Raw genomic sequence first — 144,179 nt, forward strand, 5'->3', positions numbered from 1 at the left:
ATCATATCATTCTCTATAGGGGATATTATTTTAGCTGGTGATTTTAATTGTATACTACATGAAAGTGATACTACCACTATAAGGAAAAGAAGAATTACATCTAATGCAAAACATTTAAATGATTTTGCTAATTCTTATCATTTGAATGATATTAATAATCAGATAGATTCAAAATCATTACCATACACCTTTTTTCTAACAGATACAAAACTTATTCAAAAATAGATAGGGTCTTTATTTCTAACCAGATGGTAACAGATTTAATTAATTCCAAAATCATTTCATGTCCTATATCTGATCATAACTCAATTGTTTTTGAATTCATGATAAAAAATACTCATAATGTTCAGATCAAAAGGATACCAGCATACTTAACTCAGCTAAAAGACTATAAAGAATATATACTTTCAGACGTACAACATTTTCTAGACATAAATAATACTCCTGAAGTCTCCATTGTCTATGTTTGGGATGCCTTAAAATCATATCTATGTGGACAAAGTATCAGATGGTATAATAATAAAAGGAAATCTTGGGATAAGGAATTGTTAGATATTCAAAGTAAATTAGACTCTTATAAACATAATAATAAAGAAAATATTATGGACAAGAAAGTTATTGAAGAAATAAACAAACTAAATGAGAAATACAAAGAAATTTTAACTCATAAAGTTAAAATAACTTTAGAGAAATACAAGTTTTTGTCTTATTCAATAAGCCCCAAATACTTACATAGACTTAAAAATAAAACAAAAAGATTGAATAAACAAAACCATATCAAATAAATCTTTTCTCTAAGGAAAAAGAAGAATGTTTCTAGTATACCAGAAATACTGGATGAATTTAGAAATCACTTTCACAAGATTAACCATAACAACATTAACATGGAACCTAAAGATAAAATAAAGGAGTTTATAACCACAAACATGAATAAAAAGCTTAATAAACAACAGATTAAACTATTGGACAAGAGTATTTCATATACAGAAGTTATTACACAAATAAATAAAGGATATCAGCATGCAGGTAAAAGAAAAAAGCTGTTTAACTCTGGGCTCCAATTTTCTCCACAACAAAATTCTTCCACAGTTAGTCACAAACTGTACTGCTCCAAACACCAAACACAAGGATTTCTTCTCCACGAAAAAATTGCTCCAGCAACCAATAATTCAGTAAAAATCAGGTTCTTTTATTTGCTAGCACAGTAAGCGCTTTCACCTTGTCGGCTTTATCAAACTACAATGTGCCATTAAAAAAGGAGGTGTTTAAATACACTTCATACACATTTCATTGGTCTGTATCACTGCCTTGTCATACAGCATCACAGCTATTTCAAATGCTTACTTAATACATCTAATAATCTTAAAACTTTAGTTATTAAAATAACAATTTATTTAAAATACATAAAAACATAATTCTTAGGGCCTATAAATTCTTTTGTTCTTAAGTATAGGCTTCATTTGAACCCTATCATTTATACCAGGGGATTTATCAGCTCTTAGTCTGATAATCCATTTGAGTTCACACTCTAACAAATATGTATCCATGTCCCCTCCTCTCATGTTAGGTTTTATTTCTTGTATCACATTAAAACTAAAATCATGTTCCTTTCCCATTTGTCTAATGTGCTTTGCTAGTGCATTATTCTCAGCACCTGTCCTTATTGCATAAATATGCTCACGCACCCGCTCCCTGAGCTGTCTACGCATTTTACCCACGTAGAAAGCAGCACAGGAAGCACATCAGGCAAGATATATAATATTGGTGCTTGTACAGGTAGTATCAGTCCTAAAGATGTATTCAGCCTGCGTAGTTGGATGTTGGAAACTTATTCTATTGTCTATGTATATACATTGATTACATTTGCCACAGGCAACCGTATTTCTCCCATCCTTATTGGTTAATGATCTTTGAACTAATGCCTTATTACATAGTTTCCTTTTCAAGTTCTGTTTATTCTTAAAGGTAAACTTAGGGACCTCTCCTGTTACTTCATATAAGTTATCATCTAAACTCATAACTTTCCAATGCTGTCTTATGATGTCAGTTATCTTACCGACATCCCTTGTAAAATATAGTGGCATTCTAAGCTCTCCTTGTGTAGTTTTCTGATTCAACCTGATGTGACTATCCCATTCAGAAAAATAGGGTTTTCCTACCCCGTCTCTATATACCTCCATTTCTTCCATACGCTTTTTTATATCAGTATACTTATACCCTCTCTCCAGTAACCTATCCCTTAAATCAGATAGCTCTAAAGAGTACTTCTCTGTACATGGATTCAGCCTAGAAGCTCTCAATGTCTGCCCTTTCACAATATTGTCAAAGACATATCGTGGATGCATGGAGCGTCTATGCAATAAGTTGTTCCTAAAACAAGGTTTCCTGTATACGGAAGTATTCAGAAGTCCATTCGTCATTCTAGTAATCCTCACATCTAAGAAAGGGAGTTCTATTCTAGATAAATTCATAGTAAATCTAAGATAACTAGTAACCCTATTGATTTCTTCTCCAAACTGTAATAGAGAGGATTCATCTCCCTTCCAAATAAGGAAGAGATCATCCACAAAACGCCTATAGTACTCAACATTATTCTTAAATATATCCATCTGGAACAGAACTTCTTGTTCCCAATCTGCCATCACTAAGTTGGCGTAGCTATTGGCACAAGAAGTGCCCATAGCTACGCCATCTTTTTGTATATATAATTCTTCTCCAAAAAGAAAAATGTTATTTTCGAGCACTATTTCTATAGATACGGTCAATACATCTATAAAATTTTCATCAAAAACACTATTCTTCTTTAGATAGTTCTGGCACCTCACTATACCTTCCACATTAGGGATAACAGTAAATAAGCTTACCACATCAAGTGTTACTAAAATATATTCTTCAAAATCACCTATGCTTTTCATATAGTCATATAACTCAATCAAAAATTGTTTACTATCTCTTAAAGCATATTTATTTTCATCAACCAATGGTCTCAGATAGAATTCAACTAATATGGAACATGGTTTTGTTAACCAACCCTGCCCTGCTACAATAGGGCGCATTGGTGGATCAACTAGTGACTTGTGTACCTTCGGGAGACCTTTAATTTCAGGTAACCTAGGATTACCTACTTTCAAATACTTATACAAGGACTGTGGAATTACTTTACTTAGATATAAGTCATCTATAACATCATAGACTTGAAAAATCTTAGAGCACACTTCAGTAGAGCTTATTATGGCATAGAACCCTTCATCACTTAACATACTATTCATTTTAGCAACATACTTCCATTTGTCTAGGATCACTACAGGTCCTCCTTTATCTGAAGGTCTTACTACTATATTATCATCTCCTATCAATTCATTCAACGCTTTTCTTTGTAGGTACGTCAAATTACATTTGGCTTTCTTCTTACCCTGTTTATTCCCATTATAATATGTGTAAAAATCATTCTCTACTAACTTAAAGAATGTCTCCACCAATGGATGAAATATAGGTGTGTATAAGCTGTTAGGACGAAACCTTTCTATTCCTTTCTCAACATTACTAGTCCCTCCATATTCTACTCTCAGCTGTAATTACGTAGAAACATTCTCAAGTCTATGATTGTATCTGTAATGTTACTATCACATGTAGGGATAAAACTTAAACCCTTCTCCAAGACTTCCTCTTCATATATTGTTAATTCTCATTCTGATAAATTAACCACTAGGGATCTCCTACCCTTTCCCACATTTTCTTGAGGGTCGGTCCCGTGTGCTCTCCCCCTGACCCTTTCCGTTTGTTCCTGCCTCTGCTCTGGGATCTCTGCCTCCCAAACTGAGTTTTGCTGGCTATAGGGAAAGGGGCCGGCACCACGGGCCTACTTCCACCTGAAAGGGGGGATGTACTATCAGTGTTAGTGGAATATGCAATACTGCTAGGTAAAACTTTCCTTCTAACTACTTGTTCTTCATTCCTTTTTTCTCCTATCAAGGAGTTCACTCCAGTGACATCAGTTGTAGTAACATTATCATCTCTTACATCAACATTCCTAGTTCCAGGACATACATTTTTAGCTTCCATTCTATTAACATTATTCACAACATTTACGTCCACCAAATTATCAGGCACATCGATATTATTTTCTGTTGCCCTCATATTAGGACTTCTATTAACAATAACATTTTCCACATTAGTTTCTGTACTCATTAGTGGACTATTCCTATCATTTCTCACATTTCTATTATTAGTTACTGTCACATTGTCCCGCGGCCAAGTGAACACTTGACCGTTTCTAAAATCGTTGATGTCTCTATGCAATTTAATACGCTTTTGTTCTAATAAGCGTTTTTCATATAATTTAACATTGTCCAGCATTTTTTCTAGCCCCATTGAGACTTTTGGGCCTCTATACTTAGACAAAATACGTTCATATTGTTAGTTTACTTTATTACGTAACTCTACTTCTTCAGTAGAATGAAAATCGTTCAAAAGTTGCATATAACTGAAGCTAAGATTTAAATTTAGTTGTTGCCACTTTTGCAGCAACTCAGGCAAACTGTTACCTGATGTTGGCATCTTAAAAACGCAAAGTCCTCTAGGCACTACGCGTTTTAAGATGCAAGCCTCAAAATGCTGTCGCTGCAACTGCAGCTTCTTTAACTTCATAAAGTCCAATTCCACTCTCTGCAAGTCCATTCCCAAGTCTGCATTACATTCCTCTTCATCGATCAACGGATCCGGCTCAAACGCCAGTAACAGGTTCTCGTTACAGTCCAGGCAATCTTGGAAGCGTTTAGACTTCCGTCCCATCACTTCCGGTTCTTCGGGTCTATAAGGTAACTCTAGGTTAATGCTTGTCTCCATCACAGCGATCTCCCTCTGGTGGTAGAAGAATATAATAAAGATAAACCAGCTCAAAGACACCACCAAAGCGATTAACTTTCCTGCAACTCCAGCCACAAATAACAGTACAAAGGATATCAGCATGCAGGTAAAAGAAAAAAGCTGTTTAACTCTGGGCTCCAATTTTCTCCACAACAAAATTCTTCCACAGTTAGTCACAAACTGTACTGCTCCAAACACCAAACACAAGGATTTCTTCTCCACGAAAAAATTGCTCCAGCAACCAATAATTCAGTAAAAATCAGGTTCTTTTATTTGCTAGCACAGTAAGCGCTTTCACCTTGTCGGCTTTATCAAACTACAATGTGCCATTATAAAAGGAGGTGTTTAAATACACTTCATACACATTTCATTGGTCTGTATCACTGCCTTGTCATACAGCATCACAGCTATTTCAAATGCTTACTTAATACATCTAATAATCTTAAAACTTTAGTTATTAAAATAACAATTTATTTAAAATACATAAAAACATAATTCTTAGGGCCTATAAATTCTTTTGTTCTTAAGTATAGGCTTCATTTGAACCCTATCATTTATACCAGGGGATTTATCAGCTCTTAGTCTGATAATCCATTTGAGTTCACACTCTAACAAATATGTATCCATGTCCCCTCCTCTCATGTTAGGTTTTATTTCTTGTATCACATTAAAACTAAAATCATGTTCCTTTCCCATTTGTCTAATGTGCTTTGCTAGTGCATTATTCTCAGCGCCTGTCCTTATTGCATAAATATGCTCACGCACCCGCTCCCTGAGCTGTCTACACGTTTTACCCACGTAGGAAGCAGCACAGGAAGCACATCGGGCAAGATATATAATATTGGTGCTTGTACAGGTAGTATCAGTCCTAAAGATGTATTCAGCCTGCGTAGTTGGATGTTGGAAACTTATTCTATTGTCTATGTATATACATTGATTACATTTGCCACAGGCAACCGTATTTCTCCCATCCTTATTGGTTAATGATCTTTGAACTAATGCCTTATTACATAGTTTCCTTTTCAAGTTCTGTTTATTCTTAAAGGTAAACTTAGGGACCTCTCCTGTTACTTCATATAAGTTATCATCTAAACTCATAACTTTCCAATGCTGTCTTATGATGTCAGTTATCTTACCGACATCCCTTGTAAAATATAGTGGCATTCTAAGCTCTCCTTGTGTAGTTTTCTGATTCAACCTGATGTGACTATCCCATTCAGAAAAATAGGGTTTTCCTACCCCGTCTCTATATACCTCCATTTCTTCCATACGCTTTTTTATATCAGTATACTTATACCCTCTCTCCAGTAACCTATCCCTTAAATCAGATAGCTCTAAAGAGTACTTCTCTGTACATGGATTCAGCCTAGAAGCTCTCAATGTCTGCCCTTTCACAATATTGTCGAAGACATATCGTGGGTGCATGGAGCGTCTATGTAATAAGTTGTTCCTAAAACAAGGTTTCCTGTATACAGAAGTATTCAGAAGTCCATTCGTCATTCTAGTAATCCTCACATCTAAGAAAGGGAGTTCTATTCTAGAAAAATTCATAGTAAATCTAAGATAACTAGTAACCCTATTGATTTCTTCTCCAAACTGTAATAGAGAGGATTCATCTCCCTTCCAAATAAGGAAGAGATCATCCACAAAACGCCTATAGTACTCAACATTATTCTTAAATATATCCATCTGGAACAGAACTTCTTGTTCCCAATCTGCCATCACAGATTAAACTATTGGACAAGAGTATTTCATATACAGAAGTTATTACACAAATAAATAAGCTTAAATCAAACAAAGCACCGGGTAATGATGGTATTATACCAGAGATATATAAAATCCTTTCTAAAACTACATATTCATTAATACATAAGGTTTTTATTTTGGCCCAAACTGAGTTAATAACCCCCCCATCTTGGCAATATACATTTATTTCACCAATTTTAAAACCTAATAAAGATCCAACTAGATGTTCTTCATATCGACCCATCTCATTACTTAATGTTGATTATAAAATGTTTATGAGTATTTTTGCTGATAGATTGAAGACAATCATCCCCGGCATTATAGATATAGATCAGACGGGCTTCATTGTAAATAGAAATACTTTTGATAATATAAGAAGAACTTTAACATTAATTGATTTTGCAAATAGGAAAAAGAAAGATTTAACACTTATTAGTCTTGATATAGGTTCAGCATTTGATTCAGTAAGTTGGGACTATCTGTTTACCTTACTGAAATGCACAAACTTCTCTGATGCATTTGTAAATTTAATTGAGCATTTATACAAAGGAACGCTGGCTTATATTAAGGTAGGAACATATGTTTCACAAAAATACCCATTCTTAAAGGTACAAAGCAAGGATGTCCACTTTCTACACTATTATTCACTTTAGTAATGGAGCCTTGGGCTAATTTGATTAGAAACAGTACTGACATAGAGGGTTTTGAAATAGACGAAAATACAACATCAAAAATTCAACTTTTGCAGATGATGTTCTAATTACATCAGCAGGATCTAATTCTTCTATGCAGTCTTTATTTGATAAAATGATGAATTTTAAAAGTATTTCTGGTTTAATATTCAATGAAGAAAAAACTAAAATACTACCTATATATACACGAAAAAATATTCTCATTAGTGATTTTACTAAATATGTACCCAATTCAGGTCAGATAACTTATTTAGGTATAATACTATCTAAAGATATTAAATCTATAATATATAATAACTATAATACCTGTTTTCTTAATATACAAAATCTTTTTAATACCTGGAATAATATGTTTTTTACTATGGAGGAGAGACTTACAATTATTAAAATGATAATATTCCAGAAGATTTTATACTTAATACAATCAATAATACTTTCACCTACAAAAATAATTATCAAGAAACTGAATACACTAATGTTAAATTTCTTATGGGCACCTAATAGACCTAGGATTGCATTAAAGAAACATACTAATAGCTGATCTCAAGGGGGTATTTCTTTTCCAGACTTTAATTTATGTATTATCTCTTCTATTATAAAAGTTATTACTTTATTAATAGATCAGTCATATATCGCAAAATGGAAAGATTATTGGGAGCTAATTAGTATGCACTTCATGAAAATCTCCTTAACACATAAAAATATGATTGTAAATAACTCCATGTTGTGGTTGCTAAAGGAATTTTGTACTTCACCTATTACACCTAAACATATGGTTTGTTACCCATTAAATATTATTATTAGTTATCGTAACTTTATATTCATGCACCCTAAGTATAGGGAATGGAATTTTATTGTATTCCCTATAATGTATACTCAGGGTATGCTTATGTCATCTACTTCTGAAGGAGCTCATTTAGCTATAGATAATGATCTAAAGTACTGGTATCAGCTGATATCTGATAATAAAGTTAAAATCTAGATTTCTTAAAACAAGAATTTGATCTAAGAGAAACTTGCTGGTTAGAGGTTCAGATCTTTAGACAACATCTCATTGATAGAATAGATCTAATGTATATAACAGTTAAAGAATCTATTCCAAAACTGATTGATTACTTGATATTAAATTTACAGCATAAAGTTTCTGATAAAGGTAAACTTTCATATATACATAAAATTATCAGACAAGAAACTTTTTACAGTGTAGATTCATACTGGAATTATTTCACCTCTATTAATGGGGACCCACCAACTCAACAAGATAAACAATATATATTGGAATCTGCTTATAGAACTACATCTTCCATTGTCTGGAGACTTTATACATGGAAATTTTTACATAGATCTTTTATACACCTTTGATGATGAATAAAATAAATAATAAAGATAATCTATGTAAGAGATGTAATGTAGAAATTAATGCTGACTGGGCTCATATGTTTTATGACTGTATGAAGTTGAAAGAATACTGGAAGTCAATTAATGAATTTTTGCAGGCTCTTTTACAGATAATTTCATTATTTCTAAGTCTCTTATATTATTCAACACACCTGTACCTCAATGTGTTAAAAGATTAAGCTTCCCTTGTTATGGTCTATCCTAGCAGTGGCCAGGAAAATAATAACTAGAAATTGGATTTCAGATACACCTCCTTCGTTCAATGAATTTAAAAATGTTATGAATATAATGTGCCATATGGAAATAAGCACAATTAGAATGAGAACAACTAGAAAAACATCATATTATATTGTATGGGATAATTTACAAAATTTGTTAAAAAAATTCTAATTTCAATAGCATGGTATTTTAGTTTAATTAATTGATCTGATTGTAGTGGATGTCTTTGTAAATACTTTAGTTGTTTTGTTGAATATTATAATAATACCTATTTTTAATTACTTGTATAAAATTGTTATGATATTTCTCTTATATGTTAAAACAATAAACCTGTTTTGAAAAAAAAAAAGAAGCATAAACAGTACCTCCTATGCTGATGGGAGGCTGAATTTAGGGCTGTGAACATTCTGACCAATAACCTGTCTATGATGTGGCATTAATGATCTAGTCAGCCACTGCAGGTACTCATTATGCTTTCATATATATTTATTTTCTTTTTATACAGTACAGCTGCAGGGGAGATAGCTGCAAACCATGAGGCACACTAGAAGAGAGTAACTGACCTCAGAGAAGCACAAGGTAAGTATACCTCAGGTACAAATTGAAACTAAAACTTTATTTTCATTCCCACAGGCACTAACATCTTGAGAAGGCATACCTCAGTCTTCATCTTAAGCATGCATTCCTTCCCCAATAACTTTTGCTGCTTGCATTAGTCAATGAGAACAACAGCTTAACTGTGTGTATGGTTCAGTACCCAGAAGCAGCAATTACTTATTACTGGATAAGTATTTCTGAAATATTAACAGCAATAATATGTCAGGAATAATTACATTATGGTAATTGCAATTATTAAGTTAGAATGCATATTTCCTATCCATCATGGGGAAATAAAGGCTGCTGTTTCCTATATTATAGCAGTGAAATTTATTCATTTTATGACACATAAATACCTTTCCATCATATATGGATGTGGCAAAGGTGTAAGATAGCAAATTATAATTATTTATGTATTGCCAAACCAAGTCTATTGAAAAAATACAGTTCTGTGACATGCCATGCATCAAATTATCTTTTTAGTTTGTCTCCCCCAACCCTTTCTCGCTCTTTTTTGGGTGGGGGTTATAATTTACTAACAATCTCTGTTTACCAGTCCCATTTTTACCACTGTCCTATGATCAATAACACAGAGAAGTGCACCCACCACTTTAGCTTGGCCCACCATACCTCCACTGATGGCAAAACAGACACCCAGCACTTCAGGCTTTTAGCTTGTCCGTGTTGCCACCACAACCCCAGCCCTACCTGCTTCAACTGTGTTAGATAGCTCTTCCCCAGCTGTGGTGCAGTGGTATGCCCTTGGAGCAGTAGTAGTGGAGGTGGAAATTTTGTCTATCTGCAAGAGCTGACAGGGCTGGTGGAGAGAGGCCTTGGTGAATGTATTGGCAGGGTTGAAAAGGTACTGTGTCACATTGTCAAGACAATGCTGCATCTAGCACTGACCCAGGAAGCTGCTGCAGGAGACACTGATGGCAGTTCTGAGGGTCTGAACTAGATTGTCATTGTTCTCAAGTTGGACATGGATATACCTCCTGTGTCCTCTACCCATCCAAAATCATGGTGTCACCTAACTTTTTGTCTCCATCACCATCCCTGAATGTCTTGTATGTCCTGTATGTCTGCAGATGCTTCCTAACCTATCCTACCTACTTGACCCTCTCATTCCTTTGTACCTTTCCCAACAGTCCTCACTCTCCCAAAAAGTAAAAAAAAAAAACATGAAACCCTGTCCCACCAAAAAAAAAAAAAAAAAACATATATATATATATATATATATATATATATATATATATATATATATATATATATATAGGTCTACTTTACATGATTGACTTTTGAAAAGCTGACCATGGGGAACCGCTATCTCCATACAGTGCGGAATGGAAATATTTCCCTCTTCCGCAATGTAGTGTGATCTCGGAGTTGGCATATTTAAGTTACAGGGGTGCTGGGGGGCTAACAGTTTTAAGGTAAGTGTTCATTGTGTTTTTTGTGTTTATTTTACATGGTCGGCTTTCTGAAACTCGATCATGTGGTCTCAGCCATATGAAAGTCGACTTTGTGAAAAGTCGACCATGTAAAGTAGACCCATATATATATATATATATATATATATATATATATATATATATATATATATTTATATATATATATATATATATATATATATATATATATATATAAATACACCCCATAAATAGCTCTCCACTTTGCCTGTGTATCATCTTGACACAATTGATTACAGCCAATTGGCTATGCAACATCATTCTGTTGTCACCCTTCACTGGTGTGGTAACTCTGTAAAGTCATGACATTGTGTGTACAAATGTAGATTTACATTGTGAAGAAGTGGTTATCTATGGTGCTTTCCTAACTCCCTCCTGCAAATTCCTGTATTCTTTCCACTGTGTCCAACCCATTGCTTACCAATCCCATTTTCACCACTGTCCTTTCCACCTCCTTTTCACACTTTTAATCTGATGAAAAAATCGATTCATACACAGTACATACGGCCATACATTGGCATTTGCGCAAAGTTTGGCATAGCACAGCAATGCTGTGTGATAGTGAATGCTGTTTAACTTTTTATTGCTAAAGATGAAAATTTCCATTTAATCTGCAGTAGTCCAGTTGTGTTTGCACAAATGTGCTTAAATCTGCTGTTCTATGGGACTACAGAATAAAGGCAGACTACAGTTACAGTTAATGTAAAAGTTCTTAGGCTGCTAGATGCATTAAAGTAGGAGTTTGTATGTGGAATGTTGAGATAATTACCCAGTTTGTAGCATGACGTTTTTGCATTGTCATATGTTCAAATACATCTACAGATCAATTTAATAATTTGAGACATTACATATTCCTATCATATGTTTAACTGCAACCATCTGTATTTCTCTCCATATAAAACATTTCCTTAACATACCATTGGAATAGTGCAGCAAGACATCATTTTCAAAAACACTGCAGCTCCAACAGGGAGACTTATTAAGCCAACCGTATCCTGGTTAGGTATACATATTTATTGCACTCTCTTACCCCTTATCTGTACATATAGCAAGTACTTTATTGTACAGAGCATGACAGATTACTGATGATTTAATGAGTAAGACTAACACACCATATAGATGTTACAAGTCCCACAAAATGTATTGCTACTATTCCTCTCTGCATCTGTCTCTGTCTGTTCACCCCTTCCATTTCAATAAGTTGTCTCTGTGATTAAACTGTGTTATTTTAATTTTATTTAGTAATGATTCCTTTGTGGTATGATAAGCTTATGCTCACATGTGTAGAAAGATTTTTCACTCATTTCAAGGGTTTTAATCCAGCCATTAGCTAAGTGTTACTAACTGTTTTTGGTAATCTATTTTATGTGTACCCGTTGGCTACATATTATGAACCACCACTATCCTTCTTCTGCTATAATCTACTTTGTCTCTTCCTCCATCTCACCCTGATGATGTATCTTCTCCCTTCTGTACCATTAATCATCTACCTCTGCATTTATGCAATGTCTGGCATCAGGCAACAACTGCAACTAAGGCTAAATGAAAGTACATGGCTTATGGCAATATCTTGTGATTTTATTGCCTTCATCTACATTACACTGTTGCACTTTGTGCCACTGTGCCAAGCTATGTTAATTCAGTTTAATGTACTTTTCAACAAGCTAAAGAGTTGGATGTACAGATTATAGTAGCCAATATGGTAATGAAGATGAATACATGCATTCATGTTTGCTGAAATGTGATGTCAACTGTTAGCTGTCAGAAGTATGACTTCTTACGTGATGTACATAGATAATACTCAGGTATAAATGTTTTTCTATGAATGCTGTGAAGGAAGGTTTGATTGCATGTGGATGAAAAAATGTTCCAGGATGTGCTGTCTGGCTCCTGTGAATGCAAATGTTGACTACACCTGTCCTTAACTCATCATTATCCTGCTGTTATATTTATCTGTCTTCTACCTAATGTGAAGCCTGTCTTGTACAAATATTTGCATGAAAATCTGCACAGAGGAACATGAACTACTGCTAATTCCCATTCTGTGTTAACAACTTCAAGATATTATTATATATGTGCTTACACTTTGCCATCAGCGGTGCAATTCAACTTGGCAGATCTGTGCTCAAATAGTAAAAATAAAATAAGAAAGAAAATCAATTGATTCTTGTTTTAGACTGCAAAACATTTGTATGTCTATTACTTTTGTCAACAGGTGATCTTAATTTAAGAATGATGTTAATTCAATTATTTCAGTGGTTTACTGTATGTCTGCTACAGTGTTTACAATTGCAACTGTTCTACATGTTGCATTAACTTATTCTCAAATAATACATCACTGTTATTCTGCAGTGCACTGTCCTATGTCTGACTTGCATGTTTGTCTTGTCAATACAGATAGTCCAAGTATGAAATAATACAAGGGTGCTATCATTCCAGCATGAAGTTGCAGGAACTTTTGATTGATAATCCGGGGGTGTACAACAGTGACTGTCTATGTCATCCCATAACATTATACATGTCAATGTCCCTCACAACAATAAAATGTATATGAAGGACAGTATCTAAATTTTAGTAGAGAAGTATGTCATTACATGTGACAATCACAGTGATGTTACGTTGTTCTGTGCATACCTATGCATTTGTTGCACAACCTGTGATGCACAGTACCATCTGTTCCAAATACTGTTTTTTAAAAAAGTGCAAATGTCCTATTTTACATTATTAATGTCAGACTTCCTACTTGTACTAGTGACTAATACAGTGTTCTCTAGAGTGTGTAACTAGACAGTTAGAAGGTTCAGTGGCCAACATGGAAGACTTGTGTGTGGCACTATGTGTAACACTTGGCACTGTATTCACTTCTCCTGAAAAGAATATGTTTAGCTGTTCACACAGCTCCCTTATCTCATGTTTGAAAAAACACACTACTGAGGTAATGCTGACAAAAGAGCACTCTCTACTGTTAAGCGTCAAACTTTTCCATTGGCATTGATGACTAATACAGTGTTCTCTAGGTTGTGTAAATAGAGAAGTAGGAGGTTTAATGCTCAACATGGAAGGTGTGTGTGTGTGTGTGTGTGTGTGTGTGTGTGTGTGTGTGTGTGTGTGTGTGTGTGTGTGTGTGTGCTATATCTACTTACACCGAGAGAATGCACTTAAATGTGCACACACCTCCCTTATCCCACTGTTTAATGAAGCATCCTGTGTGAAACACTCTGATGAGGTCATTCTGACAAAAGTGCACTCTCTACCCTTAAGACTCAGACTTCTGCTGTGGCACTTGCAACTAATACCATGCTCTATAGATTGTATAACTTTATAGGTAGGCAGTGTGATGCTTAACATGGAAGACTTGTGTGTGTGGATGGACTGTGTGTAACATTTGGTGTTGTATCCACTTCCCCTGAGAAAAAAATGCATTTAAATGTTTGCACAGCTCCCTTCTCCCACTTTTTGATGAAACATCCTCTATGAGCCACACTGATGAGGTCATCCTGAAAAAAAGTGTACCCTCTACTCTTAAGAATCAAACTTCTCCTGTGGCACTTGCAGCTAATATGTTGCTCTCCCGATTGTTTAACTAGATAAGTAAGAGGTTCAGTGCTCAACATGGAAGATGTGCATGTGCTTACAGTTGCTGGTATATCCCCTTCCACTGAGAAAAATAAATTTAAATGTTCACACAACCCTCTTATCTACTTTTTGATGAAACATCTTCTATGAACACACTGATAAGGTCATCCTGGCAAAAGTGCACTCTCTACCCTTAAGAGTCAGATCAGACTTTTGTGGTGCTTGCAACTAAAATAATGTTTTCCACATTATCTAAATAGATAGGTAGGAGGGTCAATAGGCAACATGGGAAATTTGTGTGTGTGTGTGTGTGTGTGTGTGTGTGTGTGTGTGTGTGTGTGTGTGTGTGTGTGTGTGTGTGTGTGTATGTGTGAGATGCTTGGTACTGTATCCACTTCCCCTGAAGAGAATGCATTTACATCTGCACACAGCTCCCTTATCACAATTTTTACTGAAACATCCTGTAGGAAAAACACTGATGAGTTCATCCTGATAAAATGCATTCTCTACCCTTAAAAGGCAGACTTTTCCTGTGGCACTTACAACTAATACAGTGCTCTCTGGATTGTATAACTAGTTAGGTAAGAGGTGTGATGCCCAACTTGGAAGAGTTGTATGTGTGTATGTGTGTGGCTCTGTGTGCAACACTTGGTGCTGTACTCACTTTCCCTGAGAAGAATACATTTAAATGTTCACACAGACTTTTCATGCGGTGCTTGCAATAAATACAGTGGTTTCTACTTTGTGTAGATAGGTATGAGATTTGTTGATCAATATGGGGAAGTTGTGTGTCTGACTGGGGGTGTTTACTATTAGGTGAGCATGTGCTCAATCAACTTTACTCTGAAAAATGTTTTAAACTGCTACATGTCTCCACCATCTCCTAATCCTCCTATCACATCCACAACTTCTTTGTAACACAAGAGTGTAGATAGGTATACCATTTGTACTCTACTGTACAATTTTTTATACATTACTTAAATAAATCATGGCTTTTTAAGGCCATACTCTGAACATAATTGTTTAAAATAATGCTTCCAATAAGAGTCTCATAGATTGAAAAAAATGATGTTTAATGTTTTAGAAACTGTTGTCATTTTCATTTTTCAAATGGCAGGTGTTTTGTGGGGCATTAATAACAGCACACAATTACTAATTTATTTTCTGCTTATCCCCCTGGTGCAACACACTGATGAGGTCATTCTTTCACAAATAAACTGTTGCAATTCAAATGTCAGACTTCTCCTGTAGTGCTTATATTTCTTACACTATTCTCTATAATGTTTAAATAGATATGAGGTTTAAATAAAATAGTGCTTGACTTATACAAGTGTGACTGCAAATGAATTCAGGATTATTTTACCCACATTTGCAGTGGCAACGTTTAAAACCTCAGATGGCTGTAAAAGTCATTTTATCATTCACATCTCCTTGGCAATACATTGCTGATGTCGTCCCTTCATAGATTCTGTATGTCTCACTTGTATTCAGTTTTCTCTCGTGAAGCTGGCTGCTGATAATGTGCTGTATAGATGGTGTAAGTGGGTAGGTAGGTGGTTTGAGTTCATCACTGATTAATTAGTGTTGTGTGATTACTGTCATATACTGTTGATCACCTCACAACCACCTTTATTTATAATTCTACTTACAAGATGGATTTACAGTGGCACACTGTTATACTTGCAACTCCTAGCATCCACAGGGAAAATAACTTTTTGCCCACACAGTGATTACATAATGCTATCATAACTGCAGTATCTCACATTTGGAGTTTGAATTTTCCTGTGTTGCTTGACTTTGATTCTGTGCTTTGTACATTGTGTAACTACATACGCAGGATGTTTGAGTCCAGCTGTGAGTGTGTCTTTCACCATCAAACTGTGTATATTGTTCTTCAAATACATATATGATGTGTAGCTGTACAGTGTTATTGTGCACTTTGACCACTTCTTAGCATAAACATCCAGCTAAAAACAGTGATGATGTCATCCATTTAACTGTGCACTGTCCCATTTGTACCTCAATTTGTCATGTGGTGGTTGCTATTCAGGCACTAATTACTAGCTTATGATCTTTGGTAATTAGTTCAGATCCAGCAATTACTACTCAGACTATGTTGTGCCAGGCTTATTGTGACTGTCCATGTTGTCAAGCACATTTGATGTGTAGATGTTGATCCCTCTTACAAAAAGCTATGATAATTTGTCACATAGCAATACTTTTATTCAGAATAATGAGGGAATGAGGACATGTGATTACATTTTCCTTACATAACATATGTAGGAAGCATGTAGGAAGCATTTTCCTCTGGCATGAGGGAATGTGATGACATGCAATTACAGGCAGCTATATCCCTTGCAGCAATAAAATGATGCCATGCCTTCACATAATGAGATATCTCACAATTGTAGCAACACCTCTATCATGGAATCATCCATCCTGTACAATATCACATATTTTCTGTTGCCAAATGCTCATGTGTTCAACATCCACAGTCAGTGCTTGTTATCATTGTTTGGCCTTATATTGTAATGCATGAATGGCATCCACCATTGTTACAATGTGTCCATTTACATTAGAAGAGGCCTCCAGCATAACTTTTATCTCAGACATTGTTTAGCACACATAAATCTGATGTAATAAGTTAGTATAGGTGAGGTGTCATGATAGTGCTAAGGCTTCCACTGTGGTGCTTGTGGTTGATCTGAATATCATTAGTCAGTAAGGTCACATAGCTTGCTGTTCAGTTCCTAAAAGTGGCAACATTATATTTAATATACTGATGTTACATAAACACCATTGTATCTAGTTATTGTTAACCATTTTTATGTTGGACAATGATACATCATTATAGGCTGTGACTGCATGGCAGTGAAATGGTTATTTGGGGCATGTCATGTTGTGAGAGTTCCTGTGACATGTGCATTGCATAGTGGCTTACACAGCATACCTACACAGATAGACTGTGGTTCAGTTCTGGGACAGTGTGTGTACTACACAATGGAAACAGCTTCCTTGTCAAAGAAGCATTGAGATTGTACTGCTCACTGATGTGTGGACAGTAATATGTGTACCTTCTTCCAGCATTCTGACTAAATGTGATTATTCATATTATAGTCAATACAGAAGTCTGGACAGAGCCTAGTATAATCAATAGGGATTTGAAACTGGTAGCATCTGTTTGTTAGACAACAGTGGCTTACACATAGACAATAGTTGTGGTATACTCAGAGAACCACCTTTTTCAGGCCTTATTCTACAAGGTAGGTCATCCATATATCTTATGATAGGAAGGTGCTGTAAGCCTTTCAAGGGTGTTCTTCATGATAGGAAAGTGATATAAGTCCTTCAAGGTGTTCTTCATGGCATGACCAATATGCGGATTTGTGTGGTTCCCATAATTGTTATTCATTTCTCTGATATCTATCCTGGCATGTGTTCAAAAATGACATGAAGTGAATGTTTATTATGTCATTCATTGCTCACATGTATTACCTATTCACAGAATAATTAAGCTCTGCATTGCACATCTTTATCCAGATATGTCTTTATTACTGCATTTGTTTCCATCACACTGTACAGCTTAATGGCAGATAAGGGATTCCATAAATGTTTCTTACTGTATGGAATACTGCCAGAATATCAGAAGCTGTGATTGGTTCTCTGTTACAACACTTTCTAATGTGTTGCTGCTGTTGAATTGCTATTATCTTACTGTTCCCTGTAATTCCATGTGAGCATATCCAATATAATGATGTTGTAGATGTTTGTAAATCATTAGATGAAAACCTGAAGTCATGACATATCATCTGATCTGTGTTGTCATTTGTCACTTATGTATGTTGTACGTTATTAGATTGCCATTTAATATTTACATACAACACTTGCTTGTCTATTATATGTTCACAGGTGAACCCCTTTCCTATGGGTGCCATTGACATTTTTTTTTGCAAAACTATGTACATTTCTGGTGTGTCTGACATTACAGCTGTAAGGTACATTTATTGTTGTGCATACATGCTGAGATGGAGACTACAGCAGTAGTGTCAGCTTATATACACAAATTCCCCGTATCTACATCTCATATGCAATAACTGTAGTCAATGTATTCATCCCATAATGTATCTTCTGTCCTTGCTGTTTCTCACGTCAGCATTTGACCAACACGTATGCCACATTTCTACTCCTTTTTATTACACTGCAGCTTTATATCCCCATCACATCCTTTAACAGCATGTCCATTTTTATTTATGTGCATAACTGTGGGATTGTCATTGATATTAATTATCATTACATCAATAGTGCAGGATTTATGTCAGAAATGCATCTTATACAACTTCATCACATTTGCCCGTGGTATGTGAGTATACTTTACACATTTCTCCGTGTACATTAATTAATTAAGCAGTGTAACACAATTGTTATATAATTTCCCCATTTCACTTTCCCTCATTATGTGTTCTTTCTCTGTGCTTGCCTTTAATATGTCTAGGTTACAACACATGCTCATATGTGAGCCTTAGCTATATGTAAGCCATTTGTTTACATTCTGTGCTTATGCTTGCAAGCACATTTCTGAGGCTATGAGCATTATTGCTCGCCACAAATATGTGCTTGCATGATGAGCAGCATACATATTAGATTAGCACTGCTGCACATCCTGCTAACACACTTAGATCATGTAGGCTTAGCGAGGTGTTACACAATTGTTAATGAATCCTAGGGTATTTATTTCAAAACATGGGACTACGACAAAAAATGAAAGAAAATAAATGTGTAATTTAGGACTTCCTGAGTTAACACTATTTTTTATTTCATATAAAATTTAAAAAAAAATGTGATGAAAGAAATGCATGGGTTGAAGGTTGTGATGTGTGGGCAGCAATGGATGTTAAGGATGGGAAAATTCAACATATTTCAAATGCAATAATTGTGAATGGTAGGAGAGGATACTAGGATCAACCCAAAGTGTGTTATTTCTGTGGGGATGAAAATCATTTAGTACAAGACAGTAACAAACAAAGGTGAGGTCAATGCAGGGAGAGGGGACATACAGCAAAACACTGTAAGCCTTTCTGGAGAAAATGTAAAGAATTTGGACACTTCTGGTTTGACTGTCCCATATTAGAAAAGGTTAAAAGTAGATGAAGAGGAAAGCTCTGAAGAAAGACAAACTGAGATAAGGCAATCAAGCCGGTTGACAAGGTACAAAGAAAGGCCACACAGCTAACTCAGGAAGTGGAAAGAAAAAGATACAAATAGAGATTATGGAAACTAAATCTATTCTAACTTGAGGATCTGTGAGAAAGCAGTCACATGATATGAATGCACAAGAAATTTAGGGGACAGCGAAATGACATATAGCTCAAGACGAAAGGGTACACCTGCCAGATTAAGGTTGCAAAGTTCAATCAAGACAAAATGCTTCTTCTATGGAAAGAGTAATGGGTAAATGCAGCAAGCTGAATGAGTGGTAGTGGACCTTTAAGACCACAGACTCCTTTGAAAAGGCCTGGGAAGAATGATGAGCTAAGTAAAGAAGCAAAGAAAGAACATCTGAAAGATGCTAGTAAGTTAAGACTGAGAGTGAACAATGTTACTTTTAGTTGGATTAGTACCTACCCCAGCAAAGTATCACGCAGATTGTAACCAACTCCAAAGAAAGTAATGTAATAGTTGTTCAAAGGGCCTGATTAAGGTAGAAACTGTTATATGTTGTGCTCTTTGGACTCTCTTCGAAGCCTTCCTGAAATGTGATCACACCGCTGAAACTATGCAGCAGTTGCACGTTTTTAAGGAAAGGCAGTTACTGAAGTATCACGGACTGCTGCAAGTTAAGCCTTGCATTTTAGCACCACTATAGTACAAGGATCAGCAGAATAAAAGGTCAAAAATGGCCACCAGGCTGGTTCTAGGGAATGTGGATATTCTGAAATGTTATATCCAATTCAAGTATGTGTTCCTCCATATTGGTCGTTCATAAGTGCCTTTCATGGATGCACATACATGTGTTGCTATAAGGCCGAGACTCCATACTATGCACAATCATATGCATAATATTGTATCTAGGCATTTACATTTCATCATGAATCTATTCCTCAGGAGTCCTTTGTGGAGAATTCAATGACCTTGCTCAGTGGGTTTCACTTCTTATCTCAGTTTCTTGTAGAAGTGAGACATCTGAACACCAGGTCATCAAAGTACCCTAGAATATGAATATTATTGCTACAGCTGCTTTATTTAATGAAGATGCTAATTAATTGCTTCAAAAACTGAATCGGGCTCAGTACACCTTTTGTTGGGAATTATTTAAAACTGAAAAAAAAATTGTAGTAATTTTTAGCTTTTCAATACAACATGTATTTCTACTGAACCAAAAAGCAAAATACCATAAGAAGATATACTGACTCCTTTTTATTTGTTTTACAATAGTTGGTCTATTACGTAGTTTAGATAAGACGGTTTAATTACTTACAAAAATATTTGTAAAGTGCTTAACTATTTCCTGTAGGAAAATGAAAACATTTTACATTAGTCTGGTATCAGTTTTTCTGTTTTGTCTTAACTGCAGTAATATTGTATTAAGTTCTAAGCTGTTTTAACTCTGAACTTTTCTATCAGATAAATGTGAAAGGATTTTTATAGATTCCACAGAATTTCTTGCTAGAGGCTTTACACTAAAATGCTACAGTGAGATGGATGTCAGCCTCATACTTCGTTTTACAGAATTACAAATGTAAAATGTACCATCACCACTATTCTAAGAAATCTGTCAGGTGTCAAAATATTTCCAGCAACATCATTCCTGATTGCACATATTTATTTTGAGACATAGCGAAGATTAAATGTACTGCAGCAGAGCATTTTTGGTGTGTTTCTAATGTAACTGCCAAGATCATTATTCCATGAATGCCTGGTGACTCTGACTGTGTGGCTGAGAAAAAGAGTGACTCTCACATGTTCAAACCTAACTTTTGATTTCAGACAGAACCCTCCTAAGTGCTTTATTTCTATTCAGAATGACACTAAAAGATGAAATAAATTGATAGAAGTGATTAATGTAGGTGTTAGTAACAAACCACACACAATCGAGAAAGGCAACGGGGAAGTGCTAATAAAAGAAAACATAAAGGATTGTGATGGCAGTGTGAGGTGAGAAGAACAAAAGAAGAACTCCATTAATTTTAATGGCCCAAATCTACAGTATGTGACATGTGCCAATGGACACAGTTTTATAAAACTCTTCATTTTTCTTCTTTTGAATTAGTAATCAAATATCTTAATAAACCAGCTTCATACTGTTGACCTGCAACTGTTTATAATAATGCTTATTCCATACCTTGCACAATATAGCTTGCCACCTCTGTCTGTCTGACTTTGCTATCCACTGCCTACTCTTCCTTCACTTTGCCAGCATTCTGTCATTACCTGCTTAATTCTTCTCCCTTCCTCTTTCCCTTTGATGCAGTCAGTAGGTGCCATTATATCAGATGAATATCCTATAATAGTTCCCTAAAGTACTATGTAACCTATAGGTAAACTACACATTAAAAAAAATTGGGTCTTACTTTTGACCCATACTAAATCTTCGATTTTAAGGATGTTAATATTTATTTCAACTCTTTATGAATCACATATTCAAATTGTCTCAGTTGGCATGACCATCTCTCTCCCATTTTCATATGATGCTTGAGCTATTCGCCTAATTGACTTCACTACTTCTTTGATGAGTTTGGTAAGGATGCCAGAATTGTTTGATAATATTGGTAATAATATTAGCAATGTTCAAGCTCACACACACACACACACACACACACACACACACACACACACACACACACACACACATAGATATATAGATATATATATATATATATAGCTATTTATAGCTTTCTCTCTCTTTATATATATATATATATATATATATATATATATATATATATATATGTGGGACCACTTTGTAATTTTGAAATACTGAAATCCCAAAATTCAGTATTTCGAAATCACAAAGCCAAAAACCCAAGCACAACTCACAAATGCGAAAATACACAACCGCAAAATTCAAAATCCCGATACTACGTCACTCATAAAGTGCACACATAAACAAACACAAAACTCCCCCCATAATCAAACAAATGTATCTAAACTACATATAAGCAGGGGGGCTGCCCCCCCCACTTATATATTCTAACTCCGAGACCGCACAAACAGAAACACAAACGAAACTCACACACACACACACACACACACACACACACACACACACACACACACACACACACACACACACACACACACATCTTACAGTCCCTCACACACACACGCATCACAGTCACAACACACACTCACACACACTAAAGCCCCTAACCAACATACTTGCACACACAAACTTACCTAAATTAAACCCAAACATCCACACACCACACCAGCGGAAATGGAAATTCAAAATCTCTGTGCTTTGGGATTTTGAATTTTGCACTTCTGCTGGTTTCGGAACTTTGAGTATTCGGCTTTGTGATTTCGAAATACTGACTTTTGGGATTTCAGTATTTCGAAATTACAAAGTGGACCCATATATATATATATATATATATATATATATATATATATATATATATATATATATACACACATATATATTTATATGGGTGTCATTCATTTGACGGAAAAATGAAAATATCAAAAAGAGGAATTTGTCTTTTCGCAACTTTTGTGCTAACCCGGAGATTGTGTAATTGTGTGTGTGTGTATGTATATATATATATATATATATATATATATATATATATATATATATATATATATATATATACACACACACACACACACACACACACACACACACACCTATATATCTATATATATATATATATATATATATATAAAACAATACACCTATCACAGTTGTATCACACACCAAACTGCTGGGAGCCATCACTGATGACCAACTTAAATTTGACCTGCATGTGATCAATAGCATTAAGAAAACCTACCAAAAACTTGGACTACTACATAGAAACAAATAATTCCTAACAAATAAGGCCAGATTCTTTCTTTCTCATGCCTATCTTCTCCCTAGCCTCTCCTACAGCTTACAAATCCTCACCAACCTACAAACCTCTTTCACAAGAAAAACTAGAAGCTACCTATAACAAAGCTGCCAGATTTGTAGCTAACCTAACCTTTAAATCTCACTGCTGTCTTGCCCTTGACACCTTAAACTGGTTAGAATTTCCTCACCAACTACTATTCTCTCCTTTTGCCTTGATGTCTCTTCAATTGTCTCCTTCTATACCTCTCTCAGGACCCTCAGAAGCACTGACCAAAGCCTATTACAAATATATAAGCCAAAAACAACAATGGGACAAAAATTGTATAGTTACTCCCCCTCCCTCTTTTGGAATAAACCTCCCCTGGATATTAGAAGTATAAAGCAACCACAACAATTCAAATGTGCTCTTAAAAGTTTTCCAACCTTGGACTTATCTCTGCAACCCCTCCCCAAACTTCTTAGCCTCACCTCTCGCTGTCCACAATATCTGAACAACCTCTCTGCTAATCATCAACCTTTCAAAGTTAGCTCTCCTCCCTCTCTTCTCTCATCCTTAGTTTCTAACTACTTCCTCTCTGGTAAATATGCTTTTTTCCTTCTCTGACACTTCCATATACCAAATCTTAATCCTCAGAAACTCTACTAACCGCATTAAAAAGGCTTACTTAGCCCCTTTTTACACAATGCAGTCACCTTACTTTATACTCTACCTTATTTAATAAATTTCCTCTAACAACTCTTCTTCTGCCATATACAATAGAAACTATCTTGTAAATATCTTGAGAGTTCACATTACTATCAGTTAAGACTAATGTACTACTCTAGTTATTGTATCATTTTCATTTCTTATTGTTTGTAGTATGATTATGTACTATACTAGTGATTGTAGCATTTTCAGTTTTTATTCATAATTTGAGTGCTTTTTAAATTTTTGTAGCATTTTCAATTTTTATGTATAATTCTGGAGTTTTTCTCCTTGGGCCTCCACTGAAATAGGGCAATAGCACAGTCGGACTATCCCTATCAACAAATGTCAAATAAATAAATATATATGTGTTCAGAAGGGCTTGATCCCTATGCTCCTATGCTAAAAAGATTTCAGTATTTTGAGTTTTCAATAGTATGAGCTACATCCATTGATAGATAGATAAATAGCTATAGATGTAGATATAGATATAGATAGATGAATAAATACTGTATCTTGCCTTCTCAACCTGGTAGTGATAGCTATAGATATAGATATAGATAGATAAATGCATATCTTGCCTACTCAGCCTGGTAGATTTCTTTGAGAGGGACACCAAGGCTATGGATGTGGGGTAAACAGTGTATACTGCCTACCCTGAACTAGCTAAGACTTTGGATACAATACTCGACTCGGGTATTATTGACAAACTCTCAGAACTAGGCATAAATCCCTACATAACTTGCTGTATCATTGGATGACTGACAGATAGGACCCAAGAAGTTGAGATCACCTCTGCCAGGAGACTGGTCATCAGCAGAGTACCCCATGGCTCCATGTTGGGCCCGCTCCTGTTTGCCATCTACTTCTTGGATGTCAAGGCTAGAGTCAAAGGTCTCTGGCTCACCAAATTCACAGATGACTGTGAATTGGGAACTAGCATAGTTTCCCTCTGTGACACAGGAATCCTACACGAGAGTCTAGCACAAACATATGACTGGTACTAAAGCAAGGTTTAAAATGCAATGCAAAGAAATGCATTATAGTGCTCTTTGGGAAATTGTCCACCAAAGTTAATTACTCCATTGATAAAACACCCTTAAGAGTTGACTCAGTAGTTGGGGATCTGGGAGGATATGTAAAACGTAATCTGGCCTTTGAACAACATGTAGCCAAGATAGTAAGAAAATCATTCTGTGTTGCCCAACTCATAAACAAGAGTATGGCATCCAGGTCCAGGAAATTATAGTACCACTCTACTCAGCCCCTATCAAACCCATCACTGAGTACAAGGCTCCCTTTGGCATGTACCTAACCAGGCACTTGCAAAAGTTAGAATGCCCTCAAAGTTTACTCACCAGGAAAATCCAGGGTATGAATACTCTCACAGATCACCTATATCTGTACTCTGTCTCCTACAGATTACTGAGAGGTGATCTATGCCTAGCATATAAGACATCCTCAGATCTACTGTATCTCCGCAAAACAAACAGGACCAGAAACACTAGATCCAAGGACCTGAATTTTGCCTGTGACATAAATATAATGTGCTGGAGTGACTGATATGTGTCTCAAAACATCCCTCCACAATGGAATAAACTCCATTCATCCCTGACCCTATTCAAACAAAACCTTGATGATTGGATGGGAAATAGATTCATAGAGTCACTGTTACTAGGCTAATGACCTGGGGAGGGGGACTTCCTAATCCTAGCCAAATTTTTCTGAAATAATAATGATGTTCTGTATCTAAATAGGACATTGAGGGGCAGGCATTTATATGCTACCTCTGTCCATAAGGGACATGGGTGTCAGGCCCAGTGTAAATTTCGGGTCTATATTAGATCAGCGAACGCTTAAACAAGCAAACGCTGATTGATCGACCTTATTTTAGCAAAAGTTAAAAATATTGAAGCAACAGAAACTCAAATTTTTTCCTAGGAAAAGAATTTGGTTGTCCGTTTCTGTTGCTTCGGTATTTTCAGTGCTGTGGTGGAAAGTTACGGGTCAGATTCAGGTAAGTGTGTGATTGTGTGGATGTGAGTGTTAGGGTGGGTTAGGTGAGTTAGGGTTAGAGCTTGGGTTAGGTATATGTGTGATTGTGTGGACATGAGGGTTATGGCAGATTTAGGTGAGTTAGGGTTAGGGAGCAGGTGAGGTGAGTGTGCGATAGTGATGAACCTTAGGGTTAGGGTTTTGGTTAAGGTAAGTGGATAGTTAGTGGTGTGTGCATAATTTAGTGTAAGGTTAGGTGTAAGATTTTAGGTGTATGTGTGTGGACTTCTGTTTGTTTGGTGTGCTTGTGTTGTGTGTATGTGTTTTGGATCAGCGATTTTTTTTCCCTAGGAAAAAAATCGCTGATTTGACAGTTTGAGATTATAAGCTTTCGCTTACATAAGGTCGATCAATCAGCGCTCGCTTTTTTAAGCATTCGCTGATCTAATATAGACCTTAAATTTCATATTTCCCATCCACTGGTCTAAGTTGCCCTTAAACTGGGTAACAGATGAACTCAGCTTCACATCAATGGGAAGCCTATTCAATAGGAAGGACAGTCTCTGAGACAAACATTTGTATCCCTTGCATGTTCTGTATAAGTCTAAGACAAAATTCAGGTCCCTAAGCCTTGTATTTCTGGTACTCTTTGACTTATGAATATGTAGGAGGTTCATAAGTGTGGGGTTTGTGGATGCCTTGTAAGCCAGGCATAGATCACCCCTCAGCAATTTATAGGAGACTGAGTTGAGGGAAAGGGCTTTAAGGTGCTCTGTATAAGGCAGGTTTGTTAAGCCTTTTATTCTTTTTGTAAGTTTCCTTTACTGGATAGGCTCACCCAGACTCTGCTACAGTTTGCTGTGAGGGAAAGGTTAATCTGCTTTTTATTTGTTGGATTTTGTATTACTTTATTGCCTTTTTCTGTTTTGTATACTGTGATTTTTTTTCTTTACACTGTGTTTTACTTGTATTCTGCTTTTAACTACATATTAAAACTTGAAAAGAGACCACAACTCTGTCTCTTGTGAGTCAGACAGAAATTAGAACAGGTCAATTAAGGAGTCACACATAAGTTAGAAGAGGTCAGTTAAGGTTAATCATTTGTGAACTGAGGGGTGGAGCTAGGAACTAAACCTTCTATTTAAGGGGTAAAATTAAACATTTCAGAGCATTAATGGAAAGGCTCACCCAGATTCTGCTACAGTTTGCTGTGAGGGAAAGGTTAGTTTGCTTTTTATTTGTTGTATTTTGTATAACTTTATTGCTTTTTTCTATTTTGTATACTGTGATTTGTTTTCATTACACTGTGTTTTACTTGATTTCTGCTTTTAATGGCATATTAAAACTTGAAAAGAGACCACAACTTCATCTCTTGGGAGTCAGACAGAATTTTTTCCCACCCAGTTACTGTTGTGTTCTTAAACACCACTGTCTTTATAGTTGCCTGCCCCTTATGTTAATTTGACCATGTATCTCAGTTCCTCTCTGCTTTTACTGGCTGGTGTGAGTAAGCACAAAATTATCATTTTGTGAAATCACTCCCCTTTAACTAGTTAAATTTATTGGCCATCCTACTGTATTCCATAGTACCAGAATACAAAAGTGACCACCCCTTTCAATCTAACTTGCTGTTTTAAAAATAGTAACTCTCCACTAAAACAACTTTTTAGACTGGTAAAACTTAAGTTACCTACTTTCACATCTAACTCCTCTATTGCACACTGCAGTGTTTAGGATAAACCATTTTTCATCTTATCTTTAAGCATCTATTACAAGACCACCAGTTATTGGAGAGCCCACATTCTGCATCTCAGTAGTCATCTTAAGATTAGTGCTTCTGTTTTCTCCTGGTGAGAGAAGGAGTGCAGTTACATTATTTCCTTGAGACTACTAATCACCAGAAAGCTTAATAACTGCTTTATAGGTGATAGATTGAAATCTGTGCTTATATTCTGATCTTGGTGAGAGTAGGAGCAGAGTGCATTGATTCCTGACTCTTTTGGTTTGGACAGTGAGTGTCTGTGCTTAACATACTTGATTGGACTGGTTGCTATTCAAGGCATCTACCAGAAAAAGGCTACAAGCCTGCAGACTCTTGCAACATCTGGGACAAGAGTGTGGATCACCAAACAGGCCGTGGCCTGCTTCTCGTCTTGGGATTGGTGCTAACATTTTGCTTCTGGTGAGAGAAGAAGCAAAGGAGTATTGTATCCCAACAGAGTGAAGCTGTGCTGAGACCAGCATTAGTAGTAGCCAGGCAGTAGCCATTCATGCAACTCCCCTTTTTTCATCATTCCTGACAAGCTAATTCTTTATTTTTCAGTGAGTACTGTTTGATTTCTTTCTAACTTCAGAATATCTGCCTAAATACTTCATCCTTAAATTTTCAGGGTCTATGTATTAGTTTCCCCACAAGTGTTTGGCAGTGCTCTGTACAGACTCAGACACCTTGAGTGACATTTCTCCTGTAAAAGGAATATATAGGAAACAGCTGCAGTTCTTAGTAATTATGACCATCCCTCCTGGTATGTCTAAAGGTCAGTTCCCTGTGTTTTCTCCTATTAACCTGGTGAACTTGGGCATTCTGAGGTAGTGTAGCAACTGCCTCATGTACACAGACAACCATTTCCTCTTACCTCCAACACTCAGACTTGTGACAGATGCACTTATATATCCAAACTGGAAGCCATGCACTCTCAAGCCAAGACCGGAATAGCTGGTCAAGAGGAGACGGTCAACACCTGCACCACACCACATGCAACACATAGCCCTCCAGAACCCCCACCATCACAGCTCTCACATAAAAACACAAACCACACACCCACCTTCATGGAGGCTTTCAATAGAAAGCTAGCCTAATAGCAGAGACCTCCAAGGCTGAAATGCACTCAACCACCACAACACAGCACAGACCACAAGACGCATAGCTCACCTACAAAGTGTGCCCCTCAACTTAAGCCCTTAATGCAAAACAGCTTGCCCAATACATTAATCATAGGTGACTCAATAGTGAGGCACACTGATGTTCCACTCACTAGGTTGAATAAGGAGAAGGTAACAGTCAGCTGTCTGTCAAGTGTCAGAATCCGACACATAACACATACACTCAGGTCACTCCACAACAAGTACAAGTATGATTCTGTCACTGTCCATGTGGGTGTGAATGGCCGGAGACACACCTCCCTGGACTACATGAAAAGAGACATGGAGGAGCTCTTGAATTATGTGGCCCAGGCAGGTATGACCCTAACCCTGAGCAGCATTCTACTGTTGCCCAGAATGATACTGCAGTACAAGCAGAAAATAATTAACTTCAACAATTGGCTAGGTTTCTGGTGTCATTCTAAGGGGATCCAGTATCTGTCTGCTTGGGATGACATGATCGACAGACCTCGATGCTTTTCCAGAGATGGCCTGCATCTGTCACCCTTGGGTACCAGGATACTGGCTATGGATCTTGCCACCCCTATAGTGCCTTTTTTAGGTGATGTTCCAAAGACCAAATTACCACCATACCATTTATAAATAAATGCAATCTGAGGGTCATGCTGCTCAACACTAGAAGTCTAAATCTCAAGATGCACTTACTTGAAGCACTCCTCAAACTGGAGAACATCGACATTTGTGCTGTAACAGAGACCTGACTTAAAGCAGCAGAAAGCACCCCTGCACTAACAGGCTATAACTCATTCCACACCTTTCGGCCCCTGAACGTGGACTGAAGTTCCAAAGGCAGTGGTGTCTCCATATTCATAAAGGATATGCACAGCTCCAGACTAGTACCCAGCATAACACATCTGAGATACTTCAGGTACAACTAACATTGGGTAAGACAGTGATTCAGGTCATAACCTGCTATAGGTCTCCAACCATGTCCCAAGACTCTCACTCCACATTCCTAAGCACCCTGAAAACTATTAGGCTCCAACCAAACACTCTCATACTAGGTGACATCAACTACCCCTCCATCAACTGGGAAAACTACTCATGCACCAATACACTGACCCAATGCTTCCTGGAATGCATAATTTCCAATGCCCTGGTCTAGCTCATTCTTACCTCCATTAGAGGAAGCAACATCCTTGACCTTGTTATTAATAACATGGGCAACTATTACTCTACACCAGTAGTCAATTCCTCCCTGGTTAGATCCGAGCACAAACTAATCACCATGGAAATCCACATCTCACCCACACCCCCCCTGCAAAGGTAACCACCATGAAAAACTTCTCCAAAGCTGACTTTGGGCTCCTAAAAACAGAGATGGCTAACTTCACAGCACCAATGTCAATGGAAAATAGATGTATGACTGATGAATCATACACCAATGCACTGTATGAACACATACATAAATGCATGGAACTAGCCATACCCAACAGAACCAAGACACTCTCCTCCACAAAAAGGAAGCCAATCTTGTGGTCCTCTGCCATTAATAAACTCTACAACAGAAGAAAGAAACTGTTGCAGAAAAAGGTGAAGTCTCAAGACTGGAAATATTCCCTTATTAGCCTCAAAAAAAAGTTGAGATCCCTCATCAAAACCTCTAAAGCCCGCTATGATGGCAGAATTGTGGCAGACACTAAAAACAACCACAAAGCCTTCTATAGTTATATCAAAAATCATGGCAATACCCAAGTTTGTTCTGAGTTATTGCACAATGGTACCTCCTATACTGAGCCAACAGATATTGCCAACATACTGGCTGACAGATTCAGTGCCAACTTTACCCCTCTCTCCCCCCTAAAGGACCAATTACAGTACCTGAGGAATACCAGGCACCCAGAATTACTGCAGCACAACTTAAAACTGCATTGTCCAAGGCCAAGAATACAGCTTTCATGGGACCCAACAATATCCTTGGCTGTGTTCTACATGAACTACAAAGTGAACTGGCACCACATCTGTGTGCCCTGTTCAATCACAGCCTCACCTCAGGCTTTGTCCCTACTGAATGGTGAACTGCTACAGTCATCCCTCTTCATAAAGGGGGAGCGACTACAGACCCTGGGAATTATTGCCTCATTAACCTGACGCGTCTGATATATAAGGCTATGGAGCACATCATCATGTACCTAATTAACAAGGATATAGGGAATCTCCAAACTCTAGATCCCATGCAATTTGGTTTTGTGAAGGGTAGATCATGCCTGCTCACCCTGGTTGACTTCTTTGAGTCAGTAACCAGAGCTGTGGATGAGGGCAAGTCAGTTCATACAGCCTACCTCGATCTGGCCAAGGCCTTTGATACCATTCCCCACTCAAGAATTATTGATAAACTCACCAAACTAGGTATCAACCCCTATATCATTAGGTGGGTTGAAAATCGGCTCACAGATAGAACCCACAGTGTAAAAGTAGCGGACTCCAAGTCAGACTGCCAATCACGAGTGGAGTCCCACAAGGATCAGTCCTGGGTCCTCTCCTGTTTGGCGTCTACTTTTCAGAAGTCCAGGCCAACAGGGAGGGACTCTGGATGACCAAGTTCAAACATGACTGGAAGCTGGGAGCCATTATTAACTTCCCAAGTGATGTAGACATCCTACAGAAAGGCCTCATTGAGACCAATGACTGATGTCGAAACCATGCCTTTAAGCTTAATGCCAAAAAAAATGCATCATCATCCCCTTTGGGAAAAACTAATTTCCCACTAATTACCACATTGATGGGAGCTCACTGTACACTGAAGGCATTATAAGAGATCTGGGGACACAGGTTGACAGCAACCTCTCCTTCGACCACCACATTGCCACTGTGGTCAGAAAGTCCTTCTATGTGGCACATCTCATTACCAAGGGTTTTGCATCCAGGAAGAAAGAGGTCATCATCTCTCTCTACTCTTCCCTCGTTAGGCCAATCATTGAGTATAATGCCTCATTTGGCATGTACCTCACTAGACACATGCAACAGCTGGAAAGGCCACAAAAGTACCTCATGAATAGGATCCTAGGCCTTAAACACATGTCATACATGGACAGACTCAAAAAACTCCAGCTATTCTTTGTCTCATCTACTAAGAGGCAATCTCTGCTTGACTTACAAAGCCATGTCTGACCCAGCTCTGTTAGAAATGCTACATCTAAAGAAATCCCAATCCCTCTTCACCACACACTCCAGAGACCTCAACCTCATTACCACAATCAACAAAACAGGCTGGAGGGACAGGCTCATAACCCAGAGACTGCCCATGCTGTGGAACAGACTTCCCGTACATGTCCAGCAGAGCACCTCACTGGCCCTCTTCAAGATAAATCTTGATGAGTGGATGGGAAATAGAAAGTTCACCCTGGGGATCACTCCAGTGTCTCTACTTGATAGAGGCACTGGGAACTAACGTTGGATGGCATGATGCCAGGGCACTTCTGTGGGCTAGGCTTGTAAAGGTTCCAGGGCCATTAGCCTAGTACACACCTCTGAGCCTATGTACCTATGAACCTCCCAGGTTGTTCTAATCATAAATTCACCCCTAGTCTAGTCATTATGTCTCTGATGGATAGAGGTTGACTGTAAGTAAATTAATCCCCAACTAACACACCACCCCCACATAATGCTTAGCTACCTCCTTACTAACGTACTCTCATGGGTGCTGGAACCATAGAGCCAGGGGGAAGTGGAGCCCCCCCCCCCCACTTTTACAGCTGCAATACCTGTCGGAAAAAAATAATGAAGTGGAGTTTTCACTCTAACATGGATTTGTGCAGGGAAGTTAAACTAACTAAACTAGCTGTTCTTGTTCTCTTATTGCTCTGTGTTACAGGAGTTCTGCTGCTGCTCTTCCACTGGTGCTGCCAGAGTCATGCCTGTAAGGAGAGTTTTGTTCTTTTATTTGCAGGAGTTATGCTGCTCGTGTGTGTTTGTGTGTGTGTGTGTGTGTGTGTGTGTGTGTGTGTGTGTGTGTGTGTGTCTGTGTGTGTGTGTGTGTGTGTGTGTGTGTGTGTGTGTGTGTGTGTGTGTGTGTGTGTGTAAAATGCCCCCAGTTAGGTATACCTCATGGTTAGTGCTACTCAGGCTCAAACAAGAGCCTGAATTCTCTACCCATTCCACCACTTGTGATTCAGGGAGTTGAGTCGATAGCTCTCAACTGTCCAGATTTTCACAGAATATTTGACTCATACTTTTGTTCTGTTCCTCTTAAAATTTGTGGTTTTCTGGTAAATTAGTGAGAACTGAATTCACTAAATAATGATAGCCCTTTAAGTTTCAGTCTTCTTATCTTTCAGGAAACACATGGTAACACAAAACACTTTATTTTAGCAACTTTCTAAGATTATACAAGCAATATTTAAAATGTGTCCCTGGTTTTGGGCCTTTGCCCCCTCCAAATAAATTTGGGCTTTTTCCAGATTTCTTGTGCTGCAAAGTTGAGAGATTTAGTTGTGTCAAGTGGATTTTACAAGGAGCTGAGAGCTTCAGGGAAAGAGAAGTTTAATGCTACTTATGCTGTCATTTGCATTGCTAGTAGCACAACTGGTAGTATACTTGCTTTTGATGCAGAAGGCTGTGGCTTCTACTCTCACAGTAGACAGATGGATCACTAATATTGTACTGTGTTGTACTTTAAAGACAGTGGATGCTGCAGTCCTATGAATGTCCTCCTTTGGAGGAGTTACCTAGTAACTATGCTTCTGTTATCAGTTTCCCATCCATTCCCCATTGCAAAATGACTAACTTATCATTTTTTTAATGTAGCATAGGCAATTTATTCTTCAAGGGCAACAGGGACTTTATTTGTATATGAAACAATGAAATATAAGCAGCAACCTCTTCATTAGTTACAGATCCCTTTAATGTGGAATTATTTAGATGACTTACTTCTCCAGAGATTTTGCATATTTACTGATATTGGTGGATTGTAATGACAGAAGTTTGAGTGGCCTTTTATGGTTGAAATTTTCTGAAATGGGTAGAGTTGTCATTACTGGTTCACACATTTTCTTTCATTGCTTACTAGACTGTTCCAAACTACAAATTTAAAACACATTCTAACAAGTGGTGCTGTATTATACAAGGAATACAATTTAATACAATCAGGTTAATACAATCAGGAAGGAAGGTGAATCAAAGAACGCAAACATGCATGTATGCTCACAGGATGTAGGAAATCAAAGTAGGGGAAGAGACCAGTCACCAATGGAGTCCCCCACTGTTTGATGCTGAGACTTTTTCTGTTTGGCATATAGGTTCATAGGTAAGTGCTAGGCTATCTGCCCAAGGGCATTTATAAGCCTAGCCAGAGTGTATTGGCTTTCGCCACCCCCTTAGATTAGTTCCCTGTGCTTCTGACCAGCAGACCCATTAGTTCCCTCCGCCTCTGTCCAGCAGAGCCACTGCAGTGATCCCCGGGGTAAATTTCCTGTTTCCCATCCACCCATCAAGGTTTCTCTTGAAGAGTGCTAGTGAGGGGCTCTGCCTGATGTATATTGGAATCTTGTTCCAAAGCATGAGGAGTCTATGGGTCAGGAATCTATCCTTCCAGCATGTCCTATTTATCACTGTGATAAGGTTTATATCCCTAGAGTGTGTGGCACTCAGGGATTTGTTTTTTTTTAGGTGGAGCATATCCATCAATTCTGGGTTGGCCATGGCCTTGTATGTCAAACAGAGATCACCTCTGAGTAAGTAGTATGCAACCGAGAACATCTGGAGTTTCTTTAGTAGGGCTGCATAGGTCATCTGTTTGAGGCCAGTAATCCTCTTGGTGAGGTACTTTTGTGGTTTTTCCAGCTGTTGCAGGTGTCTTGTAAGGTACATCCCAAATGGGGCATTGTATTCTATAATGGGTCTAATAAGTGATGAGTAGAGAGGCACAATAACCCCCTTTGTTCTAGATGTGAACCCTTTTGAGATTAGGTGGGCCACGTAGAAGGATTTTCTAACCACCTTGGCAATATGATTATCAAAGGAGAGATTGCTATCTACTTGGATCCCCAGATCCCTTATTACTTTCTCTGTATTTAGGGGACTAGTTCGCGGGCACTTTGTTTTTTCCAAAGGGGATGACTATGCACTTTTTGGCATTCAGCTTGAGGCCATGATTTTGACACTAGGTATCCGTCTCAGTGAGACCCTTCTGGAGGGTGTCTGTATCAGTCGGAGAATCAATGATGGCCCCTAGTTTGCAGTCGTCTGTGAACTTGGTCAGCCAAAGTCCTCCTGTGCTTGCCTGCACCTCTGAGAAGTATATACCAAACAGGAGGGGTCCTAGGACTGAGCCCTGGGGGACACCACTTGTAACTGGTTTAGAGTCGGACCTAGGATCTGCAACTCTCACCGTGTGCATTCTGTCCATGAGCCAATTTGCAACTCATCTTGTGATGTAGGGGTTATGTTCAGGTTGGTGAGTTTGTCTATAATACCAGAATGGGGAATGGTGTCGAAAGCCTTTGTGAGGTCTAGGTAGGCTGCGTGGACCTCCTTACCCTCATCTAATGCCTTGGTAACTGTCTCAAAGAAGTCCATCAGGTTCAGAAGGCATGATCTGCCCTTAACAAAGCCAAACTGGGTGGGGTCCAAAGTTTGGAGCTTCCCAATGTCTCTGTTAATGAGTTCCATGATGATGCGCTCCATAGCCTTGCAGACCAGGCTAGGCAGGCTTATAGGGCGATAGTTCTCGGGGTCTATTGTGGCACCACCTTTGTGGAGTGGGGTACGTATCCTGTAGAGAGGCTGAGTTTGAGCAGTGTGTTTAGGTGAGGGGTTAGTTCATTTTGGAGCTCTTGTAAGACACAGCCTAGGACACTGTCCGGTCCCATTCAGGCTGTGTTTTTGGCTTTGGATAGCGCTGTTTTAACCTGTGTGTCAGTGATTGCCGAGGCCTTACTTTCTTCTGGTATGGTTATGGGCCCTTTAGGGGGTGAGAGGGGTGTGAAGTTTGCACTGAACCTGTCTGCCTCATTAGACCCATTATAGAATACAACACTCCATTTGGTATGTACCTCTCAAGACATCTGCAACAACTGGAAAGGCTGCAGAAATACCTCATTAAAAGAATCACAGGCCTAAAGCAGATGTCCTATGCTGACTGACTTAAAAAACTCCAGCAATACTCTGTCGCATATCGTCTACTCAGAGTTGATCTCTGCTTAACATACAAGGCCATGTCAAACCCAGAGCTGTTGGACATGCTACACTTAAAGAAATCCCAATCCCTCAGAGCCACATGCTCCAGGGATCTAAACCTTGTCATCACAATAAACAAAACATGCTGGAAGGATAGGTTCCTGACCCAGAGACTCCCCAGACTCTGGAATAGATTGCCCATACATGTCAAGCAGAGTGCCATTTTGGCCGTCTTCAAAAGAAACCTTGACGATTGGATGGAAGAAAGGAAATTCACCCTGGGGATCACGTCAGTCATCCTGCCTAGTCAGGGGTCCAAGGAAGTAAATAGTGTGGGAAGAAATAGCCAGGGAATTGTTATGGCTAGGCTTGTAAAGGCCCTAGGGCTGATAGCCTAGTACCAACTTATGAACCTATATCAGTCAGTTCAGTGTATTTTGTGCCATTCTGCACCAACTCAGTTTCCACTTAGGTTCTTGACATAGCTAAAGAGTGCTTTGTGGTTATCTTTGGAGTCCTTGGCAATTTTTCTTTTGAAGCTAGCCTTGGATGATTTAATGAGGGATCACACTTTCTTGCTGATACTGATCGGGGATGTCTTTTTTTCTAGGGATTTTGCTCTTATCTGTACTAGTTTCCTCCTTCTATTGTAGAGCCTATTTATGGCAGGGGTCCACCAGACTGGTTTCCTTTTCTTGGAGGAGTGAGTCTTGGTTTTACTTGGGATAGCACGATCCATGCATTCCTGCAGATGATCATAGAGTGCCTTTGTATAGGTTTCAGCAGCTTGGACAGCATTGTCCATTGGCATGGGGGCTGTGAACCTCCCCACCTTGGTCTTAAGCAATGTGAAGTTTGCTTTTGAAAAGTTTTTCATGGTGGTTTCCTTGATTGGGGTTGGGGGTGGAATGTGAATATCCACAGTGATTAGTCTATGGTCTGATCTAACCAGTGAGGGGTTGACATCAGGTGTGGAACACCATTTGCCCATGTTGGTGATGACCAGGTCCAATAAGTTGTTCCCTCTGGTGGGGGTGTTGACCAGTTGATCTAGGGAATTCGAGTTTATAAATTCTAGAAAGCAATGGGCAAGGGAGTTAGTACTTGAGCAGTTCTCCCAGTTAATGTTTGGGTATTTGAAATCACTCAGTATTAAGGTGTTTGGTAGGACCTTCATATTTCCCAGTGTCTCCAGAAATGCGGAATGGGGGTCTTGGGTCATGGTGGGTGATCTGTAGCAAGCTACAATTTAATTGCAGTTTTGCCCATTGTTAGTTGCACTTGGATGATCTCTGATGCATTGTGCTGTGCCACTAACCTGGAGGTGTGAGTATCCTTGATGAATATGGATACACCCCTGCCTATTGTGCTTCTTTCCGGGTTCTGTGGCTAGAAGGTACAGTATGAGTTATAGCCTGGTAGTGCTGGGGTGCTCTCTGGAGCCTTAAACCAGGTTTCTGGTACTGCACAGATATCGATGTTCTCCATACTGAGGAGTGCCTTGAGTGTGTGCATTTTGAGGTTCAGACTTCTGGCATTGAGTAGCATTACCCTCAGTTTTTGGCTACTTGTGCTATTTACAGTGGTGGGTTTGTCTTTTGAGCCTTGCCTAAAAAAGGCACTATGGGGGTGGCAAGAGCCTTTGCCAGTATTCAAAAGCCTAAGGGTGACAGGTGCAAGCCATCTCTTGTGAAGCAATGTGGCTTGTCGAGCATGTCATTCCAGGCATACAGATATTGGATCCCCTTCGAATGACACCAGAAACTTAGCCAATTGTTGAAGGTGATCATTTTTTCTTTATACTGTGGCACCATTCTTGGTGAGGGCAGGATGCTACTTGATCACAGAACTCTTCCATGTCTCTTTTCATGTAGTCCAGGGAGGTACATCTCAGGTCATTCGCACCAACATGTACAATGACAGAGTCGTATTTGTACTTGTTCTGGAGTGACCTGAGTGCTTGTGTTATGTAGCGGATCCTGGCGTCTGACAGGCAGCTAACTGTAACCTTCTCCTTGTCCAGCCTAGTTAGTGGGACATCAGTGTGCCTGACTATAGAGTCGCCTATCAGTAGTGTGTTGGGTATGTTATTTTGCCTTAAGGGCTGTGATTGTGTGGCACACTGATTTTGTGAAGTATGTGTTTCATGATTGGTGATGGGTTGTGGAGGTTGCTTGGATGTCTGCTTTGGAGGTCTCTGTTGCTTTTGCAGATTTGTATTTAGAGCCTCCGAGTATGTTTTCATGTATTTATATGTGTTATTTGCCTGTGTTGGTTTGTTAGGTCTATGTGAGACTGGTGGTGTGTTGCAAGTATTACCCTTCTCCTCTTGACAGTCTGTTACAGTCTGGGGTTGAGAGAGCTTTGCCTCCAGTCTGGCTATATAATTGCATCTCTCGCATATATTAGTGTTTGGTGGTTTGAGGAGAGGGTTGTCTGTGTACATGAGGCAGTTGTAACATTGCCTCAAAATGCCCAGATTCACCAGTTAGACTGGAGAGTACACCAGAAACTGCCCTTTGGACATGCCTGAATAGGTAGAGTGAGCTGTTTTTCTGACTGACTGATGGGGACGAATAGAGAGCCTTGTCCTTCTGGACAGTAGAAGGGGGGCTAGTGCTAGAGGTATTTAGTGCTTGTTATGAGTTTTAAGCAAGGGCTGGGCTGTAAAATGAATGGTTTGAGTGCTAAAGTTGAAGGTTTGTCTAGTTCCAAGGGAAAAACTGAAGAGTGGACTTAGTGGAGTCGGGAATAGTTTTGCCCTAGCTAACCGGCGCTGCCCGGCATGCAAAACGACGCAAATGCGGTTTTTATATCAGAAAGATTAAAGAGATGGAAATTACCCCAAAATGGCCAATAAAATTACAGTTTCTGGGCAGAAACCACTCCTCCAAGGACAGGTAGGCTGTTCAGAGCTCCCCACTCTCACTGGTGAACAAAGAAACTTCCTTTTTGCCCAAGTAAGGTATGGCCAAACCCAGAAGCTTAAACACAGTCCAGGTATCAGCAGGTATCTGAAACTGGACTTTTCTAGCTTAATAAGGTGGGAAAATAGAAAGATTTTTTTTTTGTTTTTTTTTCAAGAAAACAGTAGAAACAAATGCAAAAACACTTTTATAGTGCAGTAATGGCTGTCGCACTTGAGTGGGAAGCCCGTAACAATTAAAAGATACAATTTACAACAAAAACAATTTTTAAAGTGCAGGCACAAGTAAATGCAGTTTCAGAGTAAAATGAGCATTCTGAGAAGCAATAAATGCCAGAAAATGAGCGTTTAGGCAGAAATAGCAACAAGCAACAAGAAAAAACAAAAACATGATACTTAAACACTCCAAAGTCTCTCCTTTTGTCTCTCTGGCATTGTAGGTCTCTGCAGGACACCTGTGCAGGATCTGCTGAGCTTATACAAACACAAAAAGCGCGCAAATGCAGTTTTTATATCAGAAAGATTAAAGAGATAGAAATTAGACCAAAAAGGCCAATAAAACTACAGTTTCTGGGCAGAAACCACTCCTCCAAGGGCAGGTAGGCTGTTCAGAGCTCCCCACTCTCACTGGTGAACAAAGAAACTTCCTTTTTGCCCAAGTAAGGTATGGCCAAACATAGAAGCTTAAACAAAGTCCAGGTATCAGCAGGTATCTGAAACTGAACTTTTCTAGCTTAGTTAGGTGGGAAAATAGCAATATTTCTGTTTTTTTTTTGGGGTTATTTATTTATTTATTTTTTTCAAAAAAACAGTAGAAACAAATGCAAAAACACTTTTATAGTGCAGTAATGGCTGTCACACTTGAGTGAGAAGCCAGTAACAGTTAAAAAATACAATTTACAACAAAAAAGATTTTTTTTAAGTGCAGGCTCAATTAAATGCAATTTCAGTGTAAAATGAGCATTCTGAGAAGCAATAAATGCCAGAAAACGAGTGTTTAGGCGGAAATAGCAATAAGCAACAAGAAAAACAAAAAAAAGTGGTACTTAACAGTTCCAAAATTCAATTTACAACAAAAAATATTTTTAAAGTGCAGGCACAAGTAAGGAGATACCAAAGGGCTTTGGCCGGCTGAGTTTGAGATGATTGCAAGCTAGGAGCAGTTACTGAATCCCCAAATGACTTAGCCATCATGCAGGAAGGTTTGTCCCAAACAATAACTGGTGCCAGAATCAGGAATTGAAACTAAACTCCAAGAAATACATTATCATATCCTTTGGGAAGTCATCTACTCCAAGGAACTGCCAAATTGACAATGCCCCCTGAGAAGTGACCCGGTTATTTGGCATTTGGGAACTTGTGTGTACTTTTGACCAACATGTGCCCAGAGTCATAAGAAAGTCTTTCTATATTGCACAGCTTATAAACAAATTGATTTTGACTAGATATAGAGATGTTATTGTCCCCCTTTACAAAGCCCTCATTAGGTCAATCATTTTGTATAATGCACACGTTGGCATTTATCTGTCCAGACCCATGCAACAATTGGAATACCCACAGAGATACCTTACTAAAAGGATACCAGTCCTAAACAATAGGGCTTGCATGGACCACCTCAAAGATTTATCAGTATACTCAGTATCCCACAAAGTGCTTGGAGGTGACATGTCTGGCATACAAGGCATCCTCCGACCTAATAAAGATGGACCTACTGAACATCAGCAAGTCAAATGACATCAGAAATATTCAGTCCAGGTTTCAAAACCGAATGTTGTGGAGAGATGGATATAGATCACAGAGGCTACCACTGTTCCAGAACAGACTATCTATTCAAGTAAAACAAAGCTCATCCCTGTCCATATTCAAATGCAACTTGGGTCTAAGGATCGGTAATAGAAAATGTACTCCAGGATTGCCCCTCATGCCACTAATGGATAGAGGCAGTTCCTAAATGCTGCGTCCCTTATATGGGTTCCCAAAAATTATCTATAGTATGATCACATTTATTCTCACTAGGGCTAATACACAGTTATCAGCCATGGGATAAGTAAGACCAATCAGGAAATGTTAATTCAACACCAAAAGGGAAACTGGCTAAGCTTAAAATGTCCTTCAAGTGAACCTATGTTGTGGAAGTAAATAGTTTTAAAACATTGCCCTTTTTAGATCACTAAGTGCCCCTCTCACCCTTCGCTCCCCCCAGTCTTCAATAGCTTCTGGCACCTCTGCGTACCCCAGCATACTGGCATCTGAGGTACTCAGGGACAAAACTGGGTGGGTTGCATGGCTATATTTATAAAGACCCTAGTGGCCATTAGCCTAGTATAAACCTATGAACCTGGATATAGATATAGCTATAGATATAGATAAATATAAAGATATAGACTAGATATAGATATAGGTATATTTGTGTGTGTGTGTGTGTGTGTGTGTGTGTGTGTGTGTGTGTGTGTGTGTGTGTGTGTGTGTGTGTGTGTGTATGTGTGTCTGTGTATATCTGTATATGTGTATACATAGATATATGGAATGGAATGGAACAATCTTCTCTTAACCACTCGGCCATCATAGGATGAATATTATAAATAAAGTAGTTTAACTAATGTCAGTATTTACAAAATATTTACATTTCCAGTTTAACTAAGCTACATATATATGATGTTGCTAGAATACATTTTATATGGCCTCTTGTGTGCTACATCCTGATTTTGCATTTTTGTTTTGTTATACATCATTAAATGACTTATTCAGAGACTGAGTGAATGAAACTCAAAACTACAGGTGGACAGTCATCAGCAGCTCACAGCCTTAACTCTATGTTCTAATTTGCCATTCTTGGTACTCAGGAAATAAGGCTTTTTCTTATTCCCACAGTAAAGTTCAAAACCAAAGCAATAAGAGATACCATTCCTAAATACTAAAGGTTATTGTGATGTTGCAGACTACTTCTGTGCTGCCACTTATGCAGAGAAGGTCGACATTTCTAAAATAATTAATGTTCAAGGTGAATTATAGCAAGTGGTGCATGACCTATTAAACTACCATACAGTGAATAAATTATAACTTGCTGGCGTAGCAGAGACTGGTAGTCAAAAATCTATTCACATTTTTCCTAACAGTCTGTTCTTCAAGGCTGAATAAAATGGTTATAAGACTATTTGAGAAAATTCATAAAATGATTAATAAGCACACATTATGGGCAGGAGTACCTAGCATGAATTTAAATGTTGCACATAGTGGGTTAATAACACAAGTTTTGGAGTATTATATGCCCCTTTTAAGGTAATTGGAGGTATTGCTAGGCTTGAATTAGATAATTTGGCTGGGTCCCTAAATGACTGCATAACAGTTACTTATGTTAATGCTGTTTTTAACTGTGATATTACAAAATGAATTACGAGTGATCACGATCCAGTAATTTGTTCTCTTAAAATGATTAGAGGTGAGATCAAAAAGGATCAACATATGCTTACTTAATTCGATCCATGTTATTTTATACATGATAACAAACAGTTTTACCAACAGAATTTTGAAATTAGTTATTAATTCCTTAGTGCTGATTTTTAATGACTAGCTTTTTTGCTTTTCTTTCTTTTTTTAGCTCAATAGATTCACTTTCCAATTGCAGGTGAGGCATATGACTCAGTTAGGATAAGAGCTTGAAAGCTCATAGGTCCATATTTCCCATTCTGAGACAAGAGATGGCACTGTGAGTGAGCCTTCATCCTTGTGCGGCATCCGACACTCCTGGCATAACTCCCTCCCATGGCAGCTTGTGACTTTGACAGTCATTGTTTTACATGTCCATTCCTGACTTTCTACAGTTGTCACACCAGATTATTATGGTGCGTGCTAAACTTCCACATTTCTGTTGGGGTTAGCTCTCGATTGAGCCAGATCACCTTTCTTCCCACCCAGGATGGTTGCATTTGTCAATCTTTTCAGCTTATTGTGTCATTAAATGAGAAATGGAAATTTTGGGCCTAATCAGGGCTTTAGCCCTCTACAATACAAACCTTTGTAGTTGCTGTATAATTTGTATCATTATATGTTATGGTTTTATATCCAGAGAAAAATTTTACTTCACTGTTATTAAATTTCACTTTTCAGGCTTTTTGTTCCTGAATGTGATTTGCTGTCTGTAAATTAACATACAAATACAACCATTTGGAGATTTGGCCCATTAGACAGTGCTTCCATGTAAGGCACAATTAAATATACAACATGAAGGCATGTGGTATGAAGTGCATATGCAAAAAAATCATTGTAGCTTGGATACTTCTTTGTGCTCAGTACATAAAGCTGGACATTACCCACTCCAAGCACTTTAGCACCTGCACTCATTTTGTTAGCATGACTGTATGAGTAAGTAAGAGTATTTTTTAGTTAAATATAAAGAAAATGACAGAGAAAAGACTATATAAAATAAATAAATTTAACACAACAAAGACGTAATGCTACTTTCAATATTTCAGAACAATATGGTAATGTAGTATGTCAACATTTATTAACGAATTATTAACTGTGCTATTTTCAAAAATTCTGATAAAATTCCCAGTTTAGACCAGAAATCAGAATTAATACTAATTATTCTACTTCTCAAATTTATAGTTCCATGCATACAGAAAATCAACAATATACAAAAATTCATCAAAACAAGGAAGTGAGAGTATTCCAGTTTCTCATTATGACTATCCTTGTAAATGCTAATATGGTGCAAAGCAAAATTCTTTGATCTGGGATGGTATACACAGTCCCAAATTTCAACTGAGAGTAGTAGTAATCAATGAAGGCACAAGATCATTAAGCAAATAAGGTCAGCAGAGGTCATTCACACTGACTACAGAAAAGAGGAGGTGTTTTGCTAAATATGTCTCCCTATGACAAAAGCATAAAGTACATAAGGGATAAGCATTAAGGGGAAAGCTTTTATGAGGTTAAAGCGCCTTAGATGTTGGTGTATTAATGCGATTCATAGAGATAAATGTAAAAGGGTCTAATTTGTCTTCAAAACATGTAAAGGACCCTGAACTTATGCAACAGCACCATATTACATGGGGCTTACTCCAGTTAGGTGGCAAAGTAATCAGGAAACTGCAGACTTTTTAAAGGAAGGAAAAATAGAAATATGGGAAATTAATATGAAACTGTTACAAATTAGGTAAGATTATTGAGTCTACTTCAAGAAGTGCTTGTTATTCATACGATAAGCATTTATTGTAAAGCTGTCATTTGTACATGGAAAATCATTACAGTAGCAGTGGGAATGTCATCACTGAGAAAATGATTTTATTTGGAGCCATTTAGTGATTGTGCATGCATGGTAGAACTACTGAAGTGGCAAGGATGTTTTGTTGGCTTTACTGGGAATTTCTTACTCACTGAAGTAAGATTACTGAGCTGACTTTAAAAAATGTTTCATTCATACAATGGGCCTATTTGTGCAATACTGTAGGCTGTCATTTGTAAGTGGGAAATCATTTCAGCAGTAGTGGAAATGATTAGTATTTATTTTGGCGTCTTGTAATGATTGTGCATACAAGGTAGAAGTACTAAAAGTGGCAAGGACATTTTGTTGCTTGTCTTTACTGTGAAACACCATGTGTACAGTCTAATGAAAGGATGGATGTGTTAACAGACTACTTTCTTCAATTCACAATTTTTCACTTTTATCTTAACAACATAACTAATCTGTGAGATTGTCTTGTAGTTGGCAATGAGCATGGTCATGTTGATATCTTTAGGTTTATAAATAAGTACTACACTAACTGCCCTTGCAGGCCATTTTTAGCCTAGCCAATTTCCCTTCTAAGTGAGAATCAAACCCTGAGGTTTAAGAATGGATATTGTTTTAGACAGATTAAAGTGGAGCCCACTAAAATCATCTTGGAAAATACAGTTAAAACTATTTTTTTCAAAAGAGGTTTTCTTTATAACTATTCACAGAAGGGATTACACATGAGACCTCTTCAGCTCTCACTTCACTAATGCACTACCAATGTACCTCAACAAACTCAATTGTCTTTGCTGATCACATGACCTGTTATTATGAGAATTCCATAAGGATCATTGTTACGTCCCCTCTCTGGGCCAGTAATCAAGGAGTCTGAATCCACACCAGTGACACTGGAGAGGGACATTCACTTGAAACAAAAATGTATACACCCAGTATTTCCAGATGCAGCTTTCTGCATCAAGCACAATTTCCCTTAAGAGCACACAGTGAACTGTCTCCCTCCAGGTTCCCAATAAGACTCCCCACTGGCACAGCTATAGAGTTGAGACCTCAACTGAGTGTCCACAGATTTACTAGCTATGCCCCCTTTTGGCCAGACTATAAGGTAGTTACACCACAGCAGACACTCCAAAGCCAGCTAATTGGTTCTTGCAAGGGTACCCAATTATACTGAATGAAATTAATATTAATACAGATGGTAATGTTGACCAAACCGCAAGGCTTTCAGGAGTGGCAGCAGTGTCACTGAATAAATATAAGAACTCTCAAAGGTTAAAATATTTTCTAAAGGACCAGCCACAGTCAAAAGTTTAAATATCTTTAATAATAAATAATAAAAGAATGTAAAAATACTAAATATCTATTTACAATAAACACCAGAGTTTCCATTCATAGGAAATATTAAAATAACACAAACAAATAGATTCACACAGATACAGAAAAACAGCACATAACTAATCTCACTACATTTTTCTGACTGATCTAAAGAATTACTATTCCCTGGTCACTTACTAGAGCAAGGCAAAATGAAGTAGGTGAGGGGTCCTTCTCTTTCAGGTTAGAAAAACAGACTGCAGTGAGACTTCAGTCTCACATAGTATTAAAATATCATTTGTAGTGATGGATTACAGAATGACATCACATACATCTGGTCATCTGACCTGTGGTCTCCATGCTACCCCCCCCCCCTTGGCTAGAAGCTGTCAAGATTTAGCACATATTTGTCAATAATACACACAGAGCCTTGCTAAGATCTGCTGCAGCTCCTGGAAGTCATAAAACAATTTCAAATCTTCACCCTTCCAGAGTAGCAATTAGTTCACTCCAAAGACAATACAGAAAGCTTCCTAGTACAGACTTTTTGTCTCTGGCTGCATTGAGAAGTGTAAGATACAATCTTTATGGCCTAAACCAGGTAATTTAATTTCAAACTATTTTTAAAGTTGGGTGGATTGAGATCAACCTCTTCTCTTCAAGTATCCTCTGTTAAAACATATAAATTTAAACAGCTACAATAATATATGTATATTTCTTTTCTGTCCAGCAGGGCACACTGTTGGTACATTTTAAGACAATCAACTTTACAAATACATTTTTCAACACAAGCAACTGTACAAATCAGTTTGATATACAAATGACATATAATTCTTTACAAAATTCCAGTTTGCTGTGCTGTCATATGTTACACATCCACTGCCCTACTTCTCCTGACATAGCTGGCAACACCTTACATCATCCCAATCATCATAACAGCACTAAAACAATTGTTGTTAAAGTGTTTCATCCGGAGCATAGCTAGGGTGAGGTGAAAAAGGTAGCCGCCCCAAGTGCAAAGTATTATGGGGCATGATCAACAAATGCAGATCAGTCTTCTGTACTGAAAGCCAATATTGTGTTTGAGGTCAGGACTGAAGTGTTTTAGTGCTTGTGTGATTTAAACTATAGGAAGGTGCTTGTTACTAATGTAGCAAGCAGTTTTCTATATTTAGAAGAAACCGAGCTTTCTTTTTTCTTTTTTTTTCAGTTCTCTGGTATGAGAGGCTCATTTACTAGCTACTGCTGTGGTTTCTCGAGTACAGGTGATACATAGTATTTATTAAGTTAATTTATAGCTATAATATGTTACAGTGTTGTTGCTTGGTTGCTGTAATTCATTTTACTGTCTTAGATTGTAAGGTGGTGGTGATGCGGTAGCATTGTCGCCTCACAGTAAGACGCTGTCCGGTTTGATTCTCAGCTAGAGTGTCTTCTGCGTGGAGACATGCGTGAATGGGCGTACCTTTCTTTGAAGGTTGTGCATCAGGCCTGGCAAGCCGGTATGTAAAAATCAACTGCCAATCATTAGCGGACCGGAGTTCCGCTGTGGCGACCCCTAACCAGGAAAAGCCAAAAGACACAAACAAACAAATATTGTAAGCAATCATTTGCCCTATGGCTTTCACTTATGCTATAACTATTGTAACTAATTTTAGTGTCTTGAAATTCAATTTTGTTATTATATGTATATAACAAGGTCATGAATGAAAAATGGTCCCACTGCTCCATTCACCTACCTATACAAGAGAAACAGCAGTTAATAAACAATCAAACAAACAAATTAATAAGGTGTTGATGTTGTATTTATAACAATTGCATGTCAGTGCATAATGTTGGCTTACAGAGTACTAGCAGTGTTGTATTAGGGTTCAATGGAATTATGGGATGATAGTGGTGGGAGAAGATGGATTAAGAAGCAGTATATCATGTATGGTGGATTATCAATTATGGAAAATCAACATGACTATTCCTTTTACAAAGTCACATTTAGCATGTGATATTATTGAGCAGTCTCACTGTATACTATATGACATATGCACTAAACTAGTTCAATGTCAATGACAGTTTATGAATGCAGAATATAATTAATTCTAAGAAACAGTAAGCGTAAATAGCCGAATGAGAAAAGTTATCTTTAAATGGATGCTGAGATACAGAAAAATCTGTTTTGTTTATGAGCCATTTTCTATTTAGGCAAGGCTGTCTCAGCAACAGACTGGTTCATTAAGCATATCCAGCAATCAGCACTGATTTTTGCAGGAGACCTCATATTCCATAAAAAAGCTGGTGGGTCACCCTATGTTTTTTAATGCCTTCTTAATTCTGCTCGAGTGAAACAAACATGCAGTATTATAATGTATTTTTATGGCTTTGTCCATAATGTTGGGTAAAGAAATACTCTAAAAAAAGAGGCATGTTTCTTTGATCTCTGCCACCCTTATTATTTAGCATTGAATAAAGGAACACACAGTACTAGAATGTGTATCTCTCTGAAATTCATATTCCGTTTTATTAATGACTGACTAAAGAAACATGCTTTATAATAGTGTGACATCTTTGATTGTTATACTGTGTTTTATTTAGTGCTGATTAAAGAAGTGGATTATTGTGTACAACTCTTTGATCTCCAGTCCTCATTTATTTAATGCTGGAAAAGAAAGCAGCACATTGTTACACAATTCTGTTTATTCAAGTAATAATGGCTTACAGGGAGGCATTTCTGTGGCAGTTTGAAACATTCCTTGAAATATAAAAATAACAAGGAAAGATGAGTGCCGTATTTGAGTTGTGCCAACTTGTTGGCTGATATGAATACATTAACTTTACAAATATAAATATTTTTCTCTTTTCATGGTGTGGAAATTAAAGCTTGCAGGACAAAATGGTGTGGTGAACACAAGTGTATGAAAAATAGGTTAACTTGTGAAGTGTGATGTTACTGAAGCTAGTCTGTCTATTCCATGGGCAAGTGTTAGACATTCCTGGCCACTTCAAAAATCAGAACTGACTGCATCATAGAAATGACAATGTTTTTCTGGAATGGGACATTGTTTTACCTTCCTGTCATTCTTGGTAAGAAATAACTAACAGAAGGATGCAGTAAACATAATCAGAGCCATTTAGGCAAGGTAGGTAGGAGGGTGTAGCAGCGAAGAGTATGTGTATAAAGAAGTAAAACTAAACAAATAACGAATTACAGAAAAAGGTTATGTAAAAAGAGACAGAAATATGCTGTGAGGACATCAGCCATGCCTCTTCCTCTGAATATCATGTTTCATGTTTTCAAGTTGTATATATTACTTTCCACAGAGGTAAGCTTTCCCACCATTCCCTATTAATTTTGGATAACATAGCATCAGCTAATAGTGTCACAGTGACATCTATACTATGACATGAACCTTTACGCTGCTGATGTCAACATTTAGTGACAGTTTCTACACAGTGCATATAAATTATTGTGAAACATTTTGATTATATGATGCAATCAGTTGTCATCTGTGTCTGTCTCTGGTACGATTGCAAATACTTGTCAGCAATGTCTGTACTATGAATGTAAATAACTGCACAGAATTTCTGTATGGATGCAAATAGTTATCAACAACCTCTCTAATGTAGATGCACATGGCTAGAAGCAATTTTGTCACAGTTGGTATGAAACATTTAAGCCAAGCTCTGCAGTGTAAGTACAAATAAACATACTCAGCCTCCACTTTGTTGTTTTCAGTAAAGTTATAAACAGCCCCTGTTCTGTTATTGGAAATGCCAAGTATCATCATCATCATCAGGTGTGAATTAGCATCAGTTAGCTAAAGGCTGCTGGTATAAATGTTTAACATTTGCATCTGTACTCTGGTAATAGATATTTATCAACAGCTTGTTTACTATGTGTGTAAATGACTCCTGGCAACATCTTAATTGCAGGAATAAATAGTTAGATATAAACAAGCTCTGAAATGTAGGTGTGAAAATTCTTCCACATATGCTACCTGTGTTAATAAATGATTGCCAGTATCCACTATGTTGCTGAATGTTTGACCAGCATCTATATTGTGGGTATAAATGACTATCAGTAAGCTGCATATATCTTTGATTATGTGACAGCCTGTTTGCAGCCACTATACAGTGGACTAAAATAGTCATCAGCAGCCTAACTACTCTGTGTGGTAATTATTACAGGTGACCTCCACAGTGCATATAAATAGTTGCTGCCACTATCTACAAGTATCCTTTGTAATGCAGTATATTCTTGTCATCATTTCTTCATGATGTGTTTAAGTTGTTGTGTCTTTTGGCTTTTCCCGGTTAGGGGTCACCACAGCAGAACTCCGGTCCGCTAATAATTGGCAGTTGATTTTTATGTGCTGAGATGCCAGCCCTAACACACAACCTTCAACAAAGGTACGCCCATTCACGCATGTCTCCACGCAGAAAACACTCGAGCTGAGAGTCGAACCGGTCAGCGTCTTACTGTGAGGTGACAACGCTACTGCAGGACCACCACTGCAGACTCCATGATGTGTTTAAATAATTGCACAATAATGCTGACAGCACTCTAGCTGGCAATATTTGTCCAGAAGCCTGTGGATGTAGTTTGGAAAAAAATTACATGAAACAAATACTACCCTTTGCTACCATCTGTATCCCATGGGCAGAATTAATACAGCATTCAGAAATACCATGTACAAAATTCAGCTAATGTTAAAGGAGGTCTTCTAGCTGTTGTTTTGAGTTATATGCATTAATTCAGATGGGGGACAAGTGAAGCTGTGACTGTTTTTTTGCACCATATGATTGCATGAAAGCAAGACAGAGGAAGTATACTCTGCAAATGAATTAATACCATTGTCACATGCACTGCTAAATGCAAATCAGATTAATAATGAAAATAAGCTCTACTACCTGCTCTTTTCTGTAATACTCACTAATAATGATGGGGAAAGAAAAACAGAAAACAGACTTTATAGAGTAGAGCTGTGACATCTTGCACTGCAGAAAAAAGGTAGGCTTGGTTGGACTGAATGCCACATTAACTGAAAAACTGTAAAAATGAAAAAAAAAATGTAAACTTCCATAAGTAAAAAATACTCATTATTAGCCTAAGTGAGTCCTTTCATCTTACTGATTAAGACTTGATCAGACTGATGGAGTTTCCTTAATCGGTAAGACTGGTTGGGAGGGTAGCCTAATGGTTAAGGTGTTTGCCTTATAAACACAAGGTGCAGAATTTGAGTCTCACAAGGAATAATTGGCTAAGCTTAAAATGGCTCGAAAGGGCAGTTAGCTTAGTATGAATCTAAGACAATTAACTATGATTATGACAGCATGCATCCCATATTTTACTCCCATTGACATTAGATGATTCTGTTTGGAAGTGTATCCAGTTCAGAAATCAAGCGCAGTACATTATTAGACTAGCCACTATCTCCCTTACCTGCCTGTTTGCCCAACTGTTCCACAACGAATCAGCATGAATGGGTTCAGATGAAACATGTGAAAGAAAACAAAAGAAGCCTACCATGTAATTAGGTGAGAATCCCAGGTTTTGTGCATGTGGTTACATGTATGCTGAGCATTACCATCAAGCAATCAGGTAACCAAGAGTACTTCTTTGAAGTGTGTTACCCGCCCACTGCTTCAGCTTCCATGCACAGAGTACACTGCATACACTTGCTAAAACCCATGAAGCTTTGACATTTTGCTTGCACTTTATCATGATTGGAGTGCAGCTGTGACATTTTGCTTTGTACTTAGTGATGTTGAAAGAGCAACTTGGTACTGCTGTCTTGAATATAAAAAAGAACGGACAGACACTTTTTGAAAGGACAAAAATAGTGGCATCTCTGGTTCTGGGTTCACACTGCAAGAAATAGGTTCATAGGTTCATAGGTTCATACTAGGCTATCTGCCCTGGGGCAATTATAAGCCTAGCCCGATTCTGTATGGCTTACGCCACCCCTTGATTTGAGTATACTGTGCCCTTTTTAAGGTTTAGTTTACTGTGCCTCTGTCTAATAGTGACACGGGAGTAATCCCTGGGACAAACCTACGATCCCCCATCCACTTATCGAGATTCTTCTTGAAGAGATTCAGTGAGGGGCTCTGCCTCACATGAACTGGAATTCTATTCCAGAGCGAAGGGAGCCTCTGGGTTATGAACCTGTCCCTCCAGCAAGTTCTATTTATTTCTGTGCTGAGGTTCAAGTCCCTCGAGCGTGTGGCTCTAAGGGATTTATATTTACTGAGGTGGAGCATGTCCATTAATTCTGGATTTGACATAGCTTTGTATGTCAGGCATAGATCGCCTCGAAGTAGGCGGTATGCAACTGAGTAGAGCTGGAGTTTTTTTAACCAAGCAGCGTATGGCATCTGTTTGAGACCCTTGATCCTCTTGCTGAGATACTTTTGGGGTCTTTCTAATTGCTGCAGGTGTCGGGTAAGGTACATCCCAAAAGGGGCATTGTATTCTATGATGGGCTTGATGAGGGATGAATAAGGGGGAACGATTACCTCTCTTGATCTAGATGTGAAACCCTTCGTGATGAGATGGGCTATGTAGAAGGTCTTTCTAACCACTTTGGCAATGTGGTTTTCAAAAGAGAGATTGCTATCAACTTGGGTCCCCAGGTCCCTAATAACTTTCTCTGTACTTAATGGGTTTCTGCCTATGTGGTAATTTGTGGGCACATTGTTTTTGCCAAAGTGTATGACTATACATTTTTGGGCATTTAGCTTTAAACCATGGCGCTGGCACCAGTTATCTGTCTCTGTGAGACCTTTTTGACGGATGTTTGTGTCAGCTGGAGAGTTGATTATGGTGCCCAGTTTGCAGTCATCTGTGAACTTGGTGAGCCATAGTCCTCCCACATTTGCCTGTACCTCGGAAAAGTATATACCGAACAAGTGTGGTCCCAGGACAGAACCCTGTGGGATGCCACTTGTGACCAGTTTTGAGTCTGACATGGCTCCAGCAACTCTCACTCTGTGGGTTCTGTCTTTGAGCCAGTTTGTGACCCATCTTGTGACATAGGGGTTTATATTTAAGCTGGATAGCTTATCTATGATGCCCGAGTGGGGTATTGTGTCAAATGCCTTTGCAAGGTCCAGATAGGCTGTGTGGACTACCTTCCCTTCATCTATGGCTTTGGTGACTGTTTCAAAGAAGTCAACCAGGTTCAAAAGGCAGGATCTGCCCTTGACAAAGCCAAACTGGGTAGGATCTAGTGTCTGTAGGTCCTCAATGTCTTTGTTTATGAGCTCCATGATGATCCTCTACATAGCCTTGCAGACTAAGCTAGTCAGGCTTATGGGGCGATAGTTTCCAGGGTCCGTAGAGGCTCCACCTTTGTGGAGTGGGACCACTGTCGCTGTACGCCATTCTGTGGGCACATATCCTGTAGTGAGGCTGAGATTGTATAGCTGTTTTATTTGAGGGATTAGTTCCTCTTGTAGTTCATAGGTTCATAGGTTCATACTAGGCTATCTGCCCGAGGGCATTTACAAGCCTAGCCCATCGTTTTGTGGCTTACGCCACCCCTTTAGTATGGGGAACTATACCCATTATTTTGCTGTGCCACTGTCGAGCAGTGACACTGAGGTAATCCCTGGGGTATATCTGCGATCTCCCATCCATTGGTCAAGATTTCTCTTGAACAAGGCCAGCGAGGTGCTCTGCCTCACATATACCGGGATTTTGTTCCACAGCATAGGGAGTCTTTGGGTGATGAATCTATCCCTCCAGCACGTTCTATTAATAGCCGTGTCGAGGTTTAAGTCTCCGCCCTTGTGGCTCTGATGGATCTAGATTTTTTGAGGTGAAGCATATTCATCAAATCTGGGTTTGACATGGCCTTGTATGTTAGGTAAAGGTCACCTCTGAGCAAGCGGTAAGCGACTGAATAGAGCTGGAGTTCTTTCAGTCGGGCAGCATAGGACAGATTTTTGAGACCCTTTATCCTTTTGGTGAGGAACTTTGTGGCCTCTCCAGCTGCTGCAAGTGTCGGGTCAGATACATTCCGAATGGGGCATTGTACTCAATCATTGGTCTGATGAGTGATGAGTATAGGGAGACTATGACCTCCCTTGATCTAGATGAGAATCCCTTCATGATAAGGTGGGCAATGTAGAAGGTCTTCCTAACTACTTTAGCTACATGGGTGTCGAATGACAGACTACGATCAACCTGGGTCCCCAGGTCCCTGATAACTTCTTCTGTGCTCAGTGGATTGCCACCTATTTGGTAGCTAGGGGTAACCTTGTTTTTCCCGAAGGGTATGACTATGCATTTTTTGGCATTTAACTTTAGGCCATGGCTCTGGCACCAGTTATCCGTTTCTGTGAGACCCTTCTGAAGGATATCTGTGTCAGATGTGTTTTCTACTATGGCGCCCAGTTTGCAGTCATCTGCAAACTTTGTCAGCCATAGCCCTCCTGTGTTTGCTTGTACTTCGGAAAAGTAGATGCCAAACAAGAGTGGGCCCAGGACTGAGCCCTGTGGGACACCACTTGTGACAGGCTTTGAGTCTGACATGGCACCAGCAACTCTGACCCTGTGGGTTCTGTCACTCAGCCAGTTTGCAACCCATATTGTGATGTATGGGTTAACATTTAAGCTGATGAGTTTTTCAATGATACCCGAGTGGGGCATTGTATCGAAGGCCTTCGCCAGATCGAGGTAGGCTGTATGGACTGCCTTTCCCTCATCAATGGCTTTGGTGACTGTTTCGAAAAAGTCAACCAAGTTTAAAAGGCATGATCTGCCTTTGACAAAGCCAAACTGGGTTGGATCCAAAGTCTGCAAATTCCCTATGTCTTTATTTATGAGGTCCATTATGATCCTCTCCATGGCTTTGCAGATAAGGCTTGTCAAGCTAATGGGCTGGTAATTTCCAGGGTCGGTGGAGGCACCGCCTTTGTGAAGTGGGACCACAGTTGCAGTGCGCCACTCCCTGGGTACGTATCCAAAGGTAAGACTATGATTAAACAGCTGTCCTAGCTGTGGGTTTAATTCCTCGTTGAGTTTGTGGAGCACACAGCCGGGGACTCCATCAGGTCCCATGGATGCTGTGTTTTTTGCTTTGGAGAGAGCAGTTCTCACTTGGGCGTTGGAGATGTTTGGGGGGCTGCAATCGTTTGGTATAGATATCTCTCCTTTTGGGGGGGGGGAGAGAAGTTTGCACTGAACCTGTCAGCCAGTATGTTGGCAATGTCTGTAGGATCAGTAATCTTTACATCATTTTGAACTAGTTCTGAGCATATCTGGGAGTTTCCTCCCAGATTTCTAACATAGCTAAAGAAGGCCTTATGATTGTCTTTTGAGTCTTTAGCTATTTTTCTCTCAAAATTTGCTTTGGATGATTTTATGAGAGCTCTTAGTTTTTTACTTATAGTGATCAAGGGTGTCTTACCTTTTAAGGATTTTGCTCTATCTTGTAGTAGCTTCCTCCTTTTGTTGTAGAGTTTGTTTATGGCTGGGGTCCACCAGACTGGACCCTTGCCTTTGGTACAAAGAGTCTTTGTTTTGCTTGGGATTGCCTTATCCATGCAGTCCTGCAGGTGCTGGTAGAAGGCATTTGTAAGTGATTCAGCGGCTTGAGTACTGTTTTCCGCCGGCTCGGGGGCCTTAAAGGAGACCACCACTAGTCTTTAGAAGTGTGAAGTCAGCTTTCGAGAAGTTCTTTACTGTGGTCTTTTTTATTTCAGGTGGGGGTGGGATGAGGACCTCCAGCGAGATTAGTTTGTGATCTGATCTCAACAGTGAGGGGTATACTTCCGGTGTTGAACATTGTGCTCCCATGTTCGTGATGATGAGATCAAGTATGTTTTCTCCTCTTGTGTTCATGTAGGATACAACCTGGGACGCCATCTGGTCCCATGGAAGCAGTGTTTTTTGCTTTGGAGAGGGCAGCCTTCACCTGAGCATCTGAGATGTTTGGGAGGCAGCCCTCTGCCGGGATAGATACTTGCTCTTTTGGGGGGGGGTGGAGAAGTTTGCACTGAACCTGTCTGCCAGGATATTGGTGATGTCTGTGGGTTCAGTGTATTTTTTGTCGTTTAGAATCAACTCAGAACAAGTCTGGGAGTTGCATCCCAGGTTTCTAACATAACTGAAAAAAGCCTTATGATTGTCTTTGGTGTCCTGTGCAATTTTTCTCTCGAAGCTGGCCTTGGAGGATTTTATGAGGATCGTAATTTTTGCTAGTACTGATCAGAGATGCCTTCCCTATTAGGGATTTTGCTCTATCATGTAGTAGCTTCCTCCTTCTGTTGTACAGTTTATTTATGGCAGGGGTCCACCAGACTGGACGCCTGCATTTGGATGATTGGGTCTTGGTTTTGTTTGGGATAGCATGATCCATGCATTCCTGGAGATGTCCGTAGAATGCATTTATATAGGATTCTGCAGTTTGGGCTGTAGTTTCCACTGGCCCTGGGGCCTTGAAGGATTCCACTTTGGTTTTGAGAAGTGAGAAGTTTGCTTTTGTGAAGTTTTTCACTGTGGTTTTCTGGGCTGGGGGTGGGGTCGGGATGTGGACATCCAGTGAAATTAATTTATGGTCTGATCTTACCAATGAGGGATATACTTCTGGTGTGGAGCATAGAGTCCCCATGTTGGTAATGATCAGGTCTAGTATGTTGTCCCCTCTTGTGGGAGTGGCGACTAGTTGTTCCATAGCATTTGAGTTTATAATTTCCAGGAATCTTTGGGCTAAGGTGCTGGGGCTTGAGTAGTGCTCCCAGTCAATGTTTGGGTAGTTGAAGTCACCCAATATAATGGTGTTCAGAGAGATCTTCATGTTCTCCAATGTTTTCAGGAAAGCCGAATGGGATTCCTGACTTTGAGAGGATGATCTGTAGGATGCTATAAACTGAAAAGCAGTCTTGCCTACTGTTAGTTGCACATGGATGGTCTCCAATACTTCGTGCAATGCCACTAACCTGGAGGTGTGGATATCCTTGATAAATATGGAAACTCCCCCTCCTTTTGTGGTTCAGTCCGGGTTTTGGGGCAGAAAAGCATGATACGAGGTATAGCCTGGTAGTGCTGGGGTGCTCTCTGGAGCCTTGAACCAGGTTTCTGTCACTGCACAGATATCGATGTTCTCCATACTGAGGAGAGCTTCGAGTGCGTGCATCTTGAGGTTAAGACTTCTGGCGTTTAGCAGCATTACCCTTAGTTTCTTGTTGCTTGTGCTGTCTATGGGGGTGGGTTTGACTTTTGAGCCTTGCCTAAAAAAGGCACTATGGGGGTGGCAAGAGCCTTTGCCAATATCCGAAAGCCCAGTGGTGACAGGTGCAAGCCATCCCTAGCGAAGCAACGTGGCTTGTCGAGCATGTCATCCCAGGCTGACAGACACTGGATCCCCTTTGAATGACACCAAAATTTTAGCCAATTGTTAAAATCGATCATTTTGTCTTTGTACTGTGGCATCATTCTAGGTGAGGGTAAGATGCTGCTCAAGGTCAGGGTCATACCAGCCTGGGCTACATGATCAGAGAGCTCCTCTATGTCTCTTTTCATGTAGTCCAGGGAGGTACGTCTCAGGTCATTCACACCAGCATGTACAATGACTGAGTCATATTTGTATTTGCTTTGGAGTGACCTGAGTGCTTGCGTTATGTGTCGGATCCTAGCACCCGACAGGCAGCTCACCGTGACCTTCTCTTTATTCAGCCTGGTGAGCGGGACGTCAGTTTGTCTGACAATAGAGTCACCTATAACAAGAGTATCAGGTGTGTTATTCAGCCTTAAGGGCTGTGGCTGCTTGGCAAACTGACTTTGTGGGTTATGTGTTATGTGTGTTTTGTTTTGAGGTAGCGTTTGCTTGGATATCTGCTTTGGAGGTCTCTGTTGCTTAGGTAGATTTTTATTTAGAGCCTCCGAGTATGTTTTTGTGTGTTTATGTGTTTGGTTCGCTGATGTGGTGGGACTATGTGATACTGGAATTGTGTTGTGTGAGGTTACCTTCTCCTCCTGACTGGTTACACCAGTTTTGAGATGAGAGAGCTCAGCCTCCAGTTTAGCTAAATAGTTGCACCTCTCACATATATTTGAACCTGTTTGGAGGAGGAGAGGGTTGTCCGTGTACATGCAACAGTTGTAACATTGCCTCAAAATTCCCAGATTCACCAGCTGGACTGGAGAGGAAACCATTGACTGACCTTTGGACATGCTAGAGTAACAGGGAAACTGAATTTAAGATGGACCAGTAGAGGACAGGGTAATCGTAGAGAGTATAAGAGTAAGTAGTGCTTATGGTTTAATAGTGCTAACTTGTAGGATTACTTAATTGGACCAGTGAAGGGCCTTAGAATGAGACTACGGTGTTTAAATTGAGAGATATAGCAGTTCTAAGGGAAAAAGTGAAGAGCAGACTTTGTGGAGCCAGGAATAGTTTAAACCCAATTAGGCGGCGCTGCCCATTGTTGCACTATGCTCAAAAACACGCAAAACCGCGCAAAAGAGGGTTTTAAGAGAGGAAGATGAAGGAGTTTTGGAATTGACCCAAAATGGCCAATAAAACTACAGTTTCAAGTCAGTAACCACTCCCACAGGGGCAGGCAGGCTGCTCAATGTTTTTCACTGCCACTGATCAACAGAGAGACTTTCCTTTAGCCCAAGCAAAAAATGGCTTCACAGAAACTTACAAACAGTTCAAGAACAGCAAGCCTGTAACTGAACTTTTTTAAATCTCAGAAAAGTGGGAAAAAGCAAGATTTTTTTTTGTTTTTTTGTTTTTTCAGAGATAGCAGAGGTTAACAAGTATCAACAAGTTATAATAGTGCAGTAAATGACCCCACACCAGAGTGCTAGGCCAAAGACAGATAAAATGCACGTTTTGAGAAAAAAACGATTTTAAAAATAAGTGCAAACAGGAAATTCAGTAAACAGCTCTAGGTTGTGCTCTTAATACAGTTACTAATGCAGAAATCATAATTTAACAAGCCAGAAAATGCTCAAAATAGGCGGCTATGCAGAAAAACTTAGCAAATAAATACATCCTCATTAATATAACAATAAAATGTTCTTATCATTGGGCATATCATTTTGAAGATTTATTCACTTAAACATTGGTTTGCTTTGATTTTGTTGATTTGTGAAGTAGTTTACTTTGATGTGGATGGCCCTCTAAAAGCATCTTTGTGACTGAAGCCGTGTATTTAACTTGTGTATGTATGCAAGCCAATACAAAAATAAACATCAACTCTGTATGGTCCTGGGATTTCTTTTCTTCTTCTTTTAGAATTATTATCTTTACATTCTCTCTTGATAGAAGATCCCCTAATTTTGTCATGGGGATCGGGGAAGAAAAAATCCATTGCAGTGACTGAGACACTTTTCCAATAAATCCTGTTGACCAATATAGTAACTTTTATGTTTTTATAACGTTGGGGGTAAGTATCATTAAAACTTTGCACAATGTCATATTCCAAATTCAGGTGTGTCTTGGTAAGAAATTATTATAATCTTAACTGCTGCTGTCATGTCCCAGTGGACTTATGGACAAGATATCAGCCTCCTAAACTAGGGATTGTGAGTCGGAGTCCCATCTTGGGGTGTATAATTTAGCGGTGACCTCTGTGTTGAATATATAAAGCCTCAACAGGTCCTGATCAATTACACCTGTTACTTCTTTGTAAATCCAAGGATATCAGAAACACACACTCAAGGGACTGTAATCTCCATTGCAAGATTAACAGAACATGTTGAGGGGTAGGTATGTATTACAGAGAATACCTCTTCCATGAACCCAGCTTCCTCCCCACATACTGCACTTCTCTTACTCTATTTAAATGTAGTTTGACTGAATGGATTGGTAACAACTGATTTGCACCTGGTGTTGTGCCAATGACTTTTATGGACAGGGGAGACATGGAAGTAACTCATGCAGCCTGTCTTTGGAGATTCATTTCACAAAATATGCGGCCTAATATTACTGTGGGAATGCAGGGCTCGACTGCTTATGATCCTCACAGATCAATAGCCTAATAAGTAGCTATGACCTGGATTTCTATCAGCACTGATAAGATTAGCCAATAGTCTGATGGGAATTTGCTAGTTTCATTCAGAATAAGATTGTACAATTTTATTCTCAGAATCAGAAAGTTCATCAGCATGCATATTTAATATTTTAATTTGCTTTTCTTTAATGTTCTGCTCTGCTCAGAAGTTGGCTCCCACTCAGTGTTTTTTTGTCAAGTATTTATTTGTTTATTTATATTTCTGAAGCTCATGTTCACTTCCCTGCTTCATCCCATTGCCTTATACACCTGTGCCCCTGTCCATTTCTGGGTCAATCAGCTTCTCCTTTAACTTCTTCAACATAACCAGATTAAATTAGGCCAGCTGAATGATCTAAGGGTGTCCAGGAGGGGTTTTTCCATTGTCTTCAGGGGATTTTCACTAAAGACCCACCCTTTACCTTCCCTCTTTAAGTCTATGTGGTTGAACCCAAGGGGCTGGAATGCAATGGGGATGTGCAGCATTTCAACCCCCCCCCCCCCGCAGCTGCACAGGCATGTCTCCAACGAATTCCCTTATTTGAGCTATGCCTATACATCAGGATTTCCCAGCCACCACCGGTCATCACTGATGGGGACTCCCACATAACCCTCCATCCCTGGATGGGCATGCCCACTCCTCCCTGCTACTTCATCAATCACTCAAACCACTAATTTAACATTGGTCAACTGGGTTACAGTCAGGGCTTTATCCCGCCATGCCACCAGAGCAGTCATATTTATTTATTTATTTGCATTTGTTAATAGGGAAAATCCTACTGGGTACAGCTTCTTTTCTGGGGTCTTGAGGGAAATGGTTTCACAGTTTAAAAGCTACCCATCTAATGTGAAATGGGATGCTTCAGTTTAAGTTAGAATTGTTTAGCTCAAGAAGGGAGAGTTTTACTGACTACTGTGTCTATTAAATTTGCACTGTTTATTGATGACTGGGTGAGAAGAAAATTGATTTCGAAAACTAAATATGAGTGGATAGAGAAAAATATTTTCAATTATAGTTTCTTTACTATTAGAAATTTCTTTATTAGACAAAGGATTGTAAAATAATTCATGACATTATAAAAATACGTACATTTTAATCTGGATGATGGGCTTCTGGCTAGCAAAGGGGATAAGCATATTTTTATGATGGGTTTGCAGTAATAAACTATATACTTCTCCCCTCCTAAAACTATATTTTGTTCACTAGACCTTTTCTATTGTTTGGTGTCACTATCTATTAACCATCAGACTCTCTGTTAGTCAAAAGACCCATTCACTCTCCCATCATTGGAGTAACAGCTGACTGAAAGGGACCAACAATGAGGGAGCCATAAGCAGTGGATCATGTTTTTTACTTAACCCTAACAACCACTTCATCTAAGGGGCTGGTGTACAACAGGCCTTTGTGATACAAGCCATGCCTCTAAATGACATGACCATTTGGAGGTTCCTTTCTTGTAGGCAAGCACTTCCACATGAATCCCAATCTGTTTTGTGAATTCTACTATGTGAACATGCTCACAAGCACATACCCCTACCCTCTCACAAAAGATGGCAGCTCCAACAGGGACCCAAGGCACTCGTCAAAATGTCAGCTCCAATAGGTACCTGAGCCATTAGTCAAAATAGTGCTTCCAACAGGAACCTGAGTCATTAGCCAAAATGGCAGCTCCAACAGGCACCTGAGCCATTAGTCAAATTCTGGTCATCTGAGTTGTAGTAAAGGTTTTATCCCTCTATGGTGATGATGCCGGCAAAAAAATGGAAAGTTTGTTTTAATAAACAACATGCAGACAGACACAATTACAAATATCTTTAATGTTTTAGGAAGGAACATTTCCAGCATGTAAAATCTGTTTCCAAGTTTTGGAACTTCTAAAAATGTAATCACCATTTTTACATGATAATAGCTATCATATTAGAGTTACATTACTTTTTGCTGCTGAAGTACACCTTATCCATATTTTATTACACTTAAACAATTGTCCAGTGTTGTATACTGTTTCTTGGAGACAAATAAATCTTAGCATTTGGATTAAAAGAGATAATTTTTATTTTTAAGTTAACAGACCATTTGACTTTCACAAGTTAGAATCAAACCGGAAAACCTCTTGCTGTGACGTGACAACACTAACCACTGCACCACTGTGGCCAACTCACAAGCTGTTATAACCATCTGAAGAAAATGACATCCCCAAGTTATATTGCCATATGTATGGTCCACTGGTTTGTGTGTATGTGTGCATGTGTGTGTTTTTGTATGGGTGTGTGCGAGTGTGCATAAATGTGTGTGTCTGAGTGTATATTTTAGATACTGTTTATTGATCTACTTTTAGTTTTGTAGGAAACTTGCTACAAAGTACTGACGACTCTAAGTAATGTATCTAACCTTTTTGTTATTGTTGTTGTATGTTTAGCAAGAGATAACCTGACCTAGCTTCATATGTTGCAAATACAAACATTAAAATGCAATTCATTCATGTATTGCTTAAAAATAAAAAGAAATGGTACCATAAAAGTCAGTCTGCTAGTGAGAATGAAAATAGTTTCTCTAATATTTCTGAATGGGGTTTATTTTCTAACCCAACTATTTTCCTTGCTATTAATCTTTTTAACCTTACTAATTGAAGTGTGCTGATTTAGCTTTCTATTTATTCATCAAATTCAGTTGACCTTTACCCAACTTGGACTATGCTTCCCTCTTTAGTACTGCATCTAATCCTGTCTGTAGCTCCCATACATTTATATTTGCATACTTAGCAAACCAGAATTCATTCTATACCAAGAGATCAGAAAAAGGATTCTGTCAAATCTAGTTAGCTCATATAAATCCCTAAAGATCCTTACTGGTTACTTGAGCTGGGTTCTGTAGAAGGCCTCCCAGATGGACTTACTGGATTCTACTACTGAACCACTGTTTGACACACTGTATAATGAACCTATTTTCCACAGTAATATTAAGTTTATTAACAATACCGCTTGTGTTATAGTGTCAAAGGTCTTAGTCAAGATCATGTAGGCTGTGTGTATGATACCTTCATCTAATGCAGCTGCAGACCTTTTTAAAAATTCACTGAATTCAGCAGAAGTGATTAGTTTTATAAGTTTACACTAAAGAAGATTAAATAGGAAATGATCATTGTATTCATTCAAATGATATGTTTTCCTGTTTGCTCCACCTTCACTCCAATGGAGATCAGGAAGTTTGCACTGTTACTTCCAATGGGCGGAGCCTAAGCCTTTTGACAAAATCAATTTATGTCCACACATTTCAAACAAATGTTCGTCTCTCTGGAACCATAGGGGTTCTGAAAGAAGTATAAATGGAAAACTCTTCAGCAGAAACTATTTTATAGTGGTAATATTCTTTAGGTTCTAGGTCATAAACAGAATTTCATAAGTCACAGTAAACACCAGTAACAATAACATTTGTAATATTTTGTAAACAACTTAAAATATTTAAGCAACCACTCAAGTTACACACACATGTACAATGTCAGTAGCATGTTATTCATCATGAGGCTAAGGAGTTTTGTCTGTGTTACTTGGTTGTTGAGACATTTAGAAAAATGTGAAAATTATATCTATATAAATTAATTTCATAAAAACAACAGTTAATATCTATTTACCTGCACTACACAGAGGTCAAATATTAATGCAGTTGAGTTTGCCATTGTGTAAGTTTTAAGATGAAATCTTTTAAAACCTTGTACATAGCAGAGTTTGGGAATTATTAATGCAAATATGAACAAGCAATATTTGACTCCTAGAGGCGTCAGTAGGAGTTAAATGCAGATGCACCTGTAGGCGTCACTCAGATGTAATGAGTTAAGTTGTAAAGTATGCATATGAGGTTTATAGGTCTATAAATAGCATGGTTTTAGATGAAGCCCCTTTTATGCACTTAGACAGTTATACTTATTCCTATAGTTTTGGGACAGATCTAGTTGGTAGGAAGTCATTAAAAGCTTTTCAAGATGATACTCGACTCTCTATAGAATGCTCTCAGGAGTATTCACAGAGAACATTGATCTGTTTTTAAGGTGTTTGGGATTGTTATAATTACTCTTTTCTTCATTTTCCTACACTTTCTTTGTCAGATTCAAGGTTTGATGAGACAGTGCAGCATATCTCTGTAAATAATCAACACAAGGTAAAGAACTAGTCCTACATGGGTTGTCAGTCTATTGCAGAACACATGCACACAGTCGCTCGCACATCACATGTGTACTTACAAACAGACAACTTACGGGATTAGAAGTTTATCAATTCACGAAGCAGGATGCTATTGGGATGAGGAACAACACAGAAGCACCCATCAAATACCCACATCGATACAGGGAGGACATGCAGGAGGATTCCACACAGAAGGCAGGCTAGCCAGGACCCAAAACAAAGAAACAAGAGGTATGAGGCACCTGTGTTAATGCTAAGTACTATATCACTGGGCCACACCTGTTATAATCATATACTCTGAAATGTATAGTAACATGGCCCCAATATTCACCTGAATATCTTCAGAATGTTTTTTATATATTTTAAAATTGTTACAAAAATTGTCAGTTAATATATATGATAATTCCTTACGGCTGTAGAGTATCTTGATATTAAACATTAAATAATTTATTTGTGCTTCTTAATTTAATTGCAAAGAAGCCTTCTCACTGCCGTCCATCTCTGCAAGAATACTAGTTTATTTTTTAGATATTCATGTTTTTTATAAGATTAGTAAGTTCTTGTTTTTGAATTGTGCTTAGCCTTCATTAACTCTCAGAATATGGATTGCTATATTGGGCACATGGCATCTAATTTTTCAGTCCTATAATGAACTGACTTTTTTATTCCACCATAGGCATTTACCTTTACATTTCTTTATATATTTGTACCTTTTTTTTGGGGGGGGGGTGATGCTTGGGATACAGGAGATAATAAAACTACAAAAGCTCACCTCTATTTCTTTACAGTTGTGTTGAGCCTGTGAAGAATAGTCTCTCAATTTAGTTTCTCTAGCATTTTAGTAGTAATGGAGAATAGATAGATAGATAGATAGATAGATAGATAGATAGATAGATAGATAGATAGATAGATAGATAGATAGATATTCATAGGTATATATTAGTATAAACTGACATATCTAAGTTAACAATTATTGTGACTCAAGTAACTGAAACAAATGATAGCACACAAAATTGCAAATTACCATACCATGCATACCCTTGAACTAGCACACTTTCCCCCCAACTCTAAGTTGAGTATCAAAACAAAAACAGTAAAAAAGTTGTTAAAGTTTTAAATTATGTCAGTTCTGTCTGCAATCCTGAGTTTTTAAAAAAAGAAAAAAAAAATCTTGCCTTTTAAACTGTATCAACTGCTTGAAACATTTATAGCAAACACCTGCCTACAATTGACACACAGAGCTTTAAAGCTCTTTGATTCTATGTCCTGAGACTGTACTTTGTGAAAAACAAGAAAAAAACTTCAAGCAATTGCTACAGTTTATGCCGCATATGGAGTGTTTAAGCGATTTGGTTCAGGAAGCAAATGCAATATTGGCATTTAAATGCTGGTAATGCAGTGCAGACTGCTTGGTATCTGCTGATTGCACCCCCTAACACTCTTTGACCCTCCCTAGATACACACACACACACACACACACACACACACACACACACACACGCGCACACACACACGCACACACTCTCAAACAACAGATATTCCAATACACATAAAAACACAAACAGTATTTTTTGTAAGGCAGCAAGGCCCTGCACATGCCATAGCCTCTTTACTTTATATATAAAAACTAATGGATTGCACAAAAGGGGGGGTGCATTTTTCCTATCCCCACTTTGCCATAATCTCACTACATACCTCTCAACTGTATAGATTTTTGCTTCATATTTTTGGTCTGTTTCTCATAAAATTGTGGTTTTCTGGTAAATCATTGTTAAATCATTGAGGGTTGAAGTCAGAAAATAATGGCAGACATTTGAGTTTCATACCCTTCAGAAAATTCATGTTAATGTAAAACCTGTTATTTTATCAACATTCTAAGTTTGTAAGAGCAAGATTTAAAAAGTGTTCCTATTTTTGGGATTTTGTCCCCCCATTATTTATAGCTTTGTTCAGATTTTTTGCGCTAAGAGGTTGAAAGGTATGATGTCACACATGGAAGTTGGCATCTTTTGATCAGTAGCCAGCATAATACATCTAAAGCTCTTAAGCAAGAATCAAGTACAAAAGCCCAACATTGTGAAAACCAACAAACCAAAATCAAGACCACTAATAACCTCTCTTACAAACCAAAGAATGTGTTACTACCACACTTTTCAATGAGATATATTCTCCATAGCTCCACAGATAGCTAGCACGTTTCTATAATGTGATCCACATTTCCAAGCTGTATCACTCGATTGGGACCCAGGTGTAAATGTTTATCAATCTGTGTCCACAATCATTTAAATGACATATATGTATATATATATATATATATATATATATATGTGCGTGTGTGTGTGTGTGTGTGTGTGTGTGTGTGTAAAAACAAGCTTCTAGCTACACAATGTTATTGATCTGCAGCACAGTTCAGCTAGAAAAACAGACTCTTGTTTCTCAAATGCAGGCTAACATGCATTAACACCACTGGGACACAGTAATGCTATATCACCACCTACAATCATGTGAAACATCCACATCTATTAGTTGCATGTTCACTCTTTCTTTTCCTTTCATTTCTTTACTCAAATAGCTATTTGCTCATTCTCAATTTAGTGATGTCAAAAGAAGAATTGGTTGAAAAAGTATTTCCCAATATTCAAACCAATTATAAGAATCATGGCTGACTGAATGAGCTATTCTTGCGGCCAAGAACAAAGACGTCTACAAACTTAACAGTATTATTTACTCTAACATTCATGCGAGGCAGTCACATACAAGTCCGTCGACACTGTTGTGGAAGCAGATGAAGCAGTTAATTATCCAACAGAATTTTTGAATTCACTCGATCTGCCAGGGATGCCACCGCACGTACTGCAATTGAAAATAGGTGTGCCAATTATCATGTTGCAAAATATCAACCAGCCAAAGCTTTGCAATGGCACGCTGCTTGCAGTAAAAAAATTAATGAGTAATGTCATAAAAGCAATAATCTTGACAGGACCTTTCAAAGGTGAAGATGTCCTCATTCCTCGCATTCCTATGATTCCAACGGATATGCCATTTTAATTTAAGATTGCAATTCCCAATTTGATTGGCGTTTGCAATCACCATCAACAAAGCTCAGGGCCAATCTTTAGAATTGTGCGGTTTAGATCTACACACGGATTGCTTCTCATATGGACAATTATATGTTGCATGTTCTAGAGTCAGCAAACCAGACAATCTCTATATCTGCACAGACAATGGAACAACAAAAAATATTGTATAACCACAAGCATTGTGAAATTAAACATCTTAGAAATGTGCACTTTCTCTTTTCTTTCTTTTCCATTTAACCAGACTGAGCCACAGCAACGCATGGCCGGGTACAGCTAGTATGTATATATATATATATATATATATATATATATATATATATATATATATATATATATATATATATATATATATATATATATATATATATATATATAATATGCTGCAGCCCACAGGACTTAGTTAAAGAAAAAAAAATAGTGCTACAGTGCTTAAGTTTGACTGCAAAGCAATAACAGCTTTTAAAAGCCAGTATGTACTAAAGATTAATCAGTATCAGATGACTGATTGTGCCCCTTAACACTTTTGCACCTGGGGTGATTGCTCGTTAACCCCACCCTACCTACACTATGGTCCGTAGCTGTCACAGTACCTGTTCCTTCTCACATGTCAATGAAACTGCACCAAAATACTCTTGGGTTTATTATAGTATCTGCCCAGTACAGATGATGGCAACCTATATACCTTCAGAATCCCCAAAGAAGATTTACTTAACCTTGTGCATGGCACCATCCTAGTTTTCATGAAACCCACTAAATTCAATCTCTCTTTTCCTTTAAAAAATCCAGTTAGTCTTAAATTCTTCCTTTGAGCCTTGCCTACCACTTCAACCAATGTTTGTTTCACGTATTCCTCCTGACCATCTAGATTTTCCATCCTATTTCAAACTTCAATAACTTGTTGAATGGGCATCATGGTAAATAACTGACGATGTAGAAACTCAGTGTCATTAATTTCAGTTTCAGTCTCCATATATTTATAACCAGCAGTCCAGTTATGTGCCATAGACTGAGCGCTACTTCTTCAAATTCTTGCTTATCTCCATGATGTTCAACCAAATCACATTTTATCATCACAAACTAATGCTGTAGTGGCAGCCTTCCTCTTGAGTTTCACCTCTGTACATTTTCTTTTTTACCAGCCTGAACTCAATTAACATTTCCATTTTCCATTCATTATTATGAACCTATCACTGTCAAAAATCTCAATTACCATCACCTGCAATGTTGAATTTCTTTTTAATCATCAAAATATAACTCTCATTATGCTCATGGCACAGAAACAGATCAATGGAGATGTGCAACGACATCAAGCAATGCAAGATTACAAACACCGTGTAGTGTTTTCCAAAATCCAGTTATTTGTACCTTCAAACCACGTTCCTTTGAATATATGCTAGTCTTTTCATTATGGAGTTTTTGAAGTTTGCAAATTTCATGTTATCTTAATCTCATTAATGCATTTTGCATGGTTACATGTATATTTTCTGATACCTTTCCAGGTCGTTAAGGATGGCACTAGTAGCCAAAAGATATTGAATTGCATTGAATGTGTGCTAACTGTTTTTGTAGATTCTGCAATGTAAATTTTAAGAAGAGAGCACAGGTGTTACAATTAACACTGTTAAATTTGATTCACAATGTGAAAGGAAAATCTAAAGCCCAAACTTCACTGAGAAAAAAATGTAAATCACACTATGAAGCACATATGCTATGATAGCACATACTGTCACAATCACACTGCAGAAAAAAAAAACACTGGAAAGGCAGATGTTAACACAATCCATGCCATTGAAGAATGCAGTGTACTATCTAGGCATGCAAAAATATAGCTGTACAGTAAAAGTTTGCACTGCTTATAAAAACACATAATAGCAAGGAAAAATGCTCCCCACCATTCAAACAACTGTGACAGTCATGAAAGATGTCACATGGTATTGTGATATGTAACTACATGCTTTCTGGTAGGCACTGTGTTATGTTTGTCTGGACTTTTAATAATGCACTTCCCAAATTTTAAAATCTATACATGTTGTAATTTAGGTAATATAATTGATGTCAATAACTTTCTGATATGCATTGTTCAAACATTTATACCAGGTATGATGTATAGCAGTTTATGATTTATCTATATCAAACTACACACTTACATTGACATGTACTGCTTTACATTTGAATTCATCTGGTATATATAACTACTTGGGTTCATTTCCATTTGTAGGAACTCAGCCTTAAGTGATTGCTTGACTTTTTTATTCTTGTTTTATTAACATCTACCTTGTCTGTGCACTTTTGTGAAATAATATGCATTTGAGGATACGTTATTATTTCAATGACCCTATACAGGACTGCCATTTGCCATTTGGTTCTGTAAGTGAGGTATGTGTTTATCATTTCAGCTTGCTGCAAGGTGGTAGTCCTCATGTCCTCTTGCCCAAAGTGACACTGGAATGCAACATATAAAATCCGGGAATACCACTTAGAGGCACAGTGCTGCAGTTCCATCATGGGTACTTTGTGATACTACATTGACAAGTTACACAATTTTTCTTTAAAAGCTTTTGTTATCTTTTTATTTATTAATAACTATAAAATGTATTTAATTAAAAACATATTATTTTTCTGTTTCAGAACTCCACAGCATACAGTTCATCCTATGTATTTAATTAAACATATATTATTTTTCTGTTTCAGAACTCCGTAGCATACAGTTCCTCCTGACTGTGTGTGGCATTCTTCATTCACATGAAAAAGATATCTCCAACTTCAAATAATCTAGGATGATTTTTAAAAGACCCAGATTTCAGCTTATTCTCCAAAAAGAACAAGACAGTATTACATTGTGACATCTCCTCCTGTCATTTTAGTACAGGTGAGAACAGTGTTATTATGGGGGATGACTGGGCTGGGTTATAAAAGGAAACAGTGAGGAGCTGTTCCCTCAGTGCCTATGGTTACAAAAGTTACTGGTGCCTGAGGCAGCCAAAAATGAAAATAACATGAGTCGAGTCAAGGGCTGAGCTTGCATTCTGTTTTAACAGCATATTAAAACTTCAAAAGAGACCACAGCTCTCTCTGTTCTGAGTCAGGCAGAATTTTTTTCCCTCCCTCCCACCCATTTAAGTTGTCTTGTTAAATACCACTGTCTTTCTAGTTGCCCGCCTCTTATGTTAATCTGACCATATATCTCATTTCTCTCTACTTTCACTGGCTTATGTGAGTAATCACAAAACCATCACTTTTGAAATCCCACCCCTTCAATTATTTAAATTTATTGGCCATCCTACAGTATTTCATAGTACCAAAATACAAAGGTAACCACCCCTTTCAGTCCATCTTGCTGTTTTAAAAATAGTAACTCTCCACTAAACCTTAACTTTTAAACAGGTAAAACTCAAGTTACCTACTTTCATATCTAACTTCTCTAGTGCACACTGCAGAGTGCATTCTTTTCAATCTTACCTTTAAGCATCCCTGTTACTAGCACTTTCTCTAATACCTAAAAAGATCATCTCTACTTGACTCCAAGTAGACTTTTCTCTATCTGTTAAACCTAGCACTTGCTCCTACAGTACTTATTACCTTGATACGGCACTCTTATAGATAGCACCCCAAAAAGGCAAACCCCATTTCTCGGTCACCCACGTCCCCCGGAATCTCTTTTAAAGTTTTTTGTCTAGTCCTTCTAGCATGTCGAGGGATCAGTTGCTAGTGTCCTCTCCTGCTCAGCTGGTGAACCTGGGAATATTGAGGCAATGTTACAATTGCCTCATGTACACAGACAACCCTCTCCTCCTCCCACAAAACACAAATACATGCGAGAGATGCAACTATACGGCCAAACTGGAGGCTGAGCTCTCTCAACATAGGACTGGCAAGACCAGTCAGGAGGAGAAGGTTACCACACACACTATAGACCCAGTCTCACATAGTACCATCACAACCTCAAATCATACACATAAACACACAAAGACATACTCAAGGCTCTGATCAAAAATCTACCAAAACAGCAGAGGCCACCAAAGCAGACACCCAAACAACCACCACCTCAGAACACAACACCTGCAACACATAGACCTCACAGTCAGAGTGTCAAACAGTCACAGCCCTTAAGGCCAAACACAATACCAGACACACTAGTCATTGGTGACTCCATAGTCAGACACACTGACGTCCCGCTCACCAGACTGAGTAAGGAGAAGGTCACAGTAAGCTGCCTGTCGGGCGCTAGAATCCGCCACATAACACAATCACTCAGGTCTCTCAACAGCAGGTACAAATACGACTCAGTCATTGTCCACGCTGGTGTAAACGACCTGAGACGTACCTCCTTGGACTACATGAAAAGAGACATTGAGGAGCTCTCTGATTATGTAGCCCAGGCAGGTATGACCCTGACCTTGAGCAGTATCCTACCTTCACCAAGAATGATGCCACAATACAGAGATAAGATGATCAGCTTTAACAATTGGCTTAAACTCTGGTGTCATTCAAAGGGGATCCAATGTCTGTCTGCCTGGGATGACATGCTGGACAAGCCACGCTGCTTCGCAAGGGACGGCTTGCACCTGTCACCCTGGGATTACGGATATTGGCAAAGGCTCTTGCCACCCCATAGTGCCTTTTTAGGCAAGGCTCAAATTCTAAACCTACCACCCTAGAACACAAAAAGGAAAAAACTAAGGGTAATGCTGCTCAATGCCAGAAGTCTAAATCTCAAAATGCACGCACTCGAGGCCCTTCTCAGTATGGAGAACATCGATGTCTGTGCAGTGACAGAAACCTGGTTCAAGGCTCCTGAGAGCACCCCAGCACTATCAGGTTTTACCTCTTATCATGCGTTCCGCCCCAAAATCCGGACAATACCAAGAAAGGAGGGGGTATCCATATTCATCAAGGACACCCACACCTCAAGACTGGTGGCAACGCAATGCATCGGAGACCATCCAGGTGCAATTAACCATAGGCAAGACTGCTCTGCAAATTGTAGCATGTTACAGGCCACCTCGCAAACTCAGGAACCTCACATGGCCTTCCTGAAAACACTAGAGGGATAAATATATCACCAAACACCATCATACTAGGTGACTTCAATTACCCTAATATAGACTGGGAACACTACTCAAGCCCAAACACCCTAGCCCAAAAGTTCCTGGAATTCATAAACTCAAATGCCATGGAACAACTAGTCACCATCCCCACAAGAGGAGAAAACATACTTGATCTCATCATCACGAACATGGGAGCACAATGTTCAACACCGAAGTATACCCCTCACTGGTGAGATCAGATCACAAACTAATCTCACTGGAGGTCCTCATTCCACCCCACCTGAAATAAAAAGACCACAGTAAAGAACTTCTCGAAGCCGACTTCACACTTCTAAAGACTAGTGTGGTCTCCTTTAAGGCCCCCGAGCCAGCGGAAAACAGTACTCAAGCCGCTGAATCACTTACAAATGCCTTCTACCAGCACCTGCAGGACTGCATGGATAAGGCAATCCCAAGCAAAACAAAGAGTCTTTGTACCAAAGGCAAGCATCCAGTCTGGTGGACCCCAGCCATAAACAAACTCTACAACAAAAGGAGGAAGCTACTACAAGATAGAGCAAAATCCTTAAAAGGTAAGACACCCTTGATCACTATAAGTAAAAAACTAAGAGCTCTCATAAAATCATCCAAAGCAAATTTTGAGAGAAAAATAGCTAAAGACTCAAAATACAATCATAAGGCCTTCTTTAGCTATGTTAGAATCCTGGGAGGAAACTCCCAGATATGCTCAGAACTAGTTCAAAATGATGTGAAGATTACTGATCCTACAGACATTGCCAACATACTGGCTGACAGGTTCAGTGCAAACTTCTCCCCTCCTCCCCAAAAGGAGAGATATCTATACCAAGCGATTGCAGCCCCCCAAACATCTCCAACGCCCAAGTGAGAACTGCTCTCTCCAAAGCAAAAAACACAGCATCCATGGGACCTGATGGTGTCCCCGGCTGTGTGCTCCACGAACTCAATGAGGAATTAAACCCACAGCTAGGACAGCTGTTTAATCATAGTCTTACCTCTGGATACGCACCAGGAGTGGCGCACTGCAACTGTGGTCCCACTTCACAAAGGCGGTGCCTCCACCGACCCTGGAAATTACCGGCCCATTAGCTTGACAAGCCTTATCTGCAAAGCCACGGAGAGGATCACAATGGACCTCATAAATAAAGACATAGGGAATTTGCAGACTTTGGATCCATCCCAGTCTGGCTTTGTCAAAGGCAGATCATGCCTTCTAAACTTGGTTGACTTTTTCGAAACAGTCACCAAAGCCATTGATGAGGGAAAGGCAGTCCATACAGCCTACCTCGATCTGGCGAAGGCCTTCGATACAATACCCCACTCGGGTATCATTGAAAAACTCATCAGCTTAAATGTTAACCCATACATCACAAGATGGGTTGCAAACTGGCTGAGTGACAGAACCCACAGGGTCAGAGTTGCTGGCGCCATGTCAGACTCAAAGCCTGTCACAAGTGGTGTACCACAGGGCTCAGTCCTGGGCCCACTCTTGTTTGGCATCTACTTTTCCAAGTACAAGCAAACACAGGAGGGTTATGGCTGACAAAGTTTGCAGATGACTGCAAACTGGGCCATAGTAGAAAACACATCTGACACAGATATCCTTCAGAAGGGTCTCACAGAAACGGATAACTGGTGCCAGAGCCATGGCCTAAAGTTAAATGCCAAAAAATGCATAGTCATACCCTTCGGGAAAAACAAGGTTATCCCTAGCTACCAAATAGGTGGCAATCCACTGAGCACAGAAGAAGTTATCAGGGACCTGGGGACCCAGGTTGATAGTAGTCTGTCATTCGACACCCATGTAGCTAAAGTAGTTAGGAAGACCTTCTACATTGCCCACCTTATCATGAAGGGATTCTCATCTAGATCAAGGGAGGTCATAGTCTCCCTATACTCATCACTCATCAGACCAATGATTGAGTACAATGCCCCATTCGGAATGTATCTGACCCGACACTTGCAGCAGCTGGAGAGGCCACAAAAGTTCCTCACCAAAAGGATAAAGGGTCTCAAACATCTGTCCTATGCTGCCCGACTGAAAGAACTCCAGCTCTATTCAGTCGCACGCTTGCTCAGAGGTGACCTTTGCCTAACATACAAGGCCATGTCAAACCCAGATTTGATGAATATGCTGCACCTCAAAAATCTAGATCCATCAGAGCCACAAGGGCGGAGACTTAAACCTCGACACGGCTATTAATAGGACGTGCTGGAGGGATAGATTCATCACCCAAAGACTCCCTATGCTGTGGAATAAAATCCCGGTATATGTGAGGCAGAGCACCTCGCTGGCCTTGTTCAAGAGAAATCTTGACCAATGGATGGGAGATCGCAGATATACCCCAGGGATTACCTCAGTGTCACTGCTCGACAGAGGCACAGCAAAATAATGGGTATAGTTCCCCATACTAAAGGGGTGGCGCAAGCCACAAAACTATGGGCTAGGCTTGTAAATGCCCTCGGGCAGATAGCCTAGTATGAACCTATGAACCTATGAACCTATTTCCTCACTGTAGTGCGATCTCGGAGTTGGAATATATATTTAGTTGGGGGTGTGGGGGGCACAGCCCCCCACAATAGTGATTTCACGTTTCTGATTTTTCGCTCATGTGACGCTCGATACTTTAATTTTTCATTGTTGTAATATAGACCCATTCTGTAGACATAAATTACAGGAACATGTAAGTATGTGAAATTTTCTAACAGATTTAGTTTGTGAAAGGGAGTCTGGAAATATTGTAAATTTTAATTAATGATAGACACTTACATGCAGAGATGATGTTTAAAGCTATTATAGGGACTGACAGCATACAGAGTTACATGTTTTATGCTGTTGCTATTTTAATGAATAGAATTACAACAGAGTTTCACAGAAAATAAGGTAATGATCACTGTGTGCTGGCTTTCATCTCAGGGGCATTCACTTCAACTATCATTTAATACCATTAAGGGAAATCATTTATGGCATTTGTATGTCTTGCTAGATAGATTTCTGTGTTGCAAGCTATGCAACAACCAGAAAGGAGCTATATTAAAAAAGTGAGACAACTGAGGGAAAAACATATTTAGTGGTAATTCATATTAATTCCAGTGCCCAAAATGAGACAAATATTAATATACAGTATTACACACATAAACTTTAACTTTCATTTATGAAAAAAAAGAAGCTTATTCATTGATAACCATCAAATGTGTAATATTTGGAGGAGCTGGTGCCTTATTATAACTTCTCTCCTTCCATACTCTCTATGTACATTCCGATTTACTGCTACATTCACTTTCATGAAAAATATATCCCATTGGTATCTACCTCCCAAAAATAAGGTCACATACTCTTCAGTTGTACAGAATTAATTATTTTGTTGGCCCTCGTCCTGCTGCTGCTTGACAGCAGCACTATTAGAGTTAAACTTTAGAGTTTAACTTTATGGATAGCAGTAAAGTGTGCACCACATAACTTCTCCATAGGACTCCTCCATCATATTCTCTCACTCTTCACTTGTATACTGCAAGCACAAATAGACCTCTGTGTTTTAAAAATGAAAGAATGCAGAGCACTTTAGCTGCTAGCAATACCACAGAACTCCTCCATCCCATCCTGTTACTGTTTGCACTTGCATGCAAGTGCATTCAGATGTTCAGATGTTCCTGTGTTGGTATTAAAAGAAATATCTCTATCTATCTATCTATCTATCTATCTATCTATCTATCTATCTATCTATCTATCTATCTATCTATCTATCTATCTATCTATCTATCCATCTATCTGTCTATCTCTCTATCTATCTATCTATCTATCTATCTATCTATCTATCTATCTATCTATCTATCTATCTGTCTATCTATCTATCTATCTATCTATCTATCTATCTATCTGTCTATCTTGGGGTGCCCAATCCCCCTGCACAACAGTCATCAGCATCTAAAGAATAAATGCTGAAAGTCAGTCTTAACTAGTAAAACAAACACCCATAACTTAGCAACTTCTTAACATTTTTATATAAACTTCTTAAAGGCTCATAAGCCACACAACTGTCATGTGATTCAGTTTGTAAATAACTTTTTCAAAATCAGTTTAGACAGAATTACATGACAGATGGATAGTTTATTAGCTGGGGAACTCATGGAAGATATTTTGAAAATTTGATGGGAAAATAGAAAGTGCTGATAAACATTTAAGAGATTTGTTCAAATTAAGGCCAGTATTCATAGTTAATGGGTGAACATGGTATGGATATTGACAAAATGTCCATGAATGAGCATAGCTAGGCCACAATTTATTAAGGCCATTTACAATAACACACGATGACTGCAATTTAGTGTAAGCAAATTAAGTATAATGAGATATAAATAAAAAATTGGGTAAAGTGCTATATTATAATGAAGTCTTATTGTGATTCATAGTCACATACACTCAGCAAATGCACATCCATTGTAAAAACATTGTTGCATATCTTATACTTTGCAATCCATGAAGTATTGAAAAAAATATATTCACAACACCCAGTGGTCCCTTCAGTATTCTAACCATGTATGCATTATCATTATTAATGACACCAATATAAATTATTTTCCTCTATGATCACATTCCCACTGCTATTGTAATGATTTTCCACTTACAAATGACAGCATTACAATATCCACTAAAGCCATTTATAATGCCTGTCATCTGAATAAAACTGTGAAGCCTGCCAGCTAGAATTTTGTAAATAATTCTGTCATTTGTGAATAGTAATATGATTTGTATGCTTTCCTTAGAAATATAAGAAAACCATATGTTCTGTACTGAGCTTCAAGACTGTAACCACAGTGCACCTGCTGGAAAAGAGCAGAAATGTGTAGAAGCTGCATGCCTATGCAAATGTATGTGTTGATGGTAAAGGTTGGAATATACGGTGTTAACTTGCAAACTCTAAGAAAATAAGTGGAAATTGTTTATGACTTTGTTATCTCTGTTTCAGCTCCAAGCAGACACAATGTCTAGAGTTGTAGGCTTTCCTATTGTCTGGAAACAGAGGTAATTGTAGGTTTCAAATGCAGTTCCAGGCAAGTATCTAAGAGACGTGTCACCTTCTAAGAGATAAATATTTTTCATAGAGACATGTTACATTCTGTTGGTATCTGTTTAGCCTTGGAACTAAGGCAGATGTGACAAGAATGATGTCATCTAGCTAACCCAGCAGTAATGTGTATTATTAATTTAAGAACTATCTCCCAGAGAGAGTCTATGCATTTTGTATCTTATCTTGGACATGTAAACATTCATTCAGCACTTGTATCTGGCTGGCTCTGTAAGTAAGACTTAGATCATAGCATCTATCTTAGAGATAGATAGGAAAATAGTAAGACTAGTCTAGATGTTTTCTGTATTTATGTCAGACTCTCCTGAAATGCTGTTTTAAAATATTTCCTGTGATTCTGAAGTTGGTTGTCACTGTATTGAGTTAACAAGTATTGTCTTGTGCTTTTATTAATTATTATTAAATATATGGCAACTTGGCACATAAAAATCTACTGCCTATCATTAGCGGACTGGAGTTCCACTGTGGCGACCCCTAACCGTAAAACCCTAAAAGCCGAAAGACACAGCATTAAATATATTTAAACCTTTCAGTTTTGGCAAGTTTTGTTTAGAGATATTTAAGCTCTTAAAGTACTTGCATATGTATTTGCTGATACTGTACATGTCAGTTTGGAATAGCTTTATGAGTTCTGGTCACACTTACCATTTGGAGAACAGTAACATTGCATAGTAGAATTGGTCACCCTTTGTAAGGGAATTATGGTAGCTGATAAGTAGTGGTTAGTGGCAGTGATTACTACCTTATAGTCTGGGCAGAAGGGGGCATAGCTAATAATCCTGTGCCAGCCTTCCCCAGGAGTGTCTGTGCATTTGCAAATAAATCAAATCTCAAAGTGTGTCTGTGTGTGTGTGTGTGTGTGTGTGTGTGTGTGTGTGTGTGTGTGTGTGTGTGTGTGTCAGCTACTTGGGCAGGGACATGAAGCACTAGTTGGACAGAGAGGGTGCTGTAGATTTTGGCTTGACCACTAGGCTGAGATCTGAACCCTATAGCCGTGCCATTGGGAAGTTTTATTGGGGATCTAGAGGGAGAGAGAGAGAGAGAGAGAGAGATAGAGAGAGAGAGAGAGAAACCAGCCCCAGACTGACTGTGATCTATGTGTGCTCTTAAGGGAAATTGTACTTTGCTGTTTGCATACTTGTCATCCTCCCAATGTGCACGTCCCTCACTGATGTTAGTGGTGAAGCTTGAGGCTCCTTGATTACTGGACCAAAGCAGGGGCATCACATATTAATTGGTGGCAGTGGTGGGATAGCCACATCACATATTAATTGGCTTGTAGTGGTGTGGATATTGAATTCCTATAGCTTGTGTACAATGATCACTGAAGGTGTTTTTGTACTCTAAATCAGCCATGCAGTGAACATTCAGAGTTCATATCACAATTGTTTTATTTCTTTTGTTAGCTTAGTTAGTCAGGGAGAGCAGGCAAGCATGCCATCAGAGGAGTATGACAAGCTGACAAGGAGGCACTTGGATGAGATGTGCCAGGCTAAAGGACTGGTGCATGGAAACCTGACTAAAGCAGATATGATTGCAGCTTTAGTCACAGCTATATCAGAGAATAGCAACCAGAAAGAAGATCAAACTGGCCACGGAGATGTGCAACTCTCAGAGAATGGACAGCTTAAACTTTCCATAGAGGACTGATAAATCTGTCTGGAGTTAAAGTGACTTGATCTAGAGGCCAAACATTTGGAAATAGAGGGAATAGAGAATATGAGATGTCTATAGGCTGAGTAAAACGAGAAACTGCAATGCCTGGAAGTTGAGGAGAAGTAGAGGCAGAGGCAACATGAAAAGGAGATGCTGACTCTTCGCCCGAGTCATGGAGGTAATGGGGAAGGGAGTAACTGAACCCCAGAAGCAACAATGGTCAGTACATTTCCTTCCACAATTTACAGAGGGGGATAATTTTTATAGTTTCATTCATATGTTTGAGAGGGTATATAAACACTATGATGATGACCAAGGGCTCTGGGTACGGTCCCTGACCCCCTTACTCCATGGTAAAGCTATAACTCTTCTTTCCAAACTGTCTGATAGTGACTGTTTAAATTATAATGTTGTAAAGAACTGTTTGCTAGAATGTTTTAAGTTAACACCTGAAGCTTATAGAAAAAAAGTCTCATGAGAGTAGGCGCAAGGCAGATGAAAGTGTTCGTGTATATGTTGCTGAACTAAACACTTATTTTTATAGGTGGGTGAGTGGATGTCAGGTGACCACTTATGAAGGGCTGGCAGACCTTTTGGTGAGGGAACAAGCCCTTAGCACTTTTCCTGAGGACATGAGAATCTGGTTAGCTGATAGACAATGCCTTACTGTAGATGAGTTGGGAAAGAAGGGAGACCTGTACCTAGCAAGAAGGGCATCCCTGCACAAGAAAGGGACACTCAGTGCTGCTCATGGGTCTAATGGAACCCATGGTGGGCAGCCCAGACTGCCCAAAAAGAATCTGCCAGTAGCAGGGGAAGCCACTAGTCCAGGTACATGTCCAGGACCTAGGATTAAATGTTTTAAATGCAACCAGTGGGGCCATCTAGCATATAGATATCCATGGAGGCAAGGTGGGGAACAAAAGGTGGGAGAGAAAGTAAATGGGAATGACAAAATTCCAACAGTAGGTTGTCTTGAGACAACCAGGGTACCAAACTTCCAACCTGCAGATGTTCTGATAGGGAATGAATTTGGTAATGCAGTACCATGTATTCATGCAATTACAGGCGGTCAGGCTTGGAGACAAGCATGTGGGTCTGGTAGCCTGGTGGAGACCCAGGCAGACCACACACTTGCAGCCAGGACTGGTGAGGTGGTTACCTCAGGGAGGAAACTGCGCTGTAGCAGTGAGACTGAAGGTGAGCCACAGCTGCTTGTGGGTACTGCTGTTCCCTTGGACAGAGTGATTGCAAGGACAGAGGTGAGTAGTAGAACCCAGGCTGACAGTGAGGCACCACCGTCAGAGGATAGCAGACTTCCTGTTGAAGGGGAGCTGGGAAGGGTTAGAAAAAGAAAGTTGAGATAGGCTCAGCTCTCAGGCCCTACATTACAAGGCCTGAGAGAGGTGGTTAGTGAGGCACCTGATTCTCAAGGGAAGGGATGGGGGAATCTGTATACTGGGAAAAAGGGTTACTGTACAGAGAGTGGACCCCTTAGGGAGGGCTAGAGGGTGAGAGAATACAGCAGTTTGTAGTGCCCAGAGGCAACCATCTGGCACTTCTAGCCATAGCCCATGATATTCCCTTTGCAGGTCATATGGGCATAAAATCTACAAAGAGACAGATTTTGCAGAACTTCTATTGGCCTGGAATTTCCAGAGATGTAACAGGGTACTGCAGAACCTGTGAGCAGTGCCAAAAGGTAGGCAAGCCAGGGGACAAGGTGAAAGCTCATTTGATACCTTTGTCTGTGATGCAGGAGCCATTTCAGAGGGTAGCTATGGATATTGTGGGGCCTCTGAGTACCCAGGTTCCAGAGGGAAAAAGTATATCCTATTGGTAGTAGATTACACTACTAGATACCCTGAGACAGTGGCTCTGTCCTCCATTGGTGCAGAAAAGGTGGCAAATGCTTTGTTAGAGGTTTTCAGCAGGGTAGGTTTCCCAAAAGAAATACTGACTGACAGAGGTGCCAATTTCATGTCAGACCTGCTGGCTTGTCTGTGGAAGTACTGTGGGATGAAGCACCTAAAGACCACCACCTACCATCCCCAGACTAATGGCCTTGTTGAGAGGTTAAATTCTGCACTCAAGTCCATACTACAGGAATTTGCAGACCAGTTTAAGAGGGACTGGGACAAATAGTTGCCCCATCTATTGTTTGCTTACAGAGAAGTGCCCCAGGAATCCACAGTTTTTTCAACCTTTGAGTTGTTGAATGGGCATAGGGTGAGGGGGACCTCTAGATTTACTTCGAGATGAGTGGGAGGGTGAGTGTGAATTCCACAAGGAGTCTGTTGTGGTATATGTTCTAAACCTCAGGACAAGGTTCAGGAAACTCATGGGCATGTCCTAGGAGAACCTGGCAGAAACCCAACAGCAGAAAAAGGTCTGGTATGACAGGAATGCTCGAGCTAGAGAGTATGCTGTAGGTCAGCAGGCAATGGTTCTCATTCCTGTTAGACACAAGAAGCTATAGGGAGCTTGGCAGGAATCTTACAAGGTGGTAAGGGAGGTCAGTGATGTTAACTACATGGTAGAACTGCTAGGCAGGAGGCAGGGGCACAAATTGTACCATGTTAACATGATGAAACCTTACCATGATAGGGAGGCCCTTATGCTGAGTATTTACAGTTGATTGCAGGAGGAGTCTGAGGAAGATCTGGTGACTGATCTCCTCAGTGAATCTTGGACTGACACCTCAGTGGAAGGGGTAGCAATGTCCCAGCAGCTATCCCCTACCCATGATCAAGAAATCTGAGCAGTGTTACAGGAGTTTAGGGACATGTTCACTGGGAAACCAGGGTACACCCACCTGGTGCAGCACCATGTGGATACAGGACCCCAAAGGCCTAATAGGCGGGCCCCTTATAAGGCACCTGAGAGAATCAAACAGACTCTGAGGGAGGAGATGCAGGAAATGTTGGAACTAGGGATAATTTAGGAGTCCAGTAGTCCCTGGGCCTCTCTAGTAGTGCTGGTACCAAAGAAGGATGGCAACACCAGGTTCTGTGTGGACTACAGGAAATTAACAGTCACACAGAATCAGATGCTTAACCCCGTGCCTAAGACAGATGAAGCCCTAGAGCAGTTGGTTGGGGCTAAGTACCTTACCACTATCAATCTTACCAAGGGTTACTGGCAGGTGACCTTGACTCCCAGTGCTAGACAGAGGTCAGCCTTTGTGACTCCTTTTGTCTTATATGAATTCACAAAGTACCCTTTGGGATGAAAAATGCCCCAGTGACTTTCCAGAGGCTGGGAGATCATACTCTAGCAGGAGCAGGAGATTTTGTGCTTGCTTACCTAGATGATATTGCCATCTACAGCCATACCTGGTAAGACCACCTTCAGCATGTCAGGGAGGTTCTGGGCTGACTACAGAGGGAGGGGTTGACCATTAAGCCCAGCAAATGTCAGGTGAGTATGGCAGAGGTCTCCTACCTGGGACATAGAATGGGGAGTGGTAAGATCAGGCCAGAACCATCCACAATGGAAGTCATTCAGACATGGCCTGCACCTGTTACCAATAAGGAGATGAGGGTATTTTTAGAGACAGCAGGGTACTACAGAAAGTTTGTCCCCAATTATAGTACCATAGCTGCTCCCCTACAGACCTGACATGGAAAAACAGACCAGATAAGTTAGTGTGGACCCCAGCATGTGAGCAGGCATTCCAGAAGCTTAAAAGAGCTTTGAGAGGACCCCCTGTGTTAGCCAGTCCAGATTACAGCAAATAATTTGTTGTGCAGGTGGATGCTTTGAACCATGGGGTGTGGGCTGTACTTAGCCATATTTCTTCAGAGGGAGAAGAGCATCCAGTGGTTTATCTCAGTTGTAAGCTCCAACCCAAGGAGGAATGCTATGCAACTGTAGAAAAGGGATGTCTAGCTATAGTTTGGCCCTGAAGAAACTTCAGCCTTAACTCTATGGAAGAAAATTCACTGTAGTTACAGACCAAAATCCCCTAACTTGGTTACACTGAGCCAGTCAACAAAATGCCAAGTTACTAAGGAAGAGCCCAGGGTTGCAAGCATATGATATGACATTGCAGCACTGCAGTGGGGTTAGCAATGCCAATGCAGATGGGGTCTCAAGTCAGGGAATGGGGTAAGGTATTCCCAGATAGGCTCAACCCTCTCAAGCAGCGTTTCTCAGGGGTCAATTGAAAAACTAGCTTGAGTTGTCAAGGGGGGGGGGGGGTTGTGAAGGCTGCCAGCCCAGCCAGCTAGAATTTTATTAATAACTCTGTGTCATTTGTGAATAGTGATATGATTTGTATGCTTGCCTTAGAAATTCAGAAAAAAACATATGTTCTGTACTGAGCTTCAAGATTGTAACCACAGTGCACCCTGCTGGAAAAGAGCAGAAATGTGTAGAAGCTGCATGCCTATGCAAATGTATGTGTTGATGGTAAAGGCTGGAATATACAGAGTTAACTTGCAAATTCTAAGAAAATAAGTGGAAATTGTTTATGACTCTGTTATCTCTGTTTCATTTCCAAGTAGACACAATGTCTAGAGTTATAGGCTTTCCTATTGTCTGGAAACAGAGGTAATTGCAGGTTTCAAATGTAAAGGTGTTGGAACAGTTTTATGATTTCCAGTAACAAGCAAGTTTCTAAGAGATAAGTTTCAACTTCTAAGAGGTAAGTGTTTTTCATAGAGACATGTTAAATTCTGTTGGTATCTGTTTAGCCTTGGAACTAAGGCAGAGGTGACAAGAATGTCATCTAGGTAACCCAGCAGTCTTTTTTTTTTTTTTTCGGCTGTTCCCGTTAGGGTCATCTGTTTCCATTTCTTCCTGTCCTCTGCATCTTGCTCTATCACACAAACCACCTGCATGTCCTCTCTCACCACATCCATAAAACTTATCTTAGGCCTTCCTCTTTTCCTTTTACCTGGCAGCTTCATCCTTAGCATCCTTTTCCCAATATACCTAGCATCCCTTCTCAGCACATTTCCAAACAAAAGCAATCTCGCCTCTCTGGCTTTGTCTCCAAACCGTCCAACCTGGCCTGACCCTCTAATATGCTTATTCATAAACCTGTCTACCCTCATCACACCCAGTGCAAATCTTAACATCTTTAACTCTGCCACATCCAGCTCTGACTCCTGCCTTTTTGTCAATGCCACTGTCTCCAACCCGTTGATCCCAGGTATTTAAACTCATCCACCTTCGCCAACTCTACTCCCTGCATCCTCACCATTCCTCTATCCTCCCTCTCATTCACACACATATATTCTGTCTTAGTCCTGCTGACCTTCATTCCTCTCCTCTCTAGAGCATATCACCACCTCTCCAAGGTCTCCTCAATATGTTCCCTACTCTCACTATATATCACAATGTCATCTGAAAACATCATAGTCCACGGGGACTCCTGTCTGATCTCATCTGTCAACCTGTCCATCACCACTGCAAATAAGAAAGGGCTCAGAGCTGATCCTTGATGTAATCCCACCTCCACCTTAAATGCATCTGTCAATCCCACTGCAGATCTCACCGTTGTCACACTACCCTTGTACATATCCTGTACCACTCTTACATACTTTTCTGCCACTCCCAACTTCCTCATACAATACCACAACTCCTCTCTAGGCACCCTGTAATATGATTTCTCTAAGTCCAAAAAGACACAATGCAAATCCTTCTGACCTTCTCTGAACTTCTCCATCAACACTCAGAGCAAACATCGCATCTGTAGTGCTCTTTCCTGGCATGAAACCATACTGCTTATCACTAGCAGTAATGTGTATTATTAATTTAAGAACTATCTCTCAGAGAGAGTCTGTGCATTTTGTATCTTGTCTTGGACCTGTAAACATTCGATCAGCACTTCTATCTGCCTGGCTCTGTAAGTAAGACTTAGTTCATAGTATATCTCTTAGAGATAGATAGAAAAATAGTAAGATTAGTCTAGATGTCTTCTATATTTATGTGAGACTGTCCTGCAATGTTGTTTTAAAACATTTCCTGTGATTCTGAAGTCAATTGTCACTGTATTTAGTTAATGAGTATTGTCTTGTGTTTTTATTATTTATTATTAAATATATTTAAACCTTTTAATTGTGGCTTGTTTTGATTAGAGATATTTAAGCTCTTAAAGTACTTGCATATGTATTTGCTGATACTGTACAGGCCACTCTGGAATAGCCTTAAAAGTTCTGGTCACACTTACAATTTGGATAGCAGTAACATTGGAAAGTAGAATTGGTCACCCTTTGTAAGGGCCTTATGGTAGCTGATAAGTAGTGGTTGGTGGCATTGATAACTACCTTATAGTTTGGGCAGAAGGGGCCATAGCTAGTAAACGTGTGCCAGCCTTCCTCAGAAGTGCCTGTGTGTTTGCAAATAAATCAAATCTCAAAGTGTGTGTGTGTGTGTGTGTGTGTGTGTGTGTGTGTGTGTGTGTGTGTGTGTGTGTGTGTGTGTGTGTGTGTGTGTGTGTGTGTGTTTCAGCTACTTGGACAGTGATACGAAGCACTAGTTGGACAAAAAGGGTGCTGGAGATTTTGGCTTGAGCACTTGGCTGAGATCTGAACCCTATAGCTGTGCCAGTGGGGAGTCTTACTGGTGATCTGGAGAGACAGAGAGAGAGAGAGAGAGAGAGAGATTGAAACCAGCCCCAGACTGACTGTGATCTCTGTCTGCTCTTAAAGGAAATTGTACTTTACTGAGTGTGTACTTGTCATCCTCCCAATGTGCACGTCTCTCACTGGTGTTAGTGAGGTTCCTTGATTACTGGGCCAGGGCAGGGGTGTCACAAAAACAAAAAAAAAATAATGCATTTTAATTTTTTATTAATATATCAATACTGCAGTTGTTTAAGTAATTTGCCCACTAACTCGAATATTCCCCAGGTAATATAATGCTTGCATACATAAGTTCTGTGTCCTTTATGTGTTTTGTATGCAGATGAGGTCCTTTTACATTTATATCTATGAATTATAGTAATGCTCCATTGTCTAAGGTGGTTTATCCTCATAAAAGCTTTCCCCCTTATGCTTATGCCTTAATTACACTATGCTTTTCCTGTAGGAGTCGTGTTTACCAAATTGCCTCCATGCATCCATAGTCAATGTAAAAGATCTCTGCTGTCCTCATCTGTATAGCTATGTATGTTGAAATGGAGCCAGGGACTATAAAAAGAATCCTAAAAGTGTACTAAAATGAGTAAAAGTCTAATTTTTTTACACTGTTAAGGATAGATGCCCATAATATCACCATTTCTTAACATCTTCACATCAGATTTTAAACAGACCATCTTTTTTCTCATCTCAGGAACTATACAATTGCTGCTGTAGCTGTACAGTTCTATTAAAAACATGCCTTTTCACTGTCAGTTTGTGACATTATATTTTGACAGACAATTGCACAATGACAGTTGTGTAGTTCATAAGATGAATCCCCAGAGTGATTATTCTAAAAATGCTGTGTGCAAATGTTGAGAAATGCTATCATTTTGAAGCAGTAGATTAAACATTCCTAATTTCATCATTTCTCAATATTTTTAAACTAAATTTTTAACATCCTGAGTCTGACCTAATAAACGGTGGAAATGACACTGTACAATTATTTCTGATGTATAGGGTAACTGTTAGTTTGTGTAGTATTTTTGGAAATATAATGCAATCACAGGTGCATCGGTTGTTAGAGGTGGGCATGAAAACAGTATGAGGAAAATCTGGTGTGAGAATTTTAAGACATAATAATATTATCAGTTTTTATTGAAATAATACTGATTAAACAAAAGCTTGGAAAAATGAAGGAACTATTTTCTCTTAAAAAGGTAAAAAACATGTATGAGCACACTATATCCCTAAATATGAACAAGTACCTATTCATACCTTACACCTCCTTAGTTTCTCTTCTCCACTTAGTTCTGACTTCAATGGATTTCTCTCTCCTGACTATCTAAATATTCTATAACCATGTTTTATTTCTCCCACTTCATATTGCAGTTTCTGAGTGGATTATACCTACTAATTTGCCACTAATTTCTCTAAACTGGCTAAAATTTCTCAAAATATTAAATAATTGTCACATAAGCTGCATCTATTCTTAACAAATGTTTTCACATTATGTCTAATTTGGTATAATTATTTAAACTATAGATGTTTTGTATTATTTTTGAAGACCGCAACATTATTTACAATACTATAAAGCCCTATAAATGTCTTTGTCAGCTCACAGCTATCAAGCAAGCATACCTCTCCCTCCTGGTGTGCATTGTCTCCAACTGTGAGGACAGTGTTTTTTAAGCAAGCTGAAAAAACAAAGGATACTTGCACTGAGGATTCGGAATTTTTTTAACCTGCATTAATAGCCCTGTATGTTATTGTTTTTAAATTACTGCTACAGATATTCTTAACTTCTCTAAAATAACTTTATTGGCATTTGGCCTATTGCACTTACTATTATGGGTAGGCACATGTAGCTTGGGACATAGTCAGCACCAATCGCTTAACTCTGGTCCCAGTTTAATAGTGCCTTTCTGAAGTATAATGTGTTTGTCTGTCTGTCTGTTAGTTACCCTCTCAGTAATATTTCATCAGTCTCCCCCCCCACACACACACATTCCCTCTCCAGCTTCTCTTGATATGCAGCTGCACCATATGTTTTTCCTTGCTTCATATAGAGGAATTTTCTATAGCAATGAAGATGGCCTATACGTTTTTAGAGTAATGCAAACACCATTAATAAAAGTTAAACTAAATAAAAATGATTTTCTGCAGTCAGGAAATCTCAGATTGTTTTTTCTTACTAAACTGTAATATTTCCAATTGCAACCTGCTCTGTTCACCCTTGCTGTGCTCTGTCTCACATAGCACTCCCCTACCTTACCCCATAGCGCACCCACACCCACATCCTCTAAATTTATTTCTCACCTTAGTACCACTCTCACAAACATACTACCAATCTACAACAACTTCATCCTGTCAAAGCCTACTTACCCAATAACAAACTTTTATATCACCAAATTACTACAATTGATAAATACTTTGACCCACCTACAAAACAATACTACCAATCCACAACTTCTTCCTCCAAAACCTAACAAACCGATTACATAATCTTACAGCTCCTTATTACTATTGTTGACACTACTTGTTCTCTACTCTTCACCATCTAAAGATGTTCTCCTTTAAAACATTACATACCCTAAGCTCACCCCTCCCCACCATGATACAGTCTCACTCTAAGCTCTCTTATACATGGATTATTAACCCACTCTACATGTCACCAAAGACAACTTCCTGAATACTTCACCTGCTACCGAAAGACTCATGTCTACAATGCAACCCCTTCATCCATCTAGTTCAACATAGGTCCCCACTTATATAAAAATCACTACACTAACCATATTAAATCTAAAATACTCCATACCTCCAAAACAAGTTCAAAGGTACTATCTAAACAAAAACTAAAACAACACATTCAGCTAAGTGTAGTACTGAATTTACTGCTAGCAGGTGACATTCAACCCAGCCCTGGATCTTTTCAGACACAATAAATCAACCCTGCCCAAAAACCAACATTTATTCCCCAGCAAAATAAGAAATAACAACAAGAAACTAAATCTATTCCATATGAACATGAGAAGCATTGTAAACAAAACTCCAGAACTACATGCATGGATAAAATATCACTCTACTGACATATTAGCAAAAACAGAATTTTTGGCTAATGCCAAATATCAGTAACACAGAAATACTCCCTCCCCCCAGCTTTAACATCCTTAGAACTGATAGAGTAAACAAAAAAGGAGGAGGAGTAACAATAATGTACCACAGTAGCAAAACCTGTCACCTTTTGCATCTCCCATATCCACCTTCCTAAATGATAAACTACTTCTACGCAAACTAAAACTAAGCACACACAAAATAATATGTACGGCAGCCCTTTATATCCCAGCTGGTGAAAATATTAGCACATTGGAGGACATCCTATCCTGGTTAACCGGTAATATACACGTTATGACTTCTAGTATAAACCTGTACAATTTCTCCCAACTTATCAGTAATCCTATTAGGGTCAACCTGAAAAATGGTAAAACTACTACCCTGGACTGGTTAATATGTCACCCTAACAATAAAAGCTCCCACGGCTCCTTAGCTAGCATATTTAGTGACCACCTGCCCATATATGGGACAAGAGAATGTCATACCTCTCCCAAGGAGCACACATATAACTCCTGTCTCAACAAGAGCAACTCTGACCCACAACTGTTTAACACCTCACTACAGTGTCACGACTGGAACATCTTAAAAGTCTTGCCACAAAATGATGCTATTGTCTATTTTAATAAGATATTTACAGAACTGATAAACAGCATGCCCCCCCCCCCCCCCCCCTGGCTTAAAAGAGTGCAAAACACCCTTGCTCCTTTTTTACTTCCACTGTCAGGAAATTAATGAAGAACACATAAAAAGCCTGGAAGGCATGGCTCAATAGTAGAACAGAAAACAATCTTCATCAGTATAATACCTACAAAATAAAACCAAGTGGTAGATACAACTTGACAATAAGCTTTATTACTCCAGTTTGCAGAACAGATGGGTCAATGTCAAATAATTGAACGGCCACATTGTTGAATGTCATCTCATCAATAATTCAGGCCATCAAACCATTCTGACTGAGCTTGCATTATGGGAGGGATCAGGAAATTTGCCCTTTTCCCCACTGTAGTGCAATCTTGGGGTTGGTGTATATAATTAGCAGGGGTTGTGGAGGGTTTGATGGACTGCATTGTGAATGATATGATGTTTGACAATGTGGCTGTTTGATTATTTGATGTAGACCCAAATAGATGCGGCAAAAATTCTAGAGAATTCTGGGCCACCACATCTGAAATATTGCATCCTGAATCAAATGAACAACCAAACCCCAACCCGTACTGCTCCCTGGAAGAAAGAGCTAACACTTTCAATGATCACTTTATCTCTAGCATCACTAAACTGCTTCACAGTGATACTTAAAACACTTCAACCGCTAATCTGATGATCTCTCAATTCCATTAATACTCACTTTTTCTCCTTTCAACCAGTATCTACTATAACAATCAAGAAATACATCAAAGAAATTATACCAAGAACACTTGCTCCAGATAGAATTCCTGGTGATTGTTTAAAAATAGCAGCCAGCTCAGTTTTCTTTCCAGGATCCAGTCTCATTAATCTATTCAGGAATTGCATGTCCCGGCCTTATGAAAAAAAAAAACTCACATCATACCACTTCTCAGGAGAGGTAACTGCAATGATAAATCCAGCTTTAGACCTAGTGCCATTCTCTCCCCTTTTTTAAAATTATTGAAAAATGCATTCACGATCAATTAATAACTCGTTTACAATCTAACAACCTCTTCACCCCCACACGCCATGGTTTCAGAACATGGCATTGCAGTACCACAGTTCCTTCAAGCCTTACCAATACTATTAAACTAGCCAGAGACCAAGGCCAACTGCTTGCTGCATCTGCCCGAGGCCTTTGATATCATTTCCCATAGCCTTCTTCTAAAACAACTCTCTTCACTTGGCCTATCAAACACCTCCACCAACTGCTTCTCCAGCTACCTTTTCCAATAGACTCCAGAGTGTTACATGGATTAATTCTTACTCGTCCTTCCTACCCTAGGCTTCCATACTGGGCCCAGTGCTTTTCAGTATATTTACCAATAAGCTATACTCCACCAAATGACAAGTATCCCTCATACAATATGCTGATGACTTGACGTTAATCTGTTCTGCTAATAACATAATTAATCTACAACACCTAACCCAAGAGTCATTTTCATTAGTTGAAAGCTGGCTCAAAAACTCCTAGCTTCTACTCAATACAAAAAGAAAATCTGCTGCTTTTCCTCACACAAGTCCTTATACACCTCAAAAACAATTTCTCATTAACAGTGTTTGATAACACCCCCGTAGTAAGCTACTAGGTATGCCAATTGATGATAACCTGGAATTTTACTTACATCTGCTAAAGTCTACAAAGTCACCAAAAATTAGGGGCACTCTATAGGACAAGAAACTACTCGAGTGATTCATCCAGCAAACTCCTGGCCTCTATACCCCTACTCCCTACTTTACTGTTTGGTTCCCTAGTGCTGCCTAACCTTTAAGCTTCCATCCAAAATAAACTAAAACAGTGCCATAATAAAATAGCAACATTTGCCACTAACTCATCAAACAGAACTCATCACTGCTTAGCCCTAAAACAGATTGATTGGCTTGAATTATCCAAACAACTAACTAAAACTTAACTATTCATAGTCCTCAAATTAATATACAAGCCAGAACAAAGCAAAGCTGTACTAGACTTACTTTACACATACACCCCTGTTAAGCCACTTTGATCTGAAAACAAAATGCTCCTCACTACCTACAAACTATACCTGTCAGCAGGAACCTCTTTCTAGTCCAGCTATATAGCCCACTCCTGGAAATCCATCCCCTCATCCCGTAAACATGCTAGCAACCTTTCCAAGTTCAAGATCAATCTAAAAAAAAAAATCTGTCTGGCACCTGAAACTGTGTACGCACAACCATAAAACAGATGCATGACCACCTTCTTCTTTCGGCTTTTCCCGGTTAGGGATTGCCACAGCAGATCACCTGTCCACTCATGATTGGCAGTGGAGTTTTACAGTGTTGAGTTGCCAGCCCAGCATCCAACCTTCCATGGAAGGCACACACATGGACGCACTCACATCTAGGGTCAATTTAGAGTATCCAATCCACCTACGGCATGTCTTCTCACTCTAAATTCACTAACACCTCCATATCTTTGCCTGTAGTAATGGCCTAAAGCTCTCACTTTAATGATACCACATAATACTGTACGCGCTTCTACTTCTTCAGTCAACACTTACTACTATTTACTTTCCTCTTTTGTGTCCTTCCATAACATTCTCGTTTTTATAATAATAACCCTCTCTACATGCCATTAGTTTTCCTTCCTGCTCATTAGTTACTCTTCCTCATCTCATTCTATTCTTCTGTCTCTTTTGGCAGGAGAATACTCTGCTATGCTTCAGCTCCATACATTATTAGAAATATAGGGCAGCCACGGTGGTGCAGCAGTTATGGTTGTCGTCTCACAGCAAGAGGATTTTCAGTTTGATCCTCAGCTGGGGTGCCTTCTGTGTGGAGTATGCATGTCCTCCCTGTGGTCGCATGGGTTTCCTCCAGGCTCCTTTTTGTTTCCTCCCAAAGACATGCTGTAGGTGGCTTGGGCTCTCTAAATTGGCCCTAGGCATGAGTGTGTGCATGTGTGTGTGCCTTCCGTGGAAGGTTGGGCACCTCAACATCATAAAAACTCTACTGCCAATCATGAGCAGGCATGATTCACTGTGGCAACCCCTAACTGGGAAAGCTGGAAGAAGAAATATAGTTGATATTTTGAATAATTATGTATTAGTTTGCAACTTGCAGCAGTACATATTGTATTCTTAATAGTGCTGTAAATGCATTTCAATCTATATTTTTTCTGCTTTGGGGATTTTCTCCACTTGTATATAATTACTTATCAGCTACTGTAAAATGTTTTATGTGTGTTTTTGTGGAGCCTTTCTCCCAGCTCATTGTAAAATATTTCATCTGTTAAGGGCCTTTCTCTCCTTGTATATAGTTACTCAACTGCTGTTTAAATGCTTTTGCATCTGTTGTTGAGTTTTTCTCCATAGGCCTCCACTGAAAATGGGCTATTGGCTCAGCTGGACTTTCAGTTTATATAAGGATAAATAAATAAACATAAAATAATAAATTGTTCTTAAAATGCTTATGTTAATACTTTGGAGCTTTCCTTCATGACCATCCAGTGAAAATGACATCTACCCAGTAGAACTTTCCCAGTAATCAAATGTCAGTATATAAATAAAATAACTAATGCCATATATGAAACTTCATCCCACTAAATGAAATATAAAGATAATTTTTCAGCACATCAGTGCTCTCTAGGTTAGGTGTCACAGGAAAATTACAGATCTTCCACTCAGGTCCACCACTTCTACATACATCGAGTGTTATCATCACTTAGAACTGACTAAAACACTTCTAAAATACACTAATTTTGCTTAAGTTCCATTATCACAAACTGGTGCCGCTGAATCTTGGATAATATAGAATACTATACTTCAGAGTCTCAGAATGTTGTTCTCTAAAGTTAGTTTATGCTCAAGTCATGAATTCAGGTTTTCAAATATTGTATAAGTTGTTTATCGTTAAATGACTGAATGGTTTCTCTGCTTGGTTTATACAGACGTATTTTTAATGTAGTCTGAAGATTTGCAGCTTCTGGTGCTCTGCTTTACTGCTCTGCTTGAATAATGACTAAAGTGTAGTTCATATATGTTAAAAATGCTTTAAAATGTCATCATTAGCAAGCAGGTAGTAGTTTTCTGACTGTGGGTTGGCTAGTAAAATAACATATGTACAGATTTATTTCAAAAGAACTGCATTATCTAATGGAAATAGGACTTAACCATGCTTTTTTCTATTACTTTCAGCTAGTTGTAAATAAAATTATCTTTCGTTCTGCATTTTCCATTAGAAGCAAATATTCTGTATTAAGTGTATAATGATGGTATAATAGTTTCTTTGGCAATCATGTACATGAGTACCTCCCAGGGTGCGCAGTACCAAGTCCCATCTAAACCTTGCATATTTATGTTGATGTCTTCTCTTTCCACATGAATATTAGTCGGGTGTTCGGCAATTAGGTCGAGGGGCACTACAGTTATGTCATTTTTTTTGTTGTTTTATGTTTTTGCAGGCCAGCTGTCCCCCCCCTGCACCCCCCACACCCCCTGCAAATTAAATATACCAACTTTCAGATTACATTGAGAAAAAGGATAAATTGTATGCATGATCTCACTGTCAGATCTGCACAAGCATCATTTGAATGTGACATCATGGACATTTGGTATGTCAATCATGCAAGTGACACCCACACTACACCTACATCTGCACGAACTGCCCGGGGAGGTACGCATGTACAGGATCACCGTTTCTTCTATATGTACATGATCCATATTGTGGCACTGATTATGACTTTTGTTGAAATAAACTCTGCTTTATTTTTTTTTTATTTGTAGGGCTTTTCTGCAAGCGGGTAGAAAATACTCGCAGGTAGTATAATGCTTAGACAGTACTAGTATAGCCAGACTAATACAATGGAAGTAATGGTATTTAATTTTGTAGGAGCAATATTTTGCCCAGCTCAATGCAACTAAGCCTTCATTCTTCAGATATGTAATTGAAATAGAAAGGGTCCAAGTGATTCAGTGCACATATAATTGTATCCAGGGTGATAGGTGGTTGCCTGGTTGGTGTTATCCAAGAAGAGGCTTCCAGAAAGAGTTTGTTTGTGTCTTTCGGCTTTTCCCAGTTAGGGGTCGCCACAGCGGAACTCCAGTCCGCTAATGATACTTAAGTATAAATAATTCACCTTCTGTTGCATATTGCATTTTGTAACTAAATTCCAGGTAATATTCACTCCACGGGGGTGGGTGTTACAGTGGTGGTGGTGGTGGTGGTGGGGGGGGGCAACAGTCTGGAATTTGGTATATAGTTCCAAAATCATGGGTACCCATTTGAGGATCCTCAGATTGTTGAGGTTTTCTCACACATGTACATGAATGTATACAGATGTATGTTTATTTATATGTATATATATATTTTTTATGGCTGTAGCTATCTATTTATCTAACATACATTTATACATCTCAAAATGAGAGAACTGGGGGAGAGAGAGAAACTGGAGGTACACAGCCTCATCACATTTCAGATCATCTTTGCAGAGAACTTGTGCATTTCTAGAAAGCTAAACCATAGACAATTGCAGTACATTTTAAGCTAAACCTTGAAGGAAACTACTTTTGGGTTTAACATAAATTCTTACCCAGTGACCCAACCGACATTTGAAGGAAAGCAGGTTCCCAGACCCAGTGAAAATAAGTGACAAATACCTCAAGTGTCGCTCAGCAACAGAAACATGCAGGGACTCACAACAGTGAGACCCCTCAGGAAAATTGAAAACACAAGGGAGAGGCTGGCAATTATGACCAACAGACTTGATTAATGACAGCTAAACTGAAACTGAATTCATGGAAGAGGATTAAAAAAGGTTGAGGCACATGGCATGCTGCCCTGGAACAGATATGAAAGTTCTCCATACATAAGATAGCTCACTTAAGTATTTGATATTTTAAACAGCAGGGAAAATGTACCAAGTCCATTGTTTCAGTTTGGCTAGAGACACTGCTGTGTGGGGGAGGTGTTTCCAGCTGGTCAAAAATAGTCTTGTTTTCTCCGACACTGATACCATTTATTCGTGTTTCCCAAGAACTGCCATCAGGAAATGTGTAAGAGATAAAAATAAATGAATTTGAAAGAAACATTAATATGAAAAAGGCAGTGTAAGGGATGTGTTATGTTTAGATGAATATTCTTTTAATAGCACAAATCATTTTGTTTAGTATTTCCAGCCTTATTACTATTTTTCCTTATGCAGACATGTCTACTGCTGGCTTTATTTTAATTGATATTAAGGTGGAATTGATGGAAATATGACACTGTTTGCTGTAATAGTTGAAAATTAAATAATAAGCCTCTGTTTTGCTAGATATTGCTTTGACTAAAGAGCAAGTTATTCCATTTATAGTGACATGCTGTATAGCTTAGATTTCACTTTTAGGTGCTTTTCGGAGCTGACTTTAATGGAAAAAAAATGATACTGCAACAGTCTATTGAAACAGTTTTCTTTTTTCTGCTGTTAGTATGTGGGATTTAGGAAGGTGTAACACTCTATGTCAGCCCATCCTGTACAGGTTTTGACAGTGCTTTATGCCTGAGTGATTCAGAAACTGTACACTGTTACAACAGCATGGAAGCACAGGAGTATGGTGTTACAGCTGTCTAACTGGCAAAGACCACCTGTAAATGTAGCAGTCAGGGGGTTATGATCAATTCAAATTAGCCATGTGCTGTTCCCCAGAAATTTTGATGGCATAGAAATATTACGGTAAAGACATTCAAAAAGTAGCTTTACTGAGCTATTTGGGCAGTGCAGTGAAAAAAACTGTTCACTGTCTTTTAACATGTGCACCCATTCATTTCCATTAAGTACTGCAGAACCGCACGTGTGTGTGTTTTGTCTGTGGTGACAAATAGTAATTGTCTGGACGTGTATGTGTGTGTTTCAAAGTGCATGTTCATGCGCACTGTATGGGCTGGTAGGGAGAAACAATAGTTAGGTAACAGTACGGTGCTCATTTCAGAGATATAATAATGGGCTGCTAATGAGACCTTGTGCATCATACCTTCATCATGTTGCTGAATTGCAGACCATTGCCGTTATGCTATTGGGCAGTATGATATTATAGGTTCATAGGTTCATAGGTTCATACTAGGCTATCTGCCCTAGGGCATTTATAAGCCTAGCCAGAGTATGTTTGGCTTTCGCCACCCATTTTAAATTAATTTTGCTATGCCCTTTTTTGAGGTTAGTATGCTGTGCCTCTGTCTAACAGTGACACAGAAGTGATACCCGGGGTAAACCTATGATCTCCCATCCACTCATCAAGATTCCTCTTGAAGAAAGTCAATGAGGGACTCTGCCTAACCTGGACTGGGATTTTATTCCATAGTGAAGGGAGCCTCTGGGTTATGAATCTGTCCCTCCAGCATGTCCTATTTATTTCAGTGCTGAGGTTCAAGTCTCGGCGTAGCTCGATGGGATTTGGATTTTTTGAGGTGCAGCATGTCCCTTAGTTCCGGGTTGGACATGTCCTTATACGTCAGGCACAGGTCACCTCTGAGCAGGCGGTATGCCACTGAGTAGAGCTGGAGTTTCTTTAACCAGGCAGCATATGGCATCTGTTTGAGCCCTTTGATCCTCTTGGTGAGGTACTTTTGGGGTCTTTCCAGTTGCTGCAGGTGTTTGGTAAGGTACATCCCAAAAGGGGCATTGTACTCGATTATGGGCCTGATGAGGGATGAGTAAAGAGGCACGATGACCTCCCCTAATCTAGATGTGAATCCCTTCATGATTAGGTGGGCTATATAAAATGTTTTTCTAACCACTTTGGCCACGTGGTTGTCAAATGAGAGATTGCTATCAACTTGGGTCCCCAGGTCCCTAATGACTTCTTCAGTACTTAATGGATTACCACCTATGTGGTAATTTGTGGGCACTTTGTTTTTGCCAAAGGGGATGACTATACACTTTTTGGTGTTTAGCTTGAGGCCATGGCTCTGGCACCAGTTGTCTGTTTCTATGAGGCCCTTTTGGAGGATGTTTGTGTCGGCTGGAGAGTCGATTATGGCGCCCAGTTTGCAGTCATCTGCGAACTTGGTCAGCAACAGTCCTTCCGTGTTGGCCTGTACCTCCGAGAAATATATACCAAACAAGAGAGGTCCCAGGACTGAGCCTTGTGGGATGCCACTTGTAACTGGTTTGGAGTCTGACATGGCTCCAGCAATTCTAACCATGTGGGTTCTGTCCTTGAGCCAGTTTGCAACCCATCTAGTGACATAGGGGTTTATATTTAAGCTGGTGAGCTTATCTATAATGCCTGATTATACAAATCGAACCAGTGTTGATAATTTTTCTGAATCACACATAATATTTCACAGATGACATCTGTGCCTTTTCTTTTACAACCTTCTTTTGGCTGCTTCCTGTTGGCCTATATTTTCTTTCAATGTTTCAGAATGATGATTATTCACAGTCACTGCTTACACTGTGGGGGCAAACAACACATATAAAAAAAAAAGTTAAAGCTACACTTACTGACTGAGACAGACAGACACACACACAGGCACACACACACACACACACACACACACACACACACACACACACACACACACACACACACTGGAATAGGTTGGACCCTATCTAAAATCACATATAAAATTACAGCTGACACTGCTAATAAAGAGGAAGAAAATTAATTGTGTATGTCTGAATTGATGTGCTTTTTGGTTTATTTTTCTTTTCTTATGCTTGCCATCAGTGAAAAGATGACTGAGCAGAACCCATCTCCAGCTGAGGCTTGAGGAGGAAAAGGCTATCGTGATGTTATACGGAATATGTAATATCAGAAAACATATACACATCAATGATGTAATAACATGTACAAGAAACATGTTTGAAAAATGCCACAGACATAATTATTTTCCCAAACTATAGGATGATTTAAATAGGCAACAATAAGAGGTATTGAAAGTCGACATAACCGAACATCAGAACATAATGACTTAGACTAGTATTAAGAGGAGCAAAAGGAGAAGAAAAAGTGATACCATGAATATATCTGCAAGACCAGTTTAAAAAGGGTGAAAATAGCCTCTCCTCAATATCAAATTAAGAAGAACCTTGCCCACGTTTACAGGAAGAGATTTCAGAGTTCAGAGATGGCTATAAAGAGCAAGGCATCCTAAAGGAGACTTGCTTAGAACACTATGACTGCAAGGTTAACTGGTCTGTCCCCTTGACGGATTAAGGAGCTTTAGAACCTACATTTAACTGCACCAGTACTATGTCACGCCAATGGGGCGGGGGTCACCTATTTTGTTCAAAATAAAAATGTGTGACATTCAGTATAAATAAATGTCTTCCACACCAAATCTGATATTACTAAGTAAAGAATAAGATGGAACCACTATTAACTTTGAAGTGGATTTCCTTTGTTTGTTCAAAGGCAATGGATCAGATTCAAAAAAACTTGCTGTCAGTATGTGACTTCCTCCTTTGTATACACTCAGTGTAAGTCACTCACATTGAGAGCATTTTTTTTAGAATCTGGTCTCAGTGTAAGCTTTCTCTATAACTAGGCCTTACTCTGGAGTAAATCAATCATACCAAGGGCAAGCCATTTGGAATTGGGACAGGCTTACACCAGAGCAAGTAATTTACACTGACAGCAAGACTTTTGGAATCTGGTCCAATAAATGTGATCCTTGGAATGGGGAACATTTGTGTGTAATAACAGGGAAATATGTAGCAATTCCTTAATTGCTATATCTCAGAACATTCCTTTTTCTCTAAGGTACAGGGATCTAAATAGCAGGGCTATGCAGCGTGCAGCCACCAACAGTTTTAATGTGAAACACTTATTTTTACTTTAACATGCTGGGTGCATTTTATGAGTAGTGTTTGTGTATGAATGATATAATGTGGTGCTAATGGATGGGAACCTAATGAGAAGATATGGAAAACAGAAAATTATAATGATAATATAGGGAAAGGGACACACAAATTTCTTATAGGAATGAAAATAGGTAGATACAGAGAAAAGTACATAATATCAGCTAGTAGCAGTTGGAAAGCTGCAAGAGAAAGAAAAACTTAAAACATACACACAGTGTGGAAGATGTCTGGAAAAAATATGGTTTGTTTTGCTGAACAGAAAGAGCACCACAAGGACCCCACCCCCAATGCAGTATCAGGTAAAATGTTATATGTGACCTAAGACATGGTCTCGCCTATTCCAGTTTCTGTGTGTGTTGGGGGGGGGGGGGTGCATGCACACATGTATAATGTTACAGTTTTTATGTGATGTCGTGACCACTAACCATTAAGCTTCCCCTGACTGGACTTAGGCCCATTCATTCCCTTGCACTAAGTATCCCCAGCATGTGTGGGGGGGAAGCTGCTTGCAGGAGTTGTGATCCAGGCAACCATGATAGTGATTTGTGCTGTAGTCTGCACCCCTGCAATTAGTGTTCTTTTTTTGTTTAGTCTTTAACCCCTCTCCAGGGTGAGAATGGTGTCACCACAGGACCCAATATATCCTGGCAATGTGAGTGTGCATTCCAATGCACCTGCAGTGAGGGCTACTGCATATGGGGTTTGGTGGCTGGATGCCTACCCCTGGGCCATCCTTTGCAATGATGCCCTAGACCACCCCATTCATCCAAGGATAGATACACCAATCCTCCTTGTGCTAGCTCTAATACACACCTCAGCCATTAATCAAGCCCTGGTCACCTGAGCCTTAATAGGTTCATAGGTTCATAGGTTCATACTAGGCTATCTGCCCAAGGGCATTTATAAGCCTAGCCCATAGTTATGTGGCTTTCGCCACCCCTTTAGTTTGAATAAAAACTATGCCTATCATTTTGCTGTGCCTCTGTCAAGCAGTGACGCTGAAGTAATCCCTGGGGTATATCTGCAATCTCCCATCCATTGGTCAAGATTCCTCTTGAACAAGACCAGAGAGGTGCTCTGCCTCACATGTACCGGGATTTTGTTCCACAGCATAGGGAGTCTCTGGGTGATGAATCTGTCCCTCCAGCACGTTCTATTTATAACCGTGTCAAGGTTTAAGTCTCCCGCCCTTGTGGTTCTGAGGGATCTAGATTTTTTGAGGTGAAGCATATTCATCAAATCTGGGTTTGACATGGCCTTATATGTCAGGCACAGGTCACCTCTGAGCAAGCGGTATGAGACTGAATAGAGCTGGAGTTCTTTCAGTCGGGCAGCATAAGACATATTTTTGAGACCCTTTATCCTTTTGGTGAGGAACTTTTGGGGCCTTTCAAGCTGCAGCAGGTGTCTGGTCAATGTGTTATTCTTCTGCAGCAATGCAGCTGTTTGGCTTGTGAATCTGTAACTTTGGCATCAAGCAGACTGCTCAGTCACTGTGTCCAGCACAATCTTTGTCTGAGGAGGCATTGCCCACTTTTGATCACATTGATAATATATTTCAGTAGAGAAGGTGTCTTTTTGTGCACATTTTATGCTTCATCACCTCCTGGAGTACCACTGTCTTAACTTTTGTCATCTCAATTGTTGACATGAGTGCAAGAGGGCAATTAAATGTGAAGAGAAGTGGATTGAAGGTAGGGGTTGGTTTAATGCTTAAAGTGTTCACCTGACAAGCATAAGATAAATGGTTTGATTCTCATCTTTGGTCACTGTCTGGTTATTGGCCAGGCATGCGATAATCTGCAAATTGATTGCCTAGTATAAACTTTTGACTGCTTTTTGACTTTGAAAATATTTGCTTCACTAACCATTAGCTTTGAACTAGTATGCTGATATTTCCATTCATCTTTGTTTTACAATTAATTTTGTTGTCATTTATACTCCTAATGGAAATATAAATGTACATTTTGCATTATCAAGTGATTTCAATAAAGAAAAAAGAAAAAAAAGATTGAAGTGTATTTTTGATGTTTCACTTCAACTCTCTGCTCAACTTTTCTTTATAATCATCTACAAAATGATATCAAGCTAGGTGTAAGAAAATAGTTTACATACACCAGTAAGGCATGGTTCATCTCTCAGGCTGCTGCATGTAAATGTTTCACCTCCGAAGCCCCTACTTACGCTTATCAAGGGTACCAGAACTTGTTAGAGATTTGGGGTGCATGGCTAGGCTTAAAAAAGCCCTTGTGGTCATTAGCCTAGTAAACATCTATGAACTGATGAATCTATTTAAGTAAGCTAAAATTACTTACTTTTTTTTATAGAATAGCAACATTTTATTTATGTTATGGTTAGTACTACATTATCAAATATATTAATTTTTAAAGTATGGTGTTTCTCCTGCAAAACGTAAACAATGGTTTCTCTGTGAGATGCTGAATAACAAAAGCCAACAAATCACAGTGCCAAAACCAAATGTTTAAAAAGCTTTTAGGTGAAAACTCAATCTGCAGCTAGGGTTACCACCTGTCCCACTTTGAGAGGGACAGTCCCTCTTTGGGCAGTTGTGTCCTCCAAAAAACTGTAAAAATGGCAAATGTCCTGAGATTTTTAGGTTCATAGGTTCATAGGTAGGTACTAGGCTATCAGCCCTAGGGCCCATACAAGCCTAGCCAAAAAATGTACCCTGGCTTTCGCCACCCAAGAAAATTATTTTCCTGTGCCCCTGTCAAGCAGAGCCACAAAAGTGATCCCCAGGGTAAATTTCCCATTTCCCATCCAAGCATCAACATTTTTCTTGAAGAGTGCTAATGAGGAGCTCTGTTTGACACAGATAGGTAGTCTGTTCCAGAGTATGGGAAGTCTCTGGGACAGAAATCTATCCCTCCAGCATGTTCTGTTTATTGTGGTGACAAGGTTTAGGTCCCTAGAGTGTGTAGCTCGGAGGGATTGGGATTTCTTTAAGTGGAGCATGCCCAACAGCTCTGGGTTTGACATAGCTTTGTATGTTAGGCAGAGATCACCCCTGAGTAGGCAATATGTGATGGAGTAAAGCTGTACTTTTTTGAGATGGTCTGCATAGGGCATCTGTTTCAGGCCAGTAATCCTCTTTGTGAGGTATTTCTGTGGTCTTTCCAGTTGTTGTAGATATTTTGTGAGGTACATACCAAAAGGGATGTTGTACTCTATAATGGATTTAATGAGTGATGAGTAGAGGGGAACAATGACCTCTTTTTTTCTGGATGAGAATCCTTTTGTGATGAGATGAGCCACGTAGAATGATTTCCTGACCACTGTGGCGATGTGATTATCAAAGGAGAGACTACTGTCCATCTGTGTCCCAAGGTCTCTTATTACATTTTCGGCATTAAGTAGACTACCAGCTATGTGGTAGCTCATGGGTACATAGTTTTTACCAAAGGGGATGACAATACACTTTTTGGCATTGAGCTTCAGGCCATGGCTTTGACACCAGGTATCTGTCTCAGTGAGGCCCTTTTGTAGTTGGTCCACATCATTAGGAGTTTTGATTATGGCTCCTAGTTTGCAGTCATCTGCAAACTTTGTTAGCCAAAGACCTTCTGTGTTGGCCTGCACTTCAGAGAAGTAGATACCAAACAGGAAAGGACCCAAGACTGAACCCTGTGGTACTCCACTTGTCACTGGTCTGATGTCGGATTTGGAATCCGCTACTTTCACAGTGTGGGTTCTATCCGTCAGCCAGTTGGCAACCCATCTTGTGACATAGGGATTTATACCTAGTTTAATGAGCTTATCTATAATTCCAGAGTGGGGGGTGGTGTCGAAAGCCTTGGCGAGATCTAGATAAGCTGTGTGAACCATCTTACCCTCATCTATGGCTTTGGTGACTGCTTCAAAGAAGTCATTCAGGTTTAGGAGACATGATCTGCCTTTTACAAATCCAAACTGGGTAGGGTCCAGAGTTTGGAGATTACCAATGTCTTTGTTTATGAGTTCCATGATGATACGTTCCATGGCCTTGCAGACCAGGCTCGTCAGGCTAATGGGACAATAGTTCCCGGGGTCCGTCATGGCTACCCCTTTGTGGAGTGGGATAACCATTGCGGTGCGCCATTCATTGGGTACAAAGTCTGAGGTGAGGCTATGACTGAACATGGTACTTAGGTAGGGTGCCAGTTCATTCTGTAGTTCATGTAGAACGCAGCCTGAGATATTGTCAGGTCCCATGGATGCTGTGTTCTTGGATTTGGACAGTGTGTTTTTTACCTGTGCAGCCGTGATTATAGGAACTTTGCATTCTTCTGGTATAGAGATGGGCCCTCTAGGGGGTGAGAGGGGGGTAAAGTTAGCACTGAACCTATCTGCTAGGATGTTGGCAATATCAGTTGGTGCTGTATATTTAGTGCCATTGTGCTGTAACTCAGAGCAGATCTGAGTGTTCCCATTTAGATTCTTGACATAGCTATAGAATGCTTTGTGGTTGTCTTTAGAGTCAGTGTCAATTTTGTTTTCGTAACTAGCTTTGGAGGATTTTATGAGGGATCTCAGCTTCTTACTGAGGTTGACCAGGGGGTTCCTACAGTCATGGGATTTTACTCTTTTTTGCAACAGTTTCTTTCTTCTGTTGTAGAGTTTGTTTATTGCAGAGGACCACCAGATTGGCTTCCTTTTTTTGGAGGATAACATCTTGGTTCTATTAGGGATAGCATGATCCATACACTCGTGTAAGTGCTTATAAAGTGCATTTGTGTAGGATTCGGCAGTCATACCTCTATTGTTTGTCTGCATGGGTGACATGAAGTTTGCCACTTCTGTCTTAAGAAGTGTGAAGTTGGCTTTGGAGAAGTTTTTTATGATGGTTTCCCTAATTGGGGGTGGGGGTGGGATGTGGATGTCTAGGCTGATTAGCTTGTGGTCGGATCTGACCAAAGAGGAATTGACCTCTGGTGTGGAACACCAGTTCCCCATGTTGGTAATGACCAGGTCTAGGGTATTGCTGTCCCTGGTGGGGGTGTGAATAAGTTGATCCAAGGCGATGGATAGTTCATAGTCCAAGGGCAAACTTATTTCCTATAGTTTATGTAATAGCTACATAAAACAGTTATTCTGTATCTGAGCCACATACATGTTATAAAAAACAGAACAAGCAACTAAAATACTTCAAGAATAAACTTTTATTTAGGCAAAAAAGGGAAGTTCTGTCCTTTGTACTGGCCATGAGTATGTTTTGGCCTGAAAAATCTGACGTTTGTACCAAAAATGTTCCACTTTGGGCATTTGAAAAGGTGGCAACCCTACAGCTGGCTGGTCCCTAGCAATCCTCACATCCCAAACTTATGTATGCCAACTACACAGCTGCACAAACATGAAGAAGGGAGAAGTTTTCCAAAACAAAGCCATTACTGCTAGAGCAGACACAGAAACTACTGCAAATTTCCAGTGGTAAACAGTCACTGGTGTTTTGGCCTGTCAGCTTGTTGTTACTGGGCCACCTGATGCTCTGGGAAGAGGAACTCAGCATCTTGCATGAAAATCAAAGCAACTTATTTATTTGGAAGACCACATTTTTGCTCATATTTTAGTACTTCACCATTGCTTATATTAAGTTTCAAAATAATGTGCTCAGTGTGTTCTACCTGTAAAATGTAGTTGACAACATACATTTTCTGTACTAAACATCTTATGTTGCTGCAATCAGTGGCTATGCGTTAATTTTGATAGAGTGACATTGTGAGTTAAGTTATAATCATAGCAAAAATGTTGAGCTGTAAGAAATATTTTGTGGGGGAGGGGGCATCTTTATCAACAAAATAAAAAAGCAAAAATAATTTTTGAATTGGAAACTGTAGAACTTGGTATTATATATTGTAAGCAATAATGCACATCTCCAAGGGTTTATTTATAATTGCTTCACAGAATGCAGTAATATACTTTACTTCAGACTGTGATGGCACAGGCATTAAACCATAATAGCCTTACAGGAAGAATGTCCTGCTTTGTGGATAGGTAGCCACTTCCTCTCTCTGAGATACCTTCACAAGTGAGTTTTATGCCCATTTATTTCCTGGCTGTGAAGCTGGAAGGGTTAACAACTTGTAACTGACCTTTATTATTAGATTTAGTCTGACAGAAAGCAAAAGTCCAGGAATATCACACTGATAAAAAGTATTTTATTTTTACATCAGGTAGAATATCTGCACTTATTGTATCTTTAGGAAAAAATATGTTTGTAGTGCAGTTTATGTTGTGCTTGTTGTTAAGAAAAAAATGTCCCTGTTAGCTTCCAGTTGTGCTCTTAGGTTTCTTCTTGGTGACTTGGAGCCATTAGGTGCATGGCACTGGTGGGATTCTGTCCTGAAGTACAGGGTAGTCACATGGTTTCTCCTGCATAAGTGACTATAACATAGTGGCTATTTAACATGCTATGCAGTTATCCAATAATTGAATTTTCTGCTCCCATAGTAACTTTGGCCTTGTGACCAGGCTAATGAAGCATAGTATGATGGCATCACCATTTAATAATTTCAGCTGCTGTCAACCTTAACCCCATTTATTCAGGAACGGCTTTGTTACAAACAAGACATTAAGTACCGCTTCCTTTGTGTGATCATCTTTGACTGGACCCTAATGTTATCACTGAGACTTTCTGCTGTTGCTAGAGAATATGACATCCTGCAGCAAATATGGACCAGTGGATTTTCTTGTCAATACAATCCCAAGAGTATGAACTGAAACATCAGTGATTGCACTGTCAGTTAATCCAGATTATTAAAAAACAGACCTGTGATGATGACTCATTTGAGGTGGCGATGCTGTATAAAGAGTGCTGTTAAATTCATCCAATAAATAGGCACTTTTCCAGATGGTTAACAAGTGGACTCTGAAAAGTATTTATTCATTTATCAAATAATATGTTGGTATATATAATGCATATTGGACCTACAGATCTTCTATGAAATATTGAGAGATCTCTGATAAAAAAAAAACGTACAAATAAGATCAATCTTAGCCATATTAACAGTTTTTTGAAGACATTCATGAGTGAGTGAATGAATGAATTAATTAATGAATAAATTAATGGTTTATATTTACCTACTTGAACTTCCTTGTCACGATCTCCTGGATTGTTTGATATCCCACTGAATGGTTGATTAGACATCAGCAGGAAGACTCAGCCAGATTTGACTTTCCTGCATTGGCAATCAACCTAATTTATGCATATAAGGCCCCAAAGAGAGTGCATTAACTCTACAGAACTTTAATAGTTTAGTACTACGAGGGAATCCTGATACTATGTCAACCCGCTGGAGGGTCCTACATTGTGATTAAGTGACAGAGACCAAGAGAAGATCACACAAGTTCTGCTACTCAACACAGATCTCAGCTGTACCTTAAAAAGCCGGTTGGAACTCCTTATTTTCCAGTTTTATATGTGTAAGCTGAAGAAGTATAATTTCATTTTCTCACTTTCCCTTTAATCTGGAGGGGAGTGCCTAAGTACATTGAGAACAAAGAATGAATAGTACCAGATGGCCTAAAATTTTCATATCAGTTATAGGGTGTCTATATGTGCAGCATTAGCTTAAAGAAAGTGAGAAACTCCTCTGAATTTGGTCCTTCTGACATATAACCAGCAAAAATTCCATCACACAGACTTTTGTTTCATGTTTCTCATTAAGTGGTAAGAGAAAAGCAGTCCTTCAAACTGACCATGGGTACAATTTGTTCAGCAAAATCTGAAATGTCTGTAAGAAATCCATATATGGGCATCTGAAAAGATGTCAATTACTTATTTGTTTGTTTTGTTTGACAGCTAGGGAAGCCCAGTTGTGCAAAGCCAATTTCACTGGATAGTTTTGCCCTGCAAAATATCTTACTCTGCATATTTGAAAAGGTGGTGACCTAAGGTGGCTTCCCAGACTCTTCACCTTACTCTATATTGCCTTTTTTGTTTGTTTGCTTGCTTGTTTAGTAACTGAGGAAGTCAGACTTGACATAACCTATTTTCACTGAAGAACTTGGGAATAGAACTTCAAACGTTAATGGATGTTTATAGAACTGTATCGTATCTTCATATTCATGTCTGCTTAAAGTCCTTTTTTACCCATGTCCATTAAATTGAATGGCATTTTCTAAGCATGCTTTCATTTTGTAAGATTTATATGTGAAACTGCCATTTGATTTAAGTGACAGTTTAAATGCAGTATAATGTTGTGGTGTGTGCTCAAGTTATTTTTAAGCATTCACCAAAGTGCCACTGCCATTCCTCCGCAGGTAGATTTAGACTCATGCTGATTTCTACAGAAAGATGTTTATAGGGTGGTGGTCTTTTTTCTTTCTCTTTGGTAGTGTGACTATGAAATTAGTCTATTGATGTGAGGAAGCTATTTTGGTGGGTTGTCAAAGCTCACCAAACATAGGGGGGCATTGGGGCTTGTCCCCCCAAAAAACATTTTTTTAAGTTACATTTTCAGTATTTTTGTTGAAAATATATTTCTACATTGTAAATTCAGTTTTGTTTGCTTGATTTCATTATTGTTGTAGCTGATTTAGACTACTTTTATGGAATGTTATGAACCTAAGGCAATTATATACGTACATGTGTTTACTACGATGTTGTGTACTGTGGTCATTACATATGTGGTGAAGAAAAAAAACAAATATCCTAAAAGCATGAACAGAGAAAAATGAAGAATGCAAAAAGTATACTGGTAACATAACACAGCAAAAATTTTATGTGTAACACCTTACCCGCATCTTTTAGCATAATGTAATCAGCACATTGTTAAGAACAAACTGAGCAGAAATTAATTGAAGAGGACGAGTGTAGATAAGGTGATGGTAAGTAGTGTAAAATTGTTGAGGAAAATAAATGCCAATAGGCAACAAGCTGAACATAGGGAAAAGACAGGGAAATGCATCTCCTCACTTTCCAGCATCATAACATGCAAGATGGAAAGATCAACACAGAAACAGATCAGATAAGAGAACATACGCAAATGATGGAGGCTAAGAAAGACTGAAGCAGGAGATCAGGCTTTCACAGGATATGCTACAAAGCCTTCCTTAAAGGACTTAACTCATTAGGCTTGTACTTTTAAGGAGAAATGTATTCTCTTCCTGAAACCAGATTGGGACAATAAATCCTATTTTCTGCTGAAATACTTTAACTATAGGCTACCTTTGATCTCTTACCTAAAGCTAAAATCATTAACCCTTCTGGCTCACCTGGTTGCTATATCTGTATAATGGGCATGATTGGAGCAGTACTGGATGGACATTCACAAAGCATACATGGCTGAGATATGTTCATAAATGACAGACAGTTGCCTCCTTGGTGGTGAGTATCATTCAATGATGAGTTAAGGTATATAGTATAGAAAGCTAGACCCGTTACTTAAGTGATATAACAATTATTCACAGAATCATAACAGATTGGTATAACAGTACATCACAAAGTAATTGGTTACCTTAGTTAATGACAAAAGACATAAATCACTGGTCTGATTCACATAGCAGTACAATAGTACACCATACTGTACTTTCACATTTAATTTAATGTATGTGCAATACAAATTTGTCAATATCCTTACTTATATAAGCTATATCAAGCATTAATGTAGGATATATGGTGGGTAAATGTAAGCCTTGGTATGTTTCTTAACCACCCAAAAGCACTAATGTAAACTAAATCATGCAGTAACAGAATATATATCAGTCATTACTATAAATATATCATACATTAACATTAGCTATATCATGCTGTAATATTAAATACACTAGCTTGGCAATCAGCAGTAAAAATCATTCACTGTCTATAGCAACATAACATGCAGTCTCAGTTCCCTCACCGTATCACCCAGAGGTTTCTTCTGACTGAGAACATGATCATTTTAAGATGCATAATTATAATGCTGAGACTTGAACTCTCAGAGCAGACACCGGAATGTAACAAAACCAGGATTTGAAATCATACACTTGAAGAAAACCAGCTGGCATAACTTCAGTCATATCAAAAAGAATACATTAAGAATGCGACACAGACTTGGCCTATGTTTTCTCACAGAAGGAAATTTTTACAGAATTTTGTTTTTTTTTTCTGCTGAAGCAGCCAGGTGTTTAAGCATCCAAACCAAGAATCAAATCAAGCAAGTGCTGCAGTCTTTCTGTCTGCTGCTGGTTTATGAGGCACCACAGAAACCCTTGAATAGGTACAAGACTGTGGAGAGCCAAGCATTGTGTTTTGGCTGCCTGTGTTCTGCCCGTGTGGAACCTCTTTTGTTCTCTTGATAGCATGTGGTTAACTTGAAAGGGTGTGTCTCATTATGAAATTCACTGCAGCATTTTGTCAGGTACTTTGGATTTTTCTGACAGAAACCATTGAGAGAATTTGAATCGTCAAGTCCATGTGTAAACATCCATTAAGAATATTGTATAACAGTTTTACACACACACACACACACACACACACACACACACACACACACACACACACACACACACACACACGGGTTCTCACAAACTACTTTAATTTCTTCTCTGTATCTCTAGCTTAATCATGTTTTTTAGCAGAACTTTACCACTTCGCCCACACAGTCTGCCCAGATGTTCTTTGCTACAGCTGTCTCTGTGTACCCTGTCTCATCTTGATGACCCTGCTGTCTCCTGGCTTGTTTTCTAACATATTCTGGTGGTTTTCCCACACAAGCTGAAGAAGCACAGCTGCTCCCACCTCTATTCATTGTCCTGGCAATCTGGAGCAGCCATCCGCCTGCCTTTCACTGAAGAAAGTTTTATAAACTCTTGTCTGTAGTTTTAATTTTCCAGGCCTGAGTATCCCTTCCCCTAGTCCTCCAAGCACACAGTCCTTCTTCTAATACTTCAGTTAACTTATCCCTTACAGAAGATATATCAGACATAGGATACTGATTTTCAAATCATGGCCTTTCTCTTAACTTCTTCAAAACCAAGGCCATGATGTTTGGGGCACATAGGTAGATAAACCCCTACTAACTTGTGCAGTTCTAGACCAAACAAAACAAACTTGCCTCTAGTTTTAACTTGTCCAACCTTTGCAATAGCAATTTATTTTCAAAAAAAGCATTTGGCTAAATAATAATTTCTTTAAAAACTTTGGTGCCAGTCAGCTGTCTAGGTCATTCTGTCTGCTACTGATTCACATACTGAAGACTGCACATTTACAGCCTTACTTCCAAGAATGTACGTTAGCAGCAGTAAGGGTATAGCAATCTCAGTACTATAGTGAGGCTTACAATGGGAATTTGTTTAACTAGGAAGGTGCAAGGAACTGATGCTTTCCATCTAATTCTTCTACTTACTAAGTACAACGAATGCTTTCTTATTTCAATCAATGGCATTTTTCTAAGAGGATTATTAGCATTCAGTCGTAAATGAACTGTGGGTTTTTTTTCATTCTTTGATCTAAGGAATCATGCTCTCTCTCTTGTCTCTTCTTATACTAAAATACAGAAGCAATTTATTTTTGTAAAACAGTCTGGAGTGGGTTTGAGCCTTCTTCCTGCCAACCCCTGACTTTTGGAGATGCACAAGGAGGTGGTCTTATTGCTAGGGGAACAGGCAGTCTGGTAGGTAGCCAATAACCACAGGTGCTCTAGGAGAGAAGTTATTTGTGGCAGAGTGATGTAAGGAGCTGTTTACTAATCATAAGAGATTGCACTGCAGGCAGGGCTCAGATAGTGGATTCATTAATTTGGGATTGTAAAATGGGATTTCATGACTGTAGTTAGTCAGTTTATTTTGGTAGCACTGGCAGAGGGGCTAACAATGTTAGAGGAAGAAGATTCATTGATCAGTGAACTGAATAGGTAGTTGAAGAAGTGGCCAGACAATGATGTTTGCTTGAATACTGAGGGGTTACAAGCCTGGTTAAGAAAATAGTGAGGAAGACAAGATACAGAAGTTCCCGGACACTGGGTAACTTGGAGATACATATCAGTAGCTTTAGGGGTTTTGCATAGGTAGTTGAAAGTATCCAATGTACCATTCTGGGTCTGTTGTTGTCCTCTCTATCTCTCATTGTATATCTATATATCTATATATATATATATATATATATATATATATATATATATATATATATATATATATATATATATATGGGTTTACTTTGAGTGCTCTTCGAGTGCTCAGTGTTGCAGAGGACGAGATGATCGATGTTCTACAACATCAAGCATGAAAGTAGACTAAATTGAAAAAGATAAAAACTCTGCTTGTAAGTTTTTGCAGGAAGGCAAGCCCCCCTGCACCCCCCACACCCCCTGCTACTTAAATATACCAACTCCGAGATCGCACTACAGTGGAGAGAATGGTAAATTTCCCATGCTGTGCCATTCTCTTCACTGTAGTGTGATCTTGGAGTTGGTATATTTTAGTAGCAGGGGGGTGTGGGGGGGTGTAGGGGGGTTTGGCCCCCCCTGCAAAAACGTGAAATAAGAAGTTTTCATGTTTTAGTTTTTTTTTTCTTTTTTTTTGAGTTTGATTTTGCAGAACTTTGATCCTTTAGTCCTTGATGATCAGAAGTTTGATGTTCTGCAATTTCGATACTCTGAAGGGGACCCATATATATATATATATATATATATATATATATATATATATATATATATATATATATCTATATATATATATATTGATATATATATATATATATATATATATATATATATATATATATATATATATATATATATATATATATATATATATATATCATATGTATGCATGGATGTATGAGTTCTGCCTCCCCTGGCTATGCATAGCAAGTGTAATCTCCTAATCTGTAGCAAGATGTATTGAGAAGTTTACTCACCACCACAGATAGTATTAGCAGACAGTGACTCAATCGAAATGACACCTGTAGAGACCGTTAATTAGTTTCCAAACTGTGCAGATCTTAATACAAAATGATATTCCAAAGGTCAAATAATGATACTTTGGCACATTTCAGCAATAGACATGTGGCTGCAATGGAGTCTAACACACAACTGAAGAAAATGGGGGAGAAGGGAGTAGTTAACTAACAGAGCTAGGCTACAGGAAAGCAGCTAGGACAAAATACAAAAAAGGCAATTTCTTGCCTATGTAACATGACACTCCCCTCCTGAAGTCTTTAGATTTTACCAAACAACAATAACAATAAGCATATTTCCATAATATATTTAGAACCTCTTTATCCTCTGGAACCTGAAAAACAAGAGGGAGGGGAGAACAAGAGGATAAATGCAAACCTATGGACCTATTATGATTGGATGGGAGAAAGGAAATTCACCCCAGGGATCACGTCAGTTACCCTGCTAGACAGGGGTCCAGGGAAGTAAATAGTGTGGGAAGAAATAGCCAGGGAATTGTTATGGCTAGGCTTCTATAGGCCCTAAGGCCGATATCTGAGTACCAGCCTATGAACATCATAATGGATTCTTGCTGTTGCCAACACATCTGAAGACCTGGGCAAGCAGGAACAGGAACAGATCAAAGTTCCGGTAGCAGAATCTGAAGATGCATTTTCATGCTTGGAAAGAAGTAACAACAGATCGGTGACAAGTCTGAAGAAAAGTCACGCTGAACCTTCCTTAATTACCTTGACCTCAACTTTCCAAACATTTCCATTATTATTACTAGGCATAGTTTGTGTAATGAGTCCCATAGGTCAGTGGTTACGATGAGCATCTTTGTCTTTAAGAAGAACCATATCACCTACTCTTAAATTCAGCTTATCGACTTGCCATTTACTTTGACCTTGAATAGTGGAAAGGTATTCCTTCTTCTAACGACTGCAGAAGACATTAGCAAGGTGTTGAACTTTTTTTCCATTGTCATCTCTGAATATTAGAGCAGTCAAGGTCCCCTGGAGGGGCAGGCGCTACTCCAATTTTTTGAGTGAGCAGTGCAGCTGGATTGAGCAACAATGGAGAATCTGAATCCGCAGAAACTGGAACTAGTGGTCTGGTGTTGATTATGGCAGAGACCTCTGCCAGAAGGGTAGTTAAGATCTTGTGAGTGAGTTGGGAAGATGCGAGACTGAGCAGCATAGAATCTAGGATCCTTCGAATGATCCTAATCATGCATTTCCAAGAACCTCTCAGGTGAGACGAATGAGGAGGATTGAACTTCCAGCTACACCCTTTACTAATTAAGAATTCCCTTACTTCCAAATCATTGTTTGCCCCTGTGAAGTTGGTTCTGCATTCCAATCTTAGGAGCTTTACTGATACTCTTATACAGAGAAATCTTCTATAAGCACTAATAAAACATGAAGTCTCCACAGACTCTATGACTTCAATGTGCACAGCACGAATGCTTAGACAAGTAAACAGTATGGCCCAACATTTGTTGTTAGCAACTCCGTGATGAGCTCTACAAGTTGCTACAGACCAGGGGCCAAAAACATCCATGCCAACATGAGTAAAGGGTGGTTTTGTGCTTAGTCTGTCAGGTGGGAGATTTGCCATCTGTTGTTGCTGGTGTCTCCCTCTCAGTTTTTGACATTTGACACATTTGTGAAGTATGGAGGCTATGCATCTTCTAGCACCAACAATCCACAGACCTGCGGATCGAATAGCACCTTTAGTAAATTGGCGACATTGGTGCTGAACTTGCTCGTGGTAATGTCTTACCAGTAATGTTGCAATGTGATGCTGGCCTGGAACAATGGCAGGATATTGTTCTATATTGTTGAGGTCAGCCCTTCCCAAGTGACGTCCTAGTCTGAGAACATCCTGGTTGTTGATTATTGGGTTTAGTTTACATAGAGAGTTACCTTTGGAAAATTGAGTCCCTTTGAGATGCTGTGGATTGCCTGAGAGTACATCTCATGTTGAACACACTTGAGAGACTTCATTGGCAGAAGGATGTTCTTTACATATGTGCCACCCATGATAGGCTTTGGGATTGTTGTTTTTGTTTACTAATAGGTGGGCAACATGGATAAGTCATGCAATGGCACATACGACAGATGACCACCTGGAGAAAAATTTAAAATGATGAGAACTCAGCCCCACTCTAGATTTTACACAAGTGGTAAGTGTAATGGTGGTAGGTCTTATTTCTTTGACAGAGTCAGGGTTTATCAGTTCAAAGTTGTAATCAACATGGTTTGTAATAACCTCTTGGAGAAGAAATCCTGGGGAAGATGTCCAAGAAATGCCCTGAAAGGCAGATGATGATACAGTGCACATGCCATGATCAGCAGGGTTGACATCGGTAGGAACATAATGCTATTGGTTGGGCATTTCAAGATTTATAAGCTCAGCAATTTCAACAGCTAACACCGCTGCACAAAGTTCAAGTCTTGGCATGGTATGAGCAGATTTTGGAGTGAGTTTTGCCTTACAAAGGACAAATCCGACAGTTACTTTTCTATCTAATCCTATAACCCTGAGATAGGCCACAGCAGCTATAGCTTCAATGGAAGCATCAGAAAAGATGTGAATCTCTCTTTTGATAGCAATGATACTTCCTGTAGGGGTGTAGCAGTGTGGTATTTGAAATTTCTCCAAGACATTCAGGGAATCTTTCCACGTTTCCCATCTTCGTTGTTTTTCTCTGGGGAGAAGAGTATCACAATCCACATGTTCAGAAGTGAGCTGTTTTAATAGAATCTTGCCTTGAATGGTAAAGGGTGCTATGAAGCCCAGTGGATCGTAGATGCTGTTTACAACAGACAAAACTCCACATTTGGTGAAAGGCTTGTCACAAGCTGACATTTGAAATATGACTGAGTCTTGCTTGACATTCCAAAGCAGCCCGAGGTTGCTTTGCATGAAGGTAATATTAGACCCTAGTTCAAAGTTCTTTAGACTGTTAGCATGGTCCTCAGAATGAAAGGCTCCATTTACCTTGACGCTGTTGGAGACTAAGTTGTGAAGTCTGAGATTAGATACAGCTAGCATATCTTGAATTCTGGCAAGGAGACTGATCGCTTCTTCCTCTGTGGGTATAGATTTAAGCCTGTCATCTACATAAAAGTTTCTTTCAACAAAGTGACGTGCATCAGACCCAAATTCCCTTTCACCTTCTTGGGCAGTTTTTCCTCATCTCATATATTGCAACTGCAGGAGATGGGCTGTTACTGAACACATGTGCCTTCATCTGATAGCCTATGACCTTGTTGTTGACATCATTATTGTGGTACCACCGAAATCCGAGGTAGTTTCTGTTATCTTCATGAACGATGAAACAATGGAACATTTGTTGGATGTCAACCATTACCGCAATCAATTCTTGTCTGAAACAGATCAAGACCCCAATTAGGTTATTGTTCTGACTAGGCCCAGAGAGGAGAAGGTCATTAACAGAAACACCTTCATGGTGAGCAGTTGAGTCAAAGACCCTCTGATTTGGTCTGGCTTGCGAGGGTGATACACACCAAAACATGGAAGCTACCAACATTTTTTCCCTTCCTTTAGGGGAGGTGCAGGTTCAACATGAGCTCTATCAAACACTTTCTGCATGAAGTCAACAAAGTGCTTTTTCATTGCAGAATTCCTGTTTAGGGTGTGTTCCAGTGAAATAAAGTGTGACTCTGCAAGCTGCTTATTGTTTGGCAATTTCATTCTTGGGGTAAAGAATGGTAAAGGTGCCACCCAGCTGTTGGAGTTGTCCTGATAGAATTCTTCACTCATAATTTTCAAGAATTACTTATCTTCCCTTGTGGCCACCAACTGATTGTCTACACTAGTGGTATCAAACATCATAATACCAAGATTATCATCCCAGGAGTCTAAGCCATTGTTGTAGTCTTGGATGATTTGTTGTGGCTTACCATTACTGCATAACCTTTCTTTTACATAGTAGTGATGAGGACAGGGTTCAAAACAAGTATTGCGTCCATTTTGAAGACCATGCATCTTGAAGGAAGTAACTCTGTTACCTAAACAGATGTTACCTATGACAACCCAACCTAGGTCCAAACATTGGACATATGGAGCATTGTTTAGGCCATTGATATATTCATGTACCTTGTGCACCCACAGTATGTCTCTACCAGGCAGTATCAGGATTTCAGGGTCTTTATCAAGGGGTGGTATTTGGCCAGATATGATCTTCAAATGAGGGTGCCGAGAAGCAGCTTCTGAGGTAGGGATCTCTTGCCTGTTGGTTGGAATCTGGTTGTACTCGATGAGAGTGGGCAGTGGAATTTCTAGGTTGCCATTGACAGGAGCTACTATAAGACCGCTAGCTCTCATGCCAGAGACTTCTGTAATGCCAGCACAAGTGCCCAGAGTGTAAGGCAGGGCATCACCTGTTATGTTGAGCAGGTCAGAGAACTTTGATCTTGCAAGAGATTGATTACTTTGCTCGTCAAGAATAGTGTACAGTCTTATGGCTCTTTCAGGATGACCCTTGGGGTATACATGGACCAAGCATATTTTTGCACAAGATTTGTCACTGAGTCCTTCTCCACAGACTTCAGTACTTTTGGCGGCAACTGGAGTAGGATTCACTGTTTGTTCTACATTCTCCCTGCCTTGCTTTGCCACAGGAGGGTTAACTGTGGATGGGGTAGAAGTATGTTGAAATGGATGAAATACTTGTACATGTTCATCACTATCATATTGTATAGGTTCATAGGTTCATAGGCAGGTACTAGGCTATCGGCCCAAGGGCCTACTTAAGCCTAGCCAACAAGGTTCCCTGGCTTACGCCACCCAAGAAAGTTATTTTCCTGTGCCCTTGTTGAGCAGAGTCACAGAAGTGATCCCCGGGGTGTATTTCCTATTTCTCATCCACTCATCAAGATTTTTCTTGAAGAGTGCTAATGAAGAACTTTGCTTGACATAGATGGGTAGCCTGTTCCAGAGTATGGGAAGTCTCTGGGACAGGAATCTATCCCTCCAGCATGTCCTGTTTATTGTGGTGACAAGGTTTAGGTCCCTATAGTGTGTAGCTCGGAGGGATTGGGATTTCTTTAGGTGTAGCATGTCCAACAGCTCTGGGTTTGAATTAGCTTCATATGTTAGGCAGAGATCACCTCAGAGTAGGCGATATGCTACGGAGTAAAGCTGGAGTTTTTTGAGACGGTCAGTGTAGGGCATTTGTTTGAGGCCAGTAATCCTCTTTGTGAGGTACTTCTGTGGCCTTTCCAGCTGCTGCAGATGTCTTGTGAGGTACATTCCAAAAGGGGCATTGTACTCTATAATAGGTCTAATGAGTGTTGAGTAGAGGGGAACAATGACCTCTTTTTTCCTGGATAAGAACCCTTTTATGATGAGGTGTGCCACGTAGAAGGACTTCTTGACTACTGTGGTGATGTAACTATCAAAGGAGAGACTACTGTCCACCTGGTCCCAAGGTCTCTTATCACACATTCGGTGTTAAGTAGATTGCTGCCTATGTGGTAGTTCATGGGTAAAGAGTTTTTACCAAAGGGGATGACACTGCAATTTTTGGCATTGAGCTTGAGCCCATGGCTCTGACACCAGGCATCTGTCTCAGCGAGGCCCTTCTGTTGGATGTCCATATCATTTGGGGACTTGACTATGACTCCTAGTTTGCAGTCATCTGCAAACTTCATTAGCCAGAGGCCTTCTGTGTTAGCCTGTACTTCAGAGAAGTAGATACCAAACAGGAGAGTTCCCAGGATGGAACCCTGTGGTACTCCACTTGTCACTGCTTTGAGGGCAGATTTGGAGTCTGCAACATTTACAGTGTGGGTTCTGTCAGTGAGCCAGTTGGCAACCCATCTTGTGACATAGGGATTTATACCTAGTTTAGTGAGTTTAACTATAATTCCAGATTTGGGGATGGTGTCAAAAGCCTTGGCGAGGTCAACATTGGCTGTGTGAACCACCTTACTCTCATCTACGGCTTTGGTGACTGCCTCAAAGAAGTCGATCAGGTTCAGGAGGCATGATCTGCCTTTCACAAACCCGAACTGGGTGGGATCCAGAGTTTTTAGGTTACCAATGTCTTTGTTTATGAGTTCCATGATAATACGTTCCATGACCTTGCAGACCAGGCTCATCAGGCTAATATGTCGATAGTTCCCATGATCTGTGGTGACTCCCCCTTTGTGGAGTGGGATAACTGTTGCTGTGTGCCATTCAGTGGGCACAAAGCCTGATACGAGGCTATTACTGAACATGGTGCTTAAGTGGGGAGCCAGTTAGCTTTGAAGTTCGTGTAAAAAGCAGTCTGGGATGTTGTCCGGTCCCATAGATGCTGTGTTTTTGGCTTTAGAGAGTGTAGCTTTTACCTGCATAGTTGTGATTACAGGGATTCTGCATTCTTCCTGTATAGATATGGGCCCTTTAGGGGGTAAAGTTAGCACTGAACCTATCTGCCAGGATGTTGGCAATATCAGTTGGTTCTGTAATTTTTGTGCCGTTGTGCTGTAACTCAGAGCAGATCTGGGTGTTGCCATCGAGATTCTTGACATAGCTATAGAATGCTTTGTGGTTGTCCTTAAAATTAGTGGCAATTTTGTTTTCGTAGCTAGCTTTGGAGGATCTTATAAGGGATCTCAGCTTCTTACTGAGGCTGACCAGGGAGCTCCTCCACTCATGGGATTTTACTCTCTTTTGCAACAGTTTCTTCCTTCTGTTGTATAGTTTGTTTATGGCAGGAGATCATCAGATTGGCTTCCTTTTTTTGGAGGATAGCGTCTTGGTTCTGTTTGGGATAGCACGATCCATGCACTCGTGTAAGTGCTTATAGAGTGCATTTGTGTAGGATTCAGCAGTTGTAACTGTATTGTCCATCTGCATGGGTGTCATGAAGTTCACCACTTCTGTCTTAAGAAGCATGAAGTTGGCTTTGGAGAACTTTTTTACCATGGTTTCCTTAATGGGGGTGGGGGTGGGATGTGGATATCAAGGGTGATTAGCTTATGGTCGGATGCACTTGATAATGGATTTACAGTCCTTAGCAACATGCTCGGTTGAAGCACAGCATTTAAAACATACCTCAAATTTCTTAAGCAGTTCCTTCAATTCTTGCAGGTTTTTTTTCTGAAGCCAATACATTTTCTGAGTGGGTGAGGTTTGCTATATATGGGGCATTGGTGATTTGGGTTTTCAGTTTTATTGCTTTGATCACCCTTGTTGGGAACTGTAGAAGGTGTAGGTAAGACATCAGTCCATTTAACTGAGATGGGGCCTCTGCAGTCTCTGTATGAACTGCGCAAGTTTGTAAGCTTATGAGAGGGTGCATCTGGAGCATGGGACTCTCCAAAGTTGAAGCTTGGGTCATTCTTTGTCTCTGCAATTTTCCTGATGAATTCACAGAAGAAGGAAAATGGGGGAAAGGAGACTCTGTTTGCTTCCTTGTACTTTGATACAACTGTTGTCCGTTTTCCTTGGATATCATATGGGAGCTTTGAAACTATCAGGTTAACCCCATGATCAATGTCCAGATAACTGAGGCCTGGAAGGTGTGTGTCTTCCTTGGCTAGCTGAAGTTTGGAAAGAAGGTCACAAAGCTCTTGAAACTTTAGATTGTCCTTGCCTAATATCTTTAGGAAACTTTGCAGCCTCAGTGACTTCAGGACTGCCAAAGCTATGTTCCAGTCTGTCCCAGGCAGCATTAAGACCTACAGCAGGGGTTAGCAATATGAACTGCCTTGAGACACTTAAATTGTTCAGAAGAGCTGGGATCAAACCACCTGATGAGCAAATCTAGTTTATCAGTAGCTGTAATGTTCAGATCACCAACTGCAGACTTAAAGGTGGATTTCCAACTTCTGTAGTTCTCAAGTCTGTCATCAAACTGTGTGTGGCCAGTTTTGATAAGATCTTTGTGAAACATGTACTTTACGACCTGTGACACTTTTGTGTGTTCAGACTTTAAGTGAGGCGCTGTTGGTTGAACAGTGTTGGTCACATTAACAGTAGCACCATTGCTGAATGACATTAGAAAGTATGGTGGTGCAAGGGCATCAAGCTGAGGAACTGGCTTAGAGTTCATAAGTGCAGGAGCTTGCAATGGTGCAGAGGCTCAGTTGACAGGAGGTTGGTGACTACCTCCATAATATGGTAGGTTAGCTTGAGCAGTGCTAGGTGTGTCATACTGATCTTGGTTGAGAGGTACTGCAACAGTAGACAGTGAGAGTAATAGTTCTGAGGAAGTCTCTCTGGCTTCAGGAGCATCAGATAAAATGGAATGCTTGCTGCTTTGGTTGAACACATAGTCTGTAGTGCATTTAAGATAACTTTCTGTGTCCACTGGACTTATTCTGTCTCTGTCACTCCCACTACCAGCCTTCTCTAGAACTCTTAATCTTGCCATAGCTGTGGCATGTTCACACTGTTTTTCTAAGGCTTCTATTTCAGCCCTTTTACAAATAGCTTCAGCCTGTCTTTCTGCTTCTCTCTGTATAGCTTCTGCCTCTCTTTCTGCTTTTTTGTGTGCTGCTTCTGCCTCTCTGTGGGCAGCTTCTGCTACTCTGTGGGCAGCTTCTCGTTCTCTGTGGGCAGCTTCTGCCTCTAACTGAGCCTTCCTTTTTGTGAAGGCTGCCTGAATCTTAGCAGCTTCTCCATTAGCACAGGCTTTGATAAGTTACTTGCTGAGCATGGAAGATCCAGACAGTAAAGACCTACTAGATCTGGTGGAGTGTCTGGTAGATGCAGAGCGATGGGATCTGGTTTCATGGAGTTGTGCAATTCTGACTTCAGCCTTAGTCCTGGTTTGTAATGCCAAACTGTCCCTGTCAAGATTAAACTGATCAAACCTATTTAGTTATTCTTGTGCTTCCTCAGTGTTGTATTTCTGTAATAAATTGACATATTTTATGCATAGTCTCTGATAGCTTTGATAGGTATCAATAAATTACTTGAGTGCACCCTCTAAATGCAGTGCATCATAAGCCGATTGAGAGAGGGCAGACATACAGTTAACAGTTATGAGTAAAAAGACTGGATAACAATTCTTCCCTGTCAGTATCATAATTCTGTTTTGCCTTCCATGTAAGCTTAGAGATGCATTTTGCTCTTATACTTGGATCAAGGATTTGCTGTTGGTCTGCAAGAAATTCTGCATCATGCTGTGTATCAGCCTCTGCTGAAAGTGTAGTGCTTTGTTGAGACATTGTGCTGGTGATAAAACAGTTAATGCTAAAATCTTTTCTGAGATAGAGGAAAGTATCAAAAATATATAAATTCTGAGCTAGCTGGGTTTGCAGGGCATTTGTTTGCAAGAAACTAGGCTGTGCAGAAAATGCCACTTTCAGTTTCACAGTGCTGCAAGCATGGCTCAGGGAAGAATAAAACAGTTTCTCTAAAGATATATGCAGTGCCCACAAAAAATACATACATACATATGTATGGATTCACTTCAGAAGAATGAAAACCCACAATCTCGAATTCATAAGACTGACACCCAAAATCCTGAAAACTCAGAATCTTGAACATTCAAAATCCTGAATCCCAAAAGGCTGAAAACACACAGAATACAAACACTGACTATATTCCAGTACAAGGACACAGAGAAACAAAGACAAGACAACGGATATTACTTTCCAAGTATGAGCAGGGGGGCAAGTTCCCCTGCACCCCCCATGTGGGGGGGGGGCACCACACACCTTGATACTTAAATATATCAACTCTGAGATTGCACTTCACTACACTAACATGAGTTATGTTGTAGTATAGCAAGTTAGAAGGGAACATTACTAAGGTTACAACAGGCAGTCATGAAACATGTAATGGTATGTTCACCATTTTTTTCTGTGGAGTGCAATCTCGGAGTTGATATATTTAAGTAGCAGGGGCCCCCTGCTAATACTTGGTGGGAAGTAATATGCTTTGTCTTGTTTATAGTCAGTGTTTGTATTCTATGTGTTTTCAGTCTTTTGGGATTCAGGATGTTGAATTTTCAGGATTTTAAGTTTCAGGTTTTTGGGTGTCAGTCTTATGGGATTCAAGATTTTGGGTTTTCAGTCTTCTGAAGTGAATCCATGTATAAAACAATCACTGCTGAATTGCTGACTCACCAAGGAATTATACTGTGCAGAGAGTATCTTGATGGCATTTACAGGCCCAAGTGAGCAAACAAATCCTTAGGAAACAGGCCTACTTTCTAAACTTTCTAAATTTAAAGGCATCATTTCAATAGCTGCCCTGTTCTTTGGGACTGTTCTGAAACTTCCATAACCTGCCAAACATATCCATACTTTGTAACTTATTGATTAAGCAAGCTCTTTATGCAACAAAGAACTGTATAGGTAGGTACAGGATGCAAACGTATTCTCAGGTTGCACTTTCAAAGTCCATCTACAGCAACCCACTGAATATTCCAAAGTGTTCAATACATTATTTGACTATTCTGCCTCCCCTGGCTGTGCATAGCAAGTGTAATCTCCTAATCTGTAGCAAGATGTATTGAGAAGTTTACTCACCACCAGTGTTAGCAGAGAGTGACATAATAGAAATGAGAACTGTGGAGATTGTTAAATAGTTAAATTTCCAGCAACAGACATGTGGCTGCAATGGAGTCTAACACACGACTGAAGAAAATGGGGGAGTAGGGAGCAGTTAACTAACAGAGCTAGGCTACAAGAAAACAGCTAGAACAATGAGCAACAAATACACAAGCATGTGGAACATGACAGTATGTATACGCACTTCCACTGGGAAAAGCCACTTGAAGGAGATCTTCGCAAATGATGCTGTGAGAGACACTGTCTGGAATGCATCCAGACCTGAATGACTAGTAATCATTTAAACATCAACATGTGTAAAACAGTTGTCATGATTATTCCTACCATTTTAAGGAGTTTGAGATGTCTGCCATTAAAGCATGCTTAGGGTGGTAATAAAATGGAATTCATGTATAAAGTAAGATGTTATGGTGTGACTTTGGATGACAGACTAACAATTAGAGACCAGGTGCCATCTACTGTCAAGTAATCAAGCCTGCACTTAAAGAACCCTTCAATAAAAACACATTCTTTCCCCACAAGTCCTTTTTCTGGTTGTGCATTCCCTCATTTCTTTATTTCTTGAATACTATAACTTCATGTACCTACAGTTCCCTTGCACTGAACATACATGACTGAGTGCAGCATGAGCAAAACTCCCCAGCACAGTTATTTATAGGTATGGCTAGTTATCTTTATATATAATCACTTGTGAAAAGTTTACACTGATTTCCAGTTTGTTCTCCTCTGTCAATTAACTGATTAATTCATTTTTCAGCTGTCCACTTAATGCAGTAAGGGGTACGTGGGCAGCTGAAACCCCTTCAGGCACTCAATTGATGCAAGGCATAGAATCTCATCTTAAGCAGTGTGCCAACCCATTGCAAGATGGAGACATCATACGCACACAAAGACAGACATCAATGGTCAATTTAAAGGGTCAACAATTCACCCACAATACATTTTTTGAATGTGTGAAAAACTGGACCACCCAGCAGCAACCCATACATATGTAGGTAGGATGTGTAAATTTCATACAGAAAGTCACGAAGCAGCTAACCTCTGCACCATTGTGCTGCAATTTGATGTCATACTACATTAAAAGTTCTACGCTTAGTGCAATTATATAACATTAGCTGTAAATTTCTAGTGATAGCATATTTGGCTGTAATAGATCTAGGTCTTCCTTCCTGAAGAAGTTCCTTGCTCTTAGTTGTCCTACTAGGTATTTTTGTTCTTCTTTGGGATTGCTTCAGGCTCCAAGAGTGTAGATGGAGATGTCTAATGATTTGCTCTTGTTTTCTGTCATCAGATCTCATGCCTCTGTAACCTCATTCATCAGAGGGTGAGGGAGTTCCTGACATTGCCTGTTTTTTGTTTAAAAGTTTTTACTATGTTTGCATTTGAGACAATTTAACCATTAAACATGACACACTCAGAATATGAAATTATATGTTTGAGCAGGAAAGGCCAGTGTAACACCTATCAAACACCACATTATTTAGCATACAATTAATACTTAGTTTCAGTTAATAAAATAAAAAATATGTGTACTAACATTACCTAAACTGAACTATTTACACTATTTGCAAGGCACGTCAATTCATAGCAAGCTTAACTACAGAAGTTCAAATATGTAAAACTATAGTCTGTAGTTACAGTTTTCTACAGCTAGCATAAGCTCAAAGAATATCTCTGTTTATTTAACAGTTGCTGACCAGGAAAGTCCGAATAGGACAGAGCCTATTTTTAGCAGAGCCCTCGGAGAAATGCTATAGATACATGTCTTTGGAATGGGGGAAGAAACCAGAGCACCTGGAAGAAACCCACACAAATGCAGGGAAGACATGCAGACTCTGCACAGAAGGCAACCCAGATAAGAATTGAACCAGAGAACCTCTTGTTGTGAGGTGACAATGTTTACCGCTGCACCTCTGTACCACCCTATTATATTTCTCCAAAAGCACTAACAGGTTTGGCCAAAATTTGCAATTCATTGTAAAGTCTTTCCCTTTCAAACAGGTATTGCAGTTTCTTTAATCAAAAACTGTACTGGTTAAACTAACAAGTTTTGAAAAAGAGGGTACATTAAACTTTTTCCATTTACTGGTTATTGAGAAACTAACCCGTGGTAGTGGTGCTGCGGTAGCGTTGTCGCCTCACAGCAAGACGTTGTCCCATTCGATTCTCAGCTAGAGCGTTTTCTGTGTGGGGGCATACGTGAATGGGCATGCCTTCGTTGAAAGTTATGCATCAGGGCTGGTAACTCGGCACGTAAAAATCCACTACCAAACATTAGCAGACCGGAGTTCTGCTGTGGCGATCCCTAACCTGGATAAGCCGAAAGACACAACAACTGGTTATTGAGAAACTGAATGAAATTAATTCAAAATTCAGATAACATATCACACTTATAAAATACATTTCCAATTGTCTGTAACCATCTTGTTACATCCCCAGTAAACATTGTCATCTTACTAAATCTGTGTGGAGTGTAAAAGGTAAAGTGTAAACAGATCCATACAAATATTTTCCCAAATGGAGACATAGCTGTTCTACTCACATATTTCAGTATAGTTTGTTGGCCATTATTAGACAAATTAACAAGAATTCTCTTTGTGCCTCTCTTTTTTCTCTATACAGCTGACCATCAGCTTACCCAAGTGCTTTTTCTTGTTTTCTGGGTGTACTTACCCCTCTTCTACACCCTCAGGTTTTTTTCAGATGGGTTGAGGCCAGTGAGGAGAGTAAGGTATCTTGGGAAAGTGTCATATTGCTGCCATGTTTTTTCTTGAATTTGTCACGATCCTTGCATGCATATATTTTCTGAAGGTGGGACATGAAATCAGTGATTTCACAAAGAGCTGACATAGCTGACATAGGCAAGCCCATTCTTAGTAGCACTCTGTGGTAGTTTTGGCTGGATGCATGCACCTCCATTTACCTCCCAGTATAGGCACACCCTTCCTCCCATGCCAGCATCTCAAACACCCAGGCCGCTATTCACATGTGGATCACCTGGGACATAGTCAGGGTATTATCCATATATCCCATAGAACTGGAAGCATAACTTATCTACTTTAAAAAAAAATCCAATATAATTCATGAAATAATGATTTGTAACTCAAAACAATTTTATAAATACCTAATAATACTTGTGTGGAGAACGTCTTATTAGATAAAAATAAAGTATATGCCTTTTATTAAGCTATGTATTTCTGCAATTCATTTTTAGTTATACCTTGTATTTCAGGTTTTATAATTAATATATATATATGCTGTTTTATTCTTTTAATCACTATCCAATATCTAATTTGGATTATGTTATTAGTTTTAATAAATATATATATATATATATATATATATATATATATATATATATATAGTTCCCCTTCACAATCTCGAATTGCTGAATGCTCGAAATTCAGTAACTCGAGACTGTAAAGTCGAAAACCCATAAGCGCGAATCTGCATAATTGCGAATTCAAATATCTCAAATTCATGTGCATGTCAGCTATGGGATGGGAAGTGTCGGGATGTTTTATGGAAGTGAAGGTAAGTGAGTGTATGTGTGTGCTTTGTAAGTTGTGTGTGTGGGTTAGGGTAGGGAGGTGGGAGTATGAGTGTGAGTGTTGGATGTGTCTGTATTTGTGTGTGTGTGCGAGGCAGTTTAAAATGTCTGTGTGATGTTTTTTATTTTGTGTATTAGTGCGATCTCGGAGTTAGAATATATAAGTAGGGTGGTGTGTGGGGTGCAGCCCCCCACATGGGGTTTGCAGGGGGGCTTGCCCTCCTGCATGCATGTAGTGCAGGACTTGTAGTTTATGTGATGTGGGTTGTATGGTGTGCGTATTGTGTGGTGTATATGTTCTGTATGTTCGGGGTTTTTTGTTTTCGTGCTTGTGGGTTTCTGGATTTTTGTTGGTTCGACTTTACAGTTTCGAGTTACTGAATTTTCGAGCATTCAGTAATTTGAGATTGTGAAGGGGAACCATGTATATACCTATATATATATATATATATATATATATATATATATATATATATATATACATACACATACATACATACATACATGCTAAAGTTGCAGTGTTTAACCAGGTAATCCAAAGATAGTCTTTCTCCTTTAATCCATTGTTTTTATCCCTATTAGAGTCATCAGTAAAACCACAAATCAAACCAGGAATATAGAAAAAAATAAATCATTTGTAAAGGTGGGTACTTATGAAACATAATTAAAGCTTTTCGGAAATGGTGTTTATATAACTTGAATTGTAGGATTAAGAATAAAATACTGGAAATAATAATACCTCATTATCAATTATACTTACTTCTTGATTTGTATTTTTATTGTTGTTATTGTTGTTACACAAGTTCTCAAGTATTTTTTTTTATTTTCATGCATTTGATATAACAAACCACTGAACATCTGATTTAAAAATGAAAGCCATAATATAACATTTTATATCTGATAACTCAATTTCTCTTATTGCATATCCTAATGTGATTTTAATGTTATCATTAACCTTTTTGTATTTACAGGAAATTTAAAAAGAGTCTGTTTAGTGCCTTACTTAATGATAAACAGATGTTTTGAATTATAATGCATCCATTTTGATAGTAATCAAATTTTCATCAGATTTAATCTGTCTTCAAAAGCAAATAAAAAGTTGCTTCAGTTTACAAATATTTTATGGAAGTCTTCAATAATATAATTGTTTCTAAGTCAGTAGGTAATGACACTTTTGCAATTTCTTTCATAATTATAATGCATGTCTAATGTGGGATCTAAATTCTGATGCATTAGAATTGCAGTTGGTTTGCTTTCATTAAATTTAAGATTAAAAATTCTGTCAAAGTTGTCAATAATACATCCAGCAAAGACATTACAGAACTGATTCTAGTTATAGCCAAGAAAATATCAACTGCAAATAGAAGTATTTTGAACATGGATTGTCATTTATTTTAAAATTCATCTATATAAGTGTTTAGTTTCAGCAAGTTTGCTAATAGTTCTCTTTCTGTGGAAAGAAGAAGATGAGAAGGAGAACAACCCTGTCTGGTTCCCTGTTGTTATATGTATTGCTTGTGATAAACAGAGTCTCAAAATATGTTTTCAAATTATATATATAGCATGCTTACTAGTTTTATTTAACTATTGGGAAAACAAAAATGTGCAATACTTCAAATAAGTATTGCAATTTAAAGCATCAAAAGCATTCTTGGTATCAAGATTCATAACTACCAGTTCCCTTTATTTCTCATTGCAAAGTCTGTTATTGCTAACATTAATATCGTCCTGCCTTTGTCTTTTAATAGTAAAACCTGTTAGATCCTTGTTTGTTCAGATAAGATTGAAATGCATATTCTGTAATCAACATTTAATACAGAAATCAGTCTATATGAAGAGCAAAACTGAGGATCCTTATCATGTTTAGCATGGCAATATTGATGGAAGAATAATATATTCACCTTGTTTGTTTAAGAAAGCTGTCTTTAACATATGAAAAATGGTCTTTGTAATTTATTGTTATTTATGTTTGCATCTAATAGATTATTTCTATGGATGATATAGATTTTGCCATTGCTGTAATATTATCTTTACTTAGATTAATATTTATGTAATTGTTTTGACAAAATAATGCAGTAGTACCACACCCATTTTTACAATATGTTCTTTATTCATTGCATCATAATACTCTTTAAATATTAATAATATATCTTCAGTATCTGCAACTAATGTATTTCTTCCTGTATTCTGGATGCTGTTAATGTGATTATTTTTTATCAGTTTACATCTTAAAGCTAGCCTAAGTAAACATTTAGGGATGATAGAACATTAGTATACACTTACTTTTTTCACTCATAGCTACTTTATGATTACAGCTTTCTTGATAACTTTTATTTAATGCTTTTGAACTCATATATAACAATGGAATCCCTGTTTTGAATGTTTAGTTTATCCACATTTAAGTCTTGTATTTTAATCAATTCACAATCCTATTAATTTCATTTTATTCCTGTACCAAGACAATGTTCTACCTTACAGTTTTGACTTTAGTGAACCCCATATCATATTAATATTTACTTCACAATTTTTATTAAAAGATAATAAATATTACATTTCATTGAGTAACTGATCTTTAAAATCATTTAGTTTTGTCTAGTGCATGGAGATTCTATATACTATGGCTATTTTGGTGAGTTTATTTTATTTATTCATTTAGTTATTTAAATTTTTAACTGGGATAGAACACTGATCACCAATGACCAATTTCAGTCTTAGGTTACAGAATAATTGAGCAACAAAATTAATTTACACAATAGAGGTAAAGGTACAATGCAATACAGTGTGTACAAAAGGTATCATCATCTTCAACCCCCTTCTCCCATTTTCTTCATGGGGTTAGGGTGTTGTGTCAACTGTTAGCATCTCTCTCATTTCAATGCCACTCTCCTACCTTCTTCAGCAGTCATGCTTGACTATTGCAGGTCTTCTCTGACACAAGTCAACCATCTGTTTGCAGGATGGCCTAATTTCTGTTGCCTTCTTCCAGCCTGCTAGAAATCATCTTCACCAGATTGCCTTTTCCATTCTTACATGTGTTCCCAAACCACCATAATCTGTATCAAAAACAAAATTAAAATAACCCCCAAGTCCAGTTCTCCTTAAAACTTAAAAATTATTTATTACAAAGAAGAAAGTTACATTAATGCACCAATAAGGTACATATAGTTAAGCAACTTGTATGAAAAATTCTTTACTTTATACAACTAACTGAAATTTAAATTAATTTATTCATTATGGAGAAGTGATATACATACATACATATATATATATATATATATATATATATATATATATATATATATATATATATATACACACACACACACACACACACACACACACACACACACACACACACACACACACAAGACATTAATCTTTGTCATTGGACAAGCTATTACCCTAAAGGAGTCCGTTTTAGAACATGACTGATCCAATGCATAAAAATCAGTCAATGTATACTTGTGTTGCAAAATCATGTAAGAATAATGGGTAACCCATGAAGCATTTGAGTCTTTACATAATTTAGATCCCTCAACTGCAATATAATTGCCCCATTTTGAACGTTTTTGCAGAAGATGAAAATCTAGGTAACTTCTTTTCACTGGTATCTACTGTATCAAAAACAAAATTAAAATTGCCCCCCTCCAAATCATATTTCTTTGCAAATGATTTATGACATTGCTCAAAGACTGTTTTCAGATTCAGCCCCAAATCCCCATATCCAATACATATTTGCTCATGTAAGTAATTTATTTTGCTATTCAATAACTACCATTGACAACATTTCTTTGGTGTCACTAAATACATGCAGTACCCTAAGCATAACAGAATTATTTATCCATAAAATTATTTTGTCTTTCCCTGTTTCTTAACTAAAATAGTATAATTCTTGATCCAAATTGTATATATTTCTTAACAGATGAGTTCCTTGAAGAAAGACAACATCTACTTTATTTATTTCAACTATTTGGAAAGCCCTCCCCCTTTACAACCACTATTTAGAACATTAATATTTCAAAATAGTGCATTGCATATTGTCATCATAGCCTATACTATAATTGTTCCAATTATTTTAGATACCCAATGCCTTGCATAATATAACTGATCCGAACATTAAAAGTATAATCTTGGGATCTATAAAAATAATTTTTAAAACAGACAAGCCATTTTCTATAAAGACTACCAAATGAAAAAAAAGTATATACACTAAACTAAATATCAGTATCTTGGAATTCATAAATTCCTATTCCAATCAGTACTATTCTCAACTGACCCATCTCTCTCAAAAGACTCCTAAACCCTTATGTTGCTGATGCTATCTCAGAAACAAATATATCAAATCTTAAGAACCTATGAATTAAATAGAATATTCAAAGTATTATTCATTATACACATGCTTTAAAATGAATATCAGAACTCAATATAGGAACAGAGGAAATTAGGAGAAAATCCCCTTTACATTTATACATGGTCACCCATATTATAGTAATGCAACTAAAAATAATTTCTAATTTTTCATATTCTTCAAATAAAGAATTTATTATATAAGGACAATTATTCATATAACAAACCATTTTGCATCTATTTATGACAGATGCCAAAACGCTGATAAAGGAAGCACTTAGATCTCTCTCTCTCTCTCTCTCTCTTATATTAATATAATTTCTGTCTTGCACACCATAGCATCCCAAGCTTCAATTCTTATATAAGCATAAAGCATTAAGCAAAGATGACCTAAAGTCAAACTGCTTACTATCTATCCTTCATAAGTCATACATGCACACAAGCACACACAGACCATTTTTAATTTAACAAACATTTTTTTATAAATGTGTAAATGCATTTCAATTACATTCATATTCATGCAAAAATACAATCCTTTCTATTTTCTATAGTCTGTTTAAAATCAATATTTAGTAGCCTTTCCTACATTCTTCCTGACCATCTTTCATGTCTTAAGCCAGCCCATACTTCAAATCATTTAAGAAAATATTTGTTTAATATCCAAGTTAACCACAAGCAATGTTCAATACATCACTGGATACTCCAATGGACAGCTTTTCCAACTAAACAGCAGATATGAATCTTGACCAATCTTGAAATACTTGTCCCAAAATTATTTAAAATTGATCAGTTACTAGGCTATTATAATACTCCATTAGTTTAGTCTCATATGCTCACTCTCTCCATATACATGTTTTTATGCACACACACACACACACACACACACACACACACACACATATATATATATATATATATATATATATATATATATATATATATATATATATATGTGTGTGTGTGTGTGTGTGTGTGTGTCTGTGTGTATATGTGTGCATGGGTCCACTTTGAAATCCTGACGCCCATATGATCTATGTTCCTATACCCAAGACGACAATAAAGAAACTTGAAAAACCCAAACTTTTACTTTTTCCCAGAGTAATCAAACATTTGTCCAAAGGTAAATGAAATGCCGAAGTAAGTAAAACCAGCTAGGAGGTAAGCTATTACCACACCCTCAACACACCCCTAACTATATATGCCAATTCTGGGATCACACTGCAGTGGAGAAAATGACATGTTGGGAAAGTATTTACTCACCCTGGGAAAAAAATCGATGTTCAGGTTTTTCAGGTTTCAGTACTGTCGTCTTAGGTCTGCGAACGTTTATCATATGGGTGCCAGGATTTCACCCATATGTATGTATATAACCTCTAAACAATTTCAAGTAATATGAACTTAATGTAAAATTTTAATCACTGTGCTATTTGTTTTTCTGTGTCACTCATATTGACGTAGATCCTCAAAGAAATTAAGTTAAATATCTTTCATCTAAGTTTCTAAATTCCAAGACTCTATTTACAGATAAGGAAGGGGGAGTAACAAAATCTTCTAACATAATATTAAAACCCTTTAAATGTCAAAAACCATAAAAAATTACCTTTGTAATATATTTTGATTAAATGTCGAGTACATATATTCTCCCTAAACTGACAACAAAATTCCTCAACTATATATTTCATATATTAAGCTATATTATATTCTTATTAAACTTTAAAAAACACATTCATGTTCCTTAACATAGTATATGATTGATAAATAACTACACTGAAATTGTTACTTTTCACACTTTTTATTTAACTAAACTGTTACAATATAGAGAAGCATCCATTTCAAAACATAAAATATTCTATTTCAAGTTTCTACAGGTGCATATGTTTTCCATTTACATTTCAATTAACATAGCATTGTATTAAAACATCTATATTTATAAAAATAATTGCCTATAAATGTCAGTTGTTTATCTGAGTTGTGCAGTATACACGTTTTTTAAAACATGTTTTCCAGTATAGCCATTTCACTCCTTTGTACATCAACCAATCGTGGAATAAAGTTACATGATGTTTCTTAACAATTCATCTACTATCTCCCATTAATAAATTCTTGTTTCTTTAAGTAAAATATTTCAAGTTAAAAATAAAAACATAAAAATAGGAACCAGACCTTTACAGTAATTTTACTCATGTATAACATTCTACAACCTTCTGACTTCTGCTCTTTCTTGTTTAGATAGTCCCTTTGCATAACTGTTTAACTTTCTTAAAATGCAATGTGTCATTTTATAATATGAAATAATTATTACTCTGTGATGTACACATTAATTAAATGTAATAAGTTAAGACCTTTTAAAAACTTTACCAGTACTGCACTTCCTTACTAGCAGGTTCTCTTTCTAGGCCTGCTTAAGTATTTCGGAACGTATCATCCTCCATCAAATACTATAAATAACTAAAAATATTATAAAAAAGCACATTCAAATGCATTAGATTTATCTGTGTATCTATCTCGCTATCTATCTATCTATCTATCTATCTATCTATCTATCTATCTATTTGCTATGTCTATCTATCTGTCTATTTATTTGCTATGTCTTAACAAGGTTCTTGAACTTTTCAGTCCTGACCTCGGCTCAAAGAGCAGAGAGGACATAACAAATAATGGAGTATGGTCAAAGCAGAGAAGGTTACGGTGTCGCAGCAGAGTAGATTACAGTATTGTAAACACAGCCGTAGACACAGAAGGCAGAAACAACATACTATACATTATTTACATGACAGTTTTTTTAGCAACAGATATTAAACTTTTAGATATGGTTGATGTGGTGTGAGACTCGATTATTATCTGGTGTGATGAAAAAGGTACAAATGTCTTCCTTTGGGATGTATTTCTTTAGTGTAGTTTTGAATACTGATAGGGTATGTTTTTTTTTTTTTATATCACCTGGTAATTTATTCCAAATAGAGAGACCTAATTTGGAGAAGGCTCTTTCTCCTATGGTTATCCTGAAAAGGAACCTGACTAATGGGAGTCTTTAACTATTTGGGTTTCATCATGTATAGGCTTTTTCTCATATTTTAAAAACTTCTGCACTGGGGGTAATAACCTTGTTTCCATATTTTAAATAAAAGAGTATTGTAAAAAGTGTCATTCTGTGAATTATAGGGAGTCATTTGATAGTCTTATTACAGTGATGCTGTCTGGCATTTGATAAGGTAACAGATCTGCAAATGTTATTTTCAATATCATGTAGTTTGTTGGTATTATAAGATGAGTGAAAGCATAATAGGAGTAAGCTGTAGACACTGATTGGTAGTGGCCTGCTTCTGGTAATGGCTGCCCTGGCTGTGGGTGAGAGCAGATGGCAGATACAATAAGAAAGGATGAGTTGTGAGTGTACTTTATTTGAAATTTTGCTGGTGTATGTATAACAGTTTAGGGATGGGTCTAAGCCAGTGGTGCAGCTGGTTCATCTGTCACTCTGTGCTGCCCCAACAAACTAACACCTGAACATGTGAAAGGTGAAAAAAAATGGCTTCTTTTAAGCAGCAGGAAAACATTTGGCTTTCTGGAGTATACCACATGACCCATGTGCCCCCACAGCTCTTCAGCTTCTGGGGCTCATGAAATGCAGGAGTCAGTCAGGCCCCATTTCTGCGCCCTGCCCCTGACCCAATTTCCTCTCATTATAGGAAAAAATAAAAAAGTAACCATAAAGAAAATATATTTTTTAAAACTATAGTGAACTGCTTGCAAGTGCTACAGTTTATACCCCACATGGAGTGCTGCTGCATTTAGGTTTTCCAAGCAAAAAAATATATATATTTTTTTTAACTTTAAAACTGTAGCAAACTGCTAGCTACAGTTTAGACCACACATAGAGCTAAGCCAGTATGCATTAAAGACAGAGCGGGTTCAGCTGATTGCACCCCTAACACTTTGTTCCTCTGGCAGTTGCCCCTTTCACCCCACCCTAGCTATGCTACTTGTCTATGGTCAATCCCAGATATTTCTGTTCTGTGACATTGGGAGTGTTCATTGTTACTGGAATGTTTAAGTGTGAATGGTGGGATGAATGTTAATTTTGTTTTTGTTACAAACATCATAAGGGTGTTTCTTTTTAGGGGGGGGGGATTAATAAATAGTTTGTTAGAAACCATGCATCTGCAAAGTTATAAGAAGTTGGACTGGAGGCTAGATAGCAGGGTGTTGTATGTTTTGTTGGATTCTAGGAGGAAGATGTCATCTCCATATAATATAACATTCAAGGATGGTAGGTCAAGGTAGTCGTCATTTTTGAAGATTGAAGAAAATAAGAGCCAAAGATCAGAACCCTGTGACCCACCACATTTTAAGACTGGCTGGGTTGATAATGTGTTATTGGCATATACTTGATATGTTCTGACATTTAGATAGTTATGGGGCCATTGTATGACATTGCCTACAAAGTTTAATTGAGATCACTTGTTAAGCATTAGGGAGTGACTGGCAGCTTTGAATACCCTAATCATATCCATCAATACACGAGATGTAGATTCAGTTACCTGTTTTTAACATATGAAAAATAATTTCAAATAAAAAAATGTACTCATGCATCTGTATGTAACTACATTGCACTAACATTCTTTAACATGTTTAGCAAAGTAGTGATGTCATTTCTATGCAACAAATTACACCTTACATATGTCACAGTATACTACTGGCAGAAAAGAAGGAAACATACATCTGTTTAGTATGTCTGTCTAATGATCCATTATTACGCACCACCTAGAGCGGTCTGTCAGAATCAATTAACTCAAATAAAAAAATCAAAAATGTGTGCAGATAAAGTAATGTTTATGCTAAGAATATGCACTAAGAATGTCTCTGTTTTCAGATGTCTGCCAAACTGTCAGAGCTGCAGAACATCACTGACTTTCTTTTTTTTCAACATCATTGTTTTTAATTAATTTTTTTCACATAACACAACAATATTCCATGAATATAAACTTGTTTCTTAACAGTGAACAATCTTAGTTAAAAAAGAATAATATTATAATATATAACATTTTCTATTCAGAAATACAACCTTTAATATTTAAGCTAATTGTCATATACTAACTTTAGTCTGTCCACAACTATATATAGAATGTTCAAACTCAGAAGACTGTTATCATTTGTCATCATTAAATGTTAGTAGATTTATATACCCATTTAATATACAAAACTGCATTACACCAATCAATAAGCATGATATTTATAGGGTTGGCATTTTATTTATCTGACACTTGTTTACCGGGAAAGCCAAATTGGGATAATATATCATTTTCAGCGGAGGCCTGGGGAGAATAGCTCTACTTTGAAATAATACAGAAGAATGACATATTAACTAAATAAAAATTCAGCTTAATTTCATACGATATGACCCCATGCGTACATAGTACAAATAATATGGACAGCTAATACAAGATGAAAAAGAACATTGCCAATAGATAAGCTATTCATAAATTGCAGATTATAGAGATGACAGTAAACACACCTAAGTACACTCTTTGGAACAAAGTTGATTTGATAATATAGCCTAGGCAAAAATATATTTGATCTTTCCCTAAGAAATATATTTTACTCATTCTTTCTTTCTGAACATAGTCAAAGTAGGGTCTATATTACATGATCAAATGGTCAAATAGTCGAATACATAATAGTCAAACCATAATAATCGAACCGCCACAATGTCAAACAGTTCAATGGAGATCTCCGTACAGTGCAGAAATGGAAGTTTTACATTGTTTGCACTGTAGTATGATCTTGGAGTTGGTATATTTAAGTAGCGGGGGGGTGTGGGGTACATCCCCCACATGGGGGTGCAGGGGGGCTTGCCCCCCTGCATAGAGTGTTTAAATGGTTTGTTTGGGTGGGTTTTTTTTTATTTTCCATTTGATATTGTAGTGGTTCGATTATTACAGGTCGACTATCACGTGTTCGACTATTTGACCTTTTGGTAATGTAATACAGACCCGTCAAAGTATGCTTGTGGTGGAAGGAGAAAGGGACTAGTTCAGCCTGGGGTAGTGCAGGAGCAGGGCCAGGTTTTATTTGGGTAGTCTTTTAGTAGTAGTTTGAAGTTGGAGAGATTAGAAGTGCATCTAATTTGCAAAGGGATAGAATTCTATTTTTAACAACAGAGCATGAGTAAAGACTCTGGCCAGATGATTTGTGACATTTATATATGCTCAAATGTTGTCCATTAGATCAAAGTAGTCTACTAGGGTGATAGGAATAGAGAACAGGAGTGAAATCTGGGCAGCCATCAGCTTTGTTAATAATGTTGTGTGTCAGACAAGCATTATGTAATCTAAGTGGTAAGGCAGTTTGAGCCAGAGCCAGTTAAAGCCTGAAGGGCAATACAGTGGTGACAAGGTTTACAACCATATTATAGCATGCCTCCAGCTTATTTTTTACTGTAACCTGAAGGTTGATTAGGACAGGTGCACCGTATAAGAGAGATTACAGAAGGTAGATAGTGGCAAGATTAGTTTTGGTGGCGTTGCTAAGGAAGTTTTTATGCATGTAGAGCATTCCTAATTTTTGGACAGTCATGTTTACATTATCCTGAAAATATGGGTCAGATTTAAAGTTATTATCTATAATCAGTCCAAGAAGTTTTGAATGGGAGACTGCTCCAATTTCAGTTTTGTATAGTGAAAAGATTTTGAAATTCATTTTATCAGGCATGTGTTATTTGGGGGAAAAATAGCATTATCCTTGGTTTTTTAGGGTTGAGTAATAGCTAGGCATTATGGAGCCACTTCTCAACTGAGGAAAAAAGCTTTTTGCGTGATATGGAGAAGTTGAGACAAGTTAATTAGATGCACAGAAAGGTGTAGAATAATCAGTGCATCGTATAAAGAAGCTGGACATACGGAGGTATAGAGATCATTGATAAAGATATTAAAGAGTAGGGAACTAAGAATAGAGCTTTAGGGTACACCAGTGGAGACTTGCAGGTATGGGGAGAGAGAGAGAGACAGAGAAAGATAGAGTATTTTTGTCATTTTACAGACTGGAGCCTATCAGTTAAATAGCTATTGAACCACATTAATGAAGAATGAGATAGTCCAAGTCATGATAGTTTATGCAGGAGTTTAGGCTGAAAAACAATATTGAAAGCTTTTGACAGGTCAAGGAGTAAGAAGGAAACAAGTTTGCCTGAGTTCCTGTATTTGTTTATTTTGTCAGTGAATGATAGGCGGGCAGTAGTTGTACTGTGTATTGGGCAGAAGCCATGTTGAGTAGATGTTAAGAGACATTCTTGTAGAAGATAAGAGGAGGAGTTGCTTATAAATACATCTTTCAAGAATTTTTGGAAGGGGTGATAACATTAAAATAGGCTGAAAGTTATAGATGTTAGCTGAGATTCCACCTTTATGAACAGGGATAATACAGGATTTGTTTCATAGTAAGGGTACATGGGACTAAGATATTTATATACTGATAAGGATGGAGACTGGGTATTCTATGGCACCAGCAGTTATCTTTAGTTATTCAGGTAGGAGATTGTCAGCTGCAGTGGATCAAGGTTTGAGTTTAAGTAGAAGTTTTCTTTATCATTAATGTGGAGGCTGGTCTTACGTGGAAGTTGCTAGCAATGGATATAGAGGGTAAATTAGGTTCAGGAGGGGATGCTGGGGAGTGGAACTAAAGGAAGTGGCATTGTGCATGCTGTATGCAGAATGCTGATCTTGGTCTAACCTGTTTGCTGAATTACAAGGATTTGGTGTTACAAAGGGGATGGTAGAAGCACTGGTTGGGGTGAAGAGTTTTTAGTTAGGGGGTAATGCTTTCTATGAAGTAGGTATTGAATAAGGTTGCAGTTTATAAGTGGAGAACTATTATGACAAGGGGTGGGTTCCTTGTTTGAGCCCGAATGTAACAGGTTATGTTTTGATGTCCAGAATTTTTATTTTTGGGGGTCATTTTTATATTGACGTTGTAGATGGTTATAATATTGTTTTTTTTTTTATCTAGGTAAACTTATTTTTCTCTCAGATTGCACAATTCTCTATAAAGTTGCAGGTTACAGGGAGTTTTAAGTTTAAGCTGTTTTTTCCAAGCTTTGTCTCTGTTAGACACTATAGTTTTTTGTCCGGGTAGTGAGCCATGGTGCATGGTTAATCTTCACTCAATTGTTACACACCAGGATATGGCTGTTTAAAGTATTTAAGAAACAACTAGTATCAACTGCCTCATTGAGTGGAAGAATTTTTAGAGCAGACCAATTAAAATCTTTCAATGTATTGATGAAAGAGTCAATATTGAATTTAGAAAGGTTTTCGCTTTTCTGTTATTTTAAGCTGGTGAGTGTTAGCTTGGTGGGTGGTATTTCGAAGGTTATAAGCAGAAAGGTGGTAACTAAGTGAGTTTGGATAGCTTCCAGAAGTGTAAATGTTGTAGGGTCAGAGACCGGTATCCAGTCTAGAACTGCAGATATACTGTTGGTATTATTATATCTAGGATGTGATTTGATAAGTTGTGTGTAACCACAAAGGTTTATACTAGCTGAGGGAATGGTTAGTGTAAGGTTTTGCCAGTCAATATTCACATCTTCTAGTATGAATTGTTTATAAGGCATGTAATTAGTTGTCCAGGAAAGAATTTATTCTAAAGTTGTTATATTATCTCAGGTGGGATATAGACTATAACAAAACATAACAAAAAATATCATTGCTGGAGCCTTCCTGTGTCCTGACAGAGTGCTCTTTAACCTTTCTGGAGATATACAGAGCTGAGTGTATTCTTCTGGCACTTCAGAGTTGTGTACTGGTAATTGTTGTTTGACTTAAGTTTATATCATTGCTGACTGACTTCAGAGTTGTGCACTGTTATTTTTGCTTCACTGTATATTTTTTCAAATCTCTGCTGAAGGTGTTTTTCCCCCCTCCCCCTATTTCTCTGTGTCTTAAGTTGGTATAACTGGTTTTACATCCTGTGTGTTATCTGACTATCTCAAGGATTACTTGCATAAAGTTAGACCTTCATAGTAACAGCCTGCATATCATTGCTGGAGCCTTCCTGTGTCCTGACAGAGTGCTCTTCAAACTCTCTTCAAATCTTTGCTGAAGGTGTTGTTTTTCCCATACTCACCCTCCCTATTCCTGTGTTGTTGTTGTTGTTTAAATTTTGAAGCTATTGCAGTTGCCCGCCCTCACTGTAGATTTGATCTGGGACACTCCCTCCAGTCCTATCTCTTTTCCTCATTCTACCTACTAGACTCCTTCTGCACTTGTTTTTACTCATTTTTAATTTAATTGCATTTTTTAAACTGTTTGGTCTAACATTGCTACATACTCAAGTGTGCTAGCTTTTCTGTATATATATATATATATATATATATATATATATATATATATATATATATATATATATATATATATATATATATATATATATATATATATATATATATATATATATATATATATGGTTCTACCTGAGATAGTCAACACTCCAGAACACCGACAAGCGAATCGCGAGCGCCAGAAGATCGACAATGCAGAAGACCGACGCGACGGATGGAAACACCGACGCCGAGGATGCCGACATGAGAAAAGGCTGTGTAAGTATGCGGTAGTGACGGACGTTAGAGTGCGAGTAAGGTAAGTGTGGATATTGACGGTCTGTGGGGATAGGGGTGGGTTAAGTGAGTTAGGGTCAGTGCGCGGGTTAGGTAAGTGAGCGGTAGTGAAAGTCTTTGGGTTAGGGGCGGGTTAAGTGAGTTAGGGTTAGGGCGCGGGTTAGGTAAGTGTGCGGTAGTGAAAGTCTTTGGGTTAGCGGTTAAGTGAGTTAGGTTAGGCGGGTTAGCTGAGTGTCGATAGTGACGGACCTTAGGGTTAGGGTTTGGGTTAGGGTTGTAGATAGTTGTGTATGTGAGGTTTAGTGTGGGTTTGTAAGGATTTTGGTGTGCTTGTGTTGTGTGTGTGGTTTTTGGACAGGGAATGTGTTTTGTTTGCTGATTGTTGTTATTGTGGTGTGTGCAGTGTATGAGGTTTCGTGTTTGTGTACCGTCGGTTATTTCGTTGTCGGGCATGTGAGGTTTCGTGTTTATGCACTGTCGATTATGTGGTGTCGGTGATTACGTTGTCAGTGTTCTGCAGTTTCGATTATGTCAGGTAGAACCATATATATATATATATATATATATATATATATATATATATATATATATATATATATATACCTTTCGTGTAACTAGTGTAGTCCAGATTCAGATTTGCTGTATCCTGGACTGTATGCAAGCTTCTGAGCCCCCCCCCCCCCAAGCTTTCTGTGTTGGAGGAAAACTTCTAGCTTAGCAGTGGGAGTGGTAAGCACTAGGTAACCTATCTACCACATAAGGAGTGGTTCTGGCCCAGAAATTGTAGTTACTGGCCATTTGGGCAGTTTTTCCATCTCTCTCAACTTTCTGATTTAAAAGCCCGCATTTGCACTTGTTTCCCCCTTCCCTGTAACTAGTTTAGTCCAGATACAGATTCTTGGTTTTTGCATTTGAATTTGCTTATTTGTGCTCAGCACTTGTTTAGAACTTGTTGTAAGCACTAAACAACCTACTAATTACTACAGCACTCAACCTTCCTCATTACCTAGGAAAGCAGTTTTGGTACTTACTTTCCTCACTTGCTTAGAGAAAAACAGCTCTTGTACTCACTTTCCTCACTTATCTAGAGGAAAATAGTTTTTTATTCAGGCATGTCCAAGGGTCGGCTCCTAGTGCTCTCTCCTGTCTATCTGATGAATCTGGGCATCTTGGAGCAATGTAGAAATTGCATCATGTACACAAACAACCCTCTCCTCCTACCACCCAACACTACAACTTGTGAGAGATGCACTTATCTAGCCAAACTGGAGGTAAAGTTCTCTCCAATCAAGACTGAACTTGACAGTCAAGAGGAGAAGTTAAACACTTGCACCACACCACACTCATCACATAGTCTCACTAAATCTACACCACCAAAATCCACACATAGTAACACAAAAACATTCGCAGAAGCTCTCAATAATAATCTGTCTAAACAACAGAGACCTCCAAAGCAGAAACGCAAGTAACCTCCATCCCCCAACACAACCCAAATGACACATAGCCCACAGACTCAGTGTGCCACTCAACCAGAGCCAATAAGGCAAAACAACGTACCCAACACACTAGTCATAGCTGACTCTATAGTCAGGCACACTGATGTCCCATTCACCAGGCTAAACAAGGAGAAGGTTACTGTCAGCTGCCTGTCGGGTGCCAGGATCCGCCAAATAACCCACGTACTCATGTCACTCCACAACAAGTACAAATATGACTCTGTCATTGCCCATGTTGGTGTGAACGACCTGAGACGTACCTCCCTGGACTACATGAAAAGAGACATGGAAGAGCTCTCTGATCTTGTAGCCCAGGCAGGTATGACCCTAGCCCTGAGTAGCATTCTGCCATTACCCTGAATGATGCCACAGTACAAGGACAAATGATTGAATTCAACAATTGGCTAAGCTTCTGGTGCCATTCTAAAGGGATCCAGAATCTGTCTGCCTGGGATGACATGGTCGACAGACCAAGATGCTTTGCCAGAGATGGCCTGCACCTGTCACCCCTGGGATTCTGGATACTGGCTAAGGTTCTTGCCGCCCCTATAGTGCCTTTTTAGGCAAGGCTCAAATGACAAATTCACCACCGTAATAGGAACAGGCAAGCAAAATCTGAGGGTGATGCTACTCAATGCTAGAAGTCTAAATCTCAAAATGCACTCACTCGAGGCACTCCTTAAAATGGAGAACATCAAAATCTGTGCAGTGACTGAGACCTGGTTCAAGACTCCAGAGAGCACCCCTGCACTATCAGGCTATAATTCATACCACACTTTTCGGCCATGTAACCTGGACCAGAACACCAGAGGTGGAGGTGTGTCCATATTCATTAAGGATATCAACACCTCCAGGCTAGTTGCTCAGCATAATGCAGTCAAGGTTATCCAAGTGCAACTAACTCTGGGCAAAACTGTAATCCAAATTATAGCTTGATACCGATCACCTACCATGCCCCAGGATTCCCACTCCTCTTTTCTTTATGTACTGGAGAATATTAGGGTTCAACCAAACACCCTAATAATGGCCGATTTCAACTACCCCACCATTAACTGGGAAACCTACTCATGTACCAACTCTTTCGCTCAACGCTTTCTGGAATTCATAAACTCCAATACCCTGGATCAACTTATCCACAGCCCCACCAGGGGCAACAATATCCTAGATCTAGTCATTACCAACATGAGTGACTGGTGTTCCACACCTGAAGTCCATGCCTCATTGGTCCAATCTGACCATAAGTTAATTACCCTGGATATCCACATCCTGCCCCCACCCCCCATTAAGGAAACCACGGTAAAGAATTTCTCCAAAGCCAACTTCATGCTTCTTAAGACAGAAGTGGTGAACTTCATGACACCCATGCAGATGGACAATACAGTTATGACTACTGAATCCTACACAGTTGCACTTTATAAGCACTTACATGAGTGCATGGATTGTGCTATCCCAAACAGAACCAAGAAGCTATTCTCAAAAAAAAGGAAGCCAATCTGGTGGTTCCCTGCCATAAACAAACTGTACAACAGAAGGAAGAAACTGTTGCAAAAGAGAGTAAAATCCCATGAGAGGAGGAGCTCCCTTGTCAGCCTCAGTAAGAAGCTGCGATCCCTGATAAAATCATCCAAAGCTAGTTACGAAAACAAAATTGCCACTGATTCTAAAGAAAACCACAAAGCATTCTATAGCTATGTCAAGAATCTTAATGGCAACACTCAGATCTGCTCTGAGTTACAGCACAATGGCACTAAATATACAGACCCAACTGATATTGCCAACATCCTGGCAGATAGGTTCAGTGCTAACTTTACCCCCCTCTCACCCCCTAAAGAGCCCATCTCTATACCGGAAGAATGTAAAGTTCCTGTAATCACAGCTGCACAGGTAAAAACCACACTCTCCAAAGCCAAAAACACAGCATCCATGGGACCAGACAACATTCCAGGCTGCGTTCTACACGAAATACAGAATGAACTGGCACCCCACCTAAGTACCATGTTCAATCATAGCCTCACCTCAGGCTTTGTGCCTGCTGAATGGCACACAGCAACGGTTATCCCACTCCTCAAGGGGGGAGCCACCACGGACCCCGGGAACTACCACCCCATTAGCCTGATGAGCCTGGTCTGCAAGGCCATGGAAGGTATCATCATGGAACTTATAAACAAAGACATTGGTAATCTCCAAACTCTGGACCCCACCCAGTTCGGGTTTGTAAAAGGCAGATCATGTCTCCTAAACCTGATAGACTTCTTTGAAGCAGTCACCAAAGCCATAGACAAGGCTAAGGTGATTCCCACAGCCTATCTAGTTCTTGCCAAGGATTTCAACACCATCCCCCACTCTGGAATTATAGATAAATTTACTAAACTAGGTATAAATCCCTATGTCACAAGATGAATTGCCAAATGGCTCACTGACAGAACCCACACTTTGAAAGTAGCAGACTCCAAATCTGACTTCAGACCAGTGACAAGTGGAGTACCACAGGGTTCAGTCCTGGGTCCTCTCCTGTTTGTTATCTACTTCTCTGAAGTAAAGGCTAACACAGAAGGTCTTTGGCTAATGAAGTTCGCAGATGACTGCAAACTAGGAGCCATAATCGAAACTCCTAACAATGTGGACATCCTACAAAAGGGCCTCACTGAGACAGATGCCTGGTGTCAAAGCCATGGCCTCAAGCTCAATGCCAAAAACTGCATTGTCATCCCCTTTGGTAAAAACTCTGCACCCA

Source organism: Protopterus annectens, chromosome 8.part0, assembly GCF_019279795.1.
Source record: "Protopterus annectens isolate FY-2018-M chromosome 8.part0, PAN1.0, whole genome shotgun sequence".
Taxonomy (NCBI): domain Eukaryota; kingdom Metazoa; phylum Chordata; order Ceratodontiformes; family Protopteridae; genus Protopterus; species Protopterus annectens.